This window comes from Phoxinus phoxinus (assembly GCF_949152265.1).
Source record: "Phoxinus phoxinus genome assembly, chromosome: 19".
Classification (NCBI taxonomy): domain Eukaryota; kingdom Metazoa; phylum Chordata; class Actinopteri; order Cypriniformes; family Leuciscidae; genus Phoxinus; species Phoxinus phoxinus.
In genome coordinates, this window is record NC_136894.1 from 6,072,258 (window position 1) to 6,195,200 (window position 122,943).

Here is a 122,943-nt window from a genome sequence, read left to right on the forward strand (position 1 = left end):
GATGTTCATTCATGTTTATTTGATGCTATAAATGAACTAGAAGGAAGAGATGATCGGTTCACGAGCAGCTTTAACTGAGGCTCTACAGCGATCTGTCAGGCACATTAAACAGCCACAAAACGGTATTTATTGTTTAAATTTCTTTTAAAAAATGACCAAATTTGAAAGGTGAGACTTTGTTTTATGTTTAATATCAAAAGTAACTGAAAAGTGTCCTGGTGTCAGTGTGTCAGCGTGTTGTCAGTCTCTCTGCTCCGCGATGTGTTGTTCACTGCGTGAGAACATGGTGTGGCGTTAGAGCGGCGTAGCTTGTCGGACATAGCAACAGTAACTAAGGGGGGCGGGTCTTTGCGAACGGCCAATTCCTAACTGGTTTAAGTTTTGCTGAATTGGTGGCTAATTTGTATGAATTTGTACGATCTCACTCGTGTGTTTTCGTCCGATCTGTTCAGGTTTAGGGGCGGGGTTAGGGGTTGTCCTTCATAATGAGTTAGCTATTTCTAAAAAAATCGCACGTTTTTGTACGATTCAAATCGCCACCTTGTAGATCTTTTTTTTTTTCATCACAATCTTGCCCTCTCTTTGCCAAGCCCTGCCAGGACAGGATGCCATAGTAACAAAGTAGGTGGGAACTTATCACAACACTGCAATATCTCCAAAGTGCTCTCTGCTTATGACGGATTCAGCCTTTCAAATCTGAAACATCGGCTCTGTCCTCTTCAAAATGCGTCTCAGTCCTGTGAAGCACAGACACCGCTGCCGGTTTGCCACCGCACACGGCACAGAGAGAGAGAGAAAACACTGAAAGGAAACAGCGCGAGGAGAAGGGAGGAATGTAAGAGATTTTATTTGCTCTTTGGAGCAAACATGCAAACCGCTTTATGATGGGAGTTAAATCGAGGAGGTTAATTGAAAAATGAGATAAACAAAGCCCCTGAAACGGCGCGGAGGAGATTGTGCCTGGCAGCTCAGAAGGGCCACCACCATTTTAGCACCGATGCTTCTCCAGACTGCACTAGCCTGATAAAAACACGTTTAATTGTCTTGCTGTTTCATCAAACTTAATTTTGCTCCAATTATGGTGGGGAAAAAAAGTCAAGAAACTGCCTGGCACTCAGTATTCATGTAGGCCTACTTATAGAGAATATGCCGTAGAGAGCTTTCATAGATTTGTTAGCAGGTGATGAATGCCATCTGCTTCTCTCTGAATGATAATTCATGTCTTACTGTCCCTTGAAATGTGCCAGAACATTTTTGTACGTCAAAATCTATGTTATTTTAGGACAGAAATAGTGTCAAAGTTGGAGTCACATATTTGATCAATATCCAGTATACAAATCTTTCTGTATTGTATATCTTCAAAAGTATGCAATATTTCTAAACCTTAATGTTCAATTTTTCTTAGCCTTTATGTTTGGGGTCCCGCAGAGAATGCTGTATGTATAAAAACAATATATTTCAAAACTAACCTGTCATTTTCTCTTCAAATACTTTGAATATGTTCTTCTGACTAAATCAAAACACACAAGGCAGATATTATTATTCATTTAAATCAAATAACGTATTAGTTGTAGAAGTAGTAGTAATAAATTGTATTATCATTATAGAAAATACAATAAAAATAAATAAATAAAGTTGGGTGCATTTCTACTCTGTATGCTACAACAATCAGACAATCATTTCATGTGATTCCATCTTTGGAATTAATTACGTTTTTATTTTTGTTTTTTATTTTGTACTTTTTCACAATCCTTTCTCATAAGGTTTCAACCTGCCACATCAATGTAAAGTAAATTGAACAATCCTCATAGGGTCTCCCAAACGAAGAATAAAAGTGATAGTTTAGCCCCAAATTTTAATTCGGTTATTATTTATGGCTTGTGAACATGCAAGCCTGATGCCTGAAGTGAATGAAAATTGACAGCTATTAACATAAATCTATAGTTTGACTTCAGAAGACTTGGAACAAGATACGGACTTTTACAATACTTTTATGATACCTTTTGTCTATTTTTGTAGCTATACATCAAGTCACCATCTACTTTTGTGCTATAGAAAAGAGCAGCTGGAACACTATATTAAATAATATACTTCCTACAGTTGAAAGAAAATCACTTTTTTTTTGTCATCAGGAATGACATTAGGGTGAGTGATGACGGTATGAATTCATTTTGGTTGCCATCACGCTTCCTGTAGTGGCATCATGCCATGACTGTGCAGAGAGTGTACGCTCAGCTCATTTTCTGGACAATAATGTGTACTTGAAAAGAAATGGGCTGTGTCCTAGATGGCCTTTTTGAATCCTTGAAAGATTCGTTCTCAAAACAAAGCACATCTACCGTCACTAAACGCACCTCCCTTTTTGAGGTGGGCTGGGAGATAGTGGGTGTACCAGGGATAGTGAGCTTGGTATTTTAGTGTTAACTAATTAACATCCATCCTTCAAGCTGTCTGGATGAATGCGCAATGGGGGAGGAGAGAGAGGGAGCTAAATGCCATGACTCGTGCATGAATTTCAATTAGTCCAATCAGCCGTGATTTTTATGCCGCTGTCAATAATAAGTAGAATTGTGGGCTTATCTATGTTTGCCATGCTGTTTGTGATTTTCTTTCTGATACCCAAAGGAGTGAACTGTGCTCTATCCTTCCAGCATAAACTGAGGAGTCAGCAGGAATGTGCTGTGTATTCTGGGCGAGTTCTTACACACCCTTTTAAAGTGGCTTATGCTGTTGGAATTATAATTTGAAAATCACTGTTGCCATTCAACTTTTTGGAAAACTGTTGGGAAAGCGATTTATTGTATAAAAAGGTGCATTATTACGACATGGAAAGTATATTCGTCTTTTTAAGACTAAATGTAGCATTATTTTTTCCTCGCAAACATATAAAAACAGTAAGTTCTATATTTGGTTAGCTAATAGCAGATGAAAAAAAGTTCAGAAGAGAGGCAAATTACTGCAAAGTTTATCCTAAGTACAGTAAAACTCCTGAAAGTAAGAGTTTGGAAACCAAAGGCTACATTTCTCTCCAAACCTCCCCAGATTTGAAAACACGTCATCGTCCTGTCTTTCTAAAAGTGCTTGAACATCAGAGGAACTTACAGCGTGCAATAAGAAGAGGCTTTAGAATTCTGAAGCTCTTCCACTTAAAATAAAAATAACATCTTAATTTGAGATTTTGCAGCACTACTTTGAAGCCTCCTGCCTCACGGACACCAAAGAATGATTAGCATATGTTAGCATACGGGCTTGAAGCGACTAAGCTAGATATACATACATAAAGAAGCAGCTATTATAAACCGAAAAGCATAGACTGGTATACGTCCAGTTGCTCACTTCACCTCACCAGTGTTGCCAGTGATTAACTGTCTAAAGTTAAGACCATGTTAACAAATGTTATATTACGATTCGAAAACTAAATTCAGAGCAGCAAGCGACATTAATGGAAAAACAAAACAAAAACAAATGCAAGGGTAGAAATTATTGTGAATACAAATGCACATTTTATAATATATGTATACACCGTTCATATGTTTGGGGTCAGTAATATTTCTTATGCTTTTGAAAGTTTTCAGTTAACTATTGATATGGAGCAACAGGAATTAGTTAAGCTAGTCAATATGTTCACAGCAACTTATCTGAATAATAACACAACTATTAACGGTACAGACATCTAAAGGAAACTGTATCGCCCCCCCTGAGTACTGGAGACTGTAGACAGCTTATGTTCAATGATATTGGAATAAAAAAACAGTATATTGGCTTCAAACGTGACTTTTTGTAATTTCTATTCAGTGATTCACTCCAAAATAATGTCATGTCTTTAATTATTTTAATTTGGGGACTTTTCTTAGCAGATATTTATGCCATTATTTTTGATTTAATTTGATTAATTAATCAGCATATCTTATAATTAATTTGATTAAAATTTGTTTAGACTTGCAGACCTAATTTATTCATAACAGTAGCGTTCTTAGGAAAAATAATGATGATGATGATGATGATGATGCCTGCTTCACAAAAAAAAAAAATCAATGGACCTTTCGGGCAAATAATGACTGTGTGATCACTGAGAGTGTGAGAAAGAGAGAGAGGGAGAGAGAGAGAAATAGAGAGAGAGAGAGAGAGAGAGAGAGAGAGAGAGAGAGAGAGAGAGAGAGAGAGAGAGAGAGAGAGAGACTCAGACTGACATGCTTTTGATTAAACAGAATTTACACTGAAGGACACATTCAGTTGTGTAATTGTGTATAGTGTACATTGTCATTCATGTATAAGGGCTTAGTATTGGCCTTGTTTATTTATTCTGTCAAACATCGCTCCAAGAACTCTGTTCTTCTCTCTGTTACTCTTTATGGCCTCCTCTCAGAGGAGGGGAGAGTGAATGTGGGGGGGAGAGAGAGAGAGAGAGAGAGAGAGAGAGAGAGAGAGAGAGAGAGAGAGAGAGAGAGAGAGAGAGAGAGAGAGAGAGAGAGAGACTTAGAATGAGAGCGGCAAAGGGATTGTGAAAAGGATGAGAGAATTACAGGGGGAAGCGAGTGAAAAAAGAGGGGGAAGAGAGAGAGACGGCGAGAGAGAGAGAGAATCAAACACTCTCTGAATTGGGCCCAAATATCCAAGGTTAATTTTGTGAGAAAGCTGCAGTGCCCAGATAAGACCATCCCTGCAAATGAGTTCTGCCTGCCTGGATTACAGCTAAATTTATGCAGCTTTCCTTATCCTTTCACAAGCTCCTCTGAAGTGGCATAATTAACTTGCACACATAAAATGTGCACATTTACTGCTTGGTGGTAACCATTCCTCATTTCAACACTTTGATTTTTCCGACCCCCTTCAAAAAATTTACTTTTTTTTTTTTTTTTGCGTCGCTTTAACATAAGTTGAAAGATTTAACAGACAGCTGAAACAACACTGATCCTTTAACTCCCTTTGTGTTCCGTCATAATATTAAATTATTTTCAAAAACATGTTTACAGTGTCGATTAACATTCTAACCCCGGAGGTTACGGTGGCACGAAAGCCACGGCGAATTTACATTTCACTTATGCGACAAGAAACAACAGGCAAAAATCCGCCGCCAAAAAAAAAACAGTTTATGGCCAGTTTGACTCAGGCAGAAGCGCAGTGTGTCCAAGCGCAGTGTAACATTGTGGCAATCTTCAAAGTAAATGTGACTGAGATGCAAATACAGTAAGCTTCTCCTGAGGTTCTGCTTTGGCATTATGTTTGATATCCCTCTCAAGAGACCCTGGGCTCTATACTCTACTGTGTTTATCGTTTCATAAGTCTCACGGAAGGAGGCCCTCTTTCACCCTCTCTTCTACTCCTCCACTCGGTTATCAGACCTTCCCTCGGCAGCCCACTCTCATCTTCGCGGGGAATTACCTTGGAGTTCTTCATTCTCGATTGGATTCTGTCTTTTTTTTTTCATTGCGTTATGCCTTTACAATCTCTCAATCGTAACTTTGTTTCCACCGCCTTGCCATGTATTAATAATTTACACATGCTTATCAATATTAATAGACATCTGTTCTTCCGAGTAACACAGATTAACCTGGCCTGACCTGCTTTGTGTTATTTCACAAGTGTTTGGGGAAAGAAAAGCGTACTCAAACAGCATGTGTGAAGGAGTAGATCGCAGTTCAAGTCCAGAACAGGCCGATTATTGTCGAATAAGGTCTGGTTCACAGTGTCGCTTATTCTAGGCAAGAACCGCCCACTTATGAATAAAAGTCTGATTGACATGCAAATTGACCAACCACAATTCGTTTGGTTTTCACATGCCATTTATGGGTTTATCCAAAGCACATTATAAGATCATTTGAAAAACCTAATAAATGTGTACAGTTAATTATTTTTTTTTGTCATTATCATTTATTTACACAAGTTTAATATCTAATGTTGTTAGCTGTGATTGCCAGGAATACAGCTGAGAGGCTCGGAATGTGAGATCACGCGTTATTCCCTCAAGTTCTTTGAGGGCATAACGCATGGCGCAGCAGAGCCGCAAATCTGCCACTGTGATCCACAGCTCTCTGCAACCAGATAAAATGCAGAACGCTGTTTATCTTGATGAAAAAGCGGCATGAATCTTAATTTAATGAGCAAAAACTAATTAGGTGATTTAGAGAGAATGCTAATTCTATTCAAAGTGAGGACTAAGATAAATTGGTTCCACCTTATGTAGTCTCAGTTGATATTTTAGATGCATTTAGGAACAAAACAAAAAAATAGCTTTGAAACAATCAAATCTGCAGTTTTGAAAAGCCACTGGGATGTACTCCTTTGTTTCTAAAGCAGATTCCATTATCCTAAAATGTTCCTCCTTTTCTTTCTTTCTTTGCTTCTTTCTTTAACCCCCTGAATATAATTGTGGCCAATACAGACTGCCAATTCTCTCAGCAATAATAATAATAATACACTGTACATATCTCACTGGCCACTTAGGTATATGTTCAGCTTATTAACACAACTATCTTATCAGCCAATCTCATGGCAGCAACTCAATGCATTTAGGGATGTAGACATATCAAAACAATTTGCTCAATTTCAAACTGAGCATCAGAATAGGGAAGAAAGGTGATTTAAGTGACTTTAAGCATGACATGGTTGTTGGTGCCAAACAGGCTGGTCTGAGTATTTTAGAAACTGCTGATCTACTGGGATTTTCACACACAACAATCTCTAGGGTTTGAGAAAAAGAAAGAAATTATCGGCAGTTACAGTATGTGGGCGAAAGTGCGTTGTTGATGCCAGAGGTCAGAGGAGAATGACCAGACTGGTTCGAGCCGATAGAAAGGCAACAGTAACTCAAATAACCACTCGTTACAACCGAGGTCTGCAGAAGAGCATCTCTGAACACACAACACGTCAAACCTTGAATCAGATGAGCTACAGCAGAAGAAGACACACCGGTGCCACTCTTGTCAGCTGAGAACAGAAAAATTAGGCTACAGTTCACACCGCCTCACCAAAATTGGCCAATAGAAGATTGGAAAAACGTTGCCTGATCTGATGAGTCTCAATGTCTGCTGCAACAAACTGATGGTAGGGTCAGAATTAGTCATAAACAACATGAAAGTATGGATCCATCCTGCTTTGTATCAGTGGTCCAGGCTGCTTCTGGTGGTGTAATGGTCTGGCACATAATTTTCTTGGCACACTTTGGGCTCCTTAATACCAACTGAGCATCGTTTAAACACCACAGCCTACCTGAGTATTGTTGCTGACCATGTCTATCACTTTATGACCACAGTGTGCTCATCTTCTGAGGGCTAATTCCAGCAGGATAACACACTGTCACCAAGCCCAAATCATATTAAACTAGTTTCTTGAACATGACAGTGAGTTCACTAAACTCAAATGGCCTCCACAGTCACCAGATCTCAATCCAAGAGAGCAGCTTTGGGATGTGGTGGAACGGGAGATGCGTGATTCTATCATGCCAATACCCAGCAAACATTTGGACGTTTAAAGCAGAGCTATGCATTTGCGGGAATTTCTTCGCTGTATTCTCGCTTTTTGCTCGCAGGTTTCTCTATAGTGCTCCCCCTACAGCTTTGGAATATATATTTGACAACAGGGTCGAAAAACTTGTTGTCGACTCTCAGATACCAGAGGCTAGTAGATCAACGATATCAAAGCAGATGGGACGTCTTTAAAACGTCTTCTTCATTCGGGTTCGAACAGCGTGAGGGAGCGCAATAATGACAGAATTTTTTGTCATGACAGCAATTCGTTACATCGCGAGACCTGATATCACACGATACTTCCTGATGCTGCGGCCGGCAAAGGCGTTTTTTCCGCTCACAGGCGATAGGGGGGTGTGAGACGACCATTCAACCCGAAAAAAGTAATATAACCATTCCAATGACTCCGGAGCTGTTCAGTTAAGGTAAAAAACCTGCTTAGTTCACCTTTAATGACCGTTGAAAAGATGTCCCTCAGACACGTCCCGTCATGGTTGAAAAAAAGTTCCAAAATGAAAGTTGAACGGACGTCTTTGACGTTATCTGTTCTGTGTTACATATTTTTACTGATTTATGCCGTCCTACGCCGACTATTTTTGGCCATGGACACGACGTTGCCGACGGACCAATGTTTGCTGGGTATGGACCAGTTATTTATAAAATAAAGTATAACATTTTAAATATTCTTGTTTTTAGGCAAAAATAAACAAACAGTTTTTCCTTGAGTTTGAATAATTAATAGAACTCTTTTGATTATTTTCCTAATCTGCTTTAAAAACCCCTGAACGTACAGTGGCCAATGAAATACAATCCTCTTAGCTTAGCTTTAATAAAAACAAACAAACAGCATCTTGTCTTTATGTTTGAAACGTGTGGGATGAAACTAATGCTCTGGGGTAGGCCAGCTCTTCCAATGCTGAGCAGTTCCCCACCATTATTTGTTCCTTAGGTTTATCAGCGGGAGAGCTCAGTGTTAAGTAGAACACATTTAATGTCATAAATTATTCTTGATATCACGCAGAGCTCTCGTCCCTATTTAACATTTTTGCCACTGAACTCAGGAGGAAGTCACAGTTGTTTGAAACCTTGCTACACCTTAAAACTCCAACTCACACAAAAGATGCTAAGGAGGACAAATCTCTCACATGGAGAGGTGATGTGAGTTATTCTCATGAATTATGGGAACTCCATGCTGTGCTCTAAGAGTGGAAAGACCCTCAGCAGGGGAACGGAGCCACTGGATGTTCTCGTTTCAGGGATGGGATTGTCATATAGTGGAGGAGGAATTAATTTCTGTCATCTAACTTGTCTTTGGCTTAAAATCTCATTTTGATGAGATAGAAAATGCAGATGAATCCGGCTAAACCTCATCCGCCTGACTCCAGGAGACAATGAAGTCATGCAAGCCGCACGGAAACTCGTTCATCTTGTCCTTTTTTTTCGACATACAGTATTTGCCCCTTGCAAAATCAATCAGAGCTCTTTTTCTTTGAACCGTCTGTAATGAATAGCAGAAATAAATTGACCGCTGATCAAGAAAATTATGGTCATTTGGAGTACTAGTTATCTTTTATACAGTATTTTACCATAAATCCTTTTCATAACGGATTTAAAGCTCATACCTTAGCAAAATGGTATGACAACATCCTAAACAACCCACTTTTCACTCAAAAAAAGCCAGTTTCTGCCTGTTTGATGGCAGTTCAGCGGAATAATCCTCACGTACAAGTGCATAGCCAACTTTTGTAGAGAATACCACATGATCTCAACAATGTTAGTCCAAAAACAGCAGAGGGAAAAAAATAGTTATCTAAAGATTTAGATTACGGTGAACGCTTAAAAAAAGCAAAAACTAAACAAAACCAATCAAGCATCGCAAGCAAAGCTCGCCACTATGACGCTCATGTCAATCTTGCCCGCAGCTATGATTATTTTTGTAATCTGACATTATTTATGATCTAGATAACAATGATTTCTTTTATTCATTTGGATTATATTCTTCTGGTCGTGGCTCAGTCCAAACAATTGCTGATTTAATTCGTGATGTCTAGGTCAGTTCTCAAAAGACCTTTATTTCCCTTTCCACTGAGCCTAAAACTCATGAGACGCTATACCTTTGACCTTTCCCAATGTCAGAAATTACAGTACTACTGTTCTCCATTATTTCGCCACTAACATCGTGACGGAAAAGTACTGTAAGCTTCTGTCTGAGTTCTGCTCACAATATGAGAGTCAGGACAATCCTAAGCTGCTTTAAATGAGACAGCGCCCGGGTTTCTGCTGTATGGATTGGAACATTTGAGTGAGCGAACAATGCACTGGATTGTCTCTTTATGTCTCTCTCTACCAATCTCTGGTGGCTCAGTCTAAAATCACTGCCCTGATTGCAAAAACAACTGATGTGTTTGATTTGCTTGTGTTATTACGACACATTATTAATTTGACTTCAATGCACAATCAACAGGAGACAAAGGGACTCACAATGCTCTATCTGCATTTACTGAGGAATTACAATATTTCAAGTTGGGAAAGGTGTGCTTGTTATGTGTGTACAGAAATTATTTTACAATTGAAAACAAATTCTTGTTCCAAATAACGCAGGGAACAGCTGTGATGAAGCACACAGTACTGGAGTCGTCACTCCACATTAAAATCGGTGATTAATGACACTCACAACTGAATGCAACATTTCATGCTGATGGTTTATTGATAAAACAATAAAACTACATATTCTGGTATCCCAATACAGTGCACTACATGGGGTGTTGGCCATTGTGTGGTGTGATTCGAATTCTTGAGTGAACCATTTTATTCCCTGTATACAGTAGTTCACATTTTTACCCATAATGCACTCTGACTAAACATAATGTCCATCTTTTATCTAAGCAAAGAAGCCCTGGCAAGCATTGCATGGATCGGAGTGCTTTAAGACAATAAGCATATTTTAAAATAATAATAATAATAATAATAACAATTTAGCACCATTTGTGGTCAGTAATCTCTTGTGTTCACCAGGGCTGCATTTATTTGAAAAAAAAACATTTTTTTTTTTTATTAAAGGTGCATTAAGCAACTTTTCATGTTAAAAATACCCGTTTTCTAACCCATACATGCTTAAACAATTGCCTGATGGGCTGAATGAGCCCTTCTCTGATGTCTGAGATTGTCTCTATAATCCTGTAAAGTAAAATAAATAAGAGGGATTCGGGCCGGAATTTGAGACTGGGCGTGACGTCATGCGCGTTCACGGCACGCTCACATAGCTATGTCTGGCAGGTTTGTGTATTCGCCGGCATTCTCCGTAGAAGATGGATTGTAAAAGACCTGCTTGTAGTTCATTTCAAACACCAACGCAAACTCCACGTAAGATAAAAAAAAAGAAAACTTTTGTCTAGTGCGTGCACTAGAGTTCTCAACGGGTCGGGTCGGCCCGACAAACCCGACGGGACCCGCGGGGTCGGGCCGGGTTCGGGTCGAAAATATAAGCAAATGACTCGGGTCGGGTCGGACCTCGGGCTTAATCTTTTCCGCTCAGTGAAAAAAAATAATAAAAATCATCGCTGCTGTTCACCGTAAAGAAAGTCTGGCTGCTGCGTGTAACGTGGCGTGCATCATGGAGAGGGGTGTGGGCAGACCTGACGCCGCTGCGTGCGCGCCTTTAGCCTGGAGAAGAAGGCGGAGTTGGTGAAAAGTAACCTTGCCGCAGGTGAATTCACCATCGCTACTACAGGAGTGGGAAATCAGAGGTCTGGAAAGTGTTTGGACTGGTGCTGGATTCTGATGGAAATTCTACAGGTTATGTACAGCCCGCCCGCTGGCTGGATACATGTTTGAGTTCTTTTTATTTATTATTGTGTGAAGATTTTTATTTAGACTAAGGCATATTTATATTTATATATTTAAAGTTTATTGTTTCAGTTGTTTGTATTGTTAAAAGGCGTGAACATTAAAGGTTGATTTGAATTCCCGTCTGCTGGTCATAACGTGTATGAGAAAAAAAATACACGGCCGTCGGGCCGCGGGCCGGGTTCGGGCAGATAATTTATTTGAAGTATAAATCTATAGCATTTTAAATGTCCCTACCGTCACTTTTGAGGGCAGGCGTCACAATGCCCGCCTATGGTCTTCATTGGCTGCCCAAGAACAGCATCTACTTTGACCCACCCTCAAACAGTTGTAGCTGAGGCCTGGTAGAGTTTGGTTCATGTTGTCAAGATACTGTTTTCAGAGCTGCGAAAGCAAATCCACTTTGCTGCACTTCCAAAGAATGAGGATCATTACCGTTTGTATCACTCTGTATCGTACTGAGGAAGCCTCCGGAGCTGAAATTCAGATATGCTAAAGGTAATTTCGTTTCTGACTCACTTTCTAATCAGTAAACCAATCACAACAGTTTGAGCCATCTGACCAATCAGAGCAGAGTAGACCCTCGGAAAGGAGGGGTTTAGAGAGACTGAATCTTCAAACGAGCCATTTTCAGACCCTTTGAAAAATTAGGTGATGCTGCAATGTATATAGTTAGAAAATGAAAGTGTATTTTGACCTTTGATGTTTTTAAATCGTAGGAGAGCTCCAAAACAAAATTAGGAACATTTAATAGCATAATAGAGGCACTTTAATCATTATAAAACAAAAAAAGAACAAATATTTGTTGTGTCATACCTTCAAATTCAGATTCTCGTCTTCTGCATATGAGAGCCACAGCTCGATGTCGTGAACCAACTGCAAGGACTTTGGTATATTTTTGTACACTGACATTTCAAAGTTAAAAGAAATAATGGTAATTGGGGAGCCTGTTTGTACCAGCACTTAAAAGTATTTTCTAACAGTTTTTCGTTTAAAAAAAATGACAGTAACAGTATAATCACGTCAATATTATTTCACATGCTTCTAGGTGTGATAGGGCATGTAAAACTCACACCCACAGGGAAACAGGACCTTGTTTTTCCAACATTCAAATTGGCTTTGAATCAAGAAGCACTTAGCAAGGCCTAATCAGCCCAGTGTGTCTGCAACCTCAAGAAATTAACCAGGGCTAATTAGCATCTGAAAGCGTTAATTTGTTTTGCAACAATTCCAGTGCTCTTTAAATACCAAATGCAAGTAGAAGAAGAAAAAAAAACTTGAGCGTGCTTCATTTTAGATTATCTCATCGACTGCTGGCCTTTTTGTTGTCTTCATTCAGATTCCGCTTGGTCTTATCCATCCCCCCCACCCCAGCAGCACTTCTCTCCCATGTGCCACAAAATACAGCAACAGCTTGTAGGTAATTGATCAGACAAGCCAACTGTAAAATATTCATTTTCTACTTCAACAGCCAAATAAATCTCTGGGGAGGTTTTCAGAGGACTGTGCTCAGATATTGCTTATGCGTTGCCAGGTTAGCGCGGCACTCATTGTGAAGTCAGTTCGGAGGGAGTTCTGCTTTAGGATGGGAGCTGGTCGATGGCCGGCCAAGCAGGACATCGGCCTCAGTCCTGCCTCAGCAGCACATACTCAGACCTAAGACAGGATTCAGATGCGGCCAGTTGGTCTCCACACACCATCAGCCTGAAAACCAGTCACAGAGAGGGAGTAATGTATACACTGTAGGTTTCAGAAAAAAACTGTGGTAAAAAAAAAGTGTTCACGCTGCCTTAAAATTTTAAGTTTAGCCAACTCAAATATACAAGTTGTCACTTAGTACAACTTCACATTTCAAGTTGACTAAACTTAACATTTTAAGGCAGCACAAATTTACTTTTTTTAAGTTGGAACAACAATTTTATATCTATAGATAAAAAACAGTCAAGATAGACACTATTTACTGTTCATTCACACACGGAAAACAAATAGTGGACAGATAGAAGCTTTCTAAAGAGAGTTGGAATTAGGGCTGGGTGGTGTAATGGTAGAAATGCATCAACTGATAGATTTTCTGTTCACTATTTGTATCGCTGAAAATGCATTCACGCAGAGCAACAAAAAACACGGAGGAACATGAAAATAATCAAAAAAACGATTCAACATTTATGCCATTGTTGCCAAGGAAAAACAATTTATTGAACATTAATTAGGTCTGGGCATTCACTAAAATTACACGATTCGATTTTGATTCACAAGCTTGCGATTCGATTCAACTTAGATTTTGTTTACATTCAATTAGATATTGATTCAATTGGATATCCAGTATATCAGGTACAGTATTTTTTTCTCAAAGAAAATAATCTCTTAATTAATTCTGCAAACTATATGGAAGCCTGTCAGTTGGTATATTACTTTAATATTACATGTTAAAATTAACAACTGATTTGTATAGAAACATTTACATTGCACATAAGTCAGTTTTTATAACAATATTACTTTTTAATGACATAAATATGTTTGTGGCTGTCATCAAATCTTGTTTTCAAGATGGATTTATTCAATACATTAAATATTGAAGAGCAGTGTGGCGAGCAGGGGCCGTGTCGTGATTACTAATGAGTGACACCTGCGCGACGCACCGTCTCGTATCTCTCGCGGAGAAGCGGAAGCATAAAAGGAGGAGCGACGACAGTGAAGGACGAGAGAGGCCAGGCCTGGACTATTTTATTTGATGTTGTGTTTTGCTTATGTTTTATTATATGTGATAGCAGTCGTCCATGAGGGGCTGTTGACTTTACTTTAATTTTGAAGTAAATTAAAGTTTGTGAACGTTTGCCGGTTCCCACCTACTTCTTCCCATAAAAAAGAACATTGCTACAAGCAGGTTAATAAAAAATTAAAAGCTGAAATTTACACACGCACACACACATAAATAAATAAATATATATATATATATATATATATATATATACTGTATATATATATATATATAATTATTATTATTTATATTTTTTTATGAATAGAAAGTAAAACAAACATCAATTATTTGAAATAGAAAATTTTGTAACATGTACTGTTACTTTTTATCAATTTAATGCAAATATATATATATATACATATATATATATTTTTTTTTTTTCAATAATAAAAAAAAAATCTTGCGAACCCTAAACTTTTGAATGGTAAATCAGCCAATCAATGAAACAAACAATTCATGAAACGGCATAATGTGTATAATTGTATATACTGAACCATTGTTTTGATCAACAAATATTATAATTCATAATTGAATATATACCATTCATATGATTTATTACAATTAAAATGTGAAAAGTAAAAATCTACATCCGTTAAATGAAGTTTTATGTAACAAAGTTCGGGAGGACCATGTTCAGGTAATCATCCAATCAGCACAAGAAGGAGCCAGTATAAATAAAGCCTTTCCTTACCTCCTGTCTCATGACTAATTTCTCAGCATCCCACCTCCACCCCTTCACCCCACATTCGGCTGGGTCCGTTCATAGATACCTATGATCTCTAAAGTTATGGGGGGAGTACTCTGGGGTCGGGCCGAATTCTGAGCTCGGAGCCCTCCCCCCGGACAGCAAGCCAAATACGCATTATAATATTACATCAGATTTCATTAACATGTAAACTCGTGAACTGACCATTAGGTTAGTGTGGGTTTTATTGTTTACCCAACAGCACTAATGACATTTTAATTTGGAAAACAGAATTCACAAAAATAATTCTGATGTGAGATGGTTTTGAACTGTTAGAAAAAAACCCTTTTCGTGTTACTGAGATCATATAGTACGGAAGTCCTTGTGAGAATTAAACTATAAAATGTATTTCCTGCTGAAAAAATTCATGTTCGATGTGAATAGGTCATAAAGACTGCTCTTTTAAGCTGTTTTTACCACAGTATACTGTGCTGAGCAGCTCTGAGGCGTTTGGACCTTCAGTGTCTCCTTCACCTCCTCATGAAAATACTTTATGGATGACCCCGCTACTAAAAGTGTCAAACTCATTCCCTGTCACACACTTACAGCAGCAATAAAGGATATTTTTCACATCATGTATGACAGAAGACCGAGAGGAATTAGTGTTGAGAACATTGTTCTTATCTATCAATTACACAGCATTTCCCGCAAGCATTTCAAACAGACATAAATCAGAGAAGTAGCACATATGTGTTTACGAGACATGTTTGCTCTCCCACTCTCTTACAGTCAGCAAGTGTTTCTTAAAAATGAGAAGGAAGCTCTCTGAAGAGTGTTTGTAATCAAAGCAAAATGTGAAATGATTCATATTTAATAGGAGAAGTCTTTTACAGCCCGGTTAATTAAATGTCTTATCTATATTATGCAGATGCTTCATAAATTTAAAATATTACATATCACCACTACCTGCTCTGGAAAACCTCATTGAAGCATTCAGAAGTTTAATTAAGTATAAGGAAAAATAAACCAGTGTTTAATTTATTTTATAAATAATAATAAGTGCCAAAACTCATTTAAAACTATTCCCGTTTACATAAAATATGTGATCTTTTTACACACACACACACACACACATGCACACACACACACACACACACACACACACACACACACACACACACACACACACACACACACACACACACACACACACACACACACACACACACACACACACACACACACACACACACACACACACACACACACACACACACACACACACACACACTCTCTCTCTCTCTCTCTCTCTCTATGACTTGATCAATTGTGCTTTATAAATATCTATGTAAGCTCATGGAATGGGTTGATTAAACTTGGGATAATCTCTGGGCTCATCCGTTCAATATCATAATACTTAGGATGTAATCCCCTTGTGCACTGGTCTGCTCTTCCTAGAGTACTGGATTTGATCCTCTACTTTGTTCATTTATATATTTATTTTGGAATATGTCCCCAACATAAATGTTTGCACTAATAATGGACAATAAATTAATTTACAATTTTTACAATTTACTAGCAAATCTAGAATAAAAACCCCAATGAGTGGTCGACCAAATGTAAAACCACTGTAAAGCATATTCAGCTCTAATTTGCTCATTTTCTCATCTGTGAATTCCATGAAAATGTAACTGAAAATATTGCATTAAACAGTCGTTGCTGCAGCAACTGCTTACAGGTACTAAGTCATATTTTGCTTCAACAACTATTCTCACCTACAGCAGTGGCACAAATATATGGTAATTTGTGGATTTAGTATCACTGATAGTCAGTGTGGTTTAATGCCACAGAGAGTTGGGATGGGAAGCCTGATAAGATCGCACACCTCTGGTAGGTGCTCCAAAACAGTTTTGGGGAAATGCGTCTTTGAGGAAGACATTTTCTGCCGCTGATAATCCCACAACTATGGCTTTGAGATTGAGTGTGTTTGTTTGTGCAGGAGTGATGAAAGAGTGTGTTCATTTATAGTGACCTTTGTCTGAAGGAGGATCTGCACATGGGCTGAAATGAGCGTGATTGACTGTTCCATTGCAAAGTGTGTCCTTTAGACACTGTAACTGTGTCTGGAAAACTCAGATGAGGCAAGCAAATACGTAAATACATATCAAGCAATACACAAATGCATTGTGCAATGGGGGGGGGGGGGGGGGGGGGGGTCCTTTGTGACCTTTCCAACGTGATGACGTAATGTGTGGCGCATCTCAGAGATGGTACAAGACGGGCATTTGTGGTTAAAAAGTATATAATTTTTATTATGAAACGATCGTTTGGCTAGATAAGACCCTTATTTCATGGGCTGGGATCATGTCGAGCTTTTGAAGCTGCATTGAGACTGACATTTGAACCTTCAAACCGTTGGTTGTCATTGAAATCCATTATCAAGTCAAGTCAAGTCAAGTCATCTTCATTTATATAGCGCTTTTAACAATGTAGATTGTTTCAAAGCAGCTTTACAGTGATAAACGGATAATTTAAGGGATTAAACAGAGATTGTTTTGGCTTCATAGCGGTTCTTGAATAAAGATATTTTCCAGCTAAAGTTAGTTTTGATTGATTCACTTCCGTCACAACGATCATTAGTTATTAAATTAGAGACCGCTAAGACGACACTGTTCTCTCTTACACAGACTTTAAACGCGAACCTGTAAGAAATGCTGATGGTGCTCACGTGCGCATCCAGAATTAATTCTATAGTAATGCGCATTTGAATTCAGGTTTGTAATTCCCTACAAACTAAGCCTTAACAAACTACTTGTCTGGCCTTCAAATTTTTTAGACAGAATTTTATTACTTCGGGGTATATACGCGAAACCTAAATTATCCCGACAACGCTTTATCTGTAGAGTGGCAAAGGGATCCTTCACAGGGGAGAGACTAGTTGGCACTTCAGCACTGCGTTGTCATCGGGTCCAGGCGAAGGTCCTTCGTCAGATCTGGATACGGCCTGGATACGGCAGGCTGCGGGAAAACCTCGGGATAAACAAAGACACTAAAATTAGCGTAGATGCTATTCTTCTTATGATGTAACAAGTACATCAGGATTTTAGGGAAGTGTTCCCAGTTCCGGCTGACCTAATCTATGCAGCCTAAAATTGAGTTGTACAAGTCTATAATGTATTATGTGAATGCTAGGTCAAAGAGATGTGTCTTTAATCTAGCTTTGAACTGACAGAGTGTGTCTGCTTCCCGGACAATGGTAGGAAGACTGTTCCAAAGTTTTGGTGCTAAGTAGGAAAAGGATCTACCGCCAGCAGTCGATTTTGATATTCTAGGTATTATCAACTGGCCGGAATTTTGAGATCGCAATAGACGTGAAGGACTATAATGCGTTAGGAGCTCGCTCAAGTACTGCGGAGCTAAACCATTTAGTGCTTTGTAAGTAATCAGCAATATTTTAAAATGTATACGATGTTTAATAGGGAGCCAATGCAGTGTTGACAGAACCGGGCTAATATGGTCATATTCCTGGTTCTGGTAAGAACTCGAGCTGCTGCGTTTTGAACTAGCTGTAGTTTGTTTATTAAGCGTGCAGGGCAACCACCCAGTAGAGCATTACAATACAAAGGTCATGCACGCATGAACTAATTGTTCCGCATTTGTCAATGAGAGCATTTTGCGTAATTTAGATATATTTTTAAGATGGAAAAATGCGGTTTTACAGATACTACACGTGACTTTCAAATGAAAGATTGGTATCAAAGAAAGATATCAAAGAAAGATTATATGGAGACAAATCCTGGAATGTCTTCCTCAAAAACCTTAATTTCTTTAAGACTTAAGAAAGAAAGACATGGACATCTTGGATGACATGGAGATGAGTAAATTATCAGGACATTTTTATTTGAAAGTGAACAACTCCTTTAACTCACTGCTTCGACCCTCAGTTGGGAAATTAAATGGCGAAAAAACTGCAGAAAAATACTTCCCTGCGAAAAGTTTTCCCACTGCCCTTTACAGGCTTCATGGAGCTTTGAATTCCTAGGGTGACAGTCATATTGCCTCAAACACAGGAAATCCCCTTCTCCATGGCCACTGGTGGGCTTCTGGGCTTTCTGAGAGTTGACGCCCCCTGTATGTTTAAGTGGGCAGTCCTCCCACTCACCCTCAACTTAACTGAAGCTGCCCTAAGCAGGACCCGACAGAGACATGCTGAAGGCCCAGTTCTGCGGTTATGTGATTTACGCTGGTGAAAAGAGAGAGGCGGTGGATCAAAGGCAAGCAGACTTTAGGGCTGTTAGCTATGTGTGGTAATGTTATAAAACTTAAGAGAGGCCATTTTATAAAAGTATCGGAGACTATGATGGCCTCAGAAAAGGGATTTTTCACCGGGTAGTCATAGGAACTCAGTTATGAACTAGCCATCAGGGCTGACTGACTGTGGACGGTCTGTTAAAAAGTCCTTGATCCATCTGCAAGTGTGGTGGTTGACACCCAGACTGTGGAGTTCGGACACCATTCTGTTGGGAATGATAGTATTGAATGCCGAGCTAAAATCCACTAATAGCATTCTCACATATGAGCCAGGTTGTTCCAGGTGTGGAGAGCTGACCTCCAGTTGACCTATATTGGCTCTATATGCAAACTGGTGCTGGTCCAAACTGAGAGGAAGAGAATACTTAATTTGCTTTAACACCAACTGTTCAAAGCACTTCATAACAGTGGAGGTAAGAGCCACAGATCTGTAGTCATTGAGGCTGCTGGTTTCTTAAGAATAGGCACAATGGTGGCTTAAAGCATTTGGGGACAGTGCAGATGGACAAAGAGAGATTGAAGATGGAAGTAAAAACCACACGTCGCACAACGCTGACAACGACCCTAGTTTGCAGTAAAACATTTTTTAAATAATGCTGTGCAAATCCCAGAGCCAAACTATACACATAAATGGTAATCCTGTGGATAAACTACTTTGTTTGGTTAACAAACACACATACAAACTAGAATACACCAACTCGCTTGTCTACTAATACCATAGGTGATGTATTCCCAAACTAAACCATTATAGACCCAATGAAGCTGCAGTTCAAATTGACAATTTTGAAATCAACTGCATTTCTATGCAATATCGGTAACACTTAGTATGATTTAACAATAAACAATACATACAGCATTTATTAATCATAGCTAATGTTAATTATTACATACATTAAAATTAAGATGTTTTCATGTTCTTGAAAGTCTCATGCTCACATAGGTTGCATTTATTTAATCAGAAATGCCGTTAAAAAGTAACATTGTGAAATACTATAACAATTTAAATACTTGTGTTCTATGGTAATATAAAAAAAAAATGTAATTAATTAATGTGTTAATATAGTTAATCAAGTGTCACATGATCCTTCAGAAATGATTCTGATATGCTGATTTGCTGATCAAGAAGCATTCCTTATTATTATATATATGTTGAAAACAGTTGTACTGAATAATATTTTTGTGGAAACCGTGACACATTTTTTTAAGGATTCTTTGATGAATGCAGTCATCATGCAGTTTTGTGTTTCCCAACTGAGAAAGTTAGAGATGGATGGAGGTAGAAAGAGAGACAGAAAAAGGGAGGGAGTGGTAGAAAAAAAAGTGCAGGAGATAAAGTAGAAGAAACGTAATTAACCTCCTTTGCAGGGAGAATTCTATTACAAAAACCTATTCTGCCATGCAAAGTGGGACTTGGAGATGTGACAGGGTGTGGAGGAAAAAGTCAGGAGCTGTCTGCATCTTAAAACAACTTCCAATTTGCGTCCCCTATCTTTCCTCATCCTCACTGAAGCCGGAAATTGATCAATGCACTCTTAGAGAGGGGAGGGAAGAACACAGCAAACATTAAACCAACTATTTCATGTTTACGTGGCAAGTGCCGTACAGAAAAAAAAACCCCCAGCGGATTGAGGAGATTTTAAAGGTGGCACTGGGAAAGTAGCGCCTTTTCCCTTTACTTTTTTTTAATGGAAGTAGAAACTGTGATGCACCGTAGTGACATTCAGCCACAAAACGCATCAAGCGTAGAAAAAAATATCCTTGCGATGAAAATGTCACAGAGTCCTTCCCCCAGTAATCAGTTTGCGAGCATTTCTCACTCATTACATGACAGGATGAAAAATTGTGCTCTATCGTTTTGCTGTTAAAAGGGAGACTAGGTGGCGTGAAAAGGCCAGCAGATGCTTCTTTTGAGGCGCTTCCATGAAGAGGCTGCGCTGTGTGAGAGCCCTGGGAGAAAGAAGCCTGAAATGGCAGGGGTTAATAAAGTCCATTTTTGTCGGTAGAAATAACACAAGTGTTCGAGGGGAAATTACAGAGGGGGCGTCAATATCCTCCAAAAATAATTACACTCCAAATACTTCCTCTCACTCTACCCTCCCCGCCACCGCCCGCCCTCAAATCGCCTGGGGGTTTGAGTGACAGCTCCGCTGGGGCGAGTGTGCCATCCGTGTGCCATGCAGGGACGAGCGCTGGCAGCCGGTGAAGAGGGACAAAACCGGCCTTTGTGGCTCAGTGCTGGCACCGTCTACTACAGGTGTCCTTTTCACCAGCCGAGTTTGTAAACCATTTGGGAAGATCCTCCCATTTTGAGTCAATCCTTAAACATGTCCATCCGTCTTGAACGCAAGTAAAAAGCTGGTGTACAAATACCAGAATAGAGTCATAACTAAACCGGAAATCAGCCACACTCTTTCAATGGTCCACTTTAGACACTCTACTAACTTTACAACTACATGCCAACAAACTCTCATTAGAGTATTAGTAGAATATAGTATAGACTGTTAGGTTAGGGTTAGGTGTTAGGGTTCGGGTTAGCAGAATAAGTTACTTATAGTTAGTAAAATGTCTGTTTAGGGAAATCAAATGAAAGTGTATGCAGATATTAAGCAGACAGTCGACTAATACTCTAATGCTATGTAGTTGGCATGTAGCAAAGTTACTTAAAGTTGGTAGAATGTCTAAAGTGGACAATCGAAATACCGTTTTTCTTACCTATTGTGACGTATATCAGATTGAAACAGCTTCTGGAATGGAAAAAAAAGTGTAGGTTTTGTCCTTGGGAACTGATTGGATTGTAGGAATTTGGGTGTTTCTAATTAAATGGAGGCAGATCTGAATGTCAGTTTGCAGTCAGTTGTGGAGGACATTTAATCCACTTCACGCACGTCATGAAGAGAACACATTTTGATTCAAGGAGATGGGATGTTAACGCTTTTGATTCAAGCTTATGAGTGCAAATGAACTTTAAGAAAATAATGATGTGCATGGATAATTAATTTCTACAAAATAATGCAACATTCTGTAAACAAAAATGTCAAATTTAATTTCATGGTGACTTCTGTCATGCGCTTGATATATATAATCTTTCAGGGGTTTCCATTATGAGCTAATTTTATGGATTTAAAAAATAATAATTTTGATTAAATATTATGAATAAAACATAATAGGCTAAACTCGTAGGCTAAACTTATTTTATCAGTAAAAACAATGAAATAACCTAAATATGAAAGTTTTATGGAATTTCTCCTTATATAGAACCTTTTTTGGCATAAATTGAGTCAAGAACCCTATATTGAACCCCTCTGAACCCTTTTTTCTAAGAGTGTACTATTATAAACACGCAGATCTAATTCTAAATATACAGATTTAAGGAACAGATTTTACCTGAAAGCATAAAATAGATCTAGGCTGAATGCTTTTTGTTTTCTTGAGTATACCGAAAATAAGTTTGAAAATATATTTTATTTACAGATATTTTTAAATAATTCAAAATACAAATCTTTACTTTAAAAACTTTGTCCACAACATGACAACATAATAGTATGAAACATATTATATTATAGTAATATATTATATATTTTTAAATTTGACAGAAGTCACAATTTGCATAATAATAATAATACACAAGAAAGTTATTAGCAAAATATTTCTCAATATTAATTTTTTGAATTCAGATTTAGATCTGATATATAAACAAGTAAAATAAATATAACTTTCACGTTTAGTCGGATGTTAGTTTTAGATATTTTCCATAAAAGTGGCATTGCACAACTGCACCTTTTTTATTTTTTTTTATGTTCAAGTCAAATAAGAACTGGGCAGTAATTTGCTGAATGCAGTGTTTTGTTTAGTGCCGCAAATAATTACAAAAAATGATGAATTGAACTTTCCCACATGGACATAAATGTCTTGTATTATCATTAACACTAGCCTGCAGATTAATACAATTTGCCTCACAGACTGTACCTGATGTGTGTGTGTGTGTATATATGTGTGTCTCAGTGTGTAAATTACCAATGGAAAGTAACTTGGCCGGGTAGCATCTGCATGCTTCGCGTTCCTCCATTTCTAAGCTTATGAGAGTAGATGTGAATGTAAACCACATTAGACTGTTCCCCAGGCAGGAAATATACTAGATGTCAGTCCGCATTCCATTTGAGCTCTCAGTGATTGGTTCCTACATTTCATTATGCTAAACGTGGTGTTTTACAGAAGACGGAGCATTTTACAGGGAGGAAAAGCCAAGAAAAGCATCATGGGAGCAGCCGAGCGTTCCAGCACTGAGCAGAGACTGCCCGCTGGCAGCTGCTTCCCATGTGCACGTTTTTAAAGCACCTGACAGGTTCTACGTTATGACATACACCCCATTAACAGATATAACGTGTCAAGGAAGTTAAAGCAGTGCTGCAGTGGTTTTCTTTCAAAACTAATGTATTGTTCTGTAGTGTTTTTTTAAATGTTTGTGTGTGTGATGACGTGGTACGAGCGGGTCTCTAACAGCCTCAGCTGCACACTGATCTCTACGGAAGGAAACATCACCAATTAGAGGTCTGGCTATTTCCATCCGCAGCTTGTACATCTGTAGCGAGCTCAATGCCTGTTATTATGGACATATGTACATACGGATGCAGATACACACACTCTTACACACTAAAGCTGGTAAAGAGGCTGCCATTTCCAGCGCCTGGTTTTTGTTTGTGCAAAGAGGGACTGGGAATTGCAAATGTGACCAGTTTTACTCAACCATTGCTGACATTTCCTATCTATGCATCCGGAAGGTCATAATTTGAAAGAAATCGGTCAATATGCTAAATGTGCACCTTTATGTCTTGTGCTGGGCGATAAGCCCAACTCTAGATTTTGCTTCTGTCCACTTGGGTGTCCAGACAAAACAATCAAAATCCCTTTCAAAGGACCAAGCAATTATAATACAGTGAAAGCTACATATTGCTATTTATATATATGTTATGCCCTTTTACAAAGTCTTGATCTTGTTTTTGAGGTCTAGACTAGGTTTTCATGCTTGAATGGTCAAAAAACATATTATTTTTAAAATATATTACATTGTTGCTGCACCTCTCTTCGCAGTCTCTGTTTAGTTCCTGCCTTTATAAAGCCCCTCCTTCCGGAAAGCGTAATGTGCTCTGATTGGTCGGCTCTACCAGTGTGTTGCGATTGGTCAACGACTTGCGTGTTTCAAATATGTAACGCCCCTTACCATGAGTTTCAACACACTACTAATGCAACTCAAGCATGCCTCGCACCTTTTTACGCATACCTTGGCCGGGAATTATTAATACGAGGGATATTGTGATGTGTATGTTCTCGGAAAAAAACCTCAAGACTACAATGGAGGCATTTCAAAATGGAATAAAATAGAATAATAATAATAAAAATAAAATATGCTCATATATGATGTGTATCATCATGTGATGCACAAAAGGAGCAAAGTTATAAAGCTCTCTGTATGATTTATCATCTGATTTAGATGCTCCATGTTCAGGACATGATTATCAGTGCCATATAAAAGGAGGTCCATATAAATACACAGTTCCAGAAAAAGAGAACTGATTACTTTCCAAATCATTTATCTTCTACCATACAAAGAGACAGAATAATTAATAGGTGTTTAACTCATGAATGACTCATTTATCCCAAAGCCGGGCATCGGCAATTTTCCAAGTTATTGCCATTTATATTGTTGCTGATTGCACAAGACCCAGGTCAGCAAATTTCCACCACTCTTAATGGTAATTACGTGTTGTGCGAGCCTGGTCACTGGTTGCTACTTTGTTCCATGCTGACGAGTCGGACCTTTGATTAACCTGGCCCGTGACCAAAGTTATTTATTTCATTATTTTGCTTGCATTTTAAAACACTATGAAAGTTAGTAAGGACAAGTTCCTCTTATCAAAATAAAACAGAACTAATTACAAATTCAAAACACTATCCAGACTGATGAAAGAAAGAAAACAGCAAACATACCCATGCTCAGTAACCTGTATTAACCCTATATAACACGGTATTAAATTATATATACAATGTTTCAAAGCAGCTTTACAGAAATGCATGATGTTTTTTAATGCCTATAATTATACACATTTAGCAGATTAGAGCTGGGCGATAGTATAGTTCACAGTTGAGCAAAAGTACAAACAATCACATTGTTGAGATTTGCTATATATTATTTTATCGTGTTTTTCCTGTTGGGTTAGTGGAATTGATAAAATAGTTTACATTATATACACAAGGTACACTCTTAAAAAGAAAAAAAAAAATTATTGGCATAGATGGTTCCGTGAAGAACCTTTAACATGCACCTTTAAAGTGCATTTTTTTTTATGTCTTTCACACCAGGGTTATTATAGTAAACTAAAACTAAAATATTGAAAAAATAATTGTTGCTAGTATAAAATATATGTAAATACAATAAATGTAAACTGAAATGAAATTAATATAAAAACTAAAACATATTTTATTTCAGCTAGTTGCCAATGCAACATTTCTCAATAGCATTTAAGTCAAGTCAAGAATATTTGTATAGCGCTTTTCACAATACAGATTGTATCAAAGCAGCTTCACAGTATTAAATTAAAATAATAATAAAACGTCCATGTTTGGTAATGCTAATCAATAGTAATATTGATTGATTCATTAAATTGAATATCCCCAACTGAGCAAGCCAAAGGCAACAGTGGCAAGGAAACGAAAAACTCCATCAGGTGACCCAATAGGTTAACTTGATGTAGTAAAATACCTAAAGCTAAAACTGAAATAATATAGACACATTTTTTAAAAACAAAAACTTATAAACAACAAAATGACTAAAACTTGAACTAAAATGAAAATTATAAAAATAAAATCCAATTCAAAAATAAAAATTATAATAGTACCTCATTGATACTTAAATAACACTGCTTCATACAAAATAAATAAATAATGGGAACCATCTGCAAAGTATTGAACAATAAAAAAATACTTAAATTATTTTAATATTATTCACAAAACTGTTTTTGACCATTTTTACTAAAAAAATATTAAAATGTAATAGTTGTTTTAGTAGACACACACAAATTGTCAGTAAAACTGAAAAATAAAAAATTCAACCCAAAACAAAAAAAGAGAGTATTCACTCAGATTCATGTGGTTCCAAACATGTATACTGTTATTTTCTCATGCCAAACAAAATAAGAAACCCTGCAGACCTCCATCAATGTGCTTAAATAGCACTGAAACACACATGGAAACTACAAAAACATGTATGTAGCATGTATTTGAAGAGAGAGAGAGAGAGAGAGAGAGAGAGAGAGAGAGAGAGAGAGAGAGAGAGAGAGAGAGAGAGAGAGAGAGAGAGAGAGAGAGAGAGTGTGTGTGTTGTCTGTGCGCGCCTGTGTGTGTGTGTGTGAGTGTGTGTGTGTGTGTGTGTTCGCAGTGTGTTTGTTTAGGCTTTGGTGCATATAGCTGATAAGGAATGTGCAGACTCATGCCTGCAATAAACAAAAGCAGGAGCCCTTCCCTGCGAGACTACCCATCTCTCCCAGTTCCTAATCCAGCATGCGCACGCTACAGCAATCTCAGGGCCACCACTGCCACCCCCAAAACCCTGCCAAACACGGCCTGATAAACCATGCTGACGGTTAGGACCCCTGTGAAGCTACACCACATTACAATTACCTTTATGCTCAAATTAATAGTCAATTCTGAGTCTGCGTTTATTTTTAATTTTTTTATCAGTGTGCAGCATTGATTAACAGGATTATCCTCAAAAACAAACACAAACAAAACACACGGAGGATACGGTGTCCTCCCTAACAAAGAGAACGGCCTATTTTAGTGCTGATTGCTCAAACAGTGATTTAATTCTTTCCAGCCTTGTTCAAAATATATCCTTGAATGGCCACAACTACGGTTATCGAGCGAGCGTGTGAATTATGCAAGCCTCTGGATCAATAGTGAATTACTCTCAGTGAAGCTATTAGCTTATTCATCCTGGACATGTTGAATCTATTGGATATCTAATTGCTGTGCATGAGCTAAAATGTCACATCTGGTTTCTGTAAAATGAAATAATCTTTTAATCGATGCCTTTCCATGCAATACAAAGCAAACAGCTGGAGTATTGAAACTTGAATCAATGCACACGAAGCTACAGTACATGTGGCCAAAGATTTGTTTTATAATTGTTTATCGGAATGGGAACATAAACTGTCAGTGAAGCAAATGTAAACTGTACTTATTTTACTGGATGCATCTATGTCAGATATTACCAAAGAGGCAATGGTTAAATGGTTAGTGTGAACAGTTAGACCTTATTGGCATTCAAAATCTGCATGTATTCTGTCTGACAATATAATATGTTGTCTAATAGGCTAATACAGTGACACAATAAATAAATTAACATTACTGTAAACTGTTACCAATTAACTATTTTATTCCATGGCCACAAAGCTTTTATTCACTCACCGCACCGGCCACTTTATTAAGTACACCTCGCTAGTGTTAAACCCCATTTTGAATTCAGACCTGCCTTAATTCTTCATGGCATAGATTCAACAACGTGTCGGAAACATTGACCTCTGATATTTTGGTCCATACTGATAGCCTCACGCAGTTACAGATTTGTCGGCTGCAAATCCATGATGTGAATCTCCCGTTGCACCACATCCCAAAGCTGCTCTATTGGATTGAGATCTGGTGACTGTGGACGCCATTTGAGTTTAGTGAACTCAGTGTCATTTTCAACTAGTTCAATATGATTTGGGCTTTGTGACGGTGTTATCCTGTTGGAATTAGCCATCAGAAGATGAGCACACTGTGGTCATAAATTGATAGACATGGTTAGCAACAATACTAAGGTAGGCTGTGGTGTTTAAACGATGCTCAGTTGGTACTAAGGAGCCCAAAGTATGCCAAGAAAATATGTGCCACACCATTACACCACCAGAAGTAGCCTTGGCCATTGATTCATACTTCTTCTGCTGTTGCCCATGTGCTTTAAGGTTTGACGTGTTGTGTGTTCAGAGATGCTCTTCTGCAGACCTCGGTTGTAACGAGTGGTTTTTTGAGTTACTGTTGCCTTTCTATCGGCTGGAACAGGTCTAGCCATTCTCCTCTGATCTATGGCATCAACAAGACATTTTCACCCACAGAACTTCCGCTCACTGGATATGTTCTCTTTTCCGGAGCATTCTCTGTAAATTCTAGAGATTGTGCATGAAAATCAAAGTCGATCAGCAGTTTCTGAAATACTCAGACCAGCCCGTCTGACAACCACAACCATGTCATGTTCAAAGTAACTTAAATCCCCTTTCTTCCCCATTCTGATACTCAGTTTGAACTTCAGCAGATCGTCTTGACCATGTCTACATGTCTAAATGCATTGAGTTGCTGCCGTGTAATTGGCGGATTAGATATTTGCATTAACAAGCAGTTGAACAGGTGTACCTAACAAAGTGGCCGGTGAGTGTATGTTAAAGTTATAATTTATTCCATGAAATGACAATTAAAGAAAGTAAAAGGACATAAATAAATAAATACATAAATAAAAAATAAATAAATTAACAAACCATAATGTTATAGCAGATTTCAAAATGCATACTTCTTGCAGCAGCCGAGCAATTGCCTTTAATGTTAAGATAGTTTTCTCCATGTACTATATACTCCGCTTCAGCTACTAAGAAAAACTGGACAACAATTATGAGAAAGAACTATGTGAACCTCTAATACATATCTATAGGCCCATCGATGTATTGTATTTGTTGTAAAGTAATCTTCAAGTTTTTGTAGTTGGTTAGCTTTTGACGAACAACAAGAAGGTATATTAGTGTCCTTTTTGTACTCTTCACTTCCCTTCATCGTCCCTATGCTTGCTTTACAGTAGAAGAGAAAGAGGGGGCTTTCTCCTGCATAGCATCCATATCTGCTTCCCCTTTGATTAGAAATGTATTCAAATATTGCCTTCTAATACTTTTCCCCCTTTCGTCTATGCACCGTTGCCCACGAGATTAAGCACTAGGTGAAATTTCCCACAAATCCCAGGGTGGAGAGGCAAGATAAACACACTCCATTGAGTTTGCCATTGCAATTACCTTATGGAGGTTTTTTTTTTTTTAATGAAAGAAAGAAAAAAGGAATGGGTAAAAGAATGTATGGCTCCGTGGAAGATGTTCATTTTGTTTTGTGCAGTTCACAGAATAATGAATTGTCCCATAGGTTTGTAAACTAAAATCTAAACATGCATTTGAGGTTGTAAGCTTGTAATCTTGATGTTCACAAATGCAATTTAAACACCGGTAGAATTCTTGCTCACTTCTTAGTAACATAATTCAGTAAGAATGACATAATTCAGTTCAAATCAATACTCTTTGCTCTATTTGCCCTACACGGCAAATCAAATTTTAGCGGAGCGTTGACATAGGCCTACGTGCGAAATAAGAAAAGCAAACAGATTTAATAATGCAGACACAGTTCGCCATAAAAGCTTTCCTTTTACTATTAATATATGTATGGAAGAATGTATCAGTGTTTCTTCGCTCTAAGTCTGCCTCATAAAATGATCCGGCCCACAGATTGACTTATCTATCTGAATCCAATTTTCATGTTCACTGGCTGCAATGAGTGCCCTTATCCCATGATGAGTTACACCTCCCCTATCAGCTCCAGATAAACACACAGAGCTTTGCAGCTGGCCTCTAAAGTGAGAATGCACCTATAGATACTGCCATGAATAAAACCACAGAAGGACATGCGCATTGCCTCACTGCAATGGATTCTGTCCATACTATTCACAGATACGGAGTAAATGCCTGCAGCAAATGGCTTCTCGTACTTTGTCGTTCTGAATACTGACTAAATCAAGAATTTGAACCACTGTACATTCACCCTTGAACACGTGACTTGGTGTTTTACCTTTTAGGCTGTTGACCAAAGTGAGTTCACATTGTTGTTGTTTTTGCAGTAAAGTGCTTTAATGCCCACCCACTGGTTCCAGAAGTATTTTTTCCATACATTTTTCCCATAGGGATTTTTTTAAAAGTCTTCATTAAAGCATTATGAACCAAGCCAACCAGCTAAGAGGTGAATCACAGCATTTAGTTAGTATTTAGCAGTTAGTTGGCGTGTAATTATAAAGTTACTTAAACTGTAGTTAGTAGAATGTCTAAAGTGGACTATTAAAACAAAGTGTAACCCAAACTTCGATATGAAGCAAAACAAATATTTGAAAATCGTACTGTGTACCTAAAGGCTTCAGTGAGGGACTACAAACCCATGAAGCTTTAGGAATGACAAATAAAAAATTATGCACAAATATGCAACTATAAATATTTTTTTCAAAATATGCATATATAGACAAATATTTAAGTATTTTGACAGCTTAAATAATTATGCTATGTCATTCGTAGTGCTTCTTTGGAGAGGACTTCCCTGCAATCTCTCTTGGCCCACTTCGTTTGTGTCGACTCTAATGAAGTTATGTCATTGGCCATGTCCGAGCAATTTGGTCAGAGCGGTAATAATATGATAAAGTTGCTTAGATGCATGTTTATTTCGATTAAAATCAAGGTACGCCACATAGTTTAATGCGATTATGGTTACTACGAATATGAGCTTAATCACGTTAGTATTGTGATTACATGAGGCAAAGTTTACAGCGCAATTTTGCCAAAATCCCATTATAAATAGCATTATGAGGATGGACGTAAATGCTCTCATTGATATGTTCTTTTTTTTTAAGGAAGGTGTGACCCTAAAAGTTCTAAAAAGTATTTCTAGAAGAAGTGCTACCAGTCATTTGGCTAAAGTCCCAAATGAAAATAGTCTCTGTGCTTTAATTGCACTGATAGCAGCCGCTTCTTCCCCCAGAACATTCTAATGTCATTAGTGAGGAAAGACATTAGAGGCGGGAGACGAGGAGAGCTGGCAGAGGGAAGACAGTAGCAGCAGGTGACAAGCCCTAGGATGCCTGGAAAATGCAGTTTATGGACTCCTGATTGATGAGGTGATCCTGAACCAGGTGATGACTAATTCACTATTTAATTGAAAGAGATCAGTGGTGGTCGGCATCGTTTTCCACACACTCGAAAATTGACTTTTTAATGCCCCCTTAGTTTAATTGCAGCAAAAATGCTGGGTTGTTTATTGTTGTCTAGTTTTCAGGCTGTTGTTCCATAACACAAAACTTTCCCATAACTGTTTCAACAGTAAGCGCCCGTCCAGAGTAAAGAAATCTGCTTTGAAAGCAATCACAGATTTGAAGTGATCAGTCCGTCTCATTTTGGAGCAGAAGAAGATGAGCTTTCAGATTACCAGCATAAGCCGTGGCACAAAAACAATCAGAGCTGTACAGAGGCTGCAGCATTATCACATCAACGAGAGACAACAGAAAATGGCCGCACATCCACAATGCACAACTGATCAGTGACCGCTGCTGGGTGTGCCAGCGAAGATGACAGACTCGAACAATCAGAACATGTGTGCTTAAGCCACAAGAAACATAAGCAATCTGTGACCAATCCATTTCCACAACACTGTTATATGGAGAGGAAAAAAAGATTCTCACGAAAATCCTGGACATCACACACATCCTTCCTGACAACAAAAGATAAAACATATGATAAAAGGCATTTGAGGGAGATCATGAAGAACGGATTGCGGCAAAAGATATAGCAGCAGTTATTTGCATGTATTTGCATGAGAGATTTGGATTTTGGTTTCCGATTCGAATTTCTCTTAAGAGGACCTATATTCGTTCTTTAGTGTGTAATGTTGCTGTTTGAGTATGAAAAAAAGGTCTGCAAAGTCACTCAAAAATTAATTGTTCTCTATATCAGTGTGCACTGTCTCTGAAATCCCTCAAATGCCTTGATTGTAGTCTTGAGTTTTCGTCCGGGAACGAACATGTCACAATATTCCTCATTTAAATAATTCCTGCACTGCACTTTGGACCCTATTGACTGTAGACAAAAACAGTTGAAACATTCTTCAAAATATCGTCTTTAGTGTTCCACAGAAGAAGAAGAAAATATTAGGGTGAGTAAATTATGACTAACATTTTAGGTAATGACATTTAAGAAAGAAATTAGAATATTACGAGAAACTTCAATCAATGTAAAATAAAATCTTGTGTTAATGATTTGTCCGTTTCTGGACTGAACTGGTTTTCAGCTCCCAAACCCTAATTTGCACTGTATTAGTGCCAGGTTGAGATACACTATTATCTATTATCTAAATCAGAAAATGAAATTTGCGCAAGACAATTCCCCATATTTGGTTCCGACTAAGTTTGAGAACTGAGAATCCTTTTTGTTACAATAGGAAAAAAACCTTTGGCTCTGCATCCTGGTTAAAACGTTCTTCTGCATTTGATGCAAAACTGCTGCCATTTGTTCATTTGAAAAGTGAACAAATCTTCTGCTTAAACTGGGTTGTGGGTGTTTAGGGAATAAAAGAGTGTAAAAGTTTAGTGAATTCAGCCCCATTTTGCACTTTATGGAAGTCTGAACATTTGTGAATTTGAGGATATGGAAAGAGACGTCTTCTTGGTCTACACCAAAACAAACGTTCTTGTTCATTTTCATTTAATCAAAGATAAACGATTTTGAGAGAGTAATACCAGGTTTTATTTTAAGCTACACTTCAGCTACAGGGATTTCCGGCCTCCGCATGAAATATATGTAAATCACCTTTATCACAGCGAGTCTCTTAATGAACCACACTGCACGGGATAACTATTGGGAACTGTAAAATGTTCTCCTGGGGAGTCAGCAGAGAAAAGAGATTGATGCGTCATGTGAGAAATGGTCCACTCCAACCAATTTTGTTTCGATTAGACACAAGATCAATTTCAATTGCTTCATCACATAGAAGCTAGCGGGGCGTACACATAGGGATGAACAATGAGAGTGTCAAAAAACAACATCTCTCTCTGTTTGCCGCGCTCACTGGGGTGTTGGCAAACAGATATTCAACGGGAAACCGTTGCTTTGAAATTAAATTTGTATTGCTAAGACTCAAGGGTTTTGTAGCCCGTTCAGATGCACTGCCACTTAAAGACCCGTCCTCCACATCCATCATGCTAAGTAAATATACTGTATTGTTTTAAGGTCAAAGCATTCATAAGGTTTTACAGGCAGCTCGTCTGAAAAACCTCAGGGAGTTCTCAGTTGCACGGCACAGCATTTCGCTGATGAAATCAGGCCATTTGGCCAACATCAGTAAGACAAAACAACTTTATTGTAAAAGGCTATTTCTCAAACTTGAATATATATGTAAGGTGAACACTGTGAATGATTTGCCAGCAATAATTAATTTGATTTTACCTTGATAGACCAACCAGATATATGTTTTCCTACCAGTGTCAGCCTAGCACGCAAAGACTTCTGATGAGAGATCTTATGCGATTTGCACCCAAGGACAAAGTGAAGCGGCCCAGCAGAATGTCACAGCAGTTTGAACTGCAAAAGGGCTCAATCTTAAGATTCACTAAGCTGGAACTGGCTGTAATACAATGCCATTACACTGGGAAAACCAGGTCAAGTCATAGTTGAAAATACAATTTTACCCTTTTCAGTCTAAACCCACCTCACTGTCCTGAAAACACAGGCATGCACAAAGCCCTAAATGTCCTTTATTTTGACCTTTCTGATCTACTTTTTTTTTTTTTTGTGGAACCTGTAGTACACCACTAAATCAAATCTGGCATATTGTGCCAGTATTAATACCGTAGTAAGACTTAAAGTGTTAGTTCACCCAAAAATTATCCAAACACAATCAGAGTTAAATATAAGAAAAATACCCTGGCTCTTCCAAGTTTTATAATGGAAGTGAAATGTACCCAAGATTTTGAAGCCCAGAAAAGCCCATCCATCCATTATAAAAGTGATCCATATAGCTCCAGGGGGTTAAGGCCTTCTGAAGCGAAGCAATGCGTTTTTGTAAGAAAAATATCCATATTTATAATTTTATGAACTACAATCACTGGCTTCCGGTAACATCCGTATGCGAGTCGGGTTCTGGTAAAAGAATGAGGATAGACCAAAACTAAACACCGGTCCTGAATTAGAAGTCTAAAATTAGAATTTTTAAAGAGATATTTTGGAGGAATTAGATATAAGAGAAGAGGAGCTTGAGTTAGTTGCACAGCCCGGTTTGTTTGAGCCACGAGAGGCGTCTTCTCTCACCTAAGCTAACGCTACTCCTATATCGCCATACGTCAGGTCAGAGGTAATTCTTCCGCCGGGGCTTTAAAATCTAGGGTAGCAACTCCCATTATAAAGCATGGAAAAGCCAGGAAGGAAGATGGGATCATTTTCTTTTTTTGGGTGAACTAACCCTTTAAAGGGATGGTTGAACCAAAAATGAAAATTCAGCCATTATTTACTTACCCGCATGCTGTAATAAACCTGTATGATTTTCTTCTTGGAATACAAAAGGTAATTTTTAGTAGAATTATATTTTCTATGCAATTACAACACTTAAAGACATCTGAAGCTATAGAATAGCTTTCCAAAATGTTATATGTTATTCATTGAAAATATTGATTTCCTCCAAATATCTACATAGCACAAATGGAGACAATAACTGATTCATAAATGCAGTCTGTCTGATCCCATGATGGGAACCCCTAAAATGTTCTATATGTGAAGCACCTGACAGAACCCTAAAAGTTTCTATATACAGTATAACCTTTTCTTCTAAACAGTCTGTCAGAACAGCGTAAAACAAATGTAATTCACTTTTGCATCTTATTGAGTTTAAACACACATTTTTGCAGAACTTGTGCAAGTGGCAAGAAGCATTTGACCTTCTTCTTTAAGTTTAAACTTTCAACCGTTTTCAAGGCTCAAAAACGCATACAAGGGATACACTTTCATGACACACTTGACTGTCACTCACTGTACTATCATGTGAGCATAACCACGATACAGCCAATAATCAAAAATTCACGTCAGTTGTCAAAATTCTCCCAATATATCGCCCACCCCAAGTTCCATGGCAGAAAGTCAAAAGGGTTTGGAAAAAACAAAACATAAGAGTGAGTGATGAGAGAAATTTCACTACTAGCGATGGTCCCACTAACATGGAGCTAAGCTCCCTCATACACACCAACCTCGTTCATTCCCTCACCTGTCTTCTCCATTTCAGCTTCGAACCGGGCCTCTGTGTTCGGCTCCAGTACAATAGACTCTGACAGTGTCGGACAGCAGGCAGTATTCTCCCACTGACGAGATGAACACGTAGGCAAGAATGTTAAGAGTCTCTAACGATTTTTCAGCTCAAGTGGGCAGGTGACTGGCATCCTTTCGTGAAGGCAGCTCGAGATGCTACCCCGCCCAAGATAATTAATGAGTTTCTGTCAAGCGCACCGCTCCAAAGGAGTGCAGAAGGGGTCGCCCTGTCAAAACCCATCCTGCTCTCCTGCGCCGAGGAACCTAATTCAACACTGCACAGCGTGGTTGAGGGCACAATGCAAATTGTAGTTAGAATTTGAGAATGAGACTGATGTATTCACAGGGAATTGGTTTATTCAAGGTTAAGCCAACTTATACAAGAGAACGGACTCTTACGGTATAATACTTCATGTATACATTGCGGCTTCTAGACGTATCGAAATTTCAGTTCTCCCAGCGGGACCTGCACTTTTTGCTGTCATCTCTTACAATGAAATATGATATGTGCCGTAGTCACGATCATTCTGGATCAATGCGTAAGCTGTCACCACACAGAAGAAACCACATAGGAAGCCAGCGGGGGCAAAGACTGCATTCTGAAAGGCAAATTAACCTGTCGTCAGGTCTCACAGAACTATTAAAATAACTCCCATGCTCCCTGTGGTGAGAGTGGGCAACTCAGAACACACAATCCTATGATGTTAAACCCCCTGTCTACTATCTATCCACTGTGGACATTGATGTTGTGCGGTAAACATGGGCCAACAATGTCTAAAATTATGCCCCAGGAAGTTAAAAAGTCTGTAAGAGATTTTTTTTTTGCCATAAGCATTGATGTGAACTTCTAGTTAGAGTTTTATTAAAACTATAATACAATAATTGTTCAGCTAAAACCGACCATTAGACAAAACCAATTAATATTAGGAGCAATAGCAAAGAGCCAGGAATTCATATCATCCTCATTGGTTTCAAGTAGCCCACTGAGGTCGGGTGAACATGATAGGTGGGCATTACACATTGACAGGATAACCAGCCAATGTGGAGGAACCGCCGGATGTTTCTGAGGAGGGGCAAAACACCCCTGAAGTCTAGAAGGAAATCGCTCAGGAAAAGAGGCAACAGCAGCCCGCATGCAAATTCTGAATTTGGTGGCACTTCCTTTTACCCCGTCTGCTTCTGGTGACCTCATGTCTTCAGACAGGGTTGAGGGTAAGTGTGGGTCAGAAGGGGGTAATTCATAATGGCATGACTGACAAGTAAGACCCCAGAGCCTGTTCCTGGAGCCCCACAGTTCATCATAGTGCCATGCAGACTGTATAATTGTCTTTCCCCTTAAGAACCGGCACGTCAGTCTTTATAAAGAGGGCGTAAAGTAGACTGCATTGAAAGAGCGCTGCTCAGTTCAGCAATGCAGCGTTCACTCAGCAGGGGGCCGTGAGGAACAGCAGTGAGCCATGTCATCTCACTCCAGCAGCCGCTACAGGGCTCCTGTTCTTTACACAGCTACTTATGATGTCTAGACATCATTAAAAAGGTCTGTGAGAACACATAGTGCTCTCCTCCTGAAACATAATGGAAAGCATCTGTTCTGAGATAAACATGTGTTGACACACCAGATGCAAATTTTTTTTTTTGTGTGTGAGTAACATTTTATAAATAACTAATATTTTGGTATATGCCACACACACATCTTTTGTATGGCTTTGGAAGACTCTGAAATACAATTTTATGGTACCTTTTGTCCTTTTTTGAAGACGAAATCAATCTCTAATCTGTCTTTCCTCATGCATTTTCTTTTTGTGTTCCATGGAAAAAAAAGTCAGAAGGAGGAAGAAATCACAGGTTTGGAAAGACAGAGCATGAGAAAATAACGACAAAGTTGTTTTTGGGCAAACTTTCTCTTTACAATTGCTCCTGTAAAGTATCACTACTGGTTACTTTTTTTAAAGCCATTTTCTATAACTAAAAAAGTTGGTAGCACTTTATTTTTTCAGTCCTGTTCCCCATATACATACTATGTACTTATTATAGTTATTACAATAACTGGGTAATAACTAGGTCCCAACTAGGTCCCAAACTAGTCATTTATAGACATTAACAACAACAATAATAATTGTATTATTTATTATTAATAATAAAATAATGTTTATTTTATATACTGTTAATGGCAGTGCTATGGAGATGATGATACCACAGTACTTTGTGTAATTATTATTATTAAATATAAGAAGCACCTAGCTACAAAATCGAATCATAAACAACTATTCAGACAGACTGAGACAGCCACAGGATGATGTGGGAGCACGTGAGCAAATGAACATACTGAACCCCGTCCCGTGGGCCACCTAAACACGCTCAGATCAGGAGCGGCCGCACTGGCTGCTGCTCCAGTGATTAGCTCCTCCATCTGGCCTCGCTGCATCTGGCCTGGGCAGGCGGGCATGATGGTCCGGCAGTCAGCCCAGAGCAGCGAGCCCAGAGCAGCCTGCAAGATGGATCTCAGGGCTGGAGGTCTTTCCTGCAAGTTGGAAACGTGACAGAAGGGAGTTTATAGGCCCAGTCCTGTAGGCCCAGAAGTTATTAAAAATCAGAGACGTAAAGTAAAGTTGAACTTTCTGTGGAAGATGGAAAACGATGCAAGGTGCCAGATTACTATGAGTGCTGGAATCAAACGTGAGGTAAGTCCATTGTTCACTGCTCACTGTGCGGAGCGAAGGAATTATTCAGTCTACAAGCTCACGACAGTTTCTTTAATTACAGTAACTTGAACAGTAACTTAAATCGTATGAAGCTTTCTGTTAATGCTTTGAAGAAGTCTATAAATTAAAAAATAAATTTAAAAAAGAGCTAATATTACTATATGAGCTGAAAAAAATATGAATAGACAGACTTTATAAACGGCAGGCAGATACAGACTCAGTGCGGTCCTGGCAATGACAAATTCATGCAAACAATATATTGATGAAATGCATGAAGTGGAATGGAATAAAGAAGCAATTCTCTCCCCCGTTCTTGATGGATCGCATACAGACAGAAAAACTAATGTTCATTGCTGTATATAACAGGACTACCTCCCGCAAACAGTACCCAGCATGCTTCTTTTTCTCTCCATAAATATAATAAAACTGTTGCCATCACTGAGGGAAATGTTTTTAAATTCCTATTGATGATTTTGGACTGCAGCTCTGGTCACAACTACACCTGACACATTAGGAATGAAACATTTATTTAAAGCAAGACATCAGATATTTCATTTCTTGTGGAGAAGGTCAAAAAATGTTTGCGATTTCTTTTTCAGATTTTAGTTTCTTTTTTTCCAGAAAAATTCTATTTGTTTTCTTCGTTCACTTTTTGTCATTTATCGTTACTCTGTGTTATGCATTGCAACTTTGGTATCTCTCTTTCTCGCACGCGCACACCCCCCCAAATCACGCACACATGACTACACACGCTTTCACAGATAAAACATTCTCTTGGAGAGTGAACACGAGAGAAAGAAGAAAAATGACGTTCAGTAATCACACTGAAGCATTACCAGTCATTACTCTGTGCTGTCAGTGGTGGAGGAGAAATCAGCGCCGGCTCTTCTTTACCTCGCATCCATCGATGCCTGCAGTAGCGCTCCACTAGAGTGAATCTAGCATAGGACACTGTCAAAGACGTATATACAGACAGACACTATTTTCTTTAACATGCTCACTTTTTTTGCCGTACACAAACATAAGCTCAGAAAGGCTGTACGGATCCGTCTGTAAATGAATATGTGTATCCAATCACGCGGTCGGCAGGTTGTTTTACATCTATGAGTGCAATAAAACGATCTAGTCCTCATATTCTCCCTGTGTGACCTTGGAATACTAATGCTGTGTATTGCCAGAAATGAACAACTGATGGCTATCTATCTATCTATCTATCTATCTATCTATCTATCTATCTATCTATCTATCTATCTATCTATCTATCTATCTATCTATCTATCTATCTATCTATCTATCTATCTATCTATCTATCTATCTATCAATCCATCGTTCTATCTCTCTGTCCATCCATCCATCTATCTCAAATTCTATCTATCTATCTATCTATCTATCTATCTATCTATCTATCTATCTATCTATCTATCTATCTATCTATCTATCTATGTCCATCCATGCATCAACCCACCTATCTCTCTCTCTCTCTCTCTCTCTCTCTCCCTCTCTCTCTCTCTCCCTCTCCATTCATCTAACCGCCCATCCATCCATTAATATATCAATCAATCTCTACATCATATATCTCTGTCTCTCTCTGTCCATCCATCCATCCATCCATCCATCCATCCATCCATCCATCCATCCATCCATCCATCTATCTGTTCAGCTATCTATCAGTTTATTCACCCATTCATACCTATCTCTATATCTACAAACTTTGCTGTTCTAGTTAAAAATCAGTCATTTGATTTTCTTTGAATTGCATTTCCTTTTTGTTTCTACTTCCTTAAAATCTAATTTAAACTGTTTGCTACAGTACCTCAAATTCAGGAACTACAGAATACATGTTTTCTTGATTCAATTCTGAATAGCAAGCAACCATGGTTTATAAAGTAAGTGTTAAAAGAAGAGCAGCAAAAAAGGACTAAATCTAATCTAAATCTAACGGACAGAAAGCTGATGCAAAGTGAGTTTAGAAAATAGCTACGACTGTTTTGGCACAAAATAACTAACCCTGACTTTATAAGTAGATATGATCCCTTTTAATATTGATAATATGTTCAAGGTATCACGCCTTTGGGTGAATCATCAATGTGATTAACTGCCACCAGACTGTAACAACTGCTGAAGTAATAAATACACTGAAGTAACAATAACAGAACACTCGAGCTGACAGTGAGACACAGAGAGATAGAGAGAAAGAGAGAAGGAGAAAGAGTATAGCCACAATCCCCTAGAGATTGACTTCTCTTCCATCACTTGTCCCCACAAGAGAGCACACAGCCTAATCCATAGAGATGACTTGATATGTTCCTCCACATTGCCCCTGGAACCTGCGGGATAAAGAGTGATCTCCCAGATTAAGGCTCATTGCAGCGGGGCCATAGCCCTTCAGTGAGGACAGAGGGAGACCAGGTGCAGAAGATTCAAGGAGACAGTCTGTCTCATCCGGCAAACAGAGCTCACTTTACCTGTGCCGTTTAATTCAACTCCACAGGCACCTGAGTCAAGACAACTGAGACTGGGAAAGACACCGCAGCCTATTGTGGATATGACTGAAATGGACCCGAAACGACACGCTGGGTTAAATCTCGTATTGGTTGATCTAGTTCGTATGTGCTTTACTGACTCAGGCAATTTCGTTTAGTCTAACTTCAATACAAGCAACAAATGCTGGTCTAAAATACCAATGCCAGTTCAAATGCATACTGGCAAAAACACACGAGACAAACAATATAGCCCATGCCTCAAACCACACTGGTGCTGACATTACTCATGGACTGTCAAGCTGAGTGACAAGTTTAGTTTGTTTCACAATTGAATGACTTGCAAATAACTAACTATGGCACTAGTTCTAGTTAGTGAATCAAACACATACAGCACAGCATGACCACTATAGTGTGAATCATGAATAAATGAATCTAATGGACATATTGCTTTTAGTGAATCAAAGACATACAGCATTACTGCTAATTCTCAAATAAAGTATTCTTATGAACTGGTACTATTCAGTGAATCATAGATATACAGCGAGGCCACTATAGTCTGATCTGTGGTTGGCCAGTCACTCGGCACCCTCTTCTCTAAGGCTACGTTTACACGTGGATGGCTATTTTCATAAACGGACAGATCACCCCTCTCCGTTTTCAAAAATAACATTGTGCACACCTGTCAGTTTTCAGAAAATTGTTCGTTTACACGAACCTGTGTATATGCCGTCAAGGGCATGCCAAACCTGTAGGTGGCAGTGTCACGAGAAGCTCAAGCCCACGTTAGCCAATCAGAATCCAGAAAATAGTCACATACTGTGACGTCGTGTAAACGAAGGGAATAAACTGTCTCTGTTTTTCAAAATAACCATGTACGTGTAAACAGGGCCTAAGTGTATAATTCTCGGCCAAAATAAGCGACACACATCCAGACATTATGCCGATACAATCAAAAGTCTGGCATTTCTGGATAAAATCAGCCAGTCCTCTTTCATGAATCAGACATATTTATTGAGGTTAACTTAATTAAGGCCCATTTGGTCAATGTTTTAGTTGTCCGTATTTTGACCCGATGGTCAGGATGACTGCCAATCCACAAGAGCAACCCTGCACAGGTGTACCTGTCCTCCAAAGTAGGTATTCGAGTGTTTAGAGGCAGGCATGAGCTTGAGCGTGTTTGAACATTATAGCATGTCCAGATGGTGTGTGAGAGTGCCAGATCAGACACTGCTGCACACCCCACTGCTGAAATGCACACAGGAGTGAGGACTTCACACTGCTCCTCAATGAAGTGATCCCCCACGTGAACTTTCACTGAGCTACAACACGCTGAGACAAAAAAGACCTGCATTTACAAACACAGTCCATTTGGAGTGCCGCCCAGCCCAAACCTGGCTACTTTGCCTTCAGGCGAAGCACTTTATTGCTCGTGTCGGTGTTCGCCATAACAACAGAGACAGCTGGGCATATTGATAGAGACACTCTTTGAATGCATGTTCTGGCAATTTAGCGTCATTGAATTTCTCGTAATGAGGAACTCAAAAACCAAATGATAGCAATTGTAGCAAAGGATTTTTCAGTGACATGACATGGTCATTAAAAAGGTGTGTTATCAATGAATTCACTAAAAAGTATTTCAACACTAAAACCTGCATCTTATTCACAAACCACCCACAATTTAATTTACAAGGAGTTATATGAACATATGTTCTATATGTGTTGGTAAGAGTTTTTAATGTTAATACTATACAGTATATATATACAGTATGTATATGTGTGTGTGTGTGTGTGTGTGTGTGTTTGTATATATATATATGTGTGTGTGTGTGTGTGTGTGTGTGTGTGTGTGTGCGTGTGTGTGTGTGTGTATATATGTGTGTGTATATATATATATATATATATACATACACACACACACATCCAGCTTTTGCACAGAAATACAGCATGTTAGACAACAAAAGGCCTTTATTTGATATAAAATACAGTAAAAACCGCAACATTGCAAGATATTGTTGCAATAAAAAATAAATTAATTTAGTCCTGTGATGATAAAACTGAATTTTTAGCATCATTACTCCAGTCTTCAGTGTCATTTGATCCATCAGAAATCATGATGATTTTTTACTGCTTAAGAAACATTATTAACAAAGTTGAAAATGGTTGTGCTGCTTAAAAAGTTTTGAAGTGGAAACTGTGACTTTTTTTCCCAAAAAGAACAGGACATATTTGTATTTAACATTAACTAAATGAACTAAATGTCTTTACCTTATTCACAAAACATGGTAAACATGTCGTAAATGGAATTAGAAAAACTTGGAACAGAAGTGACAAGACAAGTACAACAAAGCATTATGTAAACAAAATATACATTTAGGTGGTATTTCAAACTTGCTGGGCGCATTTGCACAGTTATGTTATTTACATAATTACATTAGACCAGAGCATAAGTAACACTACCAGAGGGTGGCCTATGAAATTCTAAATGTTTGTGGTCTTGATGTACACATTATCATTTTTAAATGTATTTTGTTTTCCACTGATCAAAGAGAACAGGTTAGGGGAAGATATTCTTGATCCTTCTGTATGATATGTTTTTTTATGAATGGGTGTCTTTTTGAAGCAGTGTTGTACTGATGTGAGTTCATGTTCTTCTTGTCTCTGGTCTTTGAGGGCTTGCACAGTCTAGGCTCTGGGGGTTTGCTGTGATGCTCACACCTGAAACTCTGCAACAAGTACAAGAAACTTTGAACTCTGAGAAGGAGCTATACTCTCCTTGGGCCAGATCAAAATCCCACAATGTGTTGTGCCTCTCTTTGAGGTATTTGATGTTCTATGCTTTCTGAAAGGTATCTGGAGATCCATTTTTTTTTTTTCAAATGTGAAGAAGTCTAGATTATGATTTTCCTTTCAGGGGCAAAATACGAACACGGTTATGAGAACAACAACGAGCAACCAAAACACTGATGGTCCCATTATTTACACCTAAAAGGAACGTTTAAAAATAAAAATAAAGTTCTGTCATCATGTACAGTACCTACCCTCAGGTTGTTCCTCCTATTGTACACTCCAATTCTTAAACTATTTTTATTTGTGAACCGGATCAACCAATCCATTGAAACGATCTGACTCAAAAGAACAACTCATTTATGAGTTGAATAACTTATTTACTGTACATATTTTGATCTGTTCGTCACACAAAGCTATTGTATGACTTGAGATGTCCTGAAATATAGTTTGTGGTCCACGTTCATGAATCATTTATGGTGGTTTTGCATTGTCTTTGAAGCTTAAAAGTTTCAGTGTCTTTTCATTGTAATTGCATGAAAAGGAGCGATCAAGAGATTTTTCGAAATTCTTCCTTTTGTGTTTGATGGAAGAAAGTCAGTCTTACAGGTTTGGAAATTACATGAGTGTGAGTAAATAATGACAGAATACTATTTTTCAGACTATTCCTTTAAAGAGGACATAGGCTTTTTTTAGATTCTCAGCTTTCTTTAGTGTGTACACTAAAAAAATGCTGGGTTGTTTTAACCCAATTTTGGGTCAAATATGGACAAACCCAGCTGTTGGGTTACATTTTTTAATTACATTTTCAACCCAACGTTTGGGTTTGTCCATATTTGACCCAAAATTGGGTTGAAACAACCCAGCATTTTATAGAGTTTAATGTTGCTAGTTGAGCATGAAAAAGGTCTGCAAAGTTACAAAGCACAAAGTCACTCCAAAGGCAGTTATTCTGTGTCAGTGTCTCTGTTTCTGAACTCCCTGAAACGCCTCCATTGTACTCTTAAGTTTTCTTCTGGGAACATACACGTCACAATATTCCTAATTTTAATAATTCCCGCCCAATGCATATGCAAAAAAAAGTTAGTAGAGTAGAGTTAGTAGTGTTTTGAAACTCACAGTTTATATGGTAAGGGGTTTACGAAACATGTTCACAGCTGTCGACCAATCATAACACACTGGTAAAGCCAACCAATCAGAGCACATTGTACTTTTCAGAAGGATGGGCTGACATTCAGTTAAATCTAGATCTTTTATTTAGAAAACATACAAATGTAATTTACATCTTTTAGTTTGTCAAGACAAAAAAAAAGGTAAAGCACCATTTTTGAATAGTGCGTATGTGCAAACGTGTGCTAGTACGTAAGAACGAGCCTATGATTGAATCTGGAAATAAAGCAAAATAGCGGAGAAAAATAAGAGATAGTCCTCAGATGCCATGTCCTATTTATAGCAAAACATCTAGCATTAATTGGATCAGAATCATTAAAAGAAGTTATTACTCCATCACCTGCATGACATCATTAACCGACGTGGTTGAACTACCAATTTGCGACAGTACGGTTTCGGGAAACAGTCGTGACTAGCTTTGGTTTCTTCAACAATGCATCGTACTATCGGAGTTAAGCATTGAGTTACGTCGTTGTATGGGAAACGCACCCCATGTGTTACTGGCAGAATGGGAAGAGAGGAAATATACTGCAACAAGTACAATTGTGGAAAAATAATGTGCTTTTTGAACATTCAAGCATGAAAACCTATTCTAGTAGACCCCAAAACAAAATCAAGACTGTGTAAAAGGGCATGATATGGGCTCTTTAAATTTACACCGAGGATTTCAAACCGACAAGAGCTTTCTATATTGACTTTGCGCATTTAACCAAAAAGTAAACACTCTCATGTACTCAAAATAGAATTGATTTCATTCAATTGTTTACAACTTTGCATCACACAGGACATGTTGGTATTCAGCCCAAGTGGATGCATCGGTAAATACATGGAAATGTCATCACAGACTTCAGGTCTGCTTCTCAGCAAATTCACAAAATTTGAGATGGCGTCATATTCCAGACTCCACACCGGGTCCCCAGTCACAATCAATAGAAAGACAGACGGATAAAAAAAAATAGAGACTGACGGTTTATCGACTCCTATTTGTTGGGTGCATTGCTTTGACAAAGCAGTCCGAACTGGATTCCCTTTCTGCTTGCGAACGAGTAGGAAGGAGGTGTGATATGAGGAGAGGTAGAAATCAGCAGAGGGAATCAGGAGAGCAGGATATGACTCAAGACAAAGTGCTTTAATCACCCACCGCAGCTCCGGCTAGGTGACTGCGTTTATCGTTGGAAAACATCTGAAATACACGTAGACTCGAATCGTGGAGGTACGATTTATCACAGTGTGCAAGAGATCTATGTGGCTTTTTTGAGTGGCTACATTGACCTTGAGGAACACTTTGCAGATACAGTACATCTTCCCCTGGAGTGACAGGGGACGTCACAGGTATCTCTCATTTTTACATCCTGCAGAAAACAAGCAGTGGATAGATAGAAAAAACAACACACAAGGACCTGTTTCATACTCATTTGGTCATTTAAAGGTGATGTTATGTTAAAGGTGATGTCAGAGTAAAATAACTCTTTCTCAGGTTAATACAAAAGCAACTTTAATTCAAGATCAACCAGCCGGGAGTATTTGACCTGTGTTTATGGTTTATCTGCCTGTAATGTTCTTCCGAAACCCATTTCAAATGTTTGCAATTCTGTTTGGTAAAACTAATTGTGCAACAATTACACACTTCAACTTTTAGCCCCAAAACAGTATTATTTCAAAAAAAATAAAAAAATAAATGGACGTCTGGAATAAAAAACAAACGTCTTGCAGTGAGTCAGTGAGTGAGTGAGTGAGTGAATCAATGACGTTTAAAATAAATAGGTAAAATTGTATATAATTTATTGATTTCAATTTTCAAAATGTAAAAAAAAAATAAGCGGACATATTTTTGCTATTATAACTATATACAACCAATTAAAAAGTTCGGGTCGGTGCAATTTTGTACAGTAAAATACTGTACAAAATTGCAGTAAAATACAGTAATATTATGATTTTGTCTTCAGTGTCACATGATTCTTCAGAATTTTTTTTCTTCTGAATTGATTTGCTGCTCAAGAAACATTTCTGATTATTATCAAAGTTGAAAACTATGGAAGATTGTTTCTGCATTTAAAAATATTGTTATAATATACAGTTGATTAATTTCAATGTATACATTGGCAAAACTATGGGTATATTAACTACACTGACAACATTTTTTTCACCTGTTTCCCTCTAGTATGCAGGTTTTTTAAATGTTACCCAGCAACACAAACCAAAAAAGTGACCCATGCAAAAGCACTTTCAGAACAAGTTAAAAAAATCCTCCAGACAGCCCTATAACCTTAAAGAGCAAGCGTGGGCAGCAAGCTCTCGTTGGAAATGCAAGCACCGTGAAGTACTCCATGCTGCATATCTGAAAAGATCAGACATCAGCTATCGGTAAGGAACAATTCTGATGGACATTAAAGTGAATCAGAGAGCGTGAGCATTCTTAAGTGTCTATAATCCCGTGTGCTTCTATTTGAACAGCACTTCAAATAATTACTGCAGGCAGCTCATCCACTGCCGTTGTGTTGGCCTTTACCTCTTTCCTGGCTTCAATTTCCTGCCTGGCTGCAGATGCTGCGAGAGATAGCCTGAGATAGCTGGACAATACTGCTTCATAATCAAAAATGATCACATTAGCTCATTTCTAGGCTATATTACGTATGTAGCAGAAGCGGTGGGATGCATGGAGGTGTGTTGAGGAATCAAGGGTCAAGAAGTTCTTTGCATAAAATCAATACGCGTATAAAAACAAAATCCATTTTGTTTTTTAAAAAGACAATGAATTATGTATTTTTTTCTTTCCATGTGTACAGCTCTTCATATAAAAGTGCATTATTAGTATATAATAAAAATGTTAATAGCAATAAACATTTTATTTTACAGTGCAGCCATAATGCTGGTAGCCCAGTGATTATGCTGATCATCTCTAATGGCTTGTACTGCAGGCTAAAACAGAAGCTGATGCTCTCTAGATAGAATGAGCCATTATACTTGAACCTATAAACTATGGACGTTATGCGCTATAGAGAAACAAGCGTGCAGCCATCTTTGGAAGTTTCTATGGCATCTCTGTCGAAGAGTAATTAGATGCTGAAGTGGATTTACATATTGTAGAGTTACCGAAGGTTATCGTGAGCATTGTAATGTTTGAAGCGGATGTCATGATAAATGTCAGTAGATCGGGAAGATTTTAAAACGAGCGGTTCATTCATGAATCCGACAGGGCTTACCTTCATGCTGTGGAAATACAAACCAGAAGACCGAACACGAGCGCTGAAAAGGGGCGGGGCTACACAAGGTCTATAATACTACAGTGATTATAATGTACAATGTATCTGTATATCAGATATGTACAAAAGCTTACTGATACCCTGGTGTGTTTATAGTGGTATTAGAAATGCAATCGAAAAAATCTAAATGTGAAGAGCCAAATTTAAAGTAAAATGACAAACAAATAAAAAAATATGTATTTATTAAATTAATTAATGAACTAAATATATTTTTAATATATTAAACGGGCCAATTTTCAACCCGTTTTGTATTCTTATAATGTCAGTAGTCTTCGTAAGTGAACAATATTTACTCGTTCTCTGTGTTACCTGTGAGATTTTTTTTTTTAACAGCTCCAGGGTTTTTGTGAAAATTACAGATTATACTTCTGCACTTTTGTATCCCCGCCCACCGACAGTCCGATTGACAGAGCGTTATTAACAGAACATTTATTGTAAGGGTTTAACACTAAAAACTGTATTGTACTTTGTCTACGTTTTATAAACACTATGCCAACAGATTTCTGACCTTCTACATGTTTTTATTTTGGGGGGTTGAGTGGAACTGACAGAACGGCAGTTTCTTTCAGGTTTTACCCTTCGTTTGGCTTTTAAATCGGTTTCTACTCATCCAGTTTGAAAATTTGACTACAATCATTTTTCGCCGTAGTATTCTCTCCAGATTCTGCAATTCTTTCCAGCATTTAGCCACTGCCAGTGAAATCCTTCATTGGAAACTGAAACTCACTCCTGCTGAACATTCACTCTTTGTATTCTTGCACCCGGGAACAATACAAGTCGACACCATTACAACTGAAAGTTAGTTAAGATGTATTTCCTACTAAAGCCAGGCGTTTTTTTTTTACTCTGGTGGGAATGACCTTGGACGGCAACATGCCCAGTGCATTAAGTGTTGAGGTGTTACCAGTTTGGCAACAGCCCTTTTATTGTTTTCTTTATTGGTTTTCTGTAGCACCAACATTTCAAAATGTTTTTCTTTAGCTTTTCTACTGCACAGGCAGCCAAGTTTTATTGAAAGCCCATTTTGCCAGCAGTGAAGTACCCCTATAATGGCATTTGCAGGCAATTATTGATTTTATTATATTTATCAGTTCCTTTATGGATGTTTTTTAATCAATTTGTAGCATTAAGGTAAGAATCACACAAATGTTTAATGTTGGGTGGTAACATCTTACAAGTGATTTCAAGCTGTGAAATAGACTGTAATTACGCGGTTAAATGATTACAGGGACAAACCAGCGTCCTTTTGCTCTTTCTTTGTCAGTCACTGGTGATGACGTCTGAAGAGGAAATGTGAGTGGTAGCAGGAACTCCATTACGAATGAAAGAAGGGGTTTAGGAAATATTCTGAATATAATGATTCAGTGAAGTTCATTTTGAACTCCATAAAATGTGAAGTGATGGTGCTGGTAAGCGTGCATATTAAAAGCGGTAATCTCTGAATGAACTTTAATTAAAGCAGTAATGGTCCACAGCTTAAAGAAAAGCAAATAGGCAAATTGGTTAATCTGTTTAAATTACTGAATTTACTGATTAATAATTAATTGAATATTACACAATTCAGCCGTTCACAAAATTATTCAACGGAGAGACAGAACCAAATTTGCAGAGGATGATGAAGGACCACAGGACATGGTTACTGCGAAATGGATGGCAAAAAGGGAAGTGTTTTTTTTACCCCTGAATTCACAAATGTACCCCAAATCTACAAAACATAATAATGTAATCTGTTGTAATTGAGCGTATGGCACAATGAGTACATGTTCAACATGCTGAAATAAGCACAATTTAAAACAGCCTCTAAAATATGGTCAATATTTCTGATTCATTGTGTTGTACTTGACTTGCAAACTGAACACTTCCTTGTACCATGGGCGATGAGAAACGTCCTATTTGTTTACACGATTTCAATTCAGAGTAATCCATGACACATTTAATTCAGCGCGTAAATAGCACATTTGTCTTCAGGAAACACATGTTGTTCCATAAAATGTATTGAAGGAGACATAAATGGATCTGAGTAATACCCATGGCATGGAAATAGGAACTAATTATGATGAAAAGTCATGATTGCCTGTTCATAAATCCACAGAGGCAATTCTTTTGCCATGGCACTTTGCACCCACACATAGCACACGATTACTTCACATTAGTGTTTGTGCGGAGCATGAATCAAATACAGTATCTTAAATCAAATTACACAGCAAAGATCATCCGATCAGTACGGAATGTGTAAGCAACAATGAGAACTTGTGAGCATATGCAATAAGCTCTTCTTGACTGTGTGACAGTGCAAGTCTCATAATGTGAAGGTATACAATAGTTTAACTGAGGATATTTCAGTGCTGTGATCAAAACTATTATGCTTATCCGCATGTTATATTCAAAGGTTTTCAGCTGAAGGAAAAGCATGTCGAGAAATATTATTGATTATACTTAAATTTTTGTTGTTGTTTTGAATTGTATATTTATCCTTTGTTTTTTTACACTTTTTGGCACATCCTGCATACCCCGTATTTGTGCCTCTGCTTAATTACAGTATTCAAATGACATGGTTGAATGTTTCCATAAAAAATTACATTGGTTCAAAAGTTTGGGGTCAGTAAGATAAAAAAAAAATAATAATAATTAAGTATTACTTTGATTCAGCAAGGATGCATTAAATTGGTCGAAAGTGACAGTAAAACATTCATAATGTTACAGAATATTTATTTTTCAAATAAATGCTGTTCTTATGAACCATATTTAACAAAGAATCCTGAAAAAAAGCGTCAAGCTATCCACAATTTTAACAAGCACAACTGTTTTCAACATTACTAAGAAGAAATGTTTCTTGAGCATCAAATCCGCATATTAGAATGATTTCTGAAGGATCATGTGACACTGAAGACTGGAGTAATGATCCTTAAAATTCAGCTTTGCATCACAGGAATAAATTACATTTTAAAATAGATTAAAACAGATTATTTTAAACGAATAATATTACACAACAATAATGTCACGTATCAGACAGATAAAGACGAGGGGAGTTGGATCTTGTTGCAATATGGAGAAAGACCATAACAGCTTTTGCATTAAACACAAAGACAATACCAAACACAGGGCAGAAAGAGCGGAGGACACACTGTACAGTGTGTACACAGGATAATGAGTAACTGAACAAGACACAGATGCGAAACTCAATTGGTAATCATAAAAACAAACTAACAGAGCCGAAACACAGGAATTGAAACAGGAAACCAATGAAAAAAAAAAAAAAAAAGTCTATGAAACAGAACACAAACCTGACAATTACTGTTTTTACTGCATTTTTTATCAAATAAATCCATCTTTATGCATAAAGTCCTACTGAGAGGTTTCTATTACTAATTGGAAATTGGGAAATAGTAATTATGACATAATGTGAGATCAAATGATTTGTCAAAATAGAAAAAAATTTGTAGTGTCTCTGGCTAGCTTTATTGCTTCCTCCATAATTCTTTTGACTGACAATCCTCCAACTTGGAAAGAGAGGGGTAAAAGAAAGTAACAAGCAGCAACTCGTAATTACGATTATTCCAACACAACTTCTTGACTTGAACGAGCCATGAGGCTATATGTATTTTAGTCACGCCAAAATAAAAGTCAGGAAATCAGCCTTCTTTCACAGTGTTTTTGTTGGATGTACTTCCAAATTTCAATATAAAACATTTGTGCAGGGGTCCAGTATGTTAAATTTTGTTTGATTGCCTGAAATGACTTTCCTCTTTTCCAGTTATGTTGAGCTTTGAACTTGGCTTGAGTCAGCCCCTTATCACCTTAAAGCCAGAGCTGCCATGTGCCTCAGTGTGCAGACAATGCCTCGAAGCGCTGTCCTCAGCCGCCAAGAACAAGATTACTATGCCAACCATTACATTACCCTGACTGCAAAATAAATTAGTGTCCAACCTACAACCGCCAGAAAGTCAGGTACTAAGTTTATTGATAAAAGCATCCATATGGAACTAGTTTCTGAGAGCCAAGATGGCATCCAGAAACATCATAACGTAAAATCAGAGATAATGTCTTTAAAGGGAAATGGATAAAAAAGAGATTCTGTGATCTGACAAATATGAAGATATAGCTCCACATAACCGCAAGTTATTTGTTACATATAAGAAGATATGGGCTTTTTTTTTGTCACAATGCCCTGCCTGGATCATAAAGTTAATAGGAAAGACTATTTTAAAAATGGAATAGAATCCATAAATGTGGTAGAAAATGATTTTTACCTGAATATTTTTCGGTAACACTTTAGTTTAGGGTTCCATTTTGAAAAATGTCAGTAACCAAACAGTTACCAGGTCCCATTGACTTCCATAGTAGGAAAAAAAAAATACTATGGAAGTCAATGGGACCTGGTAACTGTTTTGTTACTGACATTTTTCAAAATATCTTTGTGTTCAGCAGAAGAAATAAATTCATACAGGTTTGAAACAACTTGAGGGTGAGTATATGATGACAGAATTTTCATTTTAAGTGAACTATCCCTTTAACTAGTTGCGTAAGCATGCACTAGGATATTTATTGTTTATTAGTACTCATAAAGCACATATTAATGCCTTTCTCTGCAATACCATATTCTACATCCCTTAATACCCAATACCTAAACTTAACAACTATCTTACTAACTATTAATAAGCAGTAATTAGGAGTTTATTGAGGAAAAAGTCATAGTTAATAGTTAGTTAATAGTGGGAATTAGACCCTAATCTAAAGTGTGACCAAAACTTTTGATAACCAAAGTATTAATAATAATAGCTGTTGTTATTGTTATAAATGTTACACAAAAATGAATCAAAGCACAATTTTGCAAGACACTGTTAAAACATACTGTACACAAAACTTGTTTACATCAACACATAATGATACTACTTCTGTGTACGGTTATATAAATCCCACCAAATCAGTGTGCCATAATTTATGTATCAGATGAGCTTAGGAAAAATTATGATTAAAAAATAATTTGTTGGAACACGCATCATTTAATGCAAAACTAAAAAAAACAGGGTGAGTGCAAGCAAAGGGCAACCTTTGCAGATATCAGAGCCGCAAAAATGACTCGTATTTTCCCCAAACTGCACAGAAAACAAACAATTACATTCATGACTGCCTTTATTTGCTCCATGAATGAGCAGTGCCAGCCGACAGGAGCAGGCAGATTAATTAACTTGCGCCTCGAAACCTTTATTCTTACAGCACTGTCACATTGACGGATGGCTGATTAAAGTCAATCAGATAGCTATCAGTACACAACGGCCAACAAGTCAAAAGAGGCGCTTGAAAACATACAGATGCGCACCAAAAAAACATTCCCGATGCTTAAATGAGCACCAGGGCAGCGGCCCGTACGCTATTGGAGGGCCAGAACCACGTTCTGATGGAAATGAAGAAACATTCTGAAAGGATGCCTGGTGAAAAGAGGCGGAGAAAGGTAGAACATCACAGCGGCTCCAGCTCAAATTGCTTGCTTCTGCCGACTTCTGATGAGATTTTTCATTAGAGGCCTATACAGTGCAAGCTTTGGAAATATTACTGGATTAATTAAAATGATAGGAGTGGGAAGCTTCAGCTGCCAGTGGAGAGAGAGAGGACCGGGCAGGCGCAATCATTGTTCTGATCAGAGGGCCATTGTCTCCGTGTGAAAGCTGGTGTTGACGATGGCCACGGGCTCGCAAGTGTTTATCTCTAATCCCGGGCCTGTTGCGTGTTTTAGAGGCCCGCCGTTGATTAGGCATTCAGCCTGCTCTCTCTGGAGAGGTTCAAAGGCTTCATTTACGTGCCAGTGCTTTGAGCGCTCATCAAAACCTGTTTTCAGACACAACTCGATTCCTGTCTTTCAGGGCTTCAGCATCAGATTTACGGAACTCTGTCGTAAAACGAGTGTGAACGAATTTACAATGCCAGAGCCTGCGTGAATTTGATGCCTAAAAATTATTTTAAAAGCACAAATTGTATAACTAATATAATACCCTATTAAAATATTTAGAAGAAAAAACAAACAGAAACAAAAGAACAACAAAAGTATTAAACAATTAGTTAAAATTGTCAGCACTTTAACTCCAATACACACTCATTGTCAAAAGTTTGGAATCATTGAGATTTCCTAATGTTTTTGGCAGCATTTATTTTATCATAAATACAGTAAAAAAAACATGAATATTAAATAGTAATATTACAATATAACATACATGTTTTCAATTTTATTAGAAATGTAATTTAAATGTAATTTACTCCTTTGTGGAAAGTAATACTTTTTCAGCAAGGACACATTGCAAAGGCATTTATGTTATTAAATATTTCTATTTCAAAATAAATTATTCATCAAATAATCCTGGAAAATCTTGTATCAGTTTCCACAACATTTGTACCACAGTTTTCAACATTGACACTAATAAGACTGATGTCTCTAAAGCATTTTAAATTGTAATATTATTTCACAATATTACTGTTTCCTATACTGACCCTATACTGAACTTTGGAATGGTAGTGTGTGTATATATAACTGACAGCAATGATGCCTTTCCAATATTTGCATATGAATTACGATTGGTTTTCTTTCTTGCATGTATTTGCATAATTAATTGTGATTGGTCTTGCCCTTGGGAAATGAAAATCTAGTTCTTGTTATATTGTCCTGCTGAATATTGAAGTACAGCTGCAATTTAGATGTAAGATCACTTAAGAAATTCATAAGTAAACCCAGAAATGAGATTTGAAAGTCTGGTGACTGTGATGTCATCTCCACTGTGATCCAGTTTTAAAAATATCTCTCTGTTGTGCCATTGAGAATTTTTCGCATCTCATTGGGGCAGGACAGTAAACACCTCCCTCCATCTGTTCAATTATAAGAGAGATTTAACAGATTATAATTGCATTAACTGTGCTTATCGATTTCCAGCGTTTTCCACACTCCATGGAATCAGCGCTTGTGAGTCGGAAACGTGTCAAGTATGATGAAATATCATGTGCATGTCTTCTTTTTAAAGCGTTAGTGATGTCATCAGCAGTTGGTTATGTGTATAAAATTATATTTCATTATATTTGACATCTGGGATGCATGAACACATACGCACACGTTATGGTGCAAAATATAACCTTATATTATATAGGCCTATAACTAATAATTTGACCCGAGTGATCTAAATAAAACACCACTCAGCCAATCAAATTTGTTTTTTTTGAGCACAGCAAAAAACCCAAACCAACAGGAAGGTTGGCGTGTTTGGAGAAAGACAATGTCCTGTCTGAAGAGGGCATTGTGTGACTCAGCAGTTTCTCATGAGCCCAGGGGTCTTCTACCAAATCAGATCATATTCTTAGAGAATGAGAGATAGAAAGAATAGTCTCTCTTATTCCGAGAAGTCAAGGTCTGCAAAACATCTCTTGCCATGAACCTCTCAGCCCTCAGAGGAAACCTCTGCACTAAAAGATGGAAACTAAATTTAAGGACAGCTTGAACTACGTTCATTTCACGAAAGTGAATGTGGGTCATACATTCAAGGACAACAGTCATAGTCATATGATTTGTCCACTATGTCTTAAAATAGATTTGTGTACGAAACAGAATTAAAGTCATTTTAATTAAAGTTATTATTTAGTTTTAATCTTCCTGTCTGTCAGCTCTCATAATTCATATTTCTACAATATTCAAACTTGCTGCATCTTGACTGATTGTCAATGACATATTGGTCAAGATGCGATTGATGAGAGTGACATCAAACATAACTTTGCTTTTGAGTGTGCTATTTTTGAATGGATGCAAAAAGAAAGATTTTCATTGAATAAAGTCTGACATTTTGGTCTATTGATCACGGTTGTGTTTGGACTTTAGAATACTGTGCACAAATCATACAATGCAAAAAAAGAAAATGTTTGTCATTTTAAAAGTTCCTCATTTTGTTTTGGAGGTCTCCTACAATAGGTCTTCAATAAATCTGTTTGTTTTACCGTATCGATTCAACCCCGAGTCCTCGTTCTTTGAAAGTGGATTTACATTCGTAGCGCAGAAAACAAGATCTTCTCGACACGTCGACAACACAAACTAAACTCTTCTAAGCCTCAGCTACAACTAAAGTTTTGGAGGGCAGGTCAAAGTAGACATTATTCATGAGCAGCCAATGAAGACCATAGACTTACATTTGCATTATACTAATTTGTAACAAACCTACATTTTGTTCGAGCAGGAAGTAAGACTTGAATTACTGAAGACTGATTACTGAAAGTTTCATGCAGTTCAGAATAGGTTCTTTCTTTTGGGAGACAATAACTTTGAAGTCCTTTTACACCGCTTATGGCACCAATAGGCCAACATGTAATACCTGAAACACTGTAAATGCATTTTTCACTTTCATTAAATGGAAAAGAGCTGCCAGCATGTCAACATTTCTCTTTTTGTGTTCCACAAATGAAAGTCATACATGTTTGGAATGACAAAGTTGAATAAATAATCACAAAATTATACATTTTAGGTGAACAATTCCTTTAAAGTCCCTGTAAAGGCAATTCTAAAAAAAAAATCTAAACACATTATAAATTTTCGAAATGTATTGCTAAAACATATTACAAAGACTGTGAACTGTGAAGTACTGAATTGTGGAGTTAGACCGTTAAACGTTTTTTCACCATTGCTGTGTTCCGGATTTTTTGGGCGGGGCTAAAACGGGGGCTCGATGTTGCACTGGAGCCACTGACGCTGGCCCCTCCTCCAACAATAGAGCACATTCACATCAGTTTGCCACTCTGTCAGTAGTACTATTAGTTACTACAGCCTACAGTTTGATAACTAGCTATGCATTCGTCACGGAAATGCGTATTACCTGGATGCGATCATGTACAAAACAGATCGGTGTCCTTATTTAAATTTCTGAAAAACGATCACATCAAGAAGAGGTGGATTAATTTTGTGAAGAGCCACCTTGATGGAGAGCTGAGGATCGCCGCCAAAACTCGCCTCTGTAGTGATCATTTTACACGGGATAGATTTATAAACTTTCCGGAGACAACTGGGATTCACTGATAATCCGCTGTTACTGGTGAATGTGGCCGAACCGACTATCTCCCGCCTCGGCCTTCATCCTCACGTCGCGCCGACAACTGGTGCCATCATCGGCAGTGCGTGCCCACCAATGAGTGAAAGTTGCCTTGTGTGCTTATGTTATAATTATAGTAGGTAGTCGTAGTCCACAGTAACTCCACAGTTGAGTGTGGCGACTGCAGCTTTCCCGAGTGGGCGTGGTTTCAGCGCAGCCAGAGGACACGCCCCCAGCGTTTGAGAGATGAGACTACTGCTAATTTTTTCAAGATTTTGATTCTTTTATGTACTTGCCGGCTTTTTTTATCATTCAAATAACACATATTTCTGTGGTGTGACAAACTCAGAACATACTTAATTTTGACTTTACAGGGACTTTGGATGACAAATTATCTACATATTATTGCTAGCCACAAATTTGGATCAGTAAATTGAAAATCTTCAGTTGTTACCACTAAACAATGAAACACAAGGTAGGTTGTTTCTAACTACGGAGCAGGATATTAGAGCATGTAACTGAACATAAAAAGACATAGCGGGTGTCTCTGCCCTCCGTCGCTCTTTACCGCTGCTTCATAGCATGCTTTCTTTGATCACAAAGTGACAAATAGTTTTTTCCTGATGTTCTGACATGACAAAGAAATTTTCAAATTAAATAACTTGAGTTGTTTTTCTCTGTGTGAGTCAAAGTGTGTTTGAGCCATGCGAGTGTGCCTCAGTGTGTATGTGTGTAAAATGGAAACGCTCACTGTAGGACAGATAGAAAGCCACTGTGAGTAATTGTTTCGCTCAGCCGTGGAGGCACATCCTGGTCCTTTGGAGATAAGCCGGAGTAAATCTCTCTGGATGTCCTGGAAGAGGCAGACGCTAGAGGAGAACAAACACCAGGCCACTGCCAAACGCTATTTGAACGCCCTCTTCAAGATGAGCAGGCCTGAAAAGGCCATCCTTTTATTAATAAGGAGGGAAAGCCCTATTATAATGCTCTCAGCTGAGATTTTGGCCCATCACAGAGAAGTGCACATATTCATCAGTGGGGAAAACTGGAGAGAGAGAGACAAAACAAGGTGACATATACAGTAGATGACAAAGAGTAAGGAACAGTGAATCAAAGGAAGAGAAAAATAGTAAGAGAAAGAAAGAGAGGTTTGTTCACTATACTATAAGGCATCTATTAACCCCTTATATTGCCACATCCATTACATATTTAAAACAGTAATATGCTATACTAAACCTAAACTAATCTTGACAAACTATACATCATTTGAAAGCTTACAATCTCTAGTTTACATATTTGGTGACTGATTTTCAAAATAAATGACAGAGAAGATGTAATTTAACAATTTGCAACAAGAATATTTTCATAATCCTAAGGCGTGATCAGACCTTTATTTTGAAATAGTGATGAACATGAAAAATCATGAAAGAATGGTAGAAACGTTTGTTTTCATGCCAAGAGTTCAAAAGATAGCATCCATTCAATTATTTTAGAAAATAAGGTCTGAAAATATTTTGAATATAAAGAAAAATCATCACCATTTGTGATGTGGCAGCGAGCTATAATGCACATGTGTCATTTTTGTGTTTCTTCATTTCAAAATCTGCCAAACTTCCAATACTACTTTTGAATAGGATGTCTACTTCATAAATTGTATGAAAATTGTAAAAATAATGGTTCAGATCACACAAACAACATATGGAAATGGAGGCGCCCTTATAAGGGCAGTAATGTCAACTAGTGAAAAAGTTTGGTACTGCATCCAAACAAAATCTCACTGAAAGCTTCTTTTTTGAGATATCAACCTAAACTTTGAAACACAACTTGTTCAGATTTTTGGCTTTGATTTGTTGCATTTTTAGAGTCCACCAGGTTTTGAAAATATATATTTTATATAAAATATGAATAATTACATGTTTAACATTGTACATTTTCATAAACTTCTATAACTTTTTTTTTACTTTTAACGTTTAACTTTCTTAATTTATTTCACTTATACAAAAATCTGCCACATGTCTTCAAGACCAATCTTACATCTATATTCCAAAGCATTCTTGAATTACAACCATTTAAGTTCGGAATGTGCATTTTCATGTCTATTTAAAAAAAAAGGGGGGGGGGGGTGCCGCTTAAGGGGTTAAACCAGAATATATAGGCCTATATATAAATATTAGACATAAATTATGTTAAATAGTGCTGAAGGTCATTAATAACTGATCCAAAATGAAGCTAGTGGTCTTTAACGAGCCGAAGAGAGCACACGTCACTCCTCTCCCCACAAAACTGCACTGGTTGCCAGTTGCCGCTCGCATCAAAGACCTTTGCCTACAGAACAACCACTGGTTCTGCTCCCTTTTACCTAAACCCATTACTTCAGACTTACGTGCCATCCAGAAACTTGCGCTCAGCAAGTGAACGCCGTCTTGTGGTGAGGCACAAAATCTCTTTCTCTGACCTTTTCCTGGTCTGTGCCATGCTGGTGGAATGACCTGCCTACAACTCTACCAAAGCTGCTGAGTCCGTGGCCATTTTCAAGAAACGGCTGAAGACGCATCTTTTTCGGCAACACCTGATCTATTAATACTAACACTTTATCTTCTATTCTATTATATATCTATTATCTAAAAAATTAAATAAAAATTTAACTGGGATTGTTGTCCTGTTGTTAGTTTCGCTGCTTCTATTGTTCTCATTTGTAAGTTGATTTGGATAAAATCGTCTGCTAAATGAATAAATGTAAATGTAATGTTTCTAAATGCTAAATAAAGAATGAAAAAAGTCTTAGCAATATCACCCTTTTACAATTATGTTTTCTGTCATAAAATGAAGCACACTGTAAAACACAACTGGAGAGTCATTGTGAATAAAACATTGTTTTTTGACGTTTTTATCCAGCGGTGGAAATGGTCCCTGAGAGACCTCCTGATAACATCAACAAGGATATTACAAGTATCCGCCATCTTAAATGAAAAGGCGTTGAGAGAGAGAGTAGAGAGAGTCCGACAGAAAGGGAGAGTTTTGATGTATTATTCTATCTCTCCTGAGCTGTAAGACAGGTAAAGACCTTCCGTTATCAGGTCCAACCCACCTGCTAACAATGGGATGAAAATGTGCGTATATATATATATATATATATATGCCAGGGGATCAAGGCTGAGCGATTGCTCTTTGAAACCACAGGTCAGACACTGCTCCACTAAACAACATATAACATTATGACCTGTGAAATCAACACATTAGTCTGACATTTTCACTGACAATCTCCATTTCTGATGGTCAAATGCAAAACTGAACATTCCAAGATTTATAAACCATTTTAAAGGGCCACTTTCACACATACAATTAACATTACTAAGCTAAAATGATTGAAATGATTCACTAAAACGAGACGAACATAACAAAAACAAAATTAATAACTTTATATAGCAGTTTACCAATTTTCAAAACATTAAAATCAGCCAAAAATGACCTTTAAAGGGATGGTTGACCCACAAATGACAATTCTGTCATTATTCCCTTTCATATCATTCCAAACATGTTTCTTTGTTCTGTGGAACATATCCGAAGATATTTTTGAGACGTATGTTTTTTCCCCCCATTCAATGGAAGTCAATGGTCACCGAAACTCTTTGGTTACCAACATTCTTTAAGATATCTCAGGTTATGGTGAAAACTGTTCACCCTAATGCAATGCGAGAGCCAGTAACACGAGCCAGTCAGAGGCTTGTCTCTGATATGTTACTGACTTTATTTGGAAATAATCAGTGTGTAGTCAAGAAGGGGTCACACAGAGTGCTCTTAAACTCCACCTGACCTTTAGCATACAGGTGGAAACAGAAGCTGGAGCAAGATACTAACAGAATGGACAGACTTTGATGGCTGGAACCATTTCATGTCACCCTTTATCATGCCAGCGAGCTTATTTGCTGCTCTGCATGGCCTGCCTGCAAGACAAAAGGCATCTGCCAGCATTCCTCTACAACCTGACTGAAATAACACCTTGCACTTTGAGGTCATACTCATAACCACAGACCTATTGTATGTGCATGCTAATAAGAAAACGAAAATAACATGAACAAGCCTGAATCTACAAGTGACCCAGCCTCTACTGCAGAGATAAATGCAATTCCTTTCTTACATTATGCAAAACAAGGTGATCCTAAGCTGGGCATGTTAATCCAAGATCACTTTTATTTTTTAATTAGCCATGTCGTAAACCGAACATTACGTTTTATGACTTGCCATCATCTTTGGGGGGTCCGCTCATAAGATCTGCCATGCATATCAAATTTAAACAAGCCATCACCAAGTTGATCAGCATACAAATGTACCCATGAGATGCCAAACAGAGCCTCCAGTTATTTTTAGACCCACAAAAAAAAGTGGTGCTTTTCTTTAAGGCAGGAAGACAAATGAGGACGAACTTGGCAGCATATGCCGTGCCAAACTGACAAAAGAGCCTCATCTCTGAATGACTGAATGATCAGCCCTTTTTTTGGCAGTGAGTCTTTCATCCACGATATGAAAACCTAATCAGCTGGCCTGATTGCTGTGAGTGCCCTTTTGTGAAGTCTTTAATCCAGTGACTGTTTTAAGAAATGCATAATTGATATTCTGTCCAGAATGGTCGTAATTTACAGCTGTGTGAATAATGAGCAGTCATCTGGCCTCTGCTGGGGGTACACGTGCCACCGTCTTAACCCCCAATGTGATGAACCCTTGATTGGTACAGGACAAAGCGCACTATTTTGACAAAACAGTCACGAGGGAGAGACTAAGGTTTCTTTATTTAACTCCCATCCTCATTTCCTCTGGCCCTAATTAAATAATCAGACGGACTGAGTACTTGTTAATGATGTCATTGTCATGCTAATTGGGCGTTCCTTGTTACTCCTAATAAATATTTTAGGAAATTATATATATACGCACGCACGCACGCACGCACACACACACACACACAACTTCTAGACTTTTTAAACCACTTCAAACAAGACCGTCAAGCCAACTATCAAAATGTGTTACATTAAAATGTATTCTTAAAATTTAATATCACTTCAAATTACTTGTGAGGAAACTGTCTGCACTCAAACCAAACCTGTGAACTACAATCAGTAAAAATAGAAATCTTGCATGCCAGATATTCATCCAAATTTGTGGACAGAATGAACCATTAAAGCAACATATTACACCAACAAAAATTGCAAATGCATTAGGTATGCCTAAAAAATGATATATGTTATGCAGACGCATCATTAAATTCTTCATGGGTGGAGTAAATATGTTCTTAATGAGAATAATTTAGCTCAGTGATTATCAATTCAATATTTTTCTGATGCTCCTTAAAATCAGTGTGCCAACCAGGTACACAACTGGGTGGGTCCGAGTCTCAGTCAGTATGCATTTTATATAATTTAACATTACTAAAGGCATCTTTACATGAAAGCCACGACTCTACACTATGACTCCAAGAGCAGTGTAAGGACCTAATGCCACAAAAAAAGCCATACTACAATATGGTGGAACCACAACAGAGCTTCCAAATTCACATCTAGTTTGAGCTTCTGCAGAATGCAATGTAGATTTGAGTGTAGAAATGATTTGAGAAGCCAATTTTGAGGAGCAAATCATGAAACAGCAAATCTTGTCCATGGCCCTGATACCATCTAACCCAAGATGGGTTAGTGAATTAGACTTAAGCTTGCTTCAGTGTATATAAGTAAAAGATTAAGGTATGATTTCATGGCTTTAATAAATAAGCTTTATGTTCTTGTATTTCATAACGCAAAAGAGTTTATAGAACCCGATCGTCTCATCAGCTAAAATATGAATGATATCTAAATGGACTTTTAAGGTAAAGCCAAAATAAAGTGAAAACCTCTTTCACTCTGGAAGTTTCAAAGGATTCACTCTTCGAAGCAAAAAAAAAAGAGAGCTGGGGGTGTTAATTTCATGGGGTAAGTCTTAAATTGAGCTCCATAATTTTCTCCCTGAGTAGATTACAGAAAGGTCTCACTATCCTCAGGTAAGACAGACTAACCTTCCCCTCCCCCGTCGCTGAGAGTGGACCCATCCAGCCCGAGGACGATACCAATCACATCAGCGGAACGCTTTGAAAAATTGGCTCAGCTACAGCAGAGCTTGTTGACTGCTTTCAGCTGGGAGCACATACTGGAGATGAGCCATCCGTTTCCCCACGGGCCAGGCACCAGTTTTGACAAGCTGGGCTTCTCAGATCCACAAAATAAATCTCTGAGATGATATCTGTAAAAAGAAAAAGAAAAAAGAAACAGTCAGGATAAAAACAGTAAAGAATGTAAATGTCCCAAGCAGTGTTGGGGGTAAAACATTACAAGTAATGCGAGTTATGTAATCCGAATACTTTTTTTTAAGTAACTAGAGTTACTTATTCAAATAACGCAAGTTACTTTTGGCCTGATTTACTAAACAGGGCAAATTAGTGTGAGAGTGCAATTCCAAAAATAATGGCACAAATAGCAGTAAATTGACAAGCGCAAACCTTAGTAAATCACCTTGCGAGATTCATTTAAACACTCTCTTTCCCATAAATATTGCCTCTGAAAGGGAAACTCCTACAAATGCATATGCAATAAGGTCAGCCAAAAAAAAAACCCTGCCCACTCCTTTTCAGCAATAATCTTTCCCTGCGTCTTTAGTAAATCCTGACAGTCTTTTTTTTAACACCAAAAGAGGGTTTGCGCTGGTGCAAGCTGTTAGTAAATCTGGCCCTTAGTTTTCCCATTTATTGACTGACAGCTGTCCTGTCCCTATGTTGAGAGAAATCGGGAGTGAGTGCAGAGGCGTTGTGTGTGCTTTGTAAACATGATGGTTATTGTAGTAATCTAGACTAAATGTGTGGATGCATTTACTCATCTCACTTGCACAAAAACAGAGTTATTCCTCAAAAGTCAAAATGAATAAAAACAGTCAAAGGCAAACTCGGAATATTACGCAAACCCGATATTCTGAATATTGAGATAGGACAGGAGTGGATTTATGTCTCTGTTTTATTATGTGTGGCGGCAGTCGTCCGTGAGGGGCTGCCGTCTTTCCTTTCGGTTTTGTATTTGTTTATTTATTTCATCAAAAGTTGTTGAATGTTCGCCGGTTCCCGCCTCCCTTCTTCCCACAACATCTAACTCGTTACATAATCACACACCAATAAGCAAAAATGGCTTACATTTTTTTGTTTCTGCTGAAATAAGAGTGTTGAAATTTCTTCTCTTGCATTCTTCTGCCATCCAAAATGGCAGCACTGCTGAAAGGTTTGTTTGAGCAGCGCCCTCTACTGTACTGGCATGAATTTGCATTTCCTTCAGCCAAAAGGTTATTCACTAAATTTTTTGTGTGAAAGTGCATTTATTTTTCCCAAACATAGAATTATTATAATTTTTTTGTCATTAAAAACATGCAAGCCCAGCCCAGGTGAGAAAAAATAATGCAAATTATACATTACTTTTGTAGTAATGCAACTGTTGCAGGCATTAATTTTAAAAACAAATTTCCCCAACACTCAAAGTACATACATTAATTATTATCAAAGTCGACTTTTACAGAACAACTTCAAGCAAATAGGCTACTTATTGAATAAGAAAGGAAGAAAATAAAATCTCAGAGGTATAATCTTTTCAGAAAATATTAAATGTTCTAAGACAACATGAAAAAAAGTGAATGCAGCAGCGTTTCTCAGAAATTGCCATTGTGACAAGATAGCAGGATGCATGTAACTAGTGACAGAGCAGTCCATTAAAGACAATTATGACGTGGTAGTATGAACCAAAACTTGCCTACTCTTCTGGTATAGTATGTACTATTACTTCACCCCTGACCCCGCTAGGGCATATTAGGATCCAGCACAGGCATGTTCAGTTTACCCCTACAGGCAGGTGCTGGGACTGCACCATCTAAGAACAAAAAGCATCTTTCTTCATTAACGACCAAGTTGTTGTGTTCTGAAAAACACAATTTCAGACGGAAACAAGAGTTAGTATCGCCATCGACTACCCAAATCGGAAGTAGGAGTTCACCAGGTACACCTAAAGGCAACATTAACGTGCACACGAGCATCGCTTACACAAACATACAAATCACGCCGCGTCTACCTTGAGGAAAGCAGGGACAATTTTTGCAGTCTGCAAGCTCCTCAAGGGTTATAATTTCTAATTAAATTTTTTTTCCCCCATCTAAACCTCATTTGAAAGGTAGAGCTGAGGTCCCTGCATTATAATTGAATCTGAAATTGCCAACAACACAGTTAGGCTTTCTTCCCCTTTAAAAATGATGGCATTGTTTGTTTCACGTCCATTAGCACAAATGCACTTTTTCCCCCTCTCTCCTTTATTTCATTTTATTTTATATTATTAATTTCTCGTGTGCATTTTCAGCATCCTAATTAATTTGATTTTGTTTTCTCCCACTACAGAGGACCCTGGAAATTAATGATGTGGAACCACAATGTTGTTGAGATGCTGATGGGCCTCGTCTTCATGTTGTGAAATTTCTGTCATTAGACAAAGCGCCTGGTGACTTGAAAGTTTGTGCTGCTGGTGTCGGGGTCTATGCCCGGGGGTTACATTCTGTCTGCATAATTGATTAGACAACCAGAGGGTCGCCGAAGTGATAATGATAGCAACAGAAACCTTTTATTTGCATTTTTATGATTCACATTCTAACAGAAGTATCTTCTGAACAGTGGCGTGGAAACATCCACTTAGAATACATATGCATGAAGTCAGTGACATTGAAAAATTGAAGTTTTAAGCAAGGAAATCTTTGTCATTTAGAAACCAGCATAACACAATGTGTGTTTAACGAGATTGATTATAGAGGGAAGGGGGTAGATTTAAGGAATGAAAGACAAAGAGATAAATAAAGAGGAAAGGAGAGAAGAAAGAGACATAGAGAGCTCTATAATACTCTGTCGCACTCTGGAAATGAGTCTATGAGGGCACGTCATATATTTGCACTTTAATAAGTTGTTACACTATGGGACTGTATAGAGCATTTGCAAGTTAATAAGCGGTTCTCCAGTCTTTTCACAGTCCAATCTCTTAGCCTTTATTCCAGGCACAAGAACAGAGGGATACAGGGAGGGATACAGGGAGATTTCCTCACCTCATAATGCGCTTCACTTGTTTTATTTGACATGACATCCGTTCGAATCAGGTCTGTCACAATTCAATTCCCCCACTTATATTTATGCATTTGGCTCCGTAACTTCACACCGGCACAATATCTGTGCGCTTAATCAACATTTCAGCTTTATTACATCATCTGCCAGGCAGTCTTTCCACTCACCCGATTCATTTTTGTTATGGCTGTGGGCGAAGTTTGTAAATTATAATCTTGCGCCTTTCTTAAAGGTATAATTCAGTCAAAAATGAAAAGTTTGTCATCATTTACTCATCATCATGCATGTGATTCCAAACCTGTATGTATTTCTTTTTTCGTGGTGATGCAAAAACATGTTTTTCATTACTGAATTCATATTTTTATATTTTGGGTCATAAACTAAAAAAATCTCAAGGTGTTACGGAAAATCTTTAAAAGACAACTTTAGATTTTTTTTTTATTGTCTACCAAATCAAAATCATTTGGTCCACCCAACATGGAGAGAATCCCCCCCAAAGGGGACTTTATACAAAAGTTATAAAAAATTTGTTTGCAAATAATGATCAAGATGAGTGCACTCGCATATATTCAAGGTGTAAGAAAAAAAAGATTTTTTTTTAAATCTAATGTTCACACCATAACATTTTTAGAGTCATTAATTTGAACATTTCTTGAATATGGTAAACACGTTTTTCAAAACCATATGAAACTGTTGTATTTGTCACTGACCCAGGTAGCCTATAAATAAACTGATGTAGCCTATGAAGAAGACTGTAATCAAATACTACATCTAGATCTTTATTGCTCTCTGATAAACTCCCTCAATCTATACACACGCATCCAAACATCAATCAATACATAAATCATACTGCTCTGACAGACAGCACATCAAGAGATCGAATTATCCGGTGTGTGGTAAAGACAAAACGTACAGGTGTTTATGACTGCCACACTCTCTTTCTCTCCCTCTGTCTTAAACACACACAAACAAACTCACTCCAGGAGGAAAGCGGACCACTTGGGTCCCAGTTCCCAGCTCTAATAGCCAGCGATGACGGATGGGCGTCATTTAACTGGATGTATCAGCGTGCAGCCTGCATGGCCCAGCTGCGAGACACTAAACCAATTAGAGGGGGGTAATTAATCTGGGCCAGGGAAGCACCCCTGCCACTGCAGAGTCATACACACAGAAAAGACCCACAGGAAAACTCCATGCGAGGCCTCCCGTGGGATCTCTCCACTTATTAAATCACATCTGAACACATATTGTAGGGTTAAGCAGACAGAAAGTGAAAGGGAGAAAGAAAAAGAATGAAACACTTTTACTATAAGTGCAACAGCAGCTCTATTTTTGTCAAAAGCAATACATTACTATTTTTGTTGTTCAGATTTTTCATATGAAATGCAAATTATATAATATAATTAGGTGTTCAAGCACGAAGTGCTGAAAACCTATTGTAATTGTACCGATTTTTATTATTATTATTATTATTCTCCTGTAAAACGCATCGTGCAGCCCAAACCGTAAGTGCTAGAGACTTGAAACTTTGCCACAAGGTAGTACAAAAATCGAGGAGAGGTTATCAAATTATGAGCCCGATTGGCCTATAGGTGGCGCTATAGCGCAAAAAACTAAAAAATCACACTCTTTTGCTTATATCTCAATAACCCTTTGTCCTAGACTCAAGTGTCTTATATCATTGGAATCCTTGGCTCAAGACGAAGAAAATATCGCGGAGGTTTTTCATTTCCGGTATGCAAATTTTTCCGCCATTTTGGATTTTGTTCAAAACCTACTTTTGCAAACTAGCCCTAGGTTTTTTCACCCGATCGGAACCAAACCAGTGCAGAAATGTTCTCTGGAGTCTGATAATCAATAATTATTGAAAAAAAGTTCGATTATCGATTAACGGTTGCTAGGGGGCGTAAAATTAACGTTGTAAGCGGAGCCTATATTACTAAAACGCCTATAACTCAAGTAGTAAATGAGATAACTTCACCAAACTTGGTACACATGTGTACGAGGTCAATCTGAGGTCACGATAAAAAAACTGCGTCGATTGGCCACATGGTGGCGCTAAAACACAGAAAAAACGTATAAACACCTGACCGTTTGTCCGATTGACTTGAAATTTGGTATGCAGTGTCTTGGCCCAAGGCCCCATGTATGTGTGAAAGGATATTGGCGTATCTCAAAAAACATGGCCGCCATTGGCCAATTAAGTTGAATCACCTATTAGACAAGGTTAACGGAGGCCAATCAGAACGAAACTCGGTGGGCATGTTCAACTCATGGCCCCAGAGGTCTGTAAGAGTTTTGAAAGAAATCGGACACTAGTTGGCGCTAACGAGTTTTAAGGCTCTGTAATCACGTGGTGTTACAAATATCGTCACAATATGCATATCATTTGATAGATCTCCTCATGGTGAACATATTTGCCTCAAGAACCACTGCTGTCAATCAAACCGTTTATTAAATATTCACGAATATGTTAAAAACCTACTTTTGCGAACTAGTCCCTGGTTTTTTGCCCAATCAGAACCAAACAAGTCTAAGACAATTCTCTGGACTCTCTAGATCAATAATTATTGAAAAAAAGTTGAACTTTTGCCTTTGGGTGGCTGTAACAGGGTCATTTTAAAAAATGGGCGTGGCAAATTACACTCAAAAGCCTATAAATCCTAAACAAAAACTCAAAACTTCACAGAAATTGGTAGGCATATGTGTCATAACATGCTGAAGAAGCACGCCGAGTTTCATGGAGATCGGACCATATGTGGCGCTATAACTGTTAAAAAGCTTTGAAAACCATGTATTCCCTATGGTGACTTGCCTGTATTGGCTGTAAATGGTATTTTCCATCTCTGTAATCACGTGGTGTTAAAAACATCCACATAATATGCATATATTTTGATAGATCTCCTCATACTGAACAACTTTGCCTCAAGAACCACTACTGTCAATAAAATTGTTCATTAAATATTTGCTATTATGTTAAAAAGCTACTTTTGCAAACTAGTCATATTGACATAAGTGGTTTAATACTGCCCCCTTCTGGTCACTTGTTCATACTACTCACTAATATTGTTCTATAATTCATATTTAGACTTTATAAAATCACTATTTTAACATTTACAATCACATTTTGACAAAATTCATCTATTGGAGTATTACTATTGACAATTGTATCACACTGAGAAATGGGAATTATGGAAGTGAAAGTGAAACGGAGGCCGCCATTTAGGCCACGCCCCCCGCAGTACAAATTCACTCATAACTCGAAAACGGAAAGTCGTTGCGCGCTCAAATTTTGATGGTAAGGTCCTCTCCAGGCTCTTAATCGAAATCTATTGTCGCGGAGCTCAGGAACGCCCCCCCCCGCGAATGTCGAATTCGCGAGACCTCCGAATTTGAACGGCTGTAACTCCCGAACCAGATCACCCCGATCCTTGTGGAATAGCTTGTTGGAAAGGGCCCGTCCCCGCCTAGCTTCGATTCCATTTTGGTGCGATTTGGCCCGGGCATTCCCGAGATATAAGCCAAAAAAGGATTGCATTTGAACGGGAATAACTCCCGGCCCCAATCACCCACCAACACCAGGATGGTCTCATTACACAGGGCACCTCGAGCACTATCTAAGCTCCGATTTTCAGATTTTTTCGCCTTCTCGTTCCCGAATTATAAGTGAAAAACCAAATTTCCATTCATTCATTCACTTCAACTGTAAGATGGAGGCTGCAATAACACTGTTGTCCACTAGAGAGAGCAGCAGGATTATATTTGTAATCTTTTTATCAGCTTTCAGCATTGACTAACAAACAAATGCTTAAAGCTATATCTTTGTTATTTTGATGGACGTGTAATGTGTGTGTAAGCATGCATAATGGAGTTAACATGGAAAAACTGGTTTGGTTTAGTGCAAAACACTGGTAAAAATCAAGACTTGTAAAAGTACATGTTAAAAGACTATTAATAAGTAGAATGTCCAGCAGAGGGCAGTAGAAGACCACTTATTGGCTCACTTTCATTTTACATGTATATATTTAGACACTAAAAAATCCCTTACATAACGATTACTATTATAACACAATCATATTTTGTCAGAGTTTATCACTTCATTTGTTCTGATGCTTCACATTATTGCTAGCAAAGTGGTAAATCGTGGTAAATAACGCTAGAAACATGGTAAATCACAGTAAATAGGGTAAATCATGCTAGAATGTGGTGTATCATGGTTAATCATCCTGTAACATGGTAAATCATCCTGTAACATGGTAAATCAAGGTAAACTATGGTAAATCATGCTAAAATCATATTAAATCAAACTAGAATGTATTCAATTGTTGTAAATCATGCTAGAACAAGGTAAATCATGGTGAATCATACTAGAACTTGGTATATCATGGAAAACTATGGTAAATCATACTGGAACATGGTAAGTCATGGTAAATCATGGTGAATCATACTAGAACATAGTAAATCATTATAAATCATCCTAGAACATGGTAAATCATGGTAAACTTTGATAAATCATGGTAAACTATGGTAAATCATGCTAAATGTATGGTAAATTGTAAATCATGGTAAATGGACTTTTCTATCTATTATGTCAGTGGTTAAACGCTTGCTAAATACAACTTAATGTCTTAAATGCTTTAATGTGCTCAAAGGCCTTAAAGGCTTGAACACCGATAAATGCTGCTTGCAGCTTTAATTTAATATATAATTATATATATATTAGGGGTGAAACACAGAAGTCACGGTTCGGTAGGTACCTCGGTTTTGGGGTCATGTTTTGATACGAGTTCGGTACATTTACATGTTTCGAAGCTACATGTTACAATGGCTTCCATTTCCAAGACATGCATATTTCATCAGTGGACTATAGTAGTGAGACTTCCACGAGTCACGACACAAATCCGAATGATTTTGTCTCATTATAACAGCAGAAACAACTGAAAATACTCAATTTATGGTCATACAGACAAGAGTTCATTCCAAACTGCAAAGGGTCTGTTTTTATTTGTCTTCATCTTACAATAAAAACAAATCGTTGTGCTTTTGTAAAATTAAGAAAACAGGATGCCGAATCTGCTGTATCCGGTTTCCTTTCTGTGAATATTGTGGAGCGCATCACAAAAATTAATCGAAACTCAACATATAGGCTACCAGCAAGCTCTTGGGTGGCATATAAACTCTTGTTTTGGGTTGCTGCATACATAGATATACATAATAAAGGCTAGATGTCTTACGGCGGAGTCTCGAACAGCATCAGCCGGCGGCCATCTTGTCACAGGGAAGCTTTCTGTAAGGTGATGATCTGCACGAACACAAATACTCTTAACTCGCTGAAATCTTGACGGATTTACAAACGGTTTGGTTTCTTACAAACGTTATTAACGTGGCTATAATTCTGGATGCTTGAACATGTTTAAATATATAATATTATAATTATTCATAAGTACGCAGTGTCATAACTACATCTCTGACGTTTATAACAAACCAACCCGTTTGAAAATCGGTAGAAAATTGAGCAAGTTATGGTTATTTAAAAAGTACATGCACCATTAAAACAATGTTACGAGTGAGCGAGCCCCCTGTGGCAAGATGGCCGCCGTGTGCGGACGTCGACCTCCATTGGCCAGCAGCGCGGACGAGACATCTAGTCTTTATTGTATGATATCTATGGCTGCATAGATTGTCTCTTCTTCTTCTGCTCTTTTTCCTGTTTTGGCGGTTAGCAACAATGTGGCATTACTGTGCGCTCCCCCTTCTGGATTGGAGTGTGGATTGCCTGTGACTGACTGTATTCGTCGTCTGACTGCATGCACCGAACCGTGACGTCCGTACTGTAATGGTTCGGGACGAATACATGTACCTTTTTAGGTAGTCGAGATATATATTATATATATATATATAAAACAAAAATATCATACACTTACTGGACACTTTATTAGGTACACCTCGCTAGTACCGGGTTGGGCGCCCTTTTGCATTCAGAACTGCCTTAATTTTTCATGACATCGATTCAACTAGGTGCTGCAAACATTGACCTCTGGCATCAACAATGCATTTACGCCACAGAAAACCCTAGAGATGATTGTGTGTGAAAATCCCAATAGATCAACAATTTCTGAAATACTCAGACCAGCCCATCTCCATTCCACATACAACAATTCTACAATCAAATTCACATAAATCACATTTCTTCCCCATTCTGACGCTCATATTTAACTTCAGCAAATCCTCTTGCCCATGTCTACATGCCTAAATGCATAGTTGCTGCCATGTGATTGGTGGATTAGATATTTGCGTTAACGCGCAGTTGAAAAGGTGTCTGTTAAGTGGCCGGTGAGTGTATATTTTATTATATTGAAGTAGATATTTTGCAGGTGATCGTTTTTTGGAGGTCTTTAATAAAATATCTTAAAAACACTCTCTCTGTGTGTGCGGCTGTGCACGAATTAAAGGTAGGGTAGGCGATTTTTGGAGAAGCTAGCAATAGCAAGCTAGTTTTGAAAGCATAAGATTGAACCCTCCCTTCAGAGCATCTCCAAAGCCACGCCTCCTCCAAAACACATGAACGCGAACAAAAGCGTCACGATAGAGGTCCTACACCTTCCTCAAACTAAATATATACATAGGCCTACATATAAATACATTTAGATCACTTAACTTAGTGATTGCTATGAAGATATGAAGAGAATTTTCAACCAGCATAACAAAAAACTGTTTCTGGAACAAATCACCTACCCTGCCTTTAAATTCTCTTTTGCCTCTTCTAGCACTGGAATGGTTTAAAATATATTGAGTGTGTAAATTAATCCTTGAATCACATGCGTACCGAACCGTGGGGCCTGGTCCTTACGGATCACGGATCAACTATGATCCGTTTAACCCCTAGTGTCCTCAATCTGGCAAGCCTGAGCGTCGGGTCTGAGGAGGAGGGAGCAGGGGAAAAATTCTCCACAATATTTTGGATTTGGACTGCATTACTATTTGTCAATATTACATAGTGCACCTTTAATCATTTTGTAGCTCCACAACCTGCATAATTTCGGGGAAGCTGTATGCACCATGCCTCCTTGAAATTTGATATCGTTATGGTTGCTCTGAGTAATTTTTGTTTTTCTGTCAAAGAAATTCAATTTCCATAAAAAAAACACACCCACAAAATGTCTTGCTCAAGATTTTAAAAAAAGAAGAAAAATGCTTCTTATTTAAAGTTCGGAAGTCAACTTTTCTCCCTGAAGTGCGTGACAAGCTGGCATTTAGTATTAATAGGCAAACTAACTAACTACGTACATCGTGCATCACACAAAGATAAATGGCAAAGGATGAACGCTGCTAAAGGAGCAGGCAGTGTAATGCCATTAGCGTTGGAGAGACATGGGCAGGGATCAGACGCGTGGCATGAGTTGTGGCACTGCTCGTCTTCTCCACCGGGTGCATTTGTCACATGTACCACTCCGCAGCACAGTGGATTAGATGTTCGCCTTGGATCATTAAGTTTAGCTCAAATCCTGACAGGACAGACAAGCGTTTCATCCTTGTCAAACCACACTGATGCTGTAGAGGGTGAGTAAGGGTGGGGGGGATTCAGGAGGATAGGCAGGGAAAGACAGAGAGAGGGCTGGAAGAGACCAATAAGGTCTACAATGCCTGATGAAAGCTATCAATTAGCATTCACATTTTATCTCAATGGTAGTTGCTTGGCTGGCGAGGACCAGAAGTATGCATTTCATGGGCATTCATTTGTAATGCAAGGTTGTTTTGAGACAATCACTAATGCCGTGAATGCCGTGTAATTTTTCCGGAGCAGAAGAAAAATAACACCATTACAATACTGTTTGACAGTAATACAGTCCCTAACACTTAACTAGACACTATCACGAGATGGTAAAAATAAAAAATTTAAGGGTACTAAATAAATATCATAATAATATGCAAATCAGTGTTTTTATTGTTAACAAATAAATTACAAATCATTTTCATTAACGGAAATACAACTGAAATAAAATAAGTATTAGATGATAAAACTTCAAAACGTAAAGGAAAACTAGAAAAATTGCATTGGCAACAAACTGAAATAAAGATAATTTTAAGTTAAAGTACTGAAATTACTAAAACTAAAATAAGGTTCAATTGAAATATATATATATATATATATATATATATATATATATAAAAAATTTAAAAATATAAAAACAAACTAAAGTTAAAATGAAAACAAAACAATGTAAAAAAAATAATTTAAAATCTAAATATGTAAAATATATTCTAAAACATTTTTTGTTTGCCATAATAATTTAAAAGTATGCAAAGAATGATTCTATAAGAATATAGAGCAATTTTGAAGATATGAAGGATATTTTTTTTTTTTTTTTTTTTTGCAGACAGATGTAGTTACGACATCCACCAGCAGGGGCAAACCAGCCAAACTCTAAATGGAATATAACAGGAAGAAGTTGTGTTTTTCTAACTCTGCAGAGAAGAGAATCATGGGATGTGAGAGCTGGGGCATCAGTGGCAATTAATGCAAGTGGAATCTCAGACAAGGAGGCTAATGAGTTTTAATATACATGCAGGTGAGGAAAAAGGGGAGGCACTGAAGCCCTTAATGAACCCATGACAGCCTAATTAGCCACAATTTACAATTCCCGGATTCTAATCAGAGGCACTGAGATGCTGCCACAGATCTTTGTATGGAATGAGTCTTTTTAAACACTCCAATCTGTTGCATGGTATTTGATTGATAATTGCTGTTTTTCCTCCCTTTTCCCATTACTTCAGAGGCAAGTGCCCAGATCGGACTGTGAAATAATGGAAGATGGCTAGCTATTTATAAATCAACTCTGAATTTGTACTTTTACATTTGGTATATGAGTAATGCAGCATTGTTTTGAGAGTAGACATGCAGACAGGTGATCATTAAAATGACGATGACATGCAGATACGGTTGAACTCGACCCTGCTCACAGTGTAACACTTGAAAGTTGAGTTTCAGAAATATAAAGACCCCATGAAATGACTTGATGAGCTCACTTGTTCCAGTGTTGACGTATTTACAGTTGAAACAGACAGTTGGAACATATTAACATATCTTTCTTTCTTTCTCTTTCTTTCTTTCTTTCTTTCTTTCTTTCTTTCTTTCTTTCTTTCTTTCTTTCTTTCTTTCTTTCTTTCTTTCTTTCTTTCTTTCTTTCTTAAATAGCCAATAAGTTTTAGCTTTTGTCATTGATTTGTTATATCTGTTACTTTATAATGCTACATTTTGGATACACTTGTGAGTATATTTTTGTTCTATTTCCCATTTTAAATTCATAGCCTATATCTGCTTAAAGTTTATACAATTTTAGCTGTAAACTAGACTGGCATAAAAAATGGCCTACAGCTGACAGACATGGATTACAAAACTCATATTTCGATCATGCAGCTGTTAAATATGTTGGACAATGGGAGCATTTTTAAATGTTTCAAAGTCAGATGATACAATAAAAGAATTGACATTATTCATGCATTCTAGTGTTCAGGGGTTTTGTGTTGACTGAATAGCCAAAGAGCAAACGAGAGCATCATGGGAATGAGTTCCCAAAGTACCAGACAAACAGAAACTTTGACCAACCATGACTTTTTTCAAAGATGCATACTCAATTGTGTGTGTGTGTGTGTGTGTGTGTGTGTGTGTGTGTGTGTGTGTGTGTGTGTGTGTGTGTGTGTGTGTGTGTGTGTGTGTGTGTGTGTGTCAGGTAAACCCTATAAAACCCACTGGCAATATCGGAAATCATACTAAGTGATGTTTTTTCAAAATGTAAATATTAAGAAAGTTTTATATGATGGGTAGATTTGGGGGTATGGGATATAATATACAGTATAAAATCATAATATCCATGGAATGTCCCAATGAAACATGGAAACCCAGCAAAAAAAGAAAAGAAAGTGTGTGTGTGTGTGTAATGCAATAGCTCCCATTTTAAATAGTTTAACTACTTTACATAATAATTAGCTTGTAGCTTGACAAGCTAGTTTCTAAATAACCTTTCCATAAAAGCAGTGCTTTATACCAAATATTGAATATTCTTGTTCCCATGTCTTTAATTCTGCAACCTTGGAAACATTATGCGCAATTTGGATTAAATGTGTAAAGACTAATCTCATTACAAATTCACATGGCCGAAGTTTGTGGTATGATGTTTCCACAACTGCATCAGTTCATCTTTGTTGCTTCATTAACTCTGACTTTACTCTCCCTCATTCAGAACAGTCTGCTGGTACATTTTATTCCCCACCAAATTGACCCAGGGCACATTTTTTTTCTGAATGTAATTTATGATACACGTTTGAAGGGATGGTAACTCAAAGACTAACAAGACATGATCAAAGAACCTAGAACACAAGCATGCGGCTCCTGGTTTCTACATCACTGGAAAGCATGCATACAAGCAGGTCGTGGCCTAAAGACATCATAATTACTCAAGTAATTTGACTGCGAGAGTGGAAATTGCACATTAATCGCGAGGTGATAAATTGATCAGTGTACAATTAACCGTACATCATTTGGGACGGCGCTAGGATTGGGGCAGGAACTTACACGCTAACAAGATATGATCAAAGCCGAGAGGCTGGACACGAATGATAGCTCAAATCCACTGATTTAGTTCTTGTCCTTATGATGTGTATCAAATAATTTAACTGCAAAAGTAGAAATCATATCTTATATAGCCATAGCCCTTGCAGAATTGTACAATGGGATGCACGCTTGTTTTTGACTGATTCTTTCTCCTTTGTCTACCCAGATGTCTTGATTTATTTGTCAGTAAGACATTGAAATCTTTGTTTGGCTCCACTCTAGACAATTCTGGGCATATTTTGTTCCTTTAGTCATTTACAAAGCCCCGTTCTGGCATGGCCACCAAAGCATGTGCAGTTTCAGAGCACTGTTCTCCAATCTGTCCAAACAACGGATAAACCCTTTTTACACTATGAATCACTATTCCAGACGGTGACTTTTTTTTTTTTTGGTCCACCAACAGTCACCACAGGTAATTGTTGAGGATTCCAATAGTTCAGATGTTTAATCGGGTCGGTTTTCATCACCGGTCAGGGCCGCCTAAAATCTAATCTCATCAAGGAGATTAAACATGGCTATTTAAATCAAATCCATTTATAAATGCTTGAGGATGATCTCAAACTTCAATCAAAGTTTGATGCTTTCTATCATCATCCTGCTCTCAATGGGATTTCAGATCCTTTACGTGGAGTTTGACAAGAGCCTCTCACCTGCCTCGGATGAGATAAGATTAATATGAGTCTATTTCAGTAGGATTTTAATAAGTCAATCTTAACCATCTTTACACAGAAAATGAAAGATAAAGGTCAGGGATTAGTGTGGAAACAGTGTAAAGGTCAAAGCTTTACGATCAGGAATAACCCACCGACTGCCATGTCTAAAAGAATCTTTCTTGATGGCGGTAACAAAAACAAAATAATTGAGTATAAGCACATGGTTTGAGAAAACCAATTATGCAATGACATGACACGTTTTGAACAGGTATTTGTGGGGGGTGGGTGATAATAATTGCCTACAGAAAACATTGCCTTCTGATTTATAGGACCTTTTCACCTTCACCGCCAAGTTGTATTATTGCAGAACTCAAAAGCATCCTTTAAAAATGACTGCTCTATGCTCTCTTGCATATCATTTTCTTTTCTAAACTAGAGGACCACGACGAATGTCAAAAATGTTATAGCCCTACACATCAGCAAGTGAATTATTACTAATCACAACTCTTTTAAAAGGTATAATTAACACTATGCTAAATACTACTGTTTATATGATGTACTAAACCAGTGCCTGCTCAAGTCTACAAATAACAAAATAAACGCAGTTTGCTTGTAAGCTAGTACTTATTAAGTCTTTGTATGAAATTACGTGACATTATAATTTAGTCACCCTATAATTTCAATGCAAAGGCCAAATTGCAGATACGAATTTTGTTGCCATAGCAGCAATAACCATGGGGACAGTTTCTTTTGTGTGCCGAAGATTGATCTTAGCCATATCAGTGTGCAGTACTATTGTAAATTAATCATGAACCACAAAGTATCTATATAATCTCTGTATTATTATTATTATTAATGATAATAATAAGTTATTACTATCGATTTGGCAGATGCATTTATCCACAGACCATTGAATGTATATAAATCAATATTCTTATGAAAATATTCCCAATTATTACTCCCATTATTACACGTCTTTGTTAATTATATGTTGCCCCAAGAACAAATTAATATGCAAATTAGAAACAGTGTATAGATGCATTGCAGAAAGGGAATGGCATTTATGGCCATTTTTAAACACATTGCATAAAGTAAAATTGTATATCAAATAATTATGTTATGTATTTCGTAAAATTGTTGAGAATCATCTTTATACAAAGTTTGGATAAAAAAAAAAGCTTAATTGATTGGTGAATAAAAAATGTATGTAAAATGAATAAAACTTTTTTAGCCAATTCATGTCTTTTCATTTTCTTAATAAATGGGTCATAGCATAACATGTAAAAATAAACAATAAAAATAAAATACATATATTTTTAAATGTCCATTTGCTTCTTATGCCCCAAACAATGTAATGACCTAAAAAAAACTAATAATAATAATTATTATTGCATCATGTTCTACAAATTGACATTCTTAAAGTTTCTTTTTCTGAAGTGAGATAAATATATTCGACACATCACAAATGCACAATTATAAAATAAACGTCAAAAGTAAATCTGCAATTAATTAATTTTGCCTCCCTTTGGTAAAATATATTGGTTTAATAATTGAAAATATAACTAACATTTCACCCATTTCAAATCAATTAAAATACAAGAATAATGAATCACAGGTGAATCGGGTTGATTCATTCCTTCAGGAATGTGTACATCCATAAACTGATTCATTCATAAGGTTTTTGAGGCTTCTCGAGGGCCTAACTTAAAAATAAATCCGCCAGGTTTTTGTTTTCTCAGATACCTGTTGTGGTTGGATGCGACAGTCGAGGGTGAGTATTAGAGGCAGAGTTTCGACGCTGTCAGCGCGTGATTAAAGAGACGAGGCCTAAATTGCCTTTGAACTTGTGCTGTTACCAGCTTGCTCGCCATGAAGGGCACACTGAACACCACACGTACACACCGCCATGATGTCAGACTTGTAATGTAATTACAAGCCCATCTGTCTCTCATCGCTTGACAAGCACAAAATGTCCAATTATGGTTTCATTTAAATTCTAATTAGTTCGGCCCAATTTCACAGGCTCCAGAGCGGGGGAGGGGAGGGTGCGGTTTGCAGCGCTAGTGTTGGAAAGATGCATGTTTGAGTCTGTGCTGGAGATCCAGGGAACTTTGTGCAAGTTAAGTGATGGACCAGGTTTTAAACGAATCAGGGCAAAATCAGCTGTGAAAAGGGGCATCATACATCAATATTGATGTGGGGTTTTTTGCCCACCCTCAATGTGACTCAAAAAAAGACTTAACATTTAATATTATTTTAATTTATAAGTTCTACTAAATCTCAAGTGAAAACTGCATGACCAGTGAGATATATAGGTTTCAACTTATTAACCTTTGTTAATGTTAGTTAATACATGCAATTGTTTATTGTTTGTTCGTGTTAGTTCACGGTGCATTCACTAATGTTAAAAATGTCACTAATGCTTTTTTTTTTTTACATTTTCAACTTTGTAATGTTACTGTTTGAGTATGAACAAGGTCTAAAAAGTTATGAAGCACAAAGTCACTCCAAAGGGAGTTTTTATCTATATCAGTAAGCACTGTTCAGTAAGCACTGTTTATAAACAATATTCCTTTTAAATAATTCCCGCCCAAGGTATAGGCTACACAATATAAGAGTTGTGGCCTGGTTGAGTTGCATTAGTAGAGTATTGAAACCAAGTGGCAACCTTCCGGTCTCTTTCTTGAATACAACACGGAAGTGACTTAAACTGCAATTCATCGACTGGCTCCAAAAGAGAGTCAATCCCATAGACCCCCATGTTGAAATTCCCAACTTCACAGCAGAAAAAAACGTGTTTACAGCCTGGTACTAAAAGTGGTTTTGATCTATATAGCTAATCTTGATTTTTTTGATAACTCATCCGTTTAAATTATATTAAGCCTTAAAGTTCTGCAAAGTTATGGGCGTGGCCACTTGAGTGACAGGTGGATTGCCGCTGCTGTCACTACTAGCTGTTTGTCTGCTGTCTGTTAGCCGTCACGTTGCCTCAGCTAATCCCGCCTCTTTGCCCATATTCAGTTATCCGGGAGTGACGCACTGCCAAGATTGCCATCTCCGCCCACTTTGGGTTTCAAAAAATGCTCTTCAGAAACCTACGGGTGACATCACGGACACTACATCCATTGTTTTATACAGTCTATGGTTGAAACTGGCGGTTGGAAAGGGGTGTGACATTTCTGAAACACGCTTGACCAATCACAACACACTGGTCCAGCCGACCAATCAGAGCAAATTGTGCTTTTCAAAAGGAGGGGCTTCATAGAGACAGGAACTAAACAGAGTTTTACTGACAGACTGGGAAGAGAGGTGCTGCAAATGTGAAAAAAAAAATATATATATATATGCATGAAAACCTGTTCTAGTAGACCCCAACAACAAAGGGCATAATAGGTCCTCTTTAATAGATACAATTTTGATTTAAAAAAAATTTAAACTAACATTAACTAAGAAATACTTTGATCTACTTTAGCATTTTTCATGTTAGTTCATGTTAACTAATTAAAGCTAACAAATGGAACTTTATTGCAAAGTATTATCAATATAATAATAATAATAATATATTGCATTAAAAAAAGGGACGTGTGTCCCTCATGTTCACACTCTATTTGAACGGGCAACGCTTCTGGCTGTGAATGATGGGATTTATTTTTCAGCCAAATATGACTGGCAGCACTAACTGTTTGTCTGACGAGGCTGATTTCTTAAAAAATCAGTCCAAAAGAGCACATTTTTGAAAGAATAATTACAGCGTGCATTGCTGTATAACATATTATAAAAAAAACTCTTCATCATAAAGGATAAACAAATCAATGAAAAACAGAAGAAACGACCCTTGAAGAAATAAAATGGCATGACGTTCTTTATGTTTTACCTTGTGTTCAACTGTTTATCCTTGACTTCCTGTGCTTGCATTCGGATGCAAATCAGAACTCATCAGAGAGTAAATATTGTCGCTCTTTGAACGCCAGGGAAGCTCCTTAATACCCAATAGCTGTTGATTTCTCTCCCTCTCCCTCCATCTGTCTAGGCAGACCGTCACGTGTTAAGCGAAGACAGGGATGTAGGATCAGCGCTGTAACTGTGGGCCCTGTGCTCTGTTTGGGCCATGATTAGCTCCTAATCAGCCAAGAACAAACTGATTATTAGCTTGGCGCCACTTGACAGTCTTCAGGGAATGTGTTCGCTCCCTTTCTTTCTCTCTCGTTCACTCTATCCATCGTTTCTCTAGCCTGATTACTAGACAAGTCGGACACTCCTTTATGTGCACAGTGGTTCTGGCGGAATGCTGAAGCCTCTTACGGTGCCAGCACTGCTCCTCTTCTCTCACCTCCTCTTAATGATTGGAACAGCATCTCCCCTGATTGCACCCTGGGTCTGATTAGTGCTGCCTCGCAGCTGGGCTGACTCACAAATGTCAATCTGAACATCCTTATTCTTTCTCTCCCTTTCTAGAATCTTCTGATTCTTCGTAGCCAGGGCCTTAATGGACTTTGTGAGCGCAGAACTCCACAAAGAGCTTCTGAATGTTCTTGTTTGGTTTTGAAATATCGCTAGCTAACTGATGAGGATTTTTAAATTTAACTGAAATAATCTCCCAAAATAAGCATGAGAAAGCCAAGGAAAGTGCATAGATTTCGTCTGGGCCTTAAATATAACTTAGCAATAAAACACTAAGTTGTCTTAATTATTAAACAACCCAGCTACAAAAATAAATATATGTTATTATGATGAACATTTGGCTAATGTTCCCAACTGGCTATGAAAAGTTATTTATGAATATTCTTGCCAGGATTATGTTTTGTTCTGGTTTGGTTCTCTTCCTGTTCCCTGTCATATTATGGCTGTGTCCGAAATCGCCCATATTCCAGTAAATATGGCACTATTTGAGGTGACAGCCATTTGTAGTGGTGTCCGAAACATAGTGGATGTTATCGAGTGCACTCATTCAATCCCACAATGCACCGCAATAATGAACCAATGTACGTTCAACGGCTAGAATACCCATAATGCACTGTGACTGCAAGCTGCAGCTGAATCATCCATCCATCTTTTTTCAAAACCGCTGGTCCAATGTGGGTACAGCGTGATGTGATATACAGGTTTAAATTCATTTTTAATTGATTTTTAAATAGTTTAATTAATGTTTATACATTTTTGCTAAGTTTCAAATGATTATTAAACAGCAAGCACAAACTATGCAAAAGCAGCAGCCCTTCTGGCGCATGTGAACGAGGATGCGAAGGAGACTTTCAGTCTTTGCAATGGCATGCGCTGTATAAAGTTCCTATCATGTAATAATCACAACTCACAACTTTCAAAACTGCTTTGGGAAGTGTTTGTTTACTTTTACTTTTTTTTTTTTTTGGAAAGACGTCATTGAACAGCAGTACAATCTGCTGATCACACACTCTCACTGCATCGTTTTCATTTCTGTCAGATATTAAATATGCCACAACCCTGACTAAGGTCTATATGAGTAGCTAACAAGGGGAGCAGAAGCGTGAACTGTTATCTAAATTAGATGTCATCTTCTTTAGTGAATGTCAGGCAAACTCAGTTGTGGATAGCAGGGACGTGCCCGAAGCTGAATATCCTATTCAGACACAAATAATGTCTTTAGAACGAATAACAATTTCTACCGAATGATAGAACAAATATTTGTTAGACTGATTATTCAACAAACACAGCTATAAAGCAATATTCCGCTTTTAAACTTTCTGTGCGAGGTGTAGAGAGCATCTTGATGTTTTAGAAATCTTTTAAGTTAAAGAATGACAAAAAAAAAAAAAAAAAAAATGCTTGTTTTCATTGCAGAAAGTTTAAACGCTCTTTCTTGACTTTATTAGTACAGTAGATTTGTACAAATGCAGATGTTTAAATTAAAGAATAATAGCTTGCCTTGGTCATATAATAACTGTGTGCGTTAAAACTCAGTTAAGTGAATGAATCAAAGACTCACTTACCTAAAATTGTGGCACAAAATAACAGCATAAGTCGCTTATCGCCTCCCACTGGCGAAATGATGTGACCTGTCGAAAAGGTCAGTCAATAAATCCATATGAAGTGCATAAATAAATAGGGTTTCCAATGTCATGGAAAAACTGAATATCTGGACATTTTAAGGTGGTGGTTTTCAGGTCTAGAAAAATCACTAAAATTGCTAGAATTATTTTAAACCTTGGAAATTTCAGTAACACTTTACTATAAGGTTTAATTTGTTAACTTTAGTACTTAACACAAACTACTAATGAAAAATACTTCTAAAACAACAATTAATCTTAGTTAATTTTAATTGACTAATACATTATTTAAATAAAAAGTTGGATCTGTAAATATTATTTAATGGACATTAACAATGAACAGTTGTATTTTTATTGAATAATGTGGACAATTTTGATACATAAACAGATATATTGCTTATTGTTAGTTAATGACTCAAGTAATGTTAAAGCTGCAGTCCGGCACTTTTTTGGGTTTAAAAATATCAAAAAATACATTTTTGAAAAAAAAACGTAACCAGCCAGTGTTCAAAACGATCTGCTTGCCTTACCTCGATTCAAAACGGTAAGCTTGTAATAATACATTTAATTCCAGTGGTACTGGTGGATTTCCGCGGGAATTTCGAGCATCTTTGCGTCATTACGTCACTTCTGTACACATAGAGAAGGAGTCCCCGGCTAGCGTGTGTGGATGATGGAGGTGGAGATTAGCTTAGCACTTGGTATAGCGGATCCCGAAAGTTTAAAGCGACAATCACCAGTGACAACTGGAGATTCACCAGTTGTAAAACACAAAGACTTCGGACTTCAGAGTGGCTACAGAAAAAATATATTTTTCACGTTTTGACGTGATATAAGCAATCGTTAGATTTAATCAGCATGATATAGCCTACTGCAATGCTTCCCCCCACCCCCCGAATTTGGTCAGAACAAAAGTGAATGTTACTTGTTCAGATGACATTTACCGATGAAAATTCTAATGTTGACACTTTCAAAAAGTATACTCTGAGATTGCTGATGACAGTACAGTATCCACAGGGACGCGACAGGTTCTCCTCAATACATTGTGTTCATCCGCGCTGTTTCATGCCGATTTACTACCCACGCACAGTTAATAATTCCGCGAATAACTGCAATTGCAGATTTCGAACAGAGATGGCGACAAAGAGGAAAAACGACGGACTGCAGCTTTAACTAATCAGAGCTCTTTGTGAAGTGTTACCAAAATGTCTATATAAATGCTTGACAGCTCTAACATATTTATTGGGTTACAGAAATCGTATAATCATATAGTATAATATTTTGAATGTACACTATGTAACTTTTGGCCCTCTAGCGGTAAAAAAAAACTGCTTGCATTTTGCGGAAGAACACTGGTTTGGTTGTGCTTCGGCTCTGCGTGACTGTGGATGGATATGTTTCTTTTTTCTTTTTTGTGACTAAAACAAATAGAGATATTAGTAATTACCCTCTGCTCATAAACATTCTTGGTTTAAGAGATAACCAGTTTAGATGGAAAGGAACTCAAACTGACTAGCTGAATACGTTACTAGCTATAGCCTACCCATTCATTGTAGCCTACTTCCTTGAAAATAAATTAATAATGAAATGACCCTTCACAATAGATACTGATTTACAATTAACTCTGTTAGAGAGCTACATATGGCAATTTATCTGTTCAATAAAATACCTTACTCACCTGTCGAGAAATAACACCATCTCTGCGTCGCTTTGACAACATTTCAAATCCATCAGTTCTCGCCATCTCCGAAAAGCCAAGCCAATGTTGATTCTCATTTTATTATACGAGCTCTGTCACGTTCTCTTTTTGCCAGCAGACACGTGTTTGTTTAAAACGGTTGGTTCCCCATACGTTTGTGATTTCATATCACGTTTGTTTCATATCAAAACTTTTCTCACTCTTCTTTGTGTAACAACCCTATGCCACTCCCACACGAATCAAAGTGGAGTGGAGCAACTTTTCTCTATGATATGACGAGACACGCATGGGTGACGTATAGGCTACAGGTGAAACTCGAAAAATTAGAATATCGTGAAAAAGTTAATTTATTTCAGTAATTCAACTTAAAACACAAGGAGGATCTTCTAATATCTAACAAAGTGCTTTAATTCCAAGGTTGGCACAGCCTAGTGGTCCAGACATTAAGAGCTGAAGATTTTTAGCTGACACAAGTTCAAGTTCCGGCTCGCTGGCTTTTTTTTATCCAATATTTTCCTTTCACAATAAAAGGTAAAAAAACTCGAAAATATATTTCTTTAAACTGGTGCCAGGTAAGCTCCATCCCCACACAAAATAAAATAAGATTTTTTAAGCCACTACAACGCCTCTCATAATGGGAGTGGGGGAACGGATTCCTTCCGACAGCTGTTTTTTTTTTTCAGGGGGAACAGAATCTGACGGCCAAAAAACAGCCGTCGAAATCCGTTCCCCCTGTATTTTTTACACAAGGAGGATCTTCTAATATCTAACAAAGTGGTTTATTTACAAGGTTGCCACAGCCTAGTGGTCCACGCACTGACATTTAGAGCCAACGATTTTTAGGTGACTCAAGTTCAAGTCCCAGCTCGCTGGCTTTTTTTTATCCAATATTTTCCTTTCACAATAAAAGGTAAACAAATCGAAAATATATTTCTTTAAACTGGTGCAAGGTAAGCTCCATCCCCACACAAAATAAAATAAGATTTTTTTAAGCCACTACAACGCCTCTCATAATGGGAGTGGGGGAACGGATTCCGACAGCTGTTTTTTTTTTCAGGGGGAACAGAATCCGACGGCCAAAAAACAGCCATCGAAATCCGTTCCCCCTGTATTTTTTACACAAGGAGGATCTTCTAATATCTATCAAAGTGCTTTGAATTCCAAGGTTGCCACAGCCTAGTGGTCCAGACATTAAGAGCTGAAGTTTTTTAGGTGACACAAGTTCAAGTCCCGGCTCGCTGGCTTTTTTTTATCCAATATTTTCCTTTCACAATAAAAGGCAAAAAAAATCGAAAATTTATTTCTTTAAACTGGTGCAAGGTAAGCTCCATCCCCACACAAAATAAAATAAGATTTTTTTGAGCCACTAAAACACCTCATAATGGGAGTGGGGGAACGGATTCCGACAGCTGTTTTTTTTTTTTCAGGGGGAAAAGAATCCGACGGCCAAAAAACAGCCGTCGAAATCCGTTCCCCCTGTATTTCTTACACAAGGAGGATCTTCTATTATCTATCAAAGTGCTTTATTTTCAAGGTTGCCACAGCCTTGTGGTCCAGGCACTGACATTTAGAGGTAAAGATTTTTAGCTGACCCAAGTTCAAGTCCCGGCTCGCTGGCTTTTTTTTATCCAATATTTTCCTTTCACAATAAAAGGTAAAAACTCGAAAACATATTTCTTGAAACTGGTGCCAGGTAAGCTCCATCCCCACACAAAATAAAATAAGATTTTTTTAAGCCACTAAAACACCTCTCATAATGGAAGTGGGGGAACGGATTCCGACAGCTGTTTTTTTTTTTCAGGGGGAACAGAATCCGACGGCCAAAAAACAGCCGTCGAAATCCGTTCCCCCTGTATTTTTTACACAAGGAGGATCTTCTAATATCTAACAAAGTGGTTTATTTACAAGGTTGGCACAGCCTAGTGGTCCAGGCACTGACATTTAGAGCCAACGATTTTTAGGTGACCCAAGTTCAAGTCCCGGCTCGCTGGCTTTTTTTTATCCAATATTTTCCTTTCACAATAAAAGGTAAAAACTCGAAAATATATTTCTTGAAACTGGTGCCAGGTAAGCTCCATCTCCACACAAAATAAAATAAGATTTTTTTAAGCCACTACAACGCCTCTCATAATGGGAGAGGGGGAACGGATTCCGACAGCTGGTTTTTTTTTTCAGGGGGAACAGAATCCGACGGCCAAAAAACAGCCGTCGAAATCCGTTCCCCCTGCATTTTTTACACAAGGAGGATCTTCTAATATCTATCAAAGTGCTTTATTTACAAGGTTGGCACAGCCTAGTGTTCCAGGCACTGACATTTAGAGGTAAAGATTTTTAGGTGACCCAAGTTCAAGTCCCGGCTCGCTGGCTTTTTTTTTATCCAATATTTTCCTTTCACAATAAAAGGTAAAAACTCGAAAATTTATTTCTTCAAACTGGTGCCAGGTAAGCTCCATCCCCACACAAAATAAAATAAGGTTTTTTAAGCCACTACAACGCCTCTCATAATGGGAGTGGGGGAACGGATTCCGACAGCTTTTTTTTTTTTTCAGGGGGAACAGAATCCGACGGCCAAAAAACAGCCGTCGAAATCCGTTCCCCTTGTATTTTTTACACAAGGAGGATCTTCTAATATCTAACAAAGTGGTTTATTTACAAGGTTGCCACAGCCTAGTGGTCCAGGCACTGACATTTAGAGCCAACGATTTTTAGGTGACCCAAGTTCAAGTCCCGGCTCGCTGGCTTTTTTTTTATCCAAAATTTTCCTTTCACAATAAAAGGTAAAAACTCGAAAATTTATTTCTTCAAACTGGTGCCAGGTAAGCTCCATCCCCACACAAAATAAAATAAGGTTTTTTAAGCCACTACAACGCCTCTCATAATGGGAGTGGGGGAACGGATTCCGACAGCTTTTTTTTTTTTTCAGGGGGAACAGAATCCGACGGCCAAAAAACAGCCGTCGAAATCCGTTCCCCCTGCATTTTTTACACAAGGAGGATCTTCTAATATCTATCAAAGTGCTTTGAATTCCAAGGTTGCCACAGCCTAGTGGTCCAGGCACTGACATTTAGAGCCAACGATTTTTAGGTGACACAAGTTCTAGTCCCGGCTCGCTGGCTTTTTTTACCCAATATTTTCCTTTCACAATAAAAGGCAAAAAAATCGAAAATATATTTCTTTAAACTGGTGCAAGGTAAGCTCCAACCCCACACAAAATAAAATAAGATTTTTTTAAGCCACTAAAACACCTCTCATAATGGGAGTGGGGGAACGGATTCCGACAGCTGTTTTTTTTTTCTCAGGGGGAACAGAATCCGACGGCCAAAAAACAGCCGTCGAAATCCGTTCCCCCTGTATTTTTTACACAAGGAGGATCTTCTAATATCTAACAAAGTGGTTTATTTACGAGGTTGCCACAGCCTAGTGGTCCAGACATTAAGAGCCAACGATTTTTAGGTGACCCAAGTTCAAGTCCCGGCTCGCTGGCTTTTTTTTTATCCAATATTTTCCTTTCACAATAAAAGGTAAAAACTCGAAAATATATTTCTTGAAACTGGTGCTAGGTAAGCTCCATCCCCACACAAAATAAAATAAGATTTTTTTAAGCCACTACAACGCCTCTCATAATGGGAGTGGGGGAACGGATTCCGACAGCTGTTTTATTTTACAGGGGGAACAGAATCCGACGGCCAAAAAACAGCCGTCGAAATCCGTTTCCCCTGCATTTTTTACACAAGGAGGATCTTCTAATATCTATCAAAGTGCTTTGAATTCCAAGGTTGGCACAGCCTAGTGGTCCATACATTAAGAGCTGAATATTTTTAGCTGACACAAGTTCAAGTCCCAGCTCGCTGGCTTTTTTTTATCCAATATTTTCCTTTCACAATAAAAGGTAAAAAAATCGAAAATATATTTCTTTAAACTGGTGCCAGGTAAGCTCCATCCCCACACAAAATAAAATAAGATTTTTTAAGCCACTAAAACACCTCATAATGGGAGTGGGGGAACGGATTTCGACAGCTGTTTATTTTACAGGGGGAACAGAATCCGACGGCCAAAAAACAGCCGTCGAAATCCGTTCCCCCTGCATTTTTTACACAAGGAGGATCTTCTAATATCTATCAAAGTGCTTTGAATTCCAAGGTTGGCACAGCCTAGTGGTCCAGACATTAAGAGCTGAAGATTTTTAGCTGACACAAGTTCAAGTCCCAGCTCGCTGGCTTTTTTTAATCCAATATTTTCCTTTCACAATAAAAGGTAAAAAAATCGAAAATATATTTCTTTAAACTGGTGCCAGGTAAGCTCCATCCCCACACAAAATAAAATAAGATTTTTCAAGCCACTAAAACACCTCATAATGGGAGTGGGGGAACGGATTTCGACAGCTGTTTATTTTACAGGGGGAACAGAATCCGACGGCCAAAAAACAGCCGTCGAAATCCGTTCCCCCTGTATTTTTTACACAAGGAGGATCTTCTAATATCTAACAAAGTGGTTTATTTACAAGGTTGCCACAGCCTAGTGGTCCAGGCACTGACATTTAGAGGTAAAGATTTTTAGGTGACCCAAGTTCAAGTCCCGGCTCGCTGGCTTTTTTTTATCCAATATTTTCCTTTCACAATAAAAGGTAAAAACTCGAAAATTTATTTCTTTAAACTGGTGCCAGGTAAGCTCCATCCCCACACAAAATAAAATAAGATTTTTTAAGCCACTAAAACACCTCATAATGGGAGTGGGGGAACGGATTTCGACAGCTGTTTATTTTACAGGGGGAACAGAATCCGACGGCCAAAAAACAGACGTCGAAATCCGTTCCCCCTGTATTTTTTACACAAGGAGGATCTTCTAATATCTAACAAAGTGGTTTATTTACAAGGTTGCCACAGCCTAGTGGTCCAGACATTTAGAGCCAACGATTTTTAGGTGACCCAAGTTCAAGTCCCGGCTCGCTGGCTTTTTTTTTATCCAATATTTTCCTTTCAAAATAAAAGGTAAAAAAATCGAAAATATATTTCTTTAAACTGGTGCCAGGTAAGCTCCATCCCCACACAAAATAAAATAAGATTTTTCAAGCCACTAAAACACCTCATAATGGGAGTGGGGGAACGGATTTCGACAGTTGTTTATTTTACAGGGGGAACAGAATCCGACGGCCAAAAAACAGCGGTCGAAATCCGTTCCCCCTGTATTTCTTACACAAGGAGGATCTTCTAATATCTATCAAAGTGCATTATTTACAAGGTTGGCACAGCCTAGTGGTCCAGGCACTGACATTTAGAGGTAAAGATTTTTAGCTGACCCAAGTTCAAGTCCCGGCTCGCTGGCTTTTTTTTATCCAATATTTTCCTTTCACAATAAAAGGTAAAAACTCGAAAATGTATTTCTTCAAACTGGTGCCAGGTAAGCTCCATCCCCACACAAAATAAAATAAGATTTTTTAAGCCACTACAACGCCTCTCATAATGGGAGTGGGGGAACGGATTCCGACAGCTGTTTTTTTTTTTTCAGGGGGAACAGAATCTGACGGCCAAAAAACAGCCGTCGAAATCCGTTCCCCCTGTATTTCTTACACAAGGAGGATCTTCTAATATCTATCAAAGTGCTCTGAATATTAAGGTTGCCACAGCCTAGTGGTCCAGACATTAAGAGCTGAAGATTTTTAGCTGACACAAGTTCAAGTCCCAGCTCGCTGGCTTTTTTTTTATCCAATATTTTCCTTTCACAATAAAAGGTAAAAAAATCGAAAATATATTTCTTTAAACTGGTGCCAGGTAAGCTCCATCCCCACACAAAATAAAATAAGATTTTTTAAGCCACTACAGCGCCTCTCATAATGGGAGTGGGGGAACGGATTCCGACAGCTGTTTTTTTTTTTTCAGGGGGAACAGAATCTGACGGCCAAAAAACAGCCGTCGAAATCCGTTCCCCCTGTATTTTTTACACAAGGAGGATCTTCTAATATCTAACAAAGTGGTTTATTTACAAGGTTGCCACAGCCTAGTGGTCCAGACATTAAGAGCCAACGATTTTTAGGTGACCCAAGTTCAAGTCCCGGCTCTCTGGCTTTTTTTTTATCCAATATTTTCCTTTCACAATAAAAGGTAAAAACTCGAAAATATATTTCTTGAAACTGGTGCTAGGTAAGCTCCATCCCCACACAAAATAAAATAAGATTTTTTTAAGCCACTACAACGCCTCTCATAATGGGAGTGGGGGAACGGATTCCGACAGCTGTTTTTTTTTTTCAGGGGGAACAGAATCCGACGGCCAAAAAACAGCCGTCGAAATCCGTTCCCCCTGCATTTTTTACACAAGGAGGATCTTCTAATATCTATCAAAGTGCTTTATTTACAAGGTTGGCACAGCCTAGTGTTCCAGGCACTGACATTTAGAGGTAAAGATTTTTAGGTGACCCAAGTTCAAGTCCCGGCTCGCTGGCTTTTTTTTTATCCAATATTTTCCTTTCACAATAAAAGGTAAAAACTCGAAAATTTATTTCTTCAAACTGGTGCCAGGTAAGCTCCATCCCCACACAAAATAAAATAAGGTTTTTTAAGCCACTACAACGCCTCTCATAATGGGAGTGGGGGAACGGATTCCGACAGCTTTTTTTTTTTTTCAGGGGGAACAGAATCCGACGGCCAAAAAACAGCCGTCGAAATCCGTTCCCCTTGTATTTTTTACACAAGGAGGATCTTCTAATATCTAACAAAGTGGTTTATTTACAAGGTTGCCACAGCCTAGTGGTCCAGGCACTGACATTTAGAGCCAACGATTTTTAGGTGACCCAAGTTCAAGTCCCGGCTCGCTGGCTTTTTTTTTATCCAAAATTTTCCTTTCACAATAAAAGGTAAAAACTCGAAAATATATTTCTTGAAACTGGTGCCAGGTAAGCTCCATCTCCACACAAAATAAAATAAGATTTTTTTAAGCCACTACAACGCCTCTCATAATGGGAGTGGGGGAACGGATTCCGACAGCTGTTTTTTTTTTTTTCAGGGGGAACAGAATCCGACGGCCAAAAAACAGCCGTCGAAATCCGTTCCCCCTGCATTTTTTACACAAGGAGGATCTTCTAATATCTATCAAAGTGCTTTGAATTCCAAGGTTGCCACAGCCTAGTGGTCCAGGCACTGACATTTAGAGCCAACGATTTTTAGGTGACACAAGTTCTAGTCCCGGCTCGCTGGCTTTTTTTACCCAATATTTTCCTTTCACAATAAAAGGCAAAAAAATCGAAAATATATTTCTTTAAACTGGTGCAAGGTAAGCTCCAACCCCACACAAAATAAAATAAGATTTTTTTAAGCCACTAAAACACCTCATAATGGGAGTGGGGGAACGGATTCCGACAGCTGTTTATTTTACAGGGGGAACAGAATCCGACGGCCAAAAAACAGCCGTCGAAATCCGTTCCCCCTGTATTTTTTACACAAGGAGGATCTTCTAATATCTAACAAAGTGGTTTATTTACAAGGTTGCCACAGCCTAGTGGTCCAGACATTAAGAGCCAACGATTTTTAGGTGACCCAAGTTCAAGTCCCGGCTCGCTGGCTTTTTTTTTATCCAATATTTTCCTTTCACAATAAAAGGTAAAAACTCGAAAATATATTTCTTGAAACTGGTGCTAGGTAAGCTCCATCCCCACACAAAATAAAATAAGATTTTTTTAAGCCACTACAACGCCTCTCATAATGGGAGTGGGGGAACGGATTCCGACAGCTGTTTTATTTTACAGGGGGAACAGAATCCGACGGCCAAAAAACAGCCGTCGAAATCCGTTTCCCCTGCATTTTTTACACAAGGAGGATCTTCTAATATCTATCAAAGTGCTTTGAATTCCAAGGTTGGCACAGCCTAGTGGTCCATACATTAAGAGCTGAATATTTTTAGCTGACACAAGTTCAAGTCCCAGCTCGCTGGCTTTTTTTTATCCAATATTTTCCTTTCACAATAAAAGGTAAAAAAATCGAAAATATATTTCTTTAAACTGGTGCCAGGTAAGCTCCATCCCCACACAAAATAAAATAAGATTTTTTAAGCCACTAAAACACCTCATAATGGGAGTGGGGGAACGGATTTCGACAGCTGTTTATTTTACAGGGGGAACAGAATCCGACGGCCAAAAAACAGCCGTCGAAATCCGTTCCCCCTGCATTTTTTACACAAGGAGGATCTTCTAATATCTATCAAAGTGCTTTGAATTCCAAGGTTGGCACAGCCTAGTGGTCCAGACATTAAGAGCTGAAGATTTTTAGCTGACACAAGTTCAAGTCCCAGCTCGCTGGCTTTTTTTAATCCAATATTTTCCTTTCACAATAAAAGGTAAAAAAATCGAAAATATATTTCTTTAAACTGGTGCCAGGTAAGCTCCATCCCCACACAAAATAAAATAAGATTTTTCAAGCCACTAAAACACCTCATAATGGGAGTGGGGGAACGGATTTCGACAGCTGTTTATTTTACAGGGGGAACAGAATCCGACGGCCAAAAAACAGCCGTCGAAATCCGTTCCCCCTGTATTTTTTACACAAGGAGGATCTTCTAATATCTAACAAAGTGGTTTATTTACAAGGTTGCCACAGCCTAGTGGTCCAGGCACTGACATTTAGAGGTAAAGATTTTTAGGTGACCCAAGTTCAAGTCCCGGCTCGCTGGCTTTTTTTTATCCAATATTTTCCTTTCACAATAAAAGGTAAAAACTCGAAAATTTATTTCTTTAAACTGGTGCCAGGTAAGCTCCATCCCCACACAAAATAAAATAAGATTTTTTAAGCCACTAAAACACCTCATAATGGGAGTGGGGGAACGGATTTCGACAGCTGTTTATTTTACAGGGGGAACAGAATCCGACGGCCAAAAAACAGACGTCGAAATCCGTTCCCCCTGTATTTTTTACACAAGGAGGATCTTCTAATATCTAACAAAGTGGTTTATTTACAAGGTTGCCACAGCCTAGTGGTCCAGACATTTAGAGCCAACGATTTTTAGGTGACCCAAGTTCAAGTCCCGGCTCGCTGGCTTTTTTTTTATCCAATATTTTCCTTTCAAAATAAAAGGTAAAAAAATCGAAAATATATTTCTTTAAACTGGTGCCAGGTAAGCTCCATCCCCACACAAAATAAAATAAGATTTTTCAAGCCACTAAAACACCTCATAATGGGAGTGGGGGAACGGATTTCGACAGTTGTTTATTTTACAGGGGGAACAGAATCCGACGGCCAAAAAACAGCGGTCGAAATCCGTTCCCCCTGTATTTCTTACACAAGGAGGATCTTCTAATATCTATCAAAGTGCATTATTTACAAGGTTGGCACAGCCTAGTGGTCCAGGCACTGACATATAGAGGTAAAGATTTTTAGCTGACCCAAGTTCAAGTCCCGGCTCGCTGGCTTTTTTTTATCCAATATTTTCCTTTCACAATAAAAGGTAAAAACTCGAAAACATATTTCTTGAAACTGGTGCCAGGTAAGCTCCATCCCCACACAAAATAAAATAAGATTTTTTTAAGCCACTAAAACACCTCTCATAATGGAAGTGGGGGAACGGATTCCGACAGCTGTTTTTTTTTTTCAGGGGGAACAGAATCCGACGGCCAAAAAACAGCCGTCGAAATCCGTTCCCCCTGTATTTTTTACACAAGGAGGATCTTCTAATATCTAACAAAGTGGTTTATTTACAAGGTTGGCACAGCCTAGTGGTCCAGGCACTGACATTTAGAGCCAACGATTTTTAGGTGACCCAAGTTCAAGTCCCGGCTCGCTGGCTTTTTTTTATCCAATATTTTCCTTTCACAATAAAAGGTAAAAACTCGAAAATATATTTCTTGAAACTGGTGCCAGGTAAGCTCCATCTCCACACAAAATAAAATAAGATTTTTTTAAGCCACTACAACGCCTCTCATAATGGGAGAGGGGGAACGGATTCCGACAGCTGGTTTTTTTTTTCAGGGGGAACAGAATCCGACGGCCAAAAAACAGCCGTCGAAATCCGTTCCCCCTGCATTTTTTACACAAGGAGGATCTTCTAATATCTATCAAAGTGCTTTATTTACAAGGTTGGCACAGCCTAGTGTTCCAGGCACTGACATTTAGAGGTAAAGATTTTTAGGTGACCCAAGTTCAAGTCCCGGCTCGCTGGCTTTTTTTTTATCCAATATTTTCCTTTCACAATAAAAGGTAAAAACTCGAAAATTTATTTCTTCAAACTGGTGCCAGGTAAGCTCCATCCCCACACAAAATAAAATAAGGTTTTTTAAGCCACTACAACGCCTCTCATAATGGGAGTGGGGGAACGGATTCCGACAGCTTTTTTTTTTTTTCAGGGGGAACAGAATCCGACGGCCAAAAAACAGCCGTCGAAATCCGTTCCCCTTGTATTTTTTACACAAGGAGGATCTTCTAATATCTAACAAAGTGGTTTATTTACAAGGTTGCCACAGCCTAGTGGTCCAGGCACTGACATTTAGAGCCAACGATTTTTAGGTGACCCAAGTTCAAGTCCCGGCTCGCTGGCTTTTTTTTTATCCAAAATTTTCCTTTCACAATAAAAGGTAAAAACTCGAAAATATATTTCTTGAAACTGGTGCCAGGTAAGCTCCATCTCCACACAAAATAAAATAAGATTTTTTTAAGCCACTACAACGCCTCTCATAATGGGAGTGGGGGAACGGATTCCGACAGCTGTTTTTTTTTTTTCAGGGGGAACAGAATCCGACGGCCAAAAAACAGCCGTCGAAATCCGTTCCCCCTGCATTTTTTACACAAGGAGGATCTTCTAATATCTATCAAAGTGCTTTGAATTCCAAGGTTGCCACAGCCTAGTGGTCCAGGCACTGACATTTAGAGCCAACGATTTTTAGGTGACACAAGTTCTAGTCCCGGCTCGCTGGCTTTTTTTACCCAATATTTTCCTTTCACAATAAAAGGCAAAAAAATCGAAAATATATTTCTTTAAACTGGTGCAAGGTAAGCTCCAACCCCACACAAAATAAAATAAGATTTTTTTAAGCCACTAAAACACCTCTCATAATGGGAGTGGGGGAACGGATTCCGACAGCTGTTTTTTTTTTCTCAGGGGGAACAGAATCCGACGGCCAAAAAACAGCCGTCGAAATCCGTTCCCCCTGTATTTTTTACACAAGGAGGATCTTCTAATATCTAACAAAGTGGTTTATTTACAAGGTTGCCGCAGCCTAGTGGTCCAGACATTAAGAGCCAACGATTTTTAGGTGACCCAAGTTCAAGTCCCGGCTCGCTGGCTTTTTTTTTATCCAATATTTTCCTTTCACAATAAAAGGTAAAAACTCGAAAATATATTTCTTGAAACTGGTGCTAGGTAAGCTCCATCCCCACACAAAATAAAATAAGATTTTTTTAAGCCACTACAACGCCTCTCATAATGGGAGTGGGGGAACGGATTCCGACAGCTGTTTTATTTTACAGGGGGAACAGAATCCGACGGCCAAAAAACAGCCGTCGAAATCCGTTTCCCCTGCATTTTTTACACAAGGAGGATCTTCTAATATCTATCAAAGTGCTTTGAATTCCAAGGTTGGCACAGCCTAGTGGTCCATACATTAAGAGCTGAATATTTTTAGCTGACACAAGTTCAAGTCCCAGCTCGCTGGCTTTTTTTTATCCAATATTTTCCTTTCACAATAAAAGGTAAAAAAATCGAAAATATATTTCTTTAAACTGGTGCCAGGTAAGCTCCATCCCCACACAAAATAAAATAAGATTTTTCAAGCCACTAAAACACCTCATAATGGGAGTGGGGGAACGGATTTCGACAGCTGTTTATTTTACAGGGGGAACAGAATCCGACGGCCAAAAAACAGCCGTCGAAATCCGTTCCCCCTGTATTTTTTACACAAGGAGGATCTTCTAATATCTAACAAAGTGGTTTATTTACAAGGTTGCCACAGCCTAGTGGTCCAGGCACTGACATTTAGAGGTAAAGATTTTTAGGTGACCCAAGTTCAAGTCCCGGCTCGCTGGCTTTTTTTTATCCAATATTTTCCTTTCACAATAAAAGGTAAAAACTCGAAAATTTATTTCTTTAAACTGGTGCCAGGTAAGCTCCATCCCCACACAAAATAAAATAAGATTTTTTAAGCCACTAAAACACCTCATAATGGGAGTGGGGGAACGGATTTCGACAGCTGTTTATTTTACAGGGGGAACAGAATCCGACGGCCAAAAAACAGACGTCGAAATCCGTTCCCCCTGTATTTTTTACACAAGGAGGATCTTCTAATATCTAACAAAGTGGTTTATTTACAAGGTTGCCACAGCCTAGTGGTCCAGACATTTAGAGCCAACGATTTTTAGGTGACCCAAGTTCAAGTCCCGGCTCGCTGGCTTTTTTTTTATCCAATATTTTCCTTTCAAAATAAAAGGTAAAAAAATCGAAAATATATTTCTTTAAACTGGTGCCAGGTAAGCTCCATCCCCACACAAAATAAAATAAGATTTTTCAAGCCACTAAAACACCTCATAATGGGAGTGGGGGAACGGATTTCGACAGTTGTTTATTTTACAGGGGGAACAGAATCCGACGGCCAAAAAACAGCGGTCGAAATCCGTTCCCCCTGTATTTCTTACACAAGGAGGATCTTCTAATATCTATCAAAGTGCATTATTTACAAGGTTGGCACAGCCTAGTGGTCCAGGCACTGACATTTAGAGGTAAAGATTTTTAGCTGACCCAAGTTCAAGTCCCGGCTCGCTGGCTTTTTTTTATCCAATATTTTCCTTTCACAATAAAAGGTAAAAACTCGAAAATGTATTTCTTCAAACTGGTGCCAGGTAAGCTCCATCCCCACACAAAATAAAATAAGATTTTTTAAGCCACTACAACGCCTCTCATAATGGGAGTGGGGGAACGGATTCCGACAGCTGTTTTTTTTTTTTCAGGGGGAACAGAATCTGACGGCCAAAAAACAGCCGTCGAAATCCGTTCCCCCTGTATTTCTTACACAAGGAGGATCTTCTAATATCTATCAAAGTGCTCTGAATATTAAGGTTGCCACAGCCTAGTGGTCCAGACATTAAGAGCTGAAGATTTTTAGCTGACACAAGTTCAAGTCCCAGCTCGCTGGCTTTTTTTTTATCCAATATTTTCCTTTCACAATAAAAGGTAAAAAAATCGAAAATATATTTCTTTAAACTGGTGCCAGGTAAGCTCCATCCCCACACAAAATAAAATAAGATTTTTTAAGCCACTACAACGCCTCTCATAATGGGAGTGGGGGAACGGATTCCGACAGCTGTTTTTTTTTTTTCAGGGGGAACAGAATCCGACGGCCAAAAAACAGCCGTCGAAATCCGTTCCCCCTGTATTTTTTACACAAGGAGGATCTTCTAATATCTAACAAAGTGGTTTATTTACAAGGTTGCCACAGCCTAGTGGTCCAGACATTAAGAGCCAACGATTTTTAGGTGACCCAAGTTCAAGTCCCGGCTCTCTGGCTTTTTTTTTATCCAATATTTTCCTTTCACAATAAAAGGTAAAAACTCGAAAATATATTTCTTGAAACTGGTGCTAGGTAAGCTCCATCCCCACACAAAATAAAATAAGATTTTTTTAAGCCACTACAACGCCTCTCATAATGGGAGTGGGGGAACGGATTCCGACAGCTGTTTTTTTTTTCAGGGGGAACAGAATCCGACGGCCAAAAAACAGCCGTCGAAATCCGTTCCCCCTGCATTTTTTACACAAGGAGGATCTTCTAATATCTATCAAAGTGCTTTATTTACAAGGTTGGCACAGCCTAGTGTTCCAGGCACTGACATTTAGAGGTAAAGATTTTTAGGTGACCCAAGTTCAAGTCCCGGCTCGCTGGCTTTTTTTTTATCCAATATTTTCCTTTCACAATAAAAGGTAAAAACTCGAAAATTTATTTCTTCAAACTGGTGCCAGGTAAGCTCCATCCCCACACAAAATAAAATAAGGTTTTTTAAGCCACTACAACGCCTCTCATAATGGGAGTGGGGGAACGGATTCCGACAGCTTTTTTTTTTTTTCAGGGGGAACAGAATCCGACGGCCAAAAAACAGCCGTCGAAATCCGTTCCCCTTGTATTTTTTACACAAGGAGGATCTTCTAATATCTAACAAAGTGGTTTATTTACAAGGTTGCCACAGCCTAGTGGTCCAGGCACTGACATTTAGAGCCAACGATTTTTAGGTGACCCAAGTTCAAGTCCCGGCTCGCTGGCTTTTTTTTTATCCAAAATTTTCCTTTCACAATAAAAGGTAAAAACTCGAAAATATATTTCTTGAAACTGGTGCCAGGTAAGCTCCATCTCCACACAAAATAAAATAAGATTTTTTTAAGCCACTACAACGCCTCTCATAATGGGAGTGGGGGAACGGATTCCGACAGCTGTTTTTTTTTTTTCAGGGGGAACAGAATCCGACGGCCAAAAAACAGCCGTCGAAATCCGTTCCCCCTGCATTTTTTACACAAGGAGGATCTTCTAATATCTATCAAAGTGCTTTGAATTCCAAGGTTGCCACAGCCTAGTGGTCCAGGCACTGACATTTAGAGCCAACGATTTTTAGGTGACCCAAGTTCAAGTCCCGGCTCGCTGGCTTTTTTTTATCCAATATTTTCCTTTCACAATAAAAGGTAAAAACTCGAAAATATATTTCTTGAAACTGGTGCCAGGTAAGCTCCATCTCCACACAAAATAAAATAAGATTTTTTTAAGCCACTACAACGCCTCTCATAATGGGAGAGGGGGAACGGATTCCGACAGCTGGTTTTTTTTTTCAGGGGGAACAGAATCCGACGGCCAAAAAACAGCCGTCGAAATCCGTTCCCCCTGCATTTTTTACACAAGGAGGATCTTCTAATATCTATCAAAGTGCTTTATTTACAAGGTTGGCACAGCCTAGTGTTCCAGGCACTGACATTTAGAGGTAAAGATTTTTAGGTGACCCAAGTTCAAGTCCCGGCTCGCTGGCTTTTTTTTTATCCAATATTTTCCTTTCACAATAAAAGGTAAAAACTCGAAAATTTATTTCTTCAAACTGGTGCCAGGTAAGCTCCATCCCCACACAAAATAAAATAAGGTTTTTTAAGCCACTACAACGCCTCTCATAATGGGAGTGGGGGAACGGATTCCGACAGCTTTTTTTTTTTTTCAGGGGGAACAGAATCCGACGGCCAAAAAACAGCCGTCGAAATCCGTTCCCCTTGTATTTTTTACACAAGGAGGATCTTCTAATATCTAACAAAGTGGTTTATTTACAAGGTTGCCACAGCCTAGTGGTCCAGGCACTGACATTTAGAGCCAACGATTTTTAGGTGACCCAAGTTCAAGTCCCGGCTCGCTGGCTTTTTTTTTATCCAAAATTTTCCTTTCACAATAAAAGGTAAAAACTCGAAAATATATTTCTTGAAACTGGTGCCAGGTTAGCTCCATCTCCACACAAAATAAAATAAGATTTTTTTAAGCCACTACAACGCCTCTCATAATGGGAGTGGGGGAACGGATTCCGACAGCTGTTTTTTTTTTTTCAGGGGGAACAGAATCCGACGGCCAAAAAACAGCCGTCGAAATCCGTTCCCCCTGCATTTTTTACACAAGGAGGATCTTCTAATATCTATCAAAGTGCTTTGAATTCCAAGGTTGCCACAGCCTAGTGGTCCAGGCACTGACATTTAGAGCCAACGATTTTTAGGTGACACAAGTTCTAGTCCCGGCTCGCTGGCTTTTTTTACCCAATATTTTCCTTTCACAATAAAAGGCAAAAAAATCGAAAATATATTTCTTTAAACTGGTGCAAGGTAAGCTCCAACCCCACACAAAATAAAATAAGATTTTTTTAAGCCACTAAAACACCTCTCATAATGGGAGTGGGGGAACGGATTCCGACAGCTGTTTTTTTTTTCTCAGGGGGAACAGAATCCGACGGCCAAAAAACAGCCGTCGAAATCCGTTCCCCCTGTATTTTTTACACAAGGAGGATCTTCTAATATCTAACAAAGTGGTTTATTTACAAGGTTGCCGCAGCCTAGTGGTCCAGACATTAAGAGCCAACGATTTTTAGGTGACCCAAGTTCAAGTCCCGGCTCGCTGGCTTTTTTTTTATCCAATATTTTCCTTTCACAATAAAAGGTAAAAACTCGAAAATATATTTCTTGAAACTGGTGCTAGGTAAGCTCCATCCCCACACAAAATAAAATAAGATTTTTTTAAGCCACTACAACGCCTCTCATAATGGGAGTGGGGGAACGGATTCCGACAGCTGTTTTATTTTACAGGGGGAACAGAATCCGACGGCCAAAAAACAGCCGTCGAAATCCGTTTCCCCTGCATTTTTTACACAAGGAGGATCTTCTAATATCTATCAAAGTGCTTTGAATTCCAAGGTTGGCACAGCCTAGTGGTCCATACATTAAGAGCTGAATATTTTTAGCTGACACAAGTTCAAGTCCCAGCTCGCTGGCTTTTTTTTATCCAATATTTTCCTTTCACAATAAAAGGTAAAAAAATCGAAAATATATTTCTTTAAACTGGTGCCAGGTAAGCTCCATCCCCACACAAAATAAAATAAGATTTTTTAAGCCACTAAAACACCTCATAATGGGAGTGGGGGAACGGATTTCGACAGCTGTTTATTTTACAGGGGGAACAGAATCCGACGGCCAAAAAACAGCCGTCGAAATCCGTTCCCCCTGCATTTTTTACACAAGGAGGATCTTCTAATATCTATCAAAGTGCTTTGAATTCCAAGGTTGGCACAGCCTAGTGGTCCAGACATTAAGAGCTGAAGATTTTTAGCTGACACAAGTTCAAGTCCCAGCTCGCTGGCTTTTTTTAATCCAATATTTTCCTTTCACAATAAAAGGTAAAAAAATCGAAAATATATTTCTTTAAACTGGTGCCAGGTAAGCTCCATCCCCACACAAAATAAAATAAGATTTTTCAAGCCACTAAAACACCTCATAATGGGAGTGGGGGAACGGATTTCGACAGCTGTTTATTTTACAGGGGGAACAGAATCCGACGGCCAAAAAACAGCCGTCGAAATCCGTTCCCCCTGTATTTTTTACACAAGGAGGATCTTCTAATATCTAACAAAGTGGTTTATTTACAAGGTTGCCACAGCCTAGTGGTCCAGGCACTGACATTTAGAGGTAAAGATTTTTAGGTGACCCAAGTTCAAGTCCCGGCTCGCTGGCTTTTTTTTATCCAATATTTTCCTTTCACAATAAAAGGTAAAAACTCGAAAATTTATTTCTTTAAACTGGTGCCAGGTAAGCTCCATCCCCACACAAAATAAAATAAGATTTTTTAAGCCACTAAAACACCTCATAATGGGAGTGGGGGAACGGATTTCGACAGCTGTTTATTTTACAGGGGGAACAGAATCCGACGGCCAAAAAACAGACGTCGAAATCCGTTCCCCCTGTATTTTTTACACAAGGAGGATCTTCTAATATCTAACAAAGTGGTTTATTTACAAGGTTGCCACAGCCTAGTGGTCCAGACATTTAGAGCCAACGATTTTTAGGTGACCCAAGTTCAAGTCCCGGCTCGCTGGCTTTTTTTTTATCCAATATTTTCCTTTCAAAATAAAAGGTAAAAAAATCGAAAATATATTTCTTTAAACTGGTGCCAGGTAAGCTCCATCCCCACACAAAATAAAATAAGATTTTTCAAGCCACTAAAACACCTCATAATGGGAGTGGGGGAACGGATTTCGACAGTTGTTTATTTTACAGGGGGAACAGAATCCGACGGCCAAAAAACAGCGGTCGAAATCCGTTCCCCCTGTATTTCTTACACAAGGAGGATCTTCTAATATCTATCAAAGTGCATTATTTACAAGGTTGGCACAGCCTAGTGGTCCAGGCACTGACATTTAGAGGTAAAGATTTTTAGCTGACCCAAGTTCAAGTCCCGGCTCGCTGGCTTTTTTTTTATCCAATATTTTCCTTTCACAATAAAAGGTAAAAAAATCGAAAATATATTTCTTTAAACTGGTGCCAGGTAAGCTCCATCCCCACACAAAATAAAATAAGATTTTTTAAGCCACTACAACGCCTCTCATAATGGGAGTGGGGGAACGGATTCCGACAGCTGTTTTTTTTTTTTCAGGGGGAACAGAATCCGACGGCCAAAAAACAGCCGTCGAAATCCGTTCCCCCTGTATTTTTTACACAAGGAGGATCTTCTAATATCTAACAAAGTGGTTTATTTACAAGGTTGCCACAGCCTAGTGGTCCAGACATTAAGAGCCAACGATTTTTAGGTGACCCAAGTTCAAGTCCCGGCTCTCTGGCTTTTTTTTTATCCAATATTTTCCTTTCACAATAAAAGGTAAAAACTCGAAAATATATTTCTTGAAACTGGTGCTAGGTAAGCTCCATCCCCACACAAAATAAAATAAGATTTTTTTAAGCCACTACAACGCCTCTCATAATGGGAGTGGGGGAACGGATTCCGACAGCTGTTTTTTTTTTCAGGGGGAACAGAATCCGACGGCCAAAAAACAGCCGTCGAAATCCGTTCCCCCTGCATTTTTTACACAAGGAGGATCTTCTAATATCTATCAAAGTGCTTTATTTACAAGGTTGGCACAGCCTAGTGTTCCAGGCACTGACATTTAGAGGTAAAGATTTTTAGGTGACCCAAGTTCAAGTCCCGGCTCGCTGGCTTTTTTTTTATCCAATATTTTCCTTTCACAATAAAAGGTAAAAACTCGAAAATTTATTTCTTCAAACTGGTGCCAGGTAAGCTCCATCCCCACACAAAATAAAATAAGGTTTTTTAAGCCACTACAACGCCTCTCATAATGGGAGTGGGGGAACGGATTCCGACAGCTTTTTTTTTTTTTCAGGGGGAACAGAATCCGACGGCCAAAAAACAGCCGTCGAAATCCGTTCCCCTTGTATTTTTTACACAAGGAGGATCTTCTAATATCTAACAAAGTGGTTTATTTACAAGGTTGCCACAGCCTAGTGGTCCAGGCACTGACATTTAGAGCCAACGATTTTTAGGTGACCCAAGTTCAAGTCCCGGCTCGCTGGCTTTTTTTTTATCCAAAATTTTCCTTTCACAATAAAAGGTAAAAACTCGAAAATATATTTCTTGAAACTGGTGCCAGGTAAGCTCCATCTCCACACAAAATAAAATAAGATTTTTTTAAGCCACTACAACGCCTCTCATAATGGGAGTGGGGGAACGGATTCCGACAGCTGTTTTTTTTTTTTCAGGGGGAACAGAATCCGACGGCCAAAAAACAGCCGTCGAAATCCGTTCCCCCTGCATTTTTTACACAAGGAGGATCTTCTAATATCTATCAAAGTGCTTTGAATTCCAAGGTTGCCACAGCCTAGTGGTCCAGGCACTGACATTTAGAGCCAACGATTTTTAGGTGACACAAGTTCTAGTCCCGGCTCGCTGGCTTTTTTTACCCAATATTTTCCTTTCACAATAAAAGGCAAAAAAATCGAAAATATATTTCTTTAAACTGGTGCAAGGTAAGCTCCAACCCCACACAAAATAAAATAAGATTTTTTTAAGCCACTAAAACACCTCATAATGGGAGTGGGGGAACGGATTCCGACAGCTGTTTATTTTACAGGGGGAACAGAATCCGACGGCCAAAAAACAGCCGTCGAAATCCGTTCCCCCTGTATTTTTTACACAAGGAGGATCTTCTAATATCTAACAAAGTGGTTTATTTACAAGGTTGCCACAGCCTAGTGGTCCAGACATTAAGAGCCAACGATTTTTAGGTGACCCAAGTTCAAGTCCCGGCTCGCTGGCTTTTTTTTTATCCAATATTTTCCTTTCACAATAAAAGGTAAAAACTCGAAAATATATTTCTTGAAACTGGTGCTAGGTAAGCTCCATCCCCACACAAAATAAAATAAGATTTTTTTAAGCCACTACAACGCCTCTCATAATGGGAGTGGGGGAACGGATTCCGACAGCTGTTTTATTTTACAGGGGGAACAGAATCCGACGGCCAAAAAACAGCCGTCGAAATCCGTTTCCCCTGCATTTTTTACACAAGGAGGATCTTCTAATATCTATCAAAGTGCTTTGAATTCCAAGGTTGGCACAGCCTAGTGGTCCAGACATTAAGAGCTGAATATTTTTAGCTGACACAAGTTCAAGTCCCAGCTCGCTGGCTTTTTTTTATCCAATATTTTCCTTTCACAATAAAAGGTAAAAAAATCGAAAATATATTTCTTTAAACTGGTGCCAGGTAAGCTCCATCCCCACACAAAATAAAATAAGATTTTTTAAGCCACTAAAACACCTCATAATGGGAGTGGGGGAACGGATTTCGACAGCTGTTTATTTTACAGGGGGAACAGAATCCGACGGCCAAAAAACAGCCGTCGAAATCCGTTCCCCCTGCATTTTTTACACAAGGAGGATCTTCTAATATCTATCAAAGTGCTTTGAATTCCAAGGTTGGCACAGCCTAGTGGTCCAGACATTAAGAGCTGAAGATTTTTAGCTGACACAAGTTCAAGTCCCAGCTCGCTGGCTTTTTTTAATCCAATATTTTCCTTTCACAATAAAAGGTAAAAAAATCGAAAATATATTTCTTTAAACTGGTGCCAGGTAAGCTCCATCCCCACACAAAATAAAATAAGATTTTTCAAGCCACTAAAACACCTCATAATGGGAGTGGGGGAACGGATTTCGACAGCTGTTTATTTTACAGGGGGAACAGAATCCGACGGCCAAAAAACAGCCGTCGAAATCCGTTCCCCCTGTATTTTTTACACAAGGAGGATCTTCTAATATCTAACAAAGTGGTTTATTTACAAGGTTGCCACAGCCTAGTGGTCCAGGCACTGACATTTAGAGGTAAAGATTTTTAGGTGACCCAAGTTCAAGTCCCGGCTCGCTGGCTTTTTTTTATCCAATATTTTCCTTTCACAATAAAAGGTAAAAACTCGAAAATTTATTTCTTTAAACTGGTGCCAGGTAAGCTCCATCCCCACACAAAATAAAATAAGATTTTTTAAGCCACTAAAACACCTCATAATGGGAGTGGGGGAACGGATTTCGACAGCTGTTTATTTTACAGGGGGAACAGAATCCGACGGCCAAAAAACAGACGTCGAAATCCGTTCCCCCTGTATTTTTTACACAAGGAGGATCTTCTAATATCTAACAAAGTGGTTTATTTACAAGGTTGCCACAGCCTAGTGGTCCAGACATTTAGAGCCAACGATTTTTAGGTGACCCAAGTTCAAGTCCCGGCTCGCTGGCTTTTTTTTTATCCAATATTTTCCTTTCAAAATAAAAGGTAAAAAAATCGAAAATATATTTCTTTAAACTGGTGCCAGGTAAGCTCCATCCCCACACAAAATAAAATAAGATTTTTCAAGCCACTAAAACACCTCATAATGGGAGTGGGGGAACGGATTTCGACAGTTGTTTATTTTACAGGGGGAACAGAATCCGACGGCCAAAAAACAGCGGTCGAAATCCGTTCCCCCTGTATTTCTTACACAAGGAGGATCTTCTAATATCTATCAAAGTGCATTATTTACAAGGTTGGCACAGCCTAGTGGTCCAGGCACTGACATTTAGAGGTAAAGATTTTTAGCTGACCCAAGTTCAAGTCCCGGCTCGCTGGCTTTTTTTTATCCAATATTTTCCTTTCACAATAAAAGGTAAAAACTCGAAAATGTATTTCTTCAAACTGGTGCCAGGTAAGCTCCATCCCCACACAAAATAAAATAAGATTTTTTAAGCCACTACAACGCCTCTCATAATGGGAGTGGGGGAACGGATTCCGACAGCTGTTTTTTTTTTTTCAGGGGGAACAGAATCTGACGGCCAAAAAACAGCCGTCGAAATCCGTTCCCCCTGTATTTCTTACACAAGGAGGATCTTCTAATATCTATCAAAGTGCTTTATTTACAAGGTTGGCACAGCCTAGTGGTCCAGGCACTGACATTTAGAGGTAAAGATTTTTAGCTGACCCAAGTTCAAGTCCCAGCTCGCTGGCTTTTTTTTATCCAATATTTTCCTTTCACAATAAAAGGCAAAAAAATCGAAAATATATTTCTTTAAACTGGTGCAAGGTAAGCTCCAACCCCACACAAAATAAAATAAGATTTTTTTAAGCCACTAAAACACCTCTCATAATGGGAGTGGGGGAACGGATTCCGACAGCTGTTTTTTTTTTCAGGGGGAACAGAATCCGACGGCCAAAAAACAGCCGTCGAAATCCGTTCCCCCTGTATTTTTTACACAAGGAGGATCTTCTAATATCTAACAAAGTGGTTTATTTACAAGGTTGCCACAGCCTAGTGGTCCAGACATTAAGAGCCAACGATTTTTAGGTGACCCAAGTTCAAGTCCCGGCTCGCTGGCTTTTTTTTTATCCAATATTTTCCTTTCACAATAAAAGGTAAAAACTCGAAAATATATTTCTTGAAACTGGTGCTAGGTAAGCTCCATCCCCACACAAAATAAAATAAGATTTGTTTAAGCCACTACAACGCCTCTCATAATGGGAGTGGGGGAACGGATTCCGACAGCTGTTTTTTTTACAGGGGGAACAGAATCTGACGGCCAAAAACAGCCGTCGAAATCCGTTCCCCCTGCATTTTTTACACAAGGAGGATCTTCTAATATCTATCAAAGTGCTTTGAATTCCAAGGTTGCCACAGCCTAGTGGTCCAGACATTAAGAGCTGAAGATTTTTAGCTGACACAAGTTCAAGTCCCAGCTCGCTGGCTTTTTTTTTATCCAATATTTTCCTTTCACAATAAAAGGTAAAAAAATCGAAAATATATTTCTTTAAACTGGTGCCAGGTAAGCTCCATCCCCACACAAAATAAAATAAGACTTTTTAAGCCAGTAAAACACCTCATAATGGGAGTGGGGGAACGGATTTCGACAGCTGTTTATTTTACAGGGGGAACAGAATCCGACGGCCAAAAAACAGCCGTCGAAATCCGTTCCCCCTGTATTTTTTACACAAGGAGGATCTTCTAATATCTAACAAAGTGGTTTATTTACAAGGTTGCCACAGCCTAGTGGTCCAAGCACTGACATTTAGAGCCAACGATTTTTAGGTGACCCAAGTTCAAGTCCCGGCTCGCTGGCTTTTTTTTTATCCAATATTTTCCTTTCACAATAAAAGGTAAAAACTCGAAAATATATTTCTTGAAACTGGTGCCAGGTAAGCTCCATCCCCACACAAAATAAAATAAGATTTTTTTAAGCCACTACAACGCCTCTCATACTGGGAGTGGGGGAACGGATTCCGACAGCTGTTTTTTTTTTTTCAGGGGGAACAGAATCCGACGGCCAAAAAACAGCCGTCGAAATCCGTTCCCCCTGCATTTTTTACACAAGGAGGATCTTCTAATATCTATCAAAGTGCTTTGAATTCCAAGGTTGCCACAGCTTAGTGGTCCAGACATTAAGAGCTGAAGATTTTTAGGTGACACAAGTTCAAGTCCCGGATCGCTGGCTTTTTTTATCCAATATTTTCCTTTCACAATAAAAGGCAACAAAATCGAAAATATATTTCTTTAAACTGGTGCAAGGTAAGCTCCATCCCCACACAAAATAAAATAAGATTTTTTAAGCCACTAAAACACCTCATAATGGGAGTGGGGGAACGGATTTCGACAGTTGTTTATTTTACAGGGGGAACAGAATCCGACGGCCAAAAAACAGCCATCGAAATCCGTTCCCCCTGTATTTCTTACACAAGGAGGATCTTCTAATATCTATCAAAGTGCTTTATTTCCAAGATTGCCACAGCCTAGTGGTCCAAGCACTGACATTTAGAGCCAACGATTTTTAGGTGACCCAAGTTCAAGTCCCGGCTCGCTGGCTTTTTTTTTATCCAATATTTTCCTTTCACAATAAAAGGTAAAAACTCGAAAATATATTTCTTGAAACTGGTGCTAGGTAAGCTCCATCTCCACACAAAATAAAATAAGATTTTTTTAAGCCACTACAACGCCTCTCATAATGGGAGTGGGGGAACGGATTCCGACAGCTGTTTTTTTTTACAGGGGGAACAGAATCCGACGGCCAAAAAACAGCCGTCGAAATCCGTTCCCCCTGCATTTTTTACACAAGGAGGATCTTCTAATATCTATCAAAGTGCTCTGAATATTAAGGTTGCCACAGCCTAGTGGTCCAGACATTAAGAGCTGAAGATTTTTAGGAGACACAAGTTCAAATCCCGGCTCGCTGGCTTTTTTTAAATCCAATATTTACCTTTCACAATAAAAGGTAAAAACTCGAAAATATAGTTCTTTAAACTGGTGCCAGGTAAGCTCCATCCCCACACAAAATAAAATAAGATTTTTTTAAGCCACTACAACGCCTCTCATAATGGGAGTGGGGGAACGGATTCCGACAGTTTATTTTACAGGGGGAACAGAATCCGACGGCCAAAAAACAGCCGTCGAAATCCGTTCCCCCTGCCTTTTTTACACAAGGAGGATCTTCTAATATCTATCAAAGTGCTCTGAATTCCAAGGTTGCCACAGCCTAGTGGTCCAGACATTAAGAGCTGAAGATTTTTAGGTGACACAAGTTCAAGTCCCAGCTCGCTGGCTTTTTTTTATCCAATATTTTCCTTTCACAATAAAAGGCAAAAAAATCGAAAATATATTTCTTTAAACTGGTGCAAGGTAAGCTCCATCCCCACAAAAAATAAAATAAGATTTTTTTAAGCCACTAAAACACCTCATAATGGGAGTGGGGGAACGGATTCCGACAGCTGTTTATATTACAGTGGGAACAGAATCCGACGGCCAAAAAACAGCCGTCGAAATCCGTTCCCCCTGTATTTCTTACACAAGGAGGATCTTCTAATATCTATCAAAGTGCTTTTTTTCCAAGATTGCCACAGCCTAGTGGTCCAGGCACTGACATTTAGAGCCAAAGATTTTTAGGTGACCCAAGTTCAAGTCCCAGCTCGCTGGCTTTTTTTTTATCCAATATTTTCCTTTCACAATAAAAGGTTAAAAACTCGAAAATATATTTCTTGAAACTGGTGCCAGGTAAGCTCCATCCCCACACAAAATAAAATAAGATTTTTTTAAGCCACTAAAACACCTCATAATGGGAGTGGGGGAACGGATTCCGACAGCTGTTTATATTACAGTGGGAACAGAATCCGACGGCCAAAAAACAGCCGTCGAAATCCGTTCTCCCTGTATTTCTTACACAAGGAGGATCTTCTAATATCTATCAAAGTGCTTTATTTACAAGATTGCCACAGCCTAGTGGTCCAGTTACTGACATTTAGAGCCAAAGATTTTTAGGTGACCCAAGTTCAAGTCCCAGCTCGCTGGCTTTTTTTTTATCCAATATTTTCCTTTCACAATAAAAGGTAAAAACTCGAAAATATATTTCTTGAAACTGGTGCCAGGTAAGCTCCATCCCCACACAAAATAAAATAAGATTTTTTTAAGCCACTACAACGCCTCTCATAATGGGAGTGGGGGAACGGATTCCGACAGCTGTTTTTTTTTTTTCAGGGGGAACAGAATCCGACGGCCAAAAAACAGCCGTCGAAATCCGTTCCCCCTGCATTTTTGCACAAGGAGGATCTTCTAATATCTATCAAAGTGCTCTGAATTCCAAGGTTGGCACAGCCTAGTGGTCCAGACATTAAGAGCTGAAGATTTTTAGCTGACAAAAGTTCAAGTCCCGGCTCGCTGGCTTTTTTTTAATCCAATATTTTCCTTTCACAATAAAAGGTAAAAAAATCGAAAATATATTTCTTTAAACTGGTGCCAGGTAAGCTACATCCCCACACAAAATAAAATAAGATTTTTTAAGCCACTAAAACACCTCATAATGGGACTGGGGGAACGGATTCCGACAGCTGTTTTTTTTTTTTACAGGGGGAACAGAATCCGACGGCCAAAAAACAGCCGTCGAAATCCGTTCCCCCTGCATTTTTTACACAAGGAGGATCTTCTAATATCTATCAAAGTGCTCTGAATATTAAGGTTGCCACAGCCTAGTGGTCCAGACATTAAGAGCTGAAGATTTTTAGGAGACACAAGTTCAAATCCCGGCTCGCTGGCTTTTTTTAAATCCAATATTTACCTTTCACAATAAAAGGTAAAAACTCGAAAATATATTTCTTTAAACTGGTGCCAGGTAAGCTCCATCCCCACACAAAATAAAAGAAGATTTTTTTAAGCCACTACAACGCCTCTCATAATGGGAGTGGGGGAACGGATTCCGACAGCTGTTTTTTTTTTCAGGGGGAACAGAATCCGACGGCCAAAAAACAGCCGTCGAAATCCGTTCCCCCTGTATTTCTTACACAAGGAGGATCTTCTAATATCTAACAAAGTGCTTTCATTCCAAGGTTGGCACAGCCTAGTGGTCCAGACATTAAGAGCTGAAGATTGTTAGGAGACAGAAGTTCAAATCCCGGCTCGCTGGCTTTTTTAAAATCCAATATTTACCTTTCACAATAAAAGGTAAAAACTCGAAAATATATTTCTTTAAACTGGTGCCAGGTAAGCTCCATCCCCACACAAAATAAAATAAGATTTTTTTTAAGCCACTACAACGCCTATCATAATGGGAGTGGGGGAACGGATTCCGACAGTTTATTTTACAGGGGGAACAGAATCCGACGGCCAAAAAACAGCCGTCGAAATCCGTTCCCCCTGTATTTCTTACACAAGGAGGATCTTCTAATATCTATCAAAGTGCCTTCATTCCAAGGTTGCCACAGCCTAGTGGTCCAGGCACTGACATTTAGAGCGAAAGATTTTTAGGTGACCCAAGTTCAAGTCCCGGCTCGCTGGCTTTTTTTTATCCAATATTTTCCTTTCACAATAAAAGGTAAAAAAATCGAAAAAATATTTCTTTAAACTGGTGCAAGGTAAGCTCCATCCCCACACAAAATAAAATAAGATTTTTTTAAGCCACTACAACGCCTCTCATAATGGGAGTGGGGGAACGGATTCCGACAGCTGTTTATTTTACAGGGGGAACAGAATCCGTCGGCCAAAAAACAGCCGTCGAAATCCGTTCCCCCTGCATTTTTTACACAAGAAGGATCTTCTAATATCTATCAAAGTGCTTTGAATTCCAAGGTTGCCACAGCCTAGTGGTCCAGACATTAAGAGCTGAAGATTTTTAGGAGACACAAGTTCAAGTCCCGGCTCGCTGGCTTTTTTTTATCCAATATTTTCCTTTCACAATAAAAGGCAAAAAAATCGAAAATATATTTCTTTAAACTGGTGCAAGGTAAGCTCCATCCCCACACAAAATAAAATAAGATTTTTTTAAGCCACTAAAACACCTCATAATGGGAGTGGGGGAACGGATTCCGACAGCTGTTTATATTACAGGGGGAACAGAATCCGACGGCCAAAAAACAGCCGTCGAAATCCGTTCCCCCTGTATTTCTTACACAAGGAGGATCTTCTAATATCTATCAAAGTGCTTTATTTACAAGGTTGCCACAGCCTAGTGGTCCAGGCACTGACATTTAGAGTCAAAGATTTTTAGGTGACCCAAGTTCAAGTCCCGGCTCGCTGGCTTTTTTTTTATCCAATATTTTCCTTTCACAATAAAAGGTAAAAACTCGAAAATATATTTCTTGAAACTGGTGCCAGGTAAGCTCCATCCCCACACAAAATAAAATAAGATTTTTTTTAAGCCACTACAACGCCTCTCATAATGCGAGTGGGGGAACGGATTCCGACAGCTGTTTTCTTTTTTCAGGGGGAACAGAATCCGACGGCCAAAAAACAGCCGTCGAAATCCGTTCCCCCTGCATTTTTTACACAAGGAGGATCTTCTAATATCTATCAAAGTGCTTTGAATTCCAAGGTTGGCACGGCCTGGTCCAGACATTAAGAGCTGAAGATTTTTAGCTGACACAAGTTCAAGTCCCGGCTCGCTGGCTTTTTTTTTATCCAATATTTTCCTTTCACAATAAAAGGTAAAAACTCGAAAATATATTTCTTGAAACTGGTGCCAGGTAAGCTCCATCCCCACACAAAATAAAATAAGATTTTTTTAAGCCACTACAACGCCTCTCATAATGGGAGTGGGGGAACGGATTCCGACAGCTGTTTTTTTTTACAGGGGGAACAGAATCCGACGGCCAAAAAACAGCCGTCGAAATCCGTTTCCCCTGCATTTTTTACACAAGGAGGATCTTCTAATATCTATCAAAGTGCTCTGAATTCCAAGGTTGCCACAGCCTAGTGGTCCAGACATTAAGAGCTGAAGATTTTTAGGAGACACAAGTTCAAATCCCGGCTCGCTGGCTTTTTTTAAATCCAATATTTACCTTTCACAATAAAAGGTAAAAACTCGAAAATATATTTCTTTAAACTGGTGCCAGGTAAGCTCCATCCCCACACAAAATAAAAGAAGATTTTTTTAAGCCACTACAACGCCTCTCATAATGGGAGTGGGGGAACGGATTCCGACAGCTGTTTTTTTTTTCAGGGGGAACAGAATCCGACGGCCAAAAAACAGCCGTCGAAATCCGTTCCCCCTGTATTTCTTACACAAGGAGGATCTTCTAATATCTAACAAAGTGCTTTCATTCCAAGGTTGCCACAGCCTAGTGGTCCAGACATTAAGAGCTGAAGATTTTTAGGTGACACAAGTTCAAGTCCCGGCTCGCTGGCTTTTTTTTATCCAATCTTTTCCTTTCACAATAAAAGGTAAAAACTCTAAAATATATTTCTTGAAACTGGTGCCAGGTAAGCTCCATCCCCACACAAAATAAAAAAAGATTTTTTAAGCCACTAAAACACCTCATAATGGGAGTGGGGGAACGGATTCCGACAGCTGTTTTTTTTACAGGGGGAACAGAATCCGACGGCCAAAAAACAGCCGTCGAAATCCGTTCCCCCTGCATTTTTTACACAAGGAGGATTTTCTAATATCTATCAAAGTGCTTTGAATTTCAAGGTTGGCACAGCCTAGTGGTCCAGACATTAAGAGCTGAAGATTGTTAGGAGACAGAAGTTCAAATCCCGGCTCGCTGGCTTTTTTAAAATCCAATATTTACCTTTCACAATAAAAGGTAAAAACTCGAAAATATATTTCTTTAAACTGGTGCCAGGTAAGCTCCATCCCCACACAAAATAAAATAAGATTTTTTTTAAGCCACTACAACGCCTATCATAATGGGAGTGGGGGAACGGATTCCGACAGTTTATTTTACAGGGGGAACAGAATCCGACGGCCAAAAAACAGCCGTCGAAATCCGTTCCCCCTGTATTTCTTACACAAGGAGGATCTTCTAATATCTATCAAAGTGCCTTCATTCCAAGGTTGCCACAGCCTAGTGGTCCAGGCACTGACATTTAGAGCGAAAGATTTTTAGGTGACCCAAGTTCAAGTCCCGGCTCGCTGGCTTTTTTTTATCCAATATTTTCCTTTCACAATAAAAGGTAAAAAAATCGAAAAAATATTTCTTTAAACTGGTGCAAGGTAAGCTCCATCCCCACACAAAATAAAATAAGATTTTTTTAAGCCACTACAACGCCTCTCATAATGGGAGTGGGGGAACGGATTCCGACAGCTGTTTATTTTACAGGGGGAACAGAATCCGTCGGCCAAAAAACAGCCGTCGAAATCCGTTCCCCCTGCATTTTTTACACAAGAAGGATCTTCTAATATCTATCAAAGTGCTTTGAATTCCAAGGTTGCCACAGCCTAGTGGTCCAGACATTAAGAGCTGAAGATTTTTAGGAGACACAAGTTCAAGTCCCGGCTCGCTGGCTTTTTTTTATCCAATATTTTCCTTTCACAATAAAAGGCAAAAAAATCGAAAATATATTTCTTTAAACTGGTGCAAGGTAAGCTCCATCCCCACACAAAATAAAATAAGATTTTTTTTAAGCCACTAAAACACCTCATAATGGGAGTGGGGGAACGGATTCCGACAGCTGTTTATATTACAGGGGGAACAGAATCCGACGGCCAAAAAACAGCCGTCGAAATCCGTTCCCCCTGTATTTCTTACACAAGGAGGATCTTCTAATATCTATCAAAGTGCTTTATTTACAAGGTTGCCACAGCCTAGTGGTCCAGGCACTGACATTTAGAGTCAAAGATTTTTAGGTGACCCAAGTTCAAGTCCCGGCTCGCTGGCTTTTTTTTTATCCAATATTTTCCTTTCACAATAAAAGGTAAAAACTCGAAAATATATTTCTTGAAACTGGTGCCAGGTAAGCTCCATCCCCACACAAAATAAAATAAGATTTTTTTTAAGCCACTACAACGCCTCTCATAATGCGAGTGGGGGAACGGATTCCGACAGCTGTTTTCTTTTTTCAGGGGGAACAGAATCCGACGGCCAAAAAACAGCCGTCGAAATCCGTTCCCCCTGCATTTTTTACACAAGGAGGATCTTCTAATATCTATCAAAGTGCTTTGAATTCCAAGGTTGGCACGGCCTGGTCCAGACATTAAGAGCTGAAGATTTTTAGCTGACACAAGTTCAAGTCCCGGCTCGCTGGCTTTTTTTTTATCCAATATTTTCCTTTCACAATAAAAGGTAAAAACTCGAAAATATATTTCTTGAAACTGGTGCCAGGTAAGCTCCATCCCCACACAAAATAAAATAAGATTTTTTTAAGCCACTACAACGCCTCTCATAATGGGAGTGGGGGAACGGATTCCGACAGCTGTTTTTTTTTACAGGGGGAACAGAATCCGACGGCCAAAAAACAGCCGTCGAAATCCGTTTCCCCTGCATTTTTTACACAAGGAGGATCTTCTAATATCTATCAAAGTGCTCTGAATTCCAAGGTTGCCACAGCCTAGTGGTCCAGACATTAAGAGCTGAAGATTTTTAGGAGACACAAGTTCAAATCCTGGCTCGCTGGCTTTTTTTAAATCCAATATTTACCTTTCACAATAAAAGGTAAAAACTCGAAAATATATTTCTTTAAACTGGTGCCAGGTAAGCTCCATCCCCACACAAAATAAAAGAAGATTTTTTTAAGCCACTAAAACACCTCATAATGGGAGTGGGGGAACGGATTCCGACAGTTTATTTTACAGGGGGAACAGAATCCGACGGCCAAAAAACAGCCGTCGAAATCCGTTCCCCCTGTATTTCTTACACAAGGAGGATCTTCTAATATCTATCAAAGTGCTCTGAATATTAAGGTTGCCACAGCCTAGTGGTCCAGACATTAAGAGCTGAAGATTTTTAGGAGACACAAGTTCAAATCCCGGCTCGCTGGCTTTTTTTAAATCCAATATTTACCTTTCACAATAAAAGGTAAAAACTCGAAAATATATTTCTTTAAACTGGTGCCAGGTAAGCTCCATCCCCACACAAAATAAAAGAAGATTTTTTTAAGCCACTACAACGCCTCTCATAATGGGAGTGGGGGAACGGATTCCGACAGCTGTTTTTTTTTTCAGGGGGAACAGAATCCGACGGCCAAAAAACAGCCGTCGAAATCCGTTCCCCCTGTATTTCTTACACAAGGAGGATCTTCTAATATCTAACAAAGTGCTTTCATTCCAAGGTTGCCACAGCCTAGTGGTCCAGACATTAAGAGCTGAAGATTTTTAGGTGACACAAGTTCAAGTCCCGGCTCGCTGGCTTTTTTTAATCCAATATTTTCCTTTCACAATAAAAGGTAAAAAAACCGAAAATATATTTCTTTAAACTGGTGCAAGGTAAGCTCCATCCCCACACAAAATAAAATAAGATTTTTTTAAGCCACTACAACGCCTCTCATAATGGGAGTGGGGGAACGGATTCCGACAGCTGTTTATTTTACAGGGGGAACAGAATCCGACGGCCAAAAAACAGCCGTCGAAATCCGTTCCCCCTGTATTTCTTACACAAGGAGGATCTTCTAATATCTATCAAAGTGCTCTGAATTCCAAGGTTGCCACAGCCTAGTGGTCCAGACATTAAGAGCTGAAGATTTTTAGGTGACACAAGTTCAAGTCCCGGCTCGCTGGCTTTTTTTTATCCAATATTTTCCTTTCACAATAAAAGGTAAAAAAATCGAAAATATATTTCTTTAAACTGGTGCAAGGTAAGCTCCATCCCCACACAAAATAAAATAAGATTTTTTTAAGCCACTACAACGCCTCTCATAATGGGAGTGGGGGAACGGATTCCGACAGCTGTTTATTTTACAGGGGGAACAGAATCCGTCGGCCAAAAACAGCCGTCGAAATCCGTTCCCCCTGCATTTTTTACACAAGAAGGATCTTCTAATATCTATCAAAGTGCTTTGAATTCCAAGGTTGCCACAGCCTAGTGGTCCAGACATTAAGAGCTGAAGATTTTTAGGAGACACAAGTTCAAGTCCCGGCTCGCTGGCTTTTTTTTATCCAATATTTTCCTTTCACAATAAAAGGCAAAAACTCGAAAATATATTTCTTGAAACTGGTGCCAGGTAAGCTCCATCCCCACACAAAATAAAATAAGATTTTTTTAAGCCACTACAACGCCTCTCATAATGGGAGTGGGGGAACGGATTCCGACAGCTGTTTTTTTTTACAGGGGGAACAGAATCCGACGGCCAAAAAACAGCCGTCGAAATCCGTTCCCCCTGCATTTTTTACACAAGGAGGATCTTCTAATATCTATCAAAGTGCTTTGAATTCCAAGGTTGCCACAGCCTAGTGGTCCAGACATTAAGAGCTGAAGATTTTTAGCTGACACAAGTTCAAGTCCCGGCTCGCTGGCTTTTTTTTTATCCAATATTTTCCTTTCACAATAAAAGGTAAAAACTCGAAAATATATTTCTTGAAACTGGTGCCAGGTAAGCTCCATCCCCACACAAAATAAAATAAGATTTTTTTAAGCCACTACAACGCCTCTCATAATGGGAGTGGGGGAACGGATTCCGACAGCTGTTTTTTTTACAGGGGGAACAGAATCCGACGGCCAAAAAACAGCTGTCGAAATCCGTTTCCCCTGCATTTTTTACACAAGGAGGATCTTCTAATATCTATCAAAGTGCTCTGAATTCCAAGGTTGCCACAGCCTAGTGGTCCAGACATTAAGAGCTGAAGATTTTTAGGAGACACAAGTTCAAATCCTGGCTCGCTGGCTTTTTTTAAATCCAATATTTACCTTTCACAATAAAAGGTAAAAACTCGAAAATATATTTCTTTAAACTGGTGCCAGGTAAGCTCCATCCCCACACAAAATAAAAGAAGATTTTTTTAAGCCACTAAAACACCTCATAATGGGAGTGGGGGAACGGATTCCGACAGTTTATTTTACAGGGGGAACAGAATCCGACGGCCAAAAAACAGCCGTCGAAATCCGTTCCCCCTGTATTTCTTACACAAGGAGGATCTTCTAATATCTATCAAAGTGCTCTCATTGCAAGGTTGCCACAGCCTAGTGGTCCAGGCACTGACATTTAGAGCGAAAGATTTTTAGGTGACCCAAGTTCAAGTCCCTGCTCGCTGGCTTTTTTTTATCCAATATTTTCCTTTCACAATAAAAGGTAAAAAATCGAAAATATATTTCTTTAAACTGGTGCAAGGTAAGCTCCATCCCCACACAAAATAAAATAAGATTTTTTTAAGCCACTAAAACACCTCATAATGGGAGTGGGGGAACAGATTCCGACAGCTGTTTATTTTACAGGGGGAACAGAATCCGACGGCCAAAAAACAGCCGTCGAAATCAGTTCCCCCTGCATTTTTTACACAAGGAGGATCTTGTAATATCTATCAAAGTGCTCTGAATTCCAAGGTTGCCACAGCCTAGTGGTCCAGACATTAAGAGCTGAAGATTTTTAGCTGACACAAGTTCAAGTCCCGGCTCGCTGGCTTTTTTTTATCCAATATTTTCCTTTCACAATAAAAGGTAAAAACTCGAAAATATATTTCTTGAAACTGGTGCCAGGTAAGCTCCATCCCCACACAAAATAAAATAAGATTTTTTTAAGCCACTACAACGCCTCTCATAATGGGAGTGGGGGAACGGATTCCGACAGCTGTTTTTTTTTTTCAGGGGGAACAGAATGCGACGGCCAAAAAACAGCCGTCGAAATCCGTTCCCCCTGCATTTTTTACACAAGGAGGATCTTCTAATATCTATCAAAGTGCTTTGAATTCCAAGGTTGGCACAGCATAGTGGTCCAGACATTAAGAGCTGAAGATTTTTAGGAGACACAAGTTCAAATCCCGGCTCGCTGGCTTTTTTTTTATCCAATATTTTCCTTTCACAATAAAAGGCAAAAAAAATCGAAAATATATTTCTTTAAACTGGTGCCAGGTAAGCTCCATCCCCACACAAAATAAAATAAGATTTTTTTAAGCCACTAAAACACCTCATAATGGGAGTGGGGGAACGGATTCCGACAGCTGTTTATATTACAGTGGGAACAGAATCCGACGGCCAAAAAACAGCCGTCGACATCCGTTCCCCCTGCCTTTTTTACACAAGGAGGATCTTCTAATATCTATCAAAGTGCTTTATTTACAAGATTGCCACAGCCTAGTGGTCCAGGCACTGACATTTAGAGCCAAAGATTTTTAGGTGACCCAAGTTCAAGTCCCAGCTCGCTGGCTTTTTTTTTATCCAATATTTTCCTTTCACAATAAAAGGTAAAAACTCGAAAATATATTTCTTTAAACTGGTGCCAGGTAAGCTCCATCCCCACACAAAATAAAATAAGATTTTTTTAAGCCACTACAACGCCTCTCATAATGGGAGTGGGGGAACGGATTCCGACAGTTTATTTTACAGGGGGAACAGAATCCGACGGCCAAAAAACAGCCGTCGAAATCCGTTCCCCCTGTATTTCTTACACAAGGAGGATCTTCTAATATCTATTAAAGTGCTTTCATTCCAAGGATGCCACAGCCTAGTGGTCCAGGCACTGACATTTAAAGCGAAAGATTTTTAGGTGACCCAAGTTCAAGTCCTGGCTCGCTGGCTTTTTTTTATCCAATATTTTCCTTTCACAATAAAAGGTAAAAAACTCGAAAATATATTTCTTTAAACTGGTGCCAGATAAGCTCCATCCCCACACAAAATAAAATAAGATTTTTTTAAGCCACTACAACGCCTCTCATAATGGGAGTGGGGGAACGGATTCCGACAGTTTATTTTACAGGGGGAACAGAATCCGACGGCCAAAAAACAGCCGTCGAAATCCGTTCCCCCTGCATTTTTTACACAAGGAGGATCTTCTAATATCTATCAAAGTGCTCTGAATATCAAGGTTGCCACAGCCTAGTGGTCCAGACATTAAGAGCTGAAGATTTTTAGGAGACACAAGTTCAAATCCCGGCTCGCTGGCTTTTTTTAAATCCAATATTTACCTTTCACAATAAAAGGTAAAAAAATCGAAAATATATTTCTTTAAACTGGTGCAAGGTAAGCTCCATCCCCACACAAAATAAAATAAGATTTTTTAAGCCACTACAAGGCCTCTCATAATGGGAGTGGGGGAACGGATTCCGACAGCTGTTTTTTTTTTTTCAGGGGGAACAGAATCCGACGGCCAAAAAACAGCCGTCGAAATCCGTTCCCCCTGCATTTCTTACACAAGGAGGATCTTCTAATATCTATCAAAGTGCTTTATTTACAATGTTGCCACAGCCTAGTGGTCCAGGCACTGACATTTAGAGCCAAAGATTTTTAGGTGACCCAAGTTCAAGTCCCGGCTCGCTGGCTTTTTTTTTATCCAATATTTTCCTTTCACAATAAAAGGTAAAAACTCGAAAATATATTTCTTGAAACTGGTGCAAGGTAAGCTCCATCCCCACACAAAATAAAATAAGATTTATTTAAGCCACTACAACGCCTCTCATAATGGGAGTGGGGGAACGGATTCCGACAGCTGTTTTTTTTTTTCAGGGGGAACAGAATCCGACGGCCAAAAAACAGCCGTCGAAATCCGTTCCCCCTGCATTTTTTACACAAGGAGGATCTTCTCATATCTATCAAAGTGCTTTGAATTCGAAGGTTGGCACAGCCTAGTGGTCCAGACATTAAGAGCTGAAGATTTTTAGCTGACACAAGTTCAAGTCCCGGCTCGCTGGCTTTTTTTTATCCAATATTTTCCTTTCACAATAAAAGGTAAAAAAATCGAAAATATATTTCTTTAAACTGGTGCAAGGTAAGCTCCATCCCCACACAAAATAAAATAAGATTTTTTTAAGCCACTAAAACACCTCTCATAATGGGAGTGGGGGAACGGATTCCGACAGCTGTTTATTTTACAGGGGGAACAGAATCCGACGGCCAAAAAACAGCCGTCGAAATCCGTTCCCCCTGTATTTCTTACACGAGGATGATCTTCTAATATCTATCAAAGTGCTGAAAATTATTAGGCCTCCACAGCCTAGTGGGCAATGCACTGACTTTAAGAGCTGACAATTTATAGGTGAAAAAAGTTCAAGACCTGGTTTGCTCACTTTTTCTGATTCCATATTTTCCTATCACAATAAAAGGCAAAAACTCTAAAATATATTTATTTTACACTGGTGCCAGGTAAGCCCCATCCCCACACAAAAATATAATCAGCATTTTTTAAGCCACTACACCAACACCTATTATAGTTGGAGTGGGGGAACGGATTCCGACAGCTGTTTTATTGCCGTCGGATTCTGTTCCCCCTGTATTTCATACACAATGAGGTTCTAATATTTATTAAACTGTTGCTGATACATTGACCCCTATAGCCTAGTGGTCAGTGCACTGGTGTTAAGAAGTGTAGGGCTTTGGGTGACCCGAGTTCAAGTCCCAGTTTGTGACTTTTCTTGATCCTGCACTCTGCTCTCAAAATAAACAGCAAAAACTCCATAAAATTATTCCTTAAACTGATGCACTTATTTAAAGAGCTGTCCTGTAGCTCAAACAGTAGAGCATTGGTGCTTGCAATGCTAAGGTCATAGGTTCGATTCCAAGGGAAAGCAGAAACTGAAAAGAATACAAAATGTCTACCATGAAATTCAATCTACGTTGCTCTGGATCAAAAATCTGCCAAATGCTTCAATGTAAACGATGACAGTTAACCTCTATCCTCAAACTAAATACTATCAACCTTTATTCAAGCCACTACATCAACACCTCTCATAATGGGAACGTATTCCGACATATGTTTTTTTGCCGTCGGATTCATTTCCTCCTGTATTTCTTACACAAGGAGGATCTTCTAATATCTATCAAAGTGCTGCTAATTAATAGGCCCCCACAGCCTAGTGGTCAATGCACTGACTTCAAGAGCGGATGATTTTTAGGTGACACAAGTTCAAGTCCTGGCTTGTGGACTTTTTTTGATCCCATTCTTTAATATCATAGAAAAAGACAAAAACTCTAAAATATATTTATTTTACACTGGTGCCATGTAAGCTCCATCCCACACAAAATATAATAAGCTTTTTTAGGCCACTACATCCACACTTATCATAATGGGAGTGGGGGAATGGATTCCGACAGCTGTTTTTTTTTACAGGGGGAACAGAATCCGACGGCAAAGACACAGCCGTCGAAATCCGTTCCCCCTGTATTTCTTACACGAGGATGATCTTCAAATATCTATCAAAGTTCTTTGAATTCCAAGGTTGCCACAGCCTAGTGGTCCAGGCACTGACATTTAGAGGTAAAGATTTTTAGGTGACCCAAGTTCAAGTCCCGGCTCGCTGGCTTTTTTTTTATCCAATATTTTCCTTTCACAATAAAACGTAAAAACTCGAAAATATATTTCTTGAAACGGGTGCAAGGTAAGCTCCATCTCCACACAAAATAAAATAAGATTTTTTTAAGCCACTACAACGCCTCTCATAATGGGAGTGGGGGAACGGATTTCGACAGCTGTTTTTTTTACAGGGGGAACAGAATCCGACGGCCAAAAAACAGCCGTCGAAATCCGTTCCCCCTGCATTTTTTACACAAGGAGGATCTTCTAATATCTATCAAAGTGCTCTGAATTCCAAGGTTGCCACAGCCTAGTGGTCCAGACATTAAGAGCTGAAGATTTTTAGCTGACACAAGTTCAAGTCCCGGCTCGCTGGCTTTTTTTTATCCAATATTTTCCTTTCACAATAAAAGGCAACGAAATCGAAAATATATTTCTTTAAACTGGTGCAAGGTAAGCTCCATCCCCACACAAAATAAAATACGATTTTTTTAAGCCACTAAAACACCTCAT

General features: G+C 38.5%; 1 long non-coding RNA gene across 1 annotated transcript; it reads right to left on the minus strand.

The window, feature by feature from the left end:
- Nucleotides 1-12,062: 12,062 nt before the first annotated feature.
- On the minus strand, nt 12,063-85,088 carry LOC306987380. Its single transcript, XR_013795151.1, has 4 exons — nt 84,799-85,088; nt 83,064-83,129; nt 62,722-62,945; nt 12,063-13,016 (listed from the first exon to the last, which is right to left on the minus strand). It is a non-coding gene; the product is annotated as an uncharacterized lncRNA (long non-coding RNA).
- Between the last annotated feature and the right edge of the window lie 37,855 nt (nt 85,089-122,943).